At 35.0% G+C, this 144179-nt stretch overlaps 1 protein-coding gene and 1 pseudogene across 1 annotated transcript; one reads left to right on the forward strand and one right to left on the reverse strand.

The window, feature by feature from the left end:
- Nucleotides 1–18636: 18636 nt before the first annotated feature.
- On the forward strand, nt 18637–110369 carry DKK2 (dickkopf WNT signaling pathway inhibitor 2). Its single transcript, XM_016160835.2, has 4 exons — nt 18637–19563; nt 103914–104064; nt 105245–105400; nt 107954–110369. Exons 1-4 carry the CDS (start codon nt 19342–19344, stop codon nt 108202–108204), a joined length of 780 nt encoding a protein of 259 aa, XP_016016321.1. The 5' UTR covers nt 18637–19341; the 3' UTR covers nt 108205–110369.
- LOC118608997 lies at nt 106190–106307 on the reverse strand (annotated as a pseudogene).
- Nucleotides 110370–144179: the final 33810 nt, after the last annotated feature.

The following is a 144179-nucleotide window of genomic DNA, read 5'->3' on the forward strand; positions in this document are numbered from 1 at the left end:
CAACTTTATAATGGTGCAAAAGTGATATTCATTCAGTAGAAAAAGTGTTTTGAGTTTCGATTTTTCCTGGCCTAGTGGTGTATAGAACTGTATCTTCTCATGGTGCTGAGCAGCGGCAGTGTATACTGTAATAAACTGTGTTGCCAGCACTTTTTGGATATTGTGTTTTGTGTTTTTGCATCCCAACATGTCTAAAGATGCCCATCTGTGTCTCTTGCTTCTGGTGAGAAAAAGAGGAAGGCAATTATTCTTGGAATGAAATCAAGATAATTGCTCACCTGTAGCCTAATGTAAGTGTTCTGAGAACGTTTAAGGTAGGCTAGGCTAAGCTGTGTTTGCTGGGTTACGTATATTAAATGTGTTTTTGACTTATGGGTTTTTAACTTATGATGAATTTATCAGGATATGACCCCATCATAACTGGAGGAGCGTCTATACTATGACTTTGTTTAATTACTTTAATTATTTTGAAAGATAAAGGTGAGACTATATCAATTAATAACTGAATTCTATTTTTCCTTTGTTCTTATTTTCAACTTTTATACTCTAACTTTTTTACTTTTAACTTCCAAATGTAATGGAATTAGAATGTTGATACTGTTTTTCCTATACTCATGAGAGAAGAAGCAAAATATATATTTTTATTTAAAATATCGGAACAATTAATGATATGACCATATATTAATGATAACAGTAAAATAAAGTTTTACATGAGGTTAGAGAAAAGGGGCAGAAATTAATTTCACTAAACAGAACTACATTAATTCCTTAATAATTTTAAACAAGTGAGATATTTTTGAAATAATTAAAATTATATTTAAAGTAGAATTATCGCTGTACCCTGTTCTATTACAGAATTTAAAAGGATGTTAATGTTGTTATTTCAAAGATGAATTGAAGTTACTTGTCCGAGGTCACACACTTAGCAGAGTTCTCCCGACTTGCAGGCCAAGGGCTTCTTATTTTTAGGCAACTAAATCAGAAAGACACATTAAACTATGAATTGTTAATGCATTTCAGTTCTCTCCTTATTTTATGAAAATTATTATTATATGAAAATTATATAATGGGCTATGTTTGGGTGCCAAATTTTTATTAATTCTCGACACAAGGCCTCCTACTATAAATATGCAGAAAGTTACTGTTTAGTGTTTCTTTTTTTGTTCATAAAACCTTTATTTAGCATCTTCGGTGTGCTGCATGGTGTTAGGCGCTGAGCATAACAAAGTGGTGAGGTATGAGCCTACCCTGAAAAGCATGGCCAGTGGCAGAGCCAAACATGTGAGCACGTATTCTGAACATTAAAAATTATTTTCCAATAATTGAGGAAGCATGCTTTTGAGCAAGGAGAGATGCTATTCTTGGAGTTGTTCAGGTTTAAGGAGAGAAGACTTTTAGAGGAACATAACTAGACATACCTGAAACTGTGAAATTAGTCAACAGCTGTCTCTTGTCAATACCTGAGAGATTTTTTGGCATTGCAGCTTTTACAGCCTCCTGTCACTTGTCCCCAGTGGAGTCTGTGCTCTACCCACTCAAGAATAGTTGCTATTTTAAGTTCTTGCTATGCATTTTTGCAGTTCAACATCTTTGTTATTCCTGTGACCTCTGTCAGCCTCCTCCAGTTCACTATGACCTATTCATTCCTTAAACTTCAGTTCAAATATCACATCTGCTTGGAAGTATTTCTTGGCCCTCCGAAAGCTGAATTTATTACTGTCATTTGAAAATGCTGTATCATGTTGAAGTGACCACCGTTATAAAGTTCTGATATATCTACTTTGTCTTACTGTGCGAATTTGAACTTTATTAATTAATTTAAATAAGAATGACTCCTAACACTTTTATAATCCTACAACAATATGTGGCTCTCATCAGGAAAGATATGTCATCTTTCACATAAATTGGATTGAATAATTTAAACAGATCTCAGGTTGTTTCTTACAGTGATTATTTAAATATTTACCTCATAGTATGGAGAGATGGTTGATAAGAGTTTATTTCAAGAGGTTTCTTAATTTTCTGACCTGTCGTTATACCAGTGATTCCCATCTTTCAGTGAGAGCTCTGAAAACTTTGATCTTGATGCCACTGAGAAGACTTAGCAAACCAAAGACTGCAGGTAGAGAAGAGAGTTTGTGCCTCGAGCAATAAAAAAAATTGAAGCTCCTTTAAATCAATTATGTCTCAAAAATATTTTTTCTATTTTTAAACATGAGGATACTTTTATGTTCAAATTGAATTTCTAATTTGTCATAATCACCTTGATAAATTTGAAATACCAAGTAGTATAAGAGTCCTAAACAATAATAACAAGTATTATGTACTAACAGTTTAACATTGTTTTTATTATTGATTCTTCAGTACGTCATTTGCCTCTTTTATCTTCTGAACTAATATCATTTACTCAATTGCCTCATCAGTATTCCTTTTAGTAGAGATTATTTCAATATGTCACACTTCAGAAAAATATCAGATCTTGGAGAGCTTGAAGTTTTTGCTTTAGTTTCCTTCAAAATTGCTTTCTATATTAGGTCATAAAGATTTCCTAAAACTAAATCAGATACATTCCTTTTTATATGGTTATAATTTATTTGTTTTAGACAAATATTATATACAGCAATATAAATATGCTTTAAATTATTTTATGATGTCTTGAGAAATTATGTCCTTTGTAACATCAGAAACAATTTTGAATTGTTCAATTGATCTTGTAGGTTAGTCATTGATGTTTTCACATTTCTTTTTTTTTCCCCCCTGAACTTTCCAGTGAAAGCAACATCTCTAAACAATTATCAGTAAGTGTAATGTCTGGTTTGTTTCTAAAAATCTTTGAGTTCTAAAATATATTTATGCCACACTCCTATGAATGCTATAGTTATTTTAACTTCGTAAGACAGAATGGACAGAATAATTTAGAACATGTCCAATGAATCTTCTAAAATACTTATACCTTAGTTTACTCTTAATACAAAATGGTGGCTTCTGTATGGAACACAGATTATTCAATAATACTTTTAAAGTAGAAGTTACTGATTCAAATTGTTATGATTTATTTTTTTTAATGCTATCTCTTATGATTTTATCCTGTTCCCCAATAAGAAATAAGGTGTAAGTATGCCTGTGGTAATTAGAATAGTTTTTATGTTAATTTCTATAGTAGAAAAGTTAATCATTGCATCTCTGCTCACATCTTTTCTGAAAAGTACCTGTTCCTATTTAAAGCTTTCACAATAGTGATGGTGAACCCAGGCAGCTTCTTGTACTAGATGACCCTGCCCCTAAAGAGACCAATCAGATTCTTTTAGACCGGAATATGGAATCTAGAATGATCAAACTGAATGAATCATCCAGCTGAAAAGAACTGAGTCCCAAGATTATAAAGAGATGTGACTGAAAGTTTGCTCTAAAAAAAAGAAAAACAAGTTAAATCCAGTTATGGAGAGAAAAACAGCCAAAAGATGGTTTTCAGAAAGAAGCAGCCAAATAAAGCAGAAACGCAACCCTGGGGAAGAACAGATTGAGAAGTCCCATGCAAAGCGGAGGGACTGATCTGGTCCCAGCTCCCAGGCCTGGGCTGGCGTGACAGAGTGGAGTTGTGCTTTCATTTCTCACCCTCAGATGCATGGAAGACTCCCTGTTGTGCTCTTACTCTCGAATTTCTTCCACTACCTGATTCAAATTTTCTATGCAAGCTTGAGTAAGTTTTTGTTAATTGTAACTAATAATCCTGAGAGGTATTTAAAAGTAAAAAATTATAAATGTAGTAATACTTGAGAGGTATTATAACTCAAAAGAGTAAAAGAGATTTTCCTTACAGTTCTATTTCATATAAAACTACCAGATCCAAAGTATGTGTATAATAAAATATATACAATTAAATCTAAAAAAGAACCTTTCAATCTTAAGGTATATTTCCATACTAGAAAATCATAAGAACTTTTTTCACATATCGATCACAGGTCAGATGTTCTCTAGTAATTCTTAAACTTCTTGCCCCGAGTCAAATCTGAATTCTAGCATTGTTAAGCTTGAACTTAATGAAAAGTACACTTATTTGCTCAAGTAACAAATTTCTTCAATTTGTTTCTAGACTGGTATTTTTCCAAGTCGTGCTCTTATTTATTCCAAAGTCAGTATATTTTTACATATTAGGACTCTTTAGATTGTAAATAACAAAAAACTCCAACTTTGCAATAAAAAGAGAAATTTATTGCCTATCATAATAGGATTTTTTAACATTAGACTTCAGGTCTGGTTCAAACTGTAACTAGTAATATTTTACTCTTTGTCTCCTGACTGCTTTCCCCTGTCGAGCCTTCTTTCTCAGGTAGATGCTCTCCTATCCCACACCCTCCCAGTTAAGAAATCTAGAGATCTTGTCAAAAAGAGAACTCATTCTCGATGCTTCCAGAAAATATCTGATTCTGCTGCTAAGAATCGACTTCCGTGGCCAGGAATAGAATGATCCAAGTTGCTAGGTCTGGGTCCCAGGTCCACTCTTAAAGCCACATCATGAAGTAAGAATAGGGCAATGAAGTGGTAGTTTCACAAGGTAAAACTAAGATGCTTTTACTGTAAAGCGAAGGACAGGTAGTGGTGGCAGGCATAAGAAAAGATCTCCTGTACCTATCCAACGCTTCACCCATTTCTGTCTGCATTCTAACTTCCCTTCCCTACTTGCTTGTTATAGTTTAGTTGTTATCAGTTATGGCCTGTTGACCTAAATATTTTTATGCACTGGTAGTGTATTATCTTTCAAATGGGATCCACCAAAAGAAAAATCATCCATCCAGTGACAGTCTTATGAGCTGAGACCTTTTATGTGATATGATTCAAAGACTGCCTAGAGATTTCCTCTTTTATTTTTCCAAATATTCTCTTCCACTGCCTGATACAGAGATATACTTTTTTGGATCCTAGGCATCTTAGAGTTTTCTAGTTTTATTCAAACACGAATATCCCCTTAAAAGCAGTACCATCTTAAGCCACTCACCATTGGTGCTCTAGCAAGGATTAGTTGATGGTTAGTGAAAAAACAGTTTAATTTTCTGAGGGGCAGTGTCTGAGGGAGATGGATTATTAGATGATTTTGTTGGTAGAACATCAAAGATTTACTTGGTTTAACTTCACAGTTTTGCTTTTGATTATTCCTGTTCTATCTTTTATACTGCTTCAACTCCAGTGGAAAAATACAGATAAATTATCATGACCACATGAGAAGAGAAAAAAATGACACAAGGATTCCTTATTCAGAGACGTTGAAAAAAAATGAAGAGATTTCAAGTGCCAGACCACAAGAAAGACAAGATATGATGGCTATCCATCAGTATTTGTGGGGTAAAACTCTATGTCAAAAAAGATAATGTTATTATTTTTGCAAGTTTTTCTAGTAGGAAAATGTTATTTCAGTAACAGATGTTGAGATCACAAAAATTCAAGTACAAAACAGTAATGTTTTATTCACTTGAACTGGAGAGAATTTAATTGTCTTTTAACATTTTGTACCTTCTACATGGTAAGCATTAATCTAAGTGTCTGGGATACATTATATATAAAATAGATTAAAATACTCATCCTCATAAAACTTACATGTTAGTGGAGGACATATGCATTCAAAACAATAAATCATCAAAACATAGTAAATAAGTAAAATATGTAGAATAATAGAAACTTATAAATACCATGAGAAATACAAACTATAGAGTAAATAAAAAGAGGTGAAGAGGGCTATGTTGTGGTAAAGGTGAAATTGTAAGTAGGGTAGACTTGATGGGGAAGATAGCAACAGGGCAAAGACTTGAAACCACTCAGGGAATGAGCTACACTAATGTTGGCAGGAAGGGGTTGTGGACAGAGAAGTTCCCAGGTGAGAATGTGTCTGGGTTCAGCAATAGTCATGAGGCTGATGTGTTGGGATTGAATGAACGAGAAAGAGAGTATAGGAACATGAGAACACAGAGGGTTATCGTTACATTATTTTCTACCAAAATATTTTATTTGGTTGTATAATCTGAGATTCTAAATGTTAGATATTACATTTAGAAATGTTTTGATTTATAAATATGATTAGATGATTAAATTAACAAGTTCTAAGTGATGATCTACTTTGGCTAGATGTTATTTTTACCTAAAAATTTCCTCAATTTAGAATCTCATTTAATACGTGTGAACTATTTCCTAAGTTGGGGTCTCTCCTACAAATGTTAGAAGAATGTTCTTAAAAATGTGATTTATTGATAAGGCTTAAGGATGCGACACTGCCACATGTGACTGTAAGCAGTCACAGACCGGAGGATAAAAAAGAAGTAGCCCTGCTGCAAAATATACCTAAAAGTGGAAAACTGTTAACAATCTCCCTCTAGTGTTCAAGGAAGAAAACGTGCAGACCTTACTTGGCTGGAATTTGTTGGAAACAGTGTTCAAGCGAAGTTGGGATGAAGTTTAGTTTTGGCCTTGCCACTGATGCCCAGGGTAGCTGTGGACCAGTTGTTAATCAGAATCTTCAATGAATAGAAAGATTTGATTGCATCATTGTGAAGTAATTTGTTGGCTAATAAAATTTATTTGAGATCAGTTTTTATTGTGTTGTCAATTGTCGATTGTAATTTTGTGCATAATCATTCATTTCATGAACATTTGTCCATATCAAACCTCACGGATGAAGCTAAGGTTTTGGAGGGGAAATTTTAAAAATGGAAAATCAGAGTCCCCTTTCTTGATAACTATAGTATATTTTGTATTTTCTGTCTTGAGTGTTTATTCTCAGCCCTGACTCTGTTAGTAAGTGACACAATTTATGGCTTCTTTCTTTTAGGGAAAGCTAATGCTTAGAGAATTCACCGTATTTATTTAGTGTTAGCCTAAGTAAACACAAAAAGGAAGATCCATGAAAGGAAATAAAATGTTACATTCCAAAAGCTTGTCACTTGCTATTACTTGTCTCTTTTAGTGGTAAAGTTGAGAATTGACAGAATATTTTAAATGATAGAATTTTAGATCTTTTACTAATTATTTTGAAGTCAGATGTTTTTCCCTCTAAGCCTTGAGTTCTTGCTCAGTGTTTCCTGGATGTTAACATTTTAACATTCTGTTTTTCTACCTGTTCAAGCAATATTTGAATATAAGAATATCTTAACATTTACTAAGTAAAACAAAAATACAAATGAGCTATAAAAATATAAGTAATGTTGGAATGTATCTAATAAAAGTTATCTTTCATTAACCCATTTCTTTCAATCCTATGTATCTCATGATGTAGGGCAGTGGCAGCCCCTCTCAGCTCCCAGTCAGGCACGTGATCACAAGGGTAAATAACCCATCTCTGCAGGCTACTGTGTTACCAGTGATTGTGGGATATCATGTTCTAAGCTCATTTAAGGTAGGCTTGGCTAACATGATGTTCAATAGGTCTGGTGTCTTAAATGCATTTTCGACTTACAGAATTTTCAACTTATAATGAATGGGTTTATTTGGATGTAACCCCATTGTAAGTTAAGGAATATCTGTAGATGGATACTGGCCCAGACCAACCTGTCACTGAAGAAGAGTTTAGAAGAGGTGAACTCTTCATGAGGCCTTTAGGATACTCAAAGACCCAGTGTTTTAATGTTTTCAGTTCTCTTGAAGAGTTTAGAGGAAAATAAAATGCTATAATCAATATTTGTGAAGACATTTTGCCCCAAAGGCTATCTGTTTGTATAATTGGAGATTTTGCCTTAAAATATTTCTTATTTACTGCTGCCGTTGTCATTTATATAGGGAACTTTTCAAAACTTTGAAAAATTTACCTTTTGCATTGTTTTACTTATTTTTTACACTTAAAATTTTTATCCATATGGAATTTATCTGTTAGAGTGTGAGGAATAGACATAGTTTAAACTTTTTTCATATGACTATCTAGTTAAATCAACGCTTTAAAATCCATCTTTTAGCTCACAGATTTGGGATGCTGTTCCTGTTATATACTAAATGTCTGTTTTCTATTGTGTCACATTGGTCTTTTGTCTGTTTATGTGCCAATAACAAATTAATGCCTTTTTGAGAGGCTTTAATGTCTGGTGGGTTTTTCTCCAGCTCTTCAACTACAACTCTTTCAGAGTTTTCCTGAACATTCTTGATTACTCTCCCAAAGAATTTTGATTCAGTCAACTTTCCCAGTTTCAGGGAAAAAGAAACATGATGTATTTTTATTGTGATTACATTAAATTTATTAATTAATTCAGATGTAACTAAAACCTTTATAGTGTAGACTTTTTCTACTCCAAGAATATTGTATAACTTTCTACTTGCTTCAGTCTACTTTGTTATCTTTATGAAGTATTAGTTATTTTCCCTGATTTTGTACATTTTAGCTTATGTTTATACCTAAGAATTGCATAATTAGTTTTTGGCAATTAACATGGGGTTTTCTCTCACATTATAATTTTTAAATGATTTTTTTCTTATATATGAAGACTGGTGATAATTGGACATTAAGTTTAAAAAACATTTCTTTAGTAAATTCTGTTGTTTTTAATTTCCATGTGTATACTTCCATTATCTGCAAATAGAAATAGTTTACTTTAACTTTTCTAATTTTTATGGCTATGATTGATTTCTGTTCTCAATTGAATGACTGTTACCAATAACACAATGTTCAATAGTAGTGAAGATTGTGGTCATCTTCATCTTGTTTCTGACTTTCTCATCTCTATTAAGATGCTAACTTTTGTGATGAGTTATATATATGTTCATAAACTTTCATTCTATTGGTTAATTTTTAACATGAATGGTGTAGGTTGAGCATCTATGGAGATGATCATATTCTTCTTCTCCTTAGCTCTAGTATACTGAGAGAGTATATTAATGGATTTCCTAGACTTTACATTTCTGAATAAACTACATTTAGTTGTGGTGTATCGTTTAAAAGAACTGCTACTTTATTTAAGATATCTTTACATCAATATTCACAAGGAGATTGGTTTGTTGCGTGTGCTCTCTCTCTCTCTCTCTCTCTCTCTCTCTCTCTCTCTCTCTCTCTCAGCTTATTACTGCATGTAGCCATTATATAATATTTTGTCTCCTGCCCCCCTCTCTCTCTGAAGACCATCAGGTAGTCCTAGTTCTATAGGTAATTGCATATTTAGCACTAGTCCTTATATCAATGTGTCCCCAGTCATTATGGCCTTTTAAATCTTATTTTCTGGTAAATTTCTAGGGAAGGGCATATGTAAATAATGTTCTCTGATTTCTTGGATCATAAACTATTTTATCTGGAACCTCTGTACATAAAGATCAGTTTAGCTGTATTCAGATCCCTTGCTTAACTTTTTGTTTTTCTTTTTGCATCTTAGATATATTACTTAATTCTCTCCTGGAATAAAACACGATTGTTGAAAGTGACATGACCTTTTTGCCTACTGGCTAAAACATATTTTTTTCAAGTTTAGTAGTTAAACTAGAATATTTTATGGTGTTGTCCATTCTGGATTGACATCCTCTTGTGTAACTTTATGAAATGTAAGGTTTTTTTTGTTCGTGTTATTTTAGAATATTTAAAAAATATTTTATTTAGTGTGTTTTGTTCCATTGTGTTTCTTATTTGGGGAAAACTATTATAAGTATGTTGGATATTCTTTTCCTGTCTTCTACATTTGTCATTTGTTTGAACTCTTTTTAATCTCTTTCCTTATTTCTTTTTGACTTATCTAATGTTTCTCCTTTTTATCTAATAGTTCTCCTAAAGCATTACATTTTCTGTTTTGTTCTTTTCAGTTAGTTCAATCTTCATTTCTAAAATGATTTTTCTTATTATATTTCTTTTCAAATTTTTCCTTTCTTGAAACATATTATTAGAGTTTTTTCTAATTCCAATTTATGATGTTCATTCACAATTTCATTTTTTCTTAATTTCCTTTAGTGTTTTATTAACTTATTATATTAATTTTCTGTTTTTATGTGTTTACTTGGCTTGCTTATAGTGATGCTGCTATTCTACTCCTGATTCTCTGTTGTTCATATATTAAATTTATACATGATTGGGCCATAATCTTTTCTGTTGCTCATTTCTAAGTCTATATATATATATATATATGTATATATTGCTATTAGAGAGGTTTGGGACAGAGTAACTTTTCTATCTTCATTGGTCTTCCATTGTTCTATATTACTCCCTCTTCTACTGTGTTTACAAAGTGATTTTTTAAATGGCCTCATATTTTTGAGATCTACTTCCTCCTTTTGCTAATTTTTATGTAGACTTTCATTTTATCCTGCTTGTTCCTGACCTGTTCAATTTGGATTCTATTTCATGAGTTTCTTCTTATTGAGGGCTTTGTTCCTTGATTTAGAGCCTGCAGAACCCATTTCCTCCTGGTTTTGTTTCCAGATTGGCTGTGTTCCTTCCAATCAGGACCTGTTGTGATTGGAGGGTTCTGTTATTGTCAGAGCCCATTGCTTTCCCTCAATATTCTTTTTCACAGAAACTGATATTATGTAGGTCTTATAACTGCTGGTGATTTTATTCATTCAGCTTGTTGCCTAATTTTAGTGTAGATGTTTGCTTTTTGGTATTTTGGGGGGGTGGGGGCACAGTTTGTTATCCTAGTATCTTTTTCTGGTTTGTATAGTAGAAGTTTAAAAACTATGCCATTGTACATTCCTGGATCCTATCTTCAAATTTTTACCTGCAGGTTTTTTGAATAACACCGACCCCTTTATTGGGGCTGCTTTGTGTGATGGTTTATTGTAAGTAGTAGAACAAGGTAAAGCTCAGATAGAGTGAGTGAAGTGGAAAGCAGCTTATTGAAGTAGTTTTTTAAAGACCCCAGACAAAAAGATTCAAACATCGTTACTTTGATCGGTAGTCACAAGAACTAAAGGAGGGATAAATACTGAGGTTCTTGGATTTTGTTGCAGTTTTTTCGAGTAACCAGAGAGAGTTTGAGAATGAAGTGGTGGTAAGATTAAGTAGGTATTAATTTCCAGTGCATTCTGTACATTCATTGGACCATTTACAACATCAGTTATTTGCCTTTGTTTCTGAGTAGATTTGAAGAGTTTTTACCATAGATTTCAATGCTCTGTAGACAATCACTGCATAGGCCTTGACAAAAGAAGGTGGCTCCTTGTTTGTAGTTGAGTAAGGAAAACCTTTCTGTTTTTGTTTGTTTGTTTGTTTGTTTTAAATCTTGACAATCTAAAATTTGAGAAATATTGCAACTTCTTCATGGGAGGAATAGACAAATTCTTTTGTAGGATGTCTTCCATCCACTAACACTGGCATAGGAAAGGCTTTAAAATACTTTCTTCCAGAAAGGTTACTTTATAATAATCTCTAGCACTTCGTATCTCTTACCATTGATAAATGTGCATTACTGCCCTCTGCTGCGTAAACTTGGACATCTCCTAGTCTTGCAAAGTAATAATAGCTGTAAGATTATTATCCTTTTTTAAAGCACATTTATAACAATTAACTGGAACTCTTCTCTTGTCAAACAATAATATCATGATGGGTTGCAATTTCCATCCCATATATATGTATGGATTTACTTAGAGACATTACTTAGAGTGGTCTCAGAGGCATTTTAATATTAAATGGCCACTGAAAATGAAAATCAGATGATCATGTCTGCTATACTCAGTAAGTGCTTTACAAATGAGTGACAGTGTACAATCAACTTATAGATAATGGTTTTAGGCTGTATCTACACTTGGCTAAAGAGAATGAATGGTGTTGTAATAAACATAACTTTTGATCAGAAATTGCAACAGTTAGCCTTCTAATGGATGACCTACTAGAATTATGAAAACATATAAGAGAAAAATCAGGTAATCCCATGAATTTATAAGTAGTGCTTAGAAGTTTATAAATGTATTTTGCCTTGTCATGTTAGAAGGAATTCCAGTTTGCATAATCCCAGTTCCCAATGCCATCCAGTGTTCAGTATAACAAAAGGACAGTTTTCTAAATGTAAATAATTCTATTACATGTGAAGCTCATATTTATACAATACAATGTAATACCTAAAAGGCAAACTTATCAAAGATTTAAGAATTTCATTTTATTCTTAATTAAAACACACAACATCGGTATTGGAAAATAAGGTTAACTAAATTTTAGAACATGTAAATAGTGGTTATGTTCTAGGAGATATTATTTAATTTTAGGTATATACAAATCTGCACACATATCCTTGATACTAACAATCAAAATAGCATTTAGTGGATTTCAGAAAGAATAAAAACAACAACAATAAAAATTAAACTAAATTTAAGCTTATTCTAACTCAGAGTTCTTGATGATTTGAAAACTTAGAGGTCAAAGTGCATGTACATTACAAAATGATTTCCTGAACAGTTTTAATGAAATTAGATATCCCCTTTGTTTCCACATACTTAGCACTGCCTTGAATTAATTAAAGGTACTGTAATTCCAAATGACAATTAATTTACTGAGTAAATCGAACGAATCAAAATAAACGAGTGGACAAATTAAGTTAGTAACAGAACAACTTGCTGATTGCTAGATCATTCTATTTTTGATTGCCACTTCCTTTTTCTTTGATCTACCATGATTTCATTTTTGTGCCATCTACTTCTTTATTTTATTGTTTCCATCTTTCATTAGCAAAGTACTGTTTTTAAATGTAGAAATGACCCATCTTCTTGGCGAATAGCTTGTATTCCTTGTTTTCTTTTTCAGGGCCCCAGTGGAATCTTGACAATCACATTCAGAGTCAGTCAACTAAGTTCACATTGAGCCATAATTCACAAATACACAGAGAAAGGTGAAGAAGTTACTATTAACACAGGCCAGAAATAAAATGGTAATGACCATGTCTTAGGGAGAAGGGGGCCATCTGTAAGACTTAGGAGAGAGAAATTAGAAGAAACCAAACTAGCTTACACCTTGATCTTGTACTTCACACTCCCAGAGTGGAGAGAAAATAAATTTCTGTTTTTTAAATCACCCAGTCTGTGATATTTTGTTATAGCAGCCCAAGTGGACTAAGACAACATTCTTATTGTAAAGAACTTTTTTTTTTTTGGTTCTCTGCTAAATAATCATTTAGCTTCCAAGAGGCTTTATTATATTGCACAAAGCTACAGTATATGTACTCACCCATTTATGTTCTTGGTATCTTTTGTAGCTCTTTACTAAGTGATTTATCCTGAGTCCTTCAAAGGAATGAGTGTTAAGCTCTACTGGAGTGTTGCAAAGACACCTTCATTTTCTTCTGATGGATACTCCTTTTCTTAGATACTGTTGCCATGACTGGGCATCTGTGATACAAAGGGGGGCCTGCTGTGGTACAAGCTAGTCTTTGCTCAGTATTATTTTAATGTTGAACATTGTTTTGAAGGCATAAACTATGGAATACAAATAAGAGATAATATGTAATACATATAAAGTACTTAACAAACTTAGCATAGTAAGCATTTGATATATTTTGGTTATCATTATTTTTTATTATTGCTATGTATGCTAAGCCAGATACCTATAAAATTCCTTAAGTTGATTTATATTTAATATCTTGATTTTTTATATCTAAAACTGTTCTTGAGAATCGTAGCCTATTTCTAGAGTATCAAAAGGTAGGCTTTATTACAGAATGATCATCCAAAGATAAACTAAACACATTTTACATTCTTTGTTACAAAACCCAGTGATGTTTCAAAGACAGATTTTAAATTGTGATGTGGGAACATATTTTCTTATATTTTTTGCAAATAATTTTTCCATTTGTTTTAATCTGTGCAATAATTTATTTTACAATGAAAATTTTTTTTTTCTTTTTCATGTTCATTAGTCATAAGTTCAGTTAACAGACCAGGAACAAACACATTGTACCATGACTAGATTAACTATCCTGCCCTTCAATTTTTTAATATTCCCTCCTTCCAACAACCAAATCATTTCTGACTGAAAAAATTGTCAAATTTTCAATACTTTGCCTATTTGGTAATAGCCGTAGAAGTAATCTGCAATAATAATAAAAGCATAGACACCATTCTATCTTGTTGATTGGCAGGTTGAAGGTCATAGTATATTTTGCCCAACTCACCATGACTTTTAAATCTAAGCAGTTAAGAGTTGATTAAAACCAACCAATCAATACAACCCTCCCCCAAAGAAGAAAAATAACAAAAACAGGCCTTTAAAAATCCACCTTGCTAGAGCCCTATCTCATGAGGGTCTGTCAAAAACAAAGCTGCACTAACTTCCATGTGTGACTTCTGTAGAAGCCTGGAGATCTAAGGAACAGACTTTGGAAGCCACTGGTCCATATCATCTAAACGTTGTTTTGTTGCTCATCCAGATGAGGTTTCTTGCAATGAATCTTTCTCAAGAATTAAACATGTTTCTCTTTCACCACCAAGTGTAGTACTGTTTCCAAAGATACATATTGAAAGAGCCTACCGGGGCTCAGCAGCAGGAGTAAGTGGACCGCCAGAAGGAATATGCAGCAGATAGAACTGGGAGGAATTGTACATCATAAAAGGTAAGATTTGGTGCTAAATATTTGAAAATTCCTTGTAATTTCAGTTCCATCCGAGGTCACTCACATGTCAGTAGAAGTCTGAGTTTCTAACTGTATTATTTGCATACTTGCTATTAGTTAGGTTCAGGCTCTAGGGGAGGGACCTGTTCAGTAATTCTTTTCATTTGGGTGGCAAATTAAGTATTGAAGAAATGATCTGTATGTCAAGGATCAAAAAACAAGCCATTGGTTAAGCAATTATGTCTCAAATTTACTATGAAATCCCTTGAACCATTTCACTTGTGCATGTTTATGTCAAGCACAGCTTCAAATGTGAGTGTTGAGTCTCCCTCTCTCCTTGATCTACGAGATCAAGGCAGAAGAGAGTTAGCAGCTGAAACTAAGGCAGGGACCAAATAGGAGATGCAATTTTTCATTTCTGGGCTAGAAATTAGTCCTATCAAGAAACACAAAAAAATGTTCAGAATGCCGATGCTCACATTTGTTACAAATTATTTAAAATGTAATCAACTGCAACACATGGTACTATTGTTCTTCAGAGTGAGAAACATAAAATTCTCATGGGATAAAACCCAACGTGTGAGTAATGCTAGAATAGAGAACCAGGTAGCCTGGTTTACTACAAAGCAAGGAAAGCTTTATAACCAAATTTTCCAAATCCTTGAGCATCCACTATGAAGGTCTTTCATATTCATGCTATGTGGACAAGATGATTTGGGGTCCTGTAGGAACTACTAAAAAGTAGTTTCCCTTTGCAAGTTTGCCAGGGTACCATACCTTTGTTCTACCTAACTTAAAATGACCATGACTAGTGTCGTTTTCCCAGGTTCAACCACAAATGTAGAAGTGTTGCCTCTCTGTACACTATTAAAATTTTCGCGTAACTTATGAGGAACGGAAAGATTTTGGTGGGGGGGGGAGGGTGGATGTCATCTCTAATTTTTTTATTCCCAAAGTTACATGAATGCAATCCAGCTCAGAAGTTCCAGCTACCTTGTGCGAGACTGAGATTGGCAGAATTCAGTAGTGGATGAGACTAAAGGAAGGCTCATAGTAGCAGCTCCTGAGAGCAGAACTCAGTGAGGCATGTCCTTGACAGTGGACTGCAAGCTTCTCTATGCCTAAGGCCCTGACTTACTCATTTTGTATCCTCAAGGCCCTAAACTTAATAAATATGTAGTGAATGCATGAATTGCTAAATAGACTTGTAAGAAAAGGTTGCTAATTCAGGGAGAGAGTCGATGAGATGGAAAACAAGAATATGGATATGAGATGTAGTGTATATTTAGTTCACCTTGGGGCTAAGTATTCAGAAGGAAACTAGGATCCAGAAACAACTACTGAGAAAGTTGTGGTTTTTCTATGAACCAAAATGACCCCACAACTAGAGGAGCAGAGTATGAGGAAAGGACGACCAAAGAAAAACTGTCCACAGAGATATTTCTCCCAGACAAGGGGTCATTATCTTTACTTCTGTACAGTGTCACACACACACACACACACACACACACACACACGTACATATATACCCTCTCTAATAATGTTATTTCTAGAAGCATTAAAAAGCTATTTTTCCAATTAAATATGAAGCTTGTTATCTTCATATTTATGAAAATGCACATGAGAAAACACATGTGGGGTTACAACAGTAATCCAAAGATTATGTTCATGTACAGTTAGTTGATTTTGTGTATGTATATCTACTTGTCTACATATGGGTTGTAGATTTCTGTTTTGGTCTGTTACACAATTTTACAGAGAGCATTTAGATCATGAATAAAATAAATTTGTATCTCTTTTTCAGACTAAGGTGTAATTGTGTATGTTTTAGCATTTGATTCCATAGTGTGATTTTGTTTTATATAGAAAGGAGAGTATTTGCAAAGTTCATGTAAATTTGGATTTTTAAGTGTATTTGTAAAAGCTTTTGGAGTTTGTGGGGTATTGTATAAGCCTCTGAGATAATGTCCTTATCATGATTCCCTAAGTTAAGGGGTTTCTTGAGAGTCAATACACTGAGCTTTATATCGCCTTCCTTTTTAGCAGTACATATCACAAGAGTTAGAAGGGATCTTATTCTGAGTGAAAGTAAAGTGAACAAGAACTGACAAAAATAGGAAAAATATTTTCAGATTTCCTCTTGGTTCATCTGAGTTTGTTCTTCAGCAGATGATGGATATTTGCACCTTTCAAGTGGATGCAGAGTGATTTCTTGCTACATAGTTAGCTTTCTTTTGTTTCCCCCCCCCCTTTTACTCTAAAATACTCTTGAAGAATATCAAACCCATAGACTTCTAACTCAATTTTCTCCATTTCTCTAATTTTTTTTTTTGATGGGCAAATCTTCTGCAAAGTCTAAGCTATGAATCCCAATTTCTTACTTACATAGTAGGGGTCAGTTTCCTTGCTCTCCACTAGTGCTTGGAATGCTCCACTTGTTCTTACAAATCCATTCTTGAGTGTAGTTTTTAATAGTAAAAGAAATTTTTTTTTAATGTGAAAATTTCTATCCTGAGGAAGCATGAAGCAATCCAAGATAAGAAACCATGCCAGAGGGTTTGTCAAGTTTTAACCCCTCTTTGCTTGTGTTTTTTTTTTGTTTGTTTGTTTTTTGTTTTTGTTTTTTGTTTGTTTGTTTGTTTGTTTTTTTAACAATCTTTCTGAAAATGGAGAATTCAACGTCAAACAGACTCACACATCAGGGCAGAGGCTGGTGCTGTCTTCAAGAACCCAGCTATAAATCACACTTTAAAACCCGGCCCTTTTGAGGGAAAAGAAAGGAGTTACTAATATTCTCAATTAGCGACATGTTGAATGCATACTCCTATACGTGTTGTGCTGGTGGTATGTGCCAGAATCAGGTGTGAAAGCTCAGGAACCCAAGTACTGAAATTCTGGCACTCAACTAACTGGAGCGAGCTACCAGTTAGTCTCCAAGTTACGTTGCACTGCCTCGATTTCTCGCCACGCAGGCGTTAAAGGCTTAGAAAGAGAAATGCCAAAACGTCCCAACAACCCCTCGCATTGCTTTGGAAACCTTGGCGCCTGGTGGCCAAACCTCTCCAAGTCCGGAGCTTGCCCGGGACAACTTGACTCTTGTAGTATTCCAGCACCTCGCCAGGCCGCTGTCACTGGCGCCCCCAAGCGCCCCAGCCTCTTTTGGACCCTCTTAAGACTTTCGCAGAAGCGTACGGGACTTAAGGAGACTCAGGGTCTGGCAAGAAAGGCTTTCCATGGAATTCCCAGAGGCTAGGAGCCGGAAGCCGAGGAAGGCAGGACTCAACTGCTCCCCTGCCCCCGTTTATTCCTATCTGGGATTTCCTCTTCTCAAAGGGGCAGTTGCCTGGCATGCTAAAGATGTCCAGTGGAACTGTGAGGTTCAAACGTTCCGAGTGTACTCAGGGACGCCGCATTTCTCCCAGCCCCTCTGAGACGTGGACATAGGCTGCAAGTGTAGTGGCAAAGGAGGCTAGAGGGCAAAGAGTATCAGGACGAGAAAGTCCTAAACGCCTCCCAGAAGGGAAACGAGGAGCATCTTTTCAGCCCTTCTCTAGTTCCCTTCTCTCTGGTTCCAAAGCCCCCAACCGGATCGGTCGGGCACCCCAGGCGCACAAACACAGCGCCAGGCACACGTCCACTAAGAGACATGGGCTCAAACCCAACTTGAGCAAACACAGACCACAGCATTAGCGCCCGGATGCTTTATCTTTCCTCCGTCTTCTGCAGCGGTTTTCCAGGGCTCCTCTCCGCGGCGGGGGCTGGAGAGGGGCTGGGAACCTAAGCAAGAGCGCCGGCGGTCGCGAACCGCGGTGGCGGCGCGCTCCTCTCCACTTCCACATTTGCGCTGCGTGTGTTTCTACAGGTCCTTCCCCTCTTTGGTGCTGTGAGAATTAGGAGCCCTCTAGTTCCTCTGGGGGTGAATCCCATTTTCTCAGTTGCTGTGGGGTAGAAGAAGATGGGAGGGGAAGCAAGGGAGAAGCAGGAGGGGAAGCGGTAGGGGGAAATGAGGAGGGCGGGAACATAGGGGGTGAGAGAAATGTTTTCACTCTTTGTCACTCTTGAATTGGGGGCGGAGGGAAAAAAAATCCATTATGGGAAGCTATAAAAAGCACAGGGGGCGGCGGCGAGAGAGCAGACGCGGAGAGGGAGACAGCGCGGAGCGCAGGACCGCTCCAGGGCCTCGCCGCGGCGTTCCTGCTAGCGATTGGCTGCGGGGTGCGACCCGCAGAACAGCACTTCGGGGACCGCTGTGCGTGCGCTGGTGGGGGACCTCGGCTCGCCTCAGACCTGGAGGGTCCGGTCTGGGGGTGGTTCCTGATCTCCCATTCTAGCGCCCGCTGTCATTGAAAAGAAAGACTTGAGTCCTGCAAAGGTTGAATCCTGCAAAGTCCATAGAGGGTAGGGCAGGCAAAGAGGAGAGAAAAGCAACTGAGACCAAAGAAGGAACTAGTGTGGATCTCCTGAGCAATTAAGAGGAGGACTGGACCGCGGAGATCCGGGCGGGACCACGGAGGTGCGGGGCAAAGAGCAGCGGAAGCGGTGCGGTCGGTGGGGCTGGGTCTTCTTGTACCTCGGGTCACGCCTCCTTGGCGAGAAGGCACCTCGCCTTTGATTGCTTCCAGTTACTACAGAACTTCCTGCCCTGAAGTGGTCTTTCCTGGGTCGTAGTCGCTCCTGGTTTGAGGCGAGAGACTGAGTTCACACGGTGCTGGTCCCCCGAAGACAAGTGGGATTGGGGGAACAGAGTCTGCGAGCCTCCGCGCCTCGAGTGAGGAGCCCAGTGTCGGGGTCTTCCCTCCCCTTGCGTCAGTACCCCTCCGGTTTTTGCGCCTCCCCGGGAACCCCTCGCCGGGAGATGGCTGCGTTGATGCGGGGCAAGGACTCGTCCCGCTGCCTGCTACTACTGGCCGCGGTGCTGATGGTGGAGAGCTCACAGCTCGGCAGCTCGCGGGCCAAACTCAACTCCATCAAGTCCTCTCTGGGCGGGGAGACGCCTGCACAGGCCGCCAATCGATCTGCGGGCACATACCAAGGACTGGCTTTCGGCGGCAGTAAGAAGGGCAAAAACCTGGGGCAGGTAGGAAAACACCCCAAATACACTCTTCAACCAGAAGAGGGAGGGACCAGCGCTCTGGAGCGCATCGTTTGGCTTTGCGCCTCTTGACCTTCAGAGTGCGCCCCCAGGTGTGGCTCGCACGACAGCTGGGGAGGGGGGTCCCAGAGCCGGTCTTCGAGGGCAAAGGTGGCTGGGCGGTTGCTGGTTCCGGAGGGCATGGAGCGGGCGGGTTATGGTTCTGTCTCACCTTTGCTTTGGGACATGGGCATGTGCCGAAACCGAGTGCGTAGCAGTGGGGAACTGACCAGAATGGTCCTTCTCTAAATTTAACACTGCGATGCCAAGGATGATAACAGCTAACACATAGCACCTGGCACTGTTCTAAGAGTTTTACGTATATTTAACCTTCGCAATCCTATGAGCTAGGCGCTGTTACTGTCCCATTCTGCAAATGAAGAAATTGAGGCACGGAGTAGAAACAATTTGTCCAAGGCACACAGCTAGTTTGAGGGGCAGAGAGGGATTCCAATTCCAACAGTCTGAGCCGGGGTCCTGGGCTCTTAACCATTACGTTTTACAATCTGAAGGGTGGGTTACCCCCTTTCAGTTTCTCCTTTCCTCTCACTTTCTTCTTCCAAAGAAGATCACAGACAGAAAGCCTCAATAGGCGCGCATTTCTCGCTCCTGTAGAACTGTAAATAAATCATCCAGGAGAAAGCATAGTAATGCAGTGGCAATGACAGCATTAAAGACGCGTCCACCCGGATGCCGGCGACAACAACAAGAAAGACGCCAGAGGCATTTTGCGAGAGAGAACTTTCCGCGGGCATCGCTCTCTCTCTCTGTCGCACAGATAGATTGACAGTCACATGCAAACAGTTACACAAACAGATACACACAGAGACAGGAGCGCGCACACTGGGCACTAGCGGTGGCTGTCGCGCTGCGGCCAGGAGAGGGGGCCCTGTGGGCACTGGGAACCACGACAGCTCCCCCTTCCGCTCCTTTTGTAGCAAGCCAAAACCGAAAGCCAGTTTGCCAAACAGCACACGCACTTCGCACAGCATAACTGGCAACCCTTGAAGGCAGCTCATTGTCCCAGAGAACCCAGAACCCGAGTTTCCTTGTCTCATCAAAGGATCCAACTGCAGCCGTGTTCTGTGCGCTCTCAGTGTTCTCCTCTGCCCCCGGCCCCAGGGCAAACGTCAGGGTGAAGGTTGACAGTGAGGGCTAGTCCTCGGTGGACAGCAAGAGAAGACTTGGCCCAACCTTGGCCCCCTTCTGCCCATTTATGGGATAGTTTTACCAGTTTTGCAGTTTCTGAATGCTTCCTGGGCTTTGAAATGTCAAACGTTTCAGCTGTCTTCTCAAAAGAATAGAATGTCTGCAAGCATAGAATTTTTTAAAGGGTCTCAAGGGAAATAAAAAAATACATGTGTACACACTACATACATACATATCTTTTGCACATTTTCACATGTGTCACGTACTTTCACGCTTACATGAGCACTATCATTTTTTTTCTCTTTCCTTGAAGAGAAAAAGGGAACAGACTTTTTTCAGTAGGAACGGACTTTTCAATGAGAACATCCTAACATTTTCAATAGGAATGGACTTCACATCCTCTTAGAATTATGAGATGGGCAAAGGTTGCAAAGAAAGGATTCTCTCAATCAACTTGTCACACATATCTCTAATGCTACTGACTTCAAATTCCAACGTATCAACTGTTGAAAAGAGCTTAATGTTTAATCAGTCAAGGACACAGGGATGGACCTTTTGAGGTTCCTTTCCATTCTAATCCATGTACATTCTGTGAATTTCTGTAAAGGACCTTCTGTTCCCATCACAGTTGAGCCTCAACACCTGATGTTCCTCAGCCATGTTATCAGTATGTCAGCACTATCACTAGCCGCGGGGTTACATGGACAAGATTGAGGGATGCGCTCCAGAATCCAGCTTATCCTTTATGTTTTGATAGTATATCTGTATATAAATGTGTGCGAACTGTCTACTTATTTTTCTCTCTCTCCAAATATCTGCTTAAACAGGTTGCAATTCTATTTGCATGTCTTTACATTGAAGATTTATTTATTTTATAAGTGAGTTGAACTTTTTTTTAGTTAAATGTCTCATATGCGCTCCATAATTTAGAATTATATAGAATTATATAGAATGTAATTTATTTAACTATAAGATCAGACTCTTAAAATTTGCCCTTGGGTCTATGAGAAAACTATGACATATCCGAGATAATCGTAACATAAAATAAAACATTGAGTCGAATTGTAGGAAGATAGCTGCAAAAAGGAGAGGTTTATCCTTTGTATATTCTGGCTTCTCGCTTGTTTAGTGTGTAATCTCAAATGCGTATTGCTATGAAGAAATAGAATAAATGTCTCTCTGAAGTAGGAAGAGGATTATTTGAATATTTAAGGGTCTCTCTATGTCATTAGTTACGTGGTTACCAAAATTCTTAGTAATTTTGTTTTCAATAATGGAATGAAAGTTAGAAAAACTATTCAAAAGGGAAGATGTCACTTCCTTTCATGAAGAAAAACTCTAGAATTGAAATGTAGCTAAGCTGAATTTTTACCCATCATAATAGAAAAATGTGATTGATTGAGAAAATTGGCAGTAAAGTGCCAACTGATCAAACTAGCTAATTATGTAGTATCATCCTGAGACCTAATAAGCTTAATTCTAGCCCTTTTCCCTATCCTTGACTAATGATGCTGAAATATATGTATCTCAGAAATACAGAAACAAGGAATTATAAGATACAATTTCAAATAGGCATATTAGAAACTTGGTTTTTGATCTTTCTGTAGTGAAAATTGGCTCTGTTTTTTTCTGATTTACTTTTGAGATAGAGAATTCAAATTAAAATTTATTGCCATTGTAGAAGAAATTTTTGAAGAAATTTAACAATTCATAAATCTACAAAAGTGAAAATGAGACTAACCTTGCCCCAAGATTTTCTTGATTCACTGTAGCCTGATTTCATATGAAGAAAACATTCTTATTTATAGGAATCCTACTTATTTTAGCAATATGGATTATTTGCAAATAACTCCTAGAAAATGTGCCTTTGAATTGTGGGAACGATTTATAGGGCTTTCAGAAAAAAGCAGTTTTCTAAAGGTGTTACAGTTCTCATTCTTAGGTTTTCTTTCAAAGACACAGCTGTGAGTTATGACCAAAACTGACATAGATAGTTGAATGTGGTGGTATTCAAGGGGTTGGTTCAGAAGTAGCAAAAATGATTTTGCTGAATTATTCACATTAATGTTTCAATATAACTTCCTATTTGCATCTGTTGCTAATAGGTTTGAAGTAGTATATGTAGATATATGGATATGGGACAAATTCAGCTGTAGGACTGTTACTATCCTATATATGTGTCAATATTTATATATTTCAACTTCTAAAGGGATTACCATAAATTTTTTAAATCAAAGTTAATTTTAAACAAAATCTTCAATATCATTTGGATAAATATATTCCGGGTAAGCACACTTAACCGGAGATGTGACATCATCTCCGGAATTTGAGGTATCAGCTTTTGCTGGCTATCTTAAAAACAAATTTTAAAAAAAGTAATTTGTAAAACCAATTTACCTTTGTGATTCACAATGATTTTTTTTTTTTTTTCTGCGTAGGAATGAAAACCTTTCTGAACTTGTGTCTATAATTGCTTCTTTTAGTCTTTATTCCTTGCTTTACCTTTTTGAGATAAGCATATTAATTTGAACTCAACGCTGTAGAATTTTGAAATATTTTTAAATATTATGAGTAAACGCTATAAAATAATTCTATTTTAAAAGTAGATAAGCTTCCTGACATGCGCCTCTAAAATGAAGCTGAAACTGGTTTAACGTAAATTGAGATTCCATGATTTTCTAATATTACTTAGATTTTGAAGGACAGTGGTTTGAATGAAGCTATGTGGTGAAAAAGAATACTTAAAATACATTGAAACAGAAGCTTAAGGGAGTTGGTTAGAGAACACTAATACTTGTATTTTCTTTAATAAAAATGCTGTATCTATTTGCACACACAAACATGCACGGAATTGCTCATTGAAAAAAAAAAAAAACTATACACCTTATTTTCTGTAGGTGAGCTTCTCAAATTCTGAAATTATCCATGACTTTTTTTTTTTTTTTTAAATTAACCCCTGCCCAACTTTCGCCTACTGGAGTGTAAATATCTGCTACCTTCTCTGGATGCCAACTGACACTAAACGTAATCGGGAACGCAGGTCATTTTTAAAATTAAAATTTCCAAAATAAAAAGATTTTGAAACGATCCACACTCTCCTTTCACTGTGATTAATAGAGAATCCATGATAGTTGACACAAGTGGAAGGTCACCTCGTGAATAGTAAAAACAGTGTTTTAACGATAACCTAAGTATGACCAACCCTTATTTTATTTTTGTGCAAGAGTAGACTGAGCAAGAGACAAGGTTACTTAAACTCACTCCAGCTGTGACTTTGACCCTACCATAGTCTTCGTTAGTACTCGCGTCCTATATAAACTCCTTTCCAGGATATTTCAAGTCCTACAGTTTTTAAAATAAAGAAAACGAAGTAATAGAAGGGTAAATGGCATGTTCTTTTCTGGGAAAATATTGCCACTTCCTCTTCTTTTCCCTGTACAATCATTTTAATTGAACATTAAAATAATCTGTTAAAATTATAGAGGCCTTTTATAATACTCAATGTATTTAATATTTTAACTCAATCTCTTCTGGCAGTTCATTCTTTGGTATTGACGTAACATCAAAATGAATTACAATCTTATTTCTGTCTGTGACTCCCTGATGGCCTTTTAAAGTCGTTTTACTTTGTTATACCTCTAGTCATTTATACTCATCTATGAAAAGGAGATAAAGTTGCTCCTACTTATTTATCTGATCACTGAAAAGATTTAGATGACTGTGTGTCCGCCTGTGCCTTTTACTGAGTCATTTGAAAAAAAAAAAATCCAAAGCAAAACCTAATAGAAAACAAAATTAGCAGTAATTAATAGATAAGCATTTGCATCATACGAGATTGCTTTAAGGCTACTTAGAATGATTAAACATGGAACTCAAAACAAAAATTTAGTATTACTTCTTAAGGTAAGCAAAAGTCAATTTTCTCTTCCACCTCTGTCCACTCTTGCCAGGAACTAGTGAAGAACAACATATTTTTCTCTTGCTGTTGGATTTTTTAGGACAAGTATAAACCAGTCTCCCAAACAAAGAAGTTAACTGATATAAAATATGAGAGATTTTTGATAGGAGCATCTGTCCATAGGAAGAAAAGTCACTACCAAAGTATTTTAAATAGTGGCTTCCCAATGGGTCATCCTGCTAACGGCTTTTGGCCACTGCCCACTTCCACTTCCTTGGTTCAAACCGAAGGAGGAAGGCCACGAATAATACCAACATCTAATCAGAAGTTCTTAAGGAGAGCTTGTCTTATCGATCCTGGATTTTGTAATGGTAAACTAAATCAGAGAAACCTTTAAGGCGGAAGGATTCCACTATCAGATCTGAACTGTATTTTAACTCAAGTAATTTGTTTATGTAGCACTAAAAACAGAATTATTATGCTTACACTTATTCCACAAATCCTGAACCTCTATAACATTCCATTTTTGTGATCTTAAGACTAGTTTATAGTTTAGATTCATCCATGTACTCCAGATAATAAATATAGAAATAAAATCAGCAAAACACAAAAGTAATAAAATTTTAAAAAGTTATTTATCTCTCTTCCACAGTCAAGTAAAAGGGACAAATATGCATCAGAGACCCTTTTAAATATATTACAGTGTCTAATTTAGTTGATTGATTCTATTTATGTATTATAATTTGGTACATAGAAATACTTAAATTTAAATATTTTATAATTATATGACATTTTAACTGTCCCACCCTATCTAAAGCAAACAAATATATAAAACGAATGAATAAGTACATTAAACGGCAAAACAAAATGAAAGCATCACAATTAGGGGGAGTGACTTCTTCAAGTAGTGGACCTAACTAAACATTTTCTAAAAGTTATTAGCTCTCCATATGAAGCTTTATCCTGTGGAATAAGAATGTTTTTCCTTCTGGGGACTGGAAGAAAAGAATGATCTTCAGACATATTATTTCCTTAAACTGGCTTGCAAATAGTTATAGCACACATTAGGTTTAGTAAGAGGTTCCATTTATTATTTACCCTGTGCTAGGCACTGCTCTAAATGCTTCATTTGAATTAACTCTTTGAATTCTCTCAGCAGCCCTTTGAAGCAAGTTCTAATATCATCCTTATTTTTATAAATAATGAACTATTTTATTAATGCTAAAAAAAAAATTCTTCTGAGACACAGAGAGGTTATACAATTTGTACAAGTCACACAGCAGGAAGTAGAGAAAGTCAACATACTTCCTGCTATATAATGTTAGAGCCTGCATACTTAACTACCAGGCTATGTTGCTACAATTTGCTAAGATTGTTCTGAACTTGAAAGGAACATGGACCTTTATTTTATTCTTCCATCTTATATTTTCTAATGACATAACTCTAGGTTCATTAAAAGCCACAGCGAAACCCAAGCCCTCTGTTGCTGCCAATTGCACTCTGAGCAGCCAAAGGATGTCAGTCCTTCTCAGGTACAGAAGCAGGCACCAGAGTAGTACATCGTTCTTATCTCTGCCCTTGCCTCACTGCCAAGAATTCTTCACTGTCATCAAGGAAAATACATACACACACCTTTCTTTCTCCTACTTTTCCCAATAGAGGGTTGCCCAAGTAGAAGGGAAAGTTATTGGATAAAACCTATTTCTCTTCTTTTCTCATAGCAACCACCACACACTCTTTGTATCCATCTCCCTGCATCTGAGTCGCCATGAGGCCACCGATAGTGGCAAGCTGGGGGCCATCTCAAGGGTCTTCCCACAATGGCTTTATGTCTGTTCATCTGGCAACCCTCACACTGTGATCAGACAGGGAAAGTTGTCTAGTTTTAGAGCTTGCTATCGCTTTTGCTATTTCCTTACTTTTGACCCCTGCAAGCTGCTTTTTCATGCTGTAGCGCTACAGCACGGCAGTTTCCTGTTAACAGGCTCTACGTTCCGGCTTGCCTCTCACTATCTTAATGTCTTTGGAAAAGGAACAATTCTTGTTATTTTTATTTTTAAATCTCTTAAATAGGTTAACAGTAACAGTGGTCAACATAATAGTAATAATACTTATCTTACTGGAGAGTAGGGAAGAAGAGGAAAGCGCACGTAGTTATCATGCTGTCATCATTACTACTTCCATCACAGAAATAAGCAAGGCCAAGTGCTTGGGCACCAAATAGAAAGTGGCTGCTTACTCTTCTCCAACAAGTTGGGCAGGGGTGACTAAATGAATGTGTGTTGTGTACATGAAAGAAACAAAAGAACTCAATTACACTAAGGCCAAGAATTGTAAAACAAAACAAAATAGGACAACACACACACACACACATGCTATCATGTTTCTTATACTGAATGTTAACACTTAAAAAGGATGATAAGGTAGTGTTATCTTATAAAAAGTAAGCAAAATAGTGCATAGTTGTACTTGGTGTAATTGGTGAAATTACACAGAAGCAAGGGAACATCAAGCATTAAAAATATAATCATAAGTGGAGGTTCTAACAACTACTGCAATATTAGAGTTTTAAGCACGGGAACCAAAACAATTGAACATGTTAGAGTCTGCTGCCAACAGTTCTAATCTGATATTCTCCAAAGTAAGATAGCTTCTGCAAAGACAAGCTTCTTGACACTTTCTGCATAGTGTCTGGGGCCCAGAGAGATTGCTGAGAATTTGGAAGGTTTACAACCCTCTTTGAGTGTCAGCTGTCCTGCTAGCAGGACTCAGCAACTCAGGGCTCACTATTCTCATTTCGTTCTCTTCACTTTCCTCTTCTGTTTTAAGATTTTTATTTTTTAATTTTTTATTTATTTTATGATTTAAGTAATTCGTAAATATTTCAACAGTGTTAAATGGAGAGTGAAAGCCGTCTCATTGAAGTATGTGATTAATTTCTTTTAGCATGTTGGAAATAAGCTGTTTGCCAATAAGTGTTTCTATCTAATAATGAACTAAAAACTTCATCTAAGTGTGAGGATGAGGGAGGAAATTGTCATTTAAAACCAATTGAAATGACAGCTCATATTCAAATAATGATCTTTGTGCATTCTAGATTCACTTCATCTTAACCCTTTGAAATTTGGCTCACTGGGCATTTTATTAATTTGTCTCTTAAAATCCAGTCTCTTTTCCAGTCCCCATTCTCTGTACTTTGTAGCCTGTTATCTATATTGTTTTCCTAATCTATCCGCTTGCTTCTGTAATATTACATATTTCTCTTTTCCTCTCTGGCTCATTCCTTTTTAGTTCTTTCACTGATTCCTCTGCAAACTTCTACCCATGAACACGGACATTTTCTACATTCTGTTCTCAGTCCTCTTTTCTTTCTGTTCCATTTTCTCTTCTTTACTGACATCATTTCCTTCTTTAGATTTGTTTCACATATGCAGATACCCACCTTTAGCTTGATTAAATTTCTGAGCCCTTTGTCATGCTCAACTGTTTTGAAAGTTATTCCAGAAACAAACAAAAACATTTCCATATGAAAAATGAAAGCTTTTATGTCTAAATTGTCAGGAGTCAGGCAACTAAGTCCTTAGTATTTCTCATAGCCATCAAAAAGCCTGGTTAAAAAAATGCCCTATGTTAGACTAATGCAAACCTCAAGAATCAAGTCTGATTGCCCCAAATCTTCTCATGTTCTGGTCTGTGTCATCACTCAGCGGTGATGAAAGAAAGCTTTGCAGATGCCTATTGAGACAGGTGCTTTTGTTTCTTGATCTTTACCTGTTTGATGCTTGAGATTTAAATGGCCTCCAATATTTTTCTTTATGATAGAATTGTTAAAGCAACTATGATTGATTAGAATGTGCAAGTATCTATTATTCATGCTCATAAAGTGTTACAGATTATAAAATGTACACACATATTCTAAGTAATATATAATTACTGTTTTTTGTAGCTTGGATTACATATTAAAGAGTTTTTTTTTTTGCTGCTCACTATTTTATAAATAACTTTATTTTTAGTGTTAAAAACCTCTTTAACATTTACTTTCAACTTATTTCAACTTATCGGCTCTTAACGAATAAGAAAATTCTTCAGGGGTGCTTATTTATTGTTTGTCAAGGTGAGAGCTTAATAGAAAGAACTGTTGGAACTGTTTATTATCTACAAGTTTCAAGAATTTATATGACAGACTAAAGCGGGCATAGTCAGAGCTGGAAGATACTTTAGAAATCACCTATTTTAATTTGCTTGTTTTACAAGTGAGGGAACCAAATTAGGAGATGTGCCATGATCTGCCCGATGTACTATGAATAGTCAGTGGCCGTGACAAAGAAACTTCTGCTGAGACTTGGATTATCTGACTTCTAACAGAAGCCTTTCAAATTATCAAAAGCAGTGCTTTCTGTTAAATCTGTAATAACAGAGCTATGTAGAAGAATGAAATTCAGTTGATTAAAAAGCTGGTGAGATATGAATTATATGTAGAACTCTTTTTCAGCTCTAAATTTGTGTACGTCAATATGTGTTATCGAAGAACTCAATGTCATGACGACAGCCATTTCAGATTTAAACGAAATTAATGAGAGTAGCTTCGACTGTATTTGTCTTTGCTCACTTTTTCAGTCATGATACTTTAATGGCATGATTAGCAACGAGGCTGGGTGTAGAGAGTCTGCACGGCAGGAACACGTGAAGGGAGGGAAAGAAACGACGGTGTGCCGTGGGGACACAGTTTGCTTGACCCTTGTCCAAGCATCATCTAGGATAGAGGCCAATGGCTTTATTTTACGTTGTGATGCAGTACATACGCAACACTCCCGGGGGGATAAAAGGGTTAAAAAATACTCTTAAAATGGGTAATGCATTGAGATGTAAGACATTTTTAAAAACAATTAGTTCTGTTATACTGTTATGCTCTGTGCTATTCTCTTGTTCTGTTCTCCCTCCTCCTCCTCCTCCTCCTCCTCCTCCTCCTCCTCCTCCTCCTTCTTTTCTCTCTCTCTCTCTCTCTCTCTCTCTCTCTCTCTCTCTCTTTCTCTCTCTCTCTCTCCACCCCCCCCCCCCGCCCCCGCTCCCTTTCTCTCTTTCTGTAATTCATTGAATTGACTGATTTAAACCCATGGTTTGAAAACCACTGACCCATTAGACCACTGCCCTGGGCCTGCAGGGAACTTGGGGCTCTGTGCTTGGAGATCAGCAGTATTCGAGGAATCAGCTCTAGTAAGAGGAGGTAGAAAGGGGCAGGCAGGTCTTTTTGGAGAGAAACATCAATCAATGTAGCCTTCTCTCCCTTTCCCTTCTGAAACTGCATGTCAGCCTCTGGCTTAGACATGATGAGCTTCTTCATCTGGGGATGTGATCAACCTCTGCCTCTCTTTCCATTTCCAGGTGTAAGTGACTAATAACTACGTTGCATTACGTTGTCATTTCAGGCATGTTTAATCTGAATCTGCCGTCCCACCTCTGTACTGTTTTTTTTTTTTTCTGGGTGTATGCCATGTGTACCATCATACTTTATTTCTAAGACTATGCAGTTGAAAATGGTTATAGTTTCCACATAGGACAACAGGTGAACCTGGAACAGCATGGGATATAAAGTTAGAAGTCTTGGTTACACTATTTTTTAATATGCTGGACCATGAAGAGAAATCATCTAATACCTTTAAGCCTTAGTTTTCTCATCAGTAAAATGGTCATCATAATAATAGTGTCTTTTTCTATCTCTGCAAAATATCAAATGTTGCTTATTTACATTAACATCATTAGAGGTTGATTTACAAACAAACAAAGAAACGAACAACAAAACAAAGTTAAGACCTTTTCTCTCTGAGTTTCTGAAGAAAATATTGAATTAGAATCAACACAAGATTGAGTTAATCTAGTTGAATTTTATGATTCTGGAATCATAAATTTAGTTTCTGTTTTGATGGATTGCTTTTTTTTTTTTTTTAATAGGCAGGGAGAGATTATGAGTGGAAGGCTTTTTTTTTGACTGTTTTGATTTGCTTAAATTTCTTCAAATAATTTCATACTAGTGGTTAACACTTCACATTTCTGACTAAAACTTAGGGGTTTTTTGTTATTCTTATAGGCTACTAACAGCTCTCTTGCATGCTGCTAGAATATCCAGCCTACGCCAATCAAGAAGAGCCCTATGCTTTTTTATTCTGAAATGTGGCACTACTTATATATTCTTAAAATTTCTTGTAAAGGCATAATAAGGGTCTCAATAATAGGAATGCGTATATATTTAAGGCTCTGAAACTAAACTCAAGGGTCATATTTTGGACACATTATAGGTTACAAGGTTCAGAATGGAGAAAGTTCAGGGAAGTAGAAAATTGTTAAAAATCAATTTTAATAGGCGTGAAAAAAATATGTTTTGTCAAAAACTCCTCAAAGGAAAGTGAGTATTTTTCAAAACTGTTGAAAATATATTAGTGTATTGCTAAGGAGACATTTCCTAGTGCACCATGTAATAACTGATCATTCACGGTATATATGCAGGAATCTCACCAACTATTTGTCCAAGTAGAAACAATGTAGGCTTCCTGCTTTCTATTCCTGCTCCTAAGCGATTATTCTCTAATTTATAAAATTCTGCTTTGTTAATATTGATCTCTTTTGCTGCATCATTGTCATCTAATTGCTATTGCCTTGATTCAGACCATTATCATTTCTCAATAGACTATTACAGTATTATAATAGTTTTGTACTTTTTCAAACCATTCTCCACACTAAATCAAACATGAGCTTTCTGAAGTAAAAATCTGATCAAGCTCTTCTCCATTTTATGTCCATTTCCAGAGCATGATGTCTAAACTTTTCAACATGACACACATTGTAATCAATTCTCTTATTTCTCTTTATTTTATCTCTGGGGCCACACAACTGGTGAGAGGCAAAGCTGGGATGTAAAGCCAAGCAGTGTTAATTGAGTCTGTATACTCAATCACTGTGTTATGATGCTGCCTCAGATAAACTGGAGGCTAGAGAAACCAGCTAGACACTTTTTGCTGGTATGTTTCTAAATTCAGATGTGATTAAATTCATCAAATCAGTCAGTCAACTTGCTAATTGCTTGCTTACTTCTTAGGTGTATTAGATGCTATGATCACAGTAAATAAACATTTATTAGACACATATGCTATGCTGTAGTAATGATATAAGTAACCAGAAAAACAAATGTAGTCTTCTTACAGAATCCAGTTGAAATTTTACAGTTGAAAGAGCTATGAGGAAATTGTCCAGTTCATGCACCTATTTCCAGTACGATCTTGGAGCTGGCGACTTGACGAGTTTTCTTTTTTATAAATATTCCTAAGGATAAACACTTGTCTTGCATCTCTTAGTTATCTAAACATCTTAACTTTAAGTACGGTAAGAGTGGGAACATTCTGCTTTCTGATGTAAGTGAAGCATGAATAAAACAAAGCTGGGTGTCAACCTTTGTGTAAAAACCATTCCTCATTAACAGAAAATGGAATCTAGTTATTTCTGTCATTCTTCATGGATTATAATCTTGATGGATGGGCAAGCTGACCTAGAAGAGTAAGATAATCTCCATAAACAGTGCAGAAAAGGTGCGTTCATGGTGGACATTATGGTGATATTGTAAAGAGGTGAGGTCTGCCTTTTCTTTTTCAAATATTTTAGAAGAAATTAAGTTTTGATTTTTTTTTCTTTATAAATGCCTCACTGTTCTCTGAGGAGGTCGTCTCCTAATTTTATCACTTACAATGCACTAAAGAAACATTAATGGAAGAGGTCTGTTTACAAGGAATTAGAAGTATGGTAAAAAAATAACAACGTTGCACTAGCAGGAGGATAGGAGTCTTATGACCTCGGAGTGGATTGGTGGAGGGGGTGTGTTAAGTGAGGTGGATAAGCTCTTACTACAGATAGGGCAGAGGGGCAGAATATGTGCCGACATTTATCAAAAAAAGAAATTTGATAAAGATGAGAGTTTAAAATCGTCATAAATTTTTTTAAAACAAAAAAACACTCTATCATTATTTTTCCAAATTGGTCATTGCAGAAACTCATTCCTTTGATATTGTCATTTAGACCTTGCTTTTGAAATTAACTTTGGAAGTAGTTTACATGTTTATTTTAGGTCATAACTTTATGACCATAAACAATGTTATACATATTGATTTACACATCAAAATCAAAATACTTGTCTCTGAGTGGCTTTGTGTGTTGTTTCCATAAACAAAATACTCCACAGAAGGTGAGGATGTCAGAGAAATGTGTAGTTTCTGGAAACAATTTCAAAAAATTTCAAAAAGCATTCTCAGTCGGGAAATCAGCAGTATGGTTTCAATAATAAACTCTTCAATAATGATGGCTTTAAGGTGAAAGACTCTCAGTTAGATTTATAGTCTTATAATTTTTTTAAAAAACATATAATCTTATCTTATAATGAGGTCTTCTCTATTAGAAGAACCTGGTCAAAACTTGTGTAATATGGTTACTATTTCTCAGAGAATATGGTGTTCAGGAAGCAGTTAACGAGTGCAAGCCAGCAGTAAGTTCCCCACCCAAAACCCACTCTTTTCCTGAACGAAGAGGCAGGAACAAATCATATCCAGTGTAATTCCCTAGAGACCAGAACTGGTGACACATTTCTTCAAGTGCCAGTTGTTAGTTCAAATGCATGTATGCTCTGAGGACAATAAATAAATTCTTCAAAGATTATTATTTTTTTTTAATACAAACATCCAATAAAAATTTCAGAGAAAAAGCTAAACTGCTTAAGACAGTAAAAATATTTTCGCAATTGTTCAAATTAATACAATGCTTCCAAAATGCTCATTGGAAATCCTTGTAAATTTCCTTGCTTATTTATTTGCCCTACTGTTATCTTCCCAACACTCTTCAGAAGGAAATGGCTTTTTGACAAGAAAAATCTTCTCAAAATTATGTTTCCAGTGGGGTTCTGGCCACACCAGCTGCAACATGTTGTAACTGAATTTTGGTTTCTGTTGATTCTCACTGTTAAAGCACCAGTGACCAACACTCAGGCTTTATGTCACAGCTATCTCAGTGATTGATTACAAATTGGATTGAAGTGTGTGCTCTAAGTTCTCACTAGAAAACAAGCTTTCAACACAGAAGAGCAACTATATTTGATGAACTAGCACTTAAAAAATTAAGATCAAAAAGTATAATTCTGGTTCTTAGAAAACATCAGTAAAAAAGAGTATAGTTCAGCCTCACTAGTAATTCTGTTTTGTTGTTGTTGTTATTGTTTTTGTTTTTAAATTTACTTCTGGGACAGTCAGAGACTAATTGGGGAAAACGTTCTGATCGTTGAGACCAAGATGTTCTAAATTTTCAATGACTATCTAAAATACATCAGAGTGGCCAGAGCAAGAAACAAATGAATGATTTCAAATTCATGCTATCAGATTTAAGAATTGCAAACTCAATGAAGAGTCCATAGTAATCATAATGAAATTTAACGTGAGGAGTGATGATCTGTAGCTGAGGTGCATGGAAAGGAAGAGCATAACTGATACTACTTAAGACTTAAACACAAAATCAAGCAGGATAAATAGATCAACCTCCAAAGCATAGTCATTGCTCATCCATGGATAAAGCAGTCTGATATTATACATGATATCACTATACATTTCCAGTACATTGCTAGCAATATTCTATATCCAGCATTAGTGTGGTTGAATGCTGAGAAATACACAGTGTCTTGCTTCTAGATGATAGGGCAATTGACAGTTTTTGAGAACCTACTTTATGTCAAGAATTTTGTGTTATCTCACTTAATCTTCTCAATACCCTATGAGTTTCTGTCACGTGCATAACACTCAGTAAATATTTGAGAGAGGGAGTCAGGAAAGAAGGAGAATGTTAGAAAAGTCACCATATACACTATGAGAAGCTTGGCATTTGGTATCTGTGGTCCCATGATGGTTCAGCTTCAAACTAAGTTACTTGATTATAGTTTTAATGTTGAATAGTTTTGCCTTTCTGGGTTAAATGGGGAGACCACTTACACTTTTTTTTTTTTAATTTATGAAAGTGAATGAAATTCAGATGGCCATCAGGTCATCAGGACATCATATAGATGGCCAAAGGGGACATGAAAATATGCTCAATGTTATTAATCATCAGAGAATTGCAAATCAAAACCACAATGACATGTCACCTCAGACCTGTTACAATGGCTACTATCAAAAAGTCAAGAAATAACACATGTTAGTGAGAATATGGAGAAAAGGGAATCTTTGTGTATTTTTGGTATAAATGTAAATTGGTGCAGCCACTGCACGTAACGGTATTGAGGTTCCTCAAAAAATGAAGACTAGAACTACCATATAATACAGCAATTCTCCTTCTGAGTATTTATCCAAAGAAAATTAGAACACTACCTGGAAAAGATATATCCACCATTATGTTCATTGCATCATTATTTACAATAGCCAAGATGTGGAAACAACCTAAGTGTCTATCGATGGATGAACGAATAAAGAAGTTGTGAATGGAATATTATTCAGCCATAAAAAAGAATGTTAGCTTGCCATTTACAACAACATAAATGTACCTTGAGGGCATTATGCTGAGTTAAATAAGTCAGACAGGGACTATCTGATCTCTCTTAAATGTCCAATCTAAAAACAAAGGACCATACAAACACCAAGCTTATAGATACAAAGAACAAATTGGTAGTTGCCAGAGGTGGAGGATAGGGAGTGGGAGAATAAAAATTTTATTTTAAATTAAATAAAAGTAGAGAAACATAATCTAATCACCAAGAGTGAAGACTGACACAATTCTATATGCAATTAGTTTAGCAAGTATGTCTGATTATTCTATTATGTACTTCATCCCATATATAAGATTTTTAATTATAAGAGACAGATAAGCATGTTTTACTGAAGCAGGTCTTACATAAGCTGAAAGAAAAATCATCAATGACATTCTGAATTGTGAATAATTTCTCAAGTTAGTCTACATTCTTGGATTAATTAAGATTATGAGTTCTTGGTTCAAGTGAATTAATGCAAATATTTTGATCTTGGTCAAATTGTGATCTATCAAATATGATTTGTGAAATCTTTGTTATAATTATTGCATTTTCAGGATGATATTGCAACTATAGACATATTATAAAATCTAAGTTTTCTTTCTATTTTTTTTCCAAGCTGAAAAAATTAAAATCATTTTCCCCATATTGAGGCTTTATTTCTTTATATTATAATAGTTTAACAACTTTATACAACCGTTCCTGTAAATTCTAGATACATGATTGAAATCTTTGTCTTGTGTCTGAAGAAGAAAACAAAATTACCATAATCTTCATGAGGATTAACTATAAATGCCCACTAAAGGGAAAAATCAAAAGTATGAATATCAGATCATAACTAAAAGGCACATCGCTAAATAAGGACTTAAAGATAGTTTGTGGGAAATTCAGAACCTCAAATTGCAAAGAAATGAGTATTAGTTTATACTCTTCCAGATGCCAGTTTTAGTGCAGGGGAAAAAAAGGCAATTAATACTAATTAATTGTTCAATAGATTCTGGATTGTCCACCGTTTTACTCTGACCAGATTTTCATTAAAACTGATAATGAGGAAGTTAAGGTGTGGTCAAATGTCTCATAATGTTTTAGAAGGACTAGGCAAGAGTGAGATTCCCTTGTTAGTCTGATTGTTGCAAACTCAGTGACAGGAACACAGAGCATTTTTGGAATGTGCACATGCTTAACCCCTGGAATTTTCTGAGAGTTATACTTCATCAGTCACTGGAATGAAAAGCCAAATGCCGATCTGAAGGAGAACTTCTGAGGCAATTCCTCTAGAGCGAGCAATATACCCTACTTGTCATCTCTCAGACATAAGCTTTTAATCCCCTCTTCCTAAAACTGTTTATTTTAAAATGTGAGAAAGGCCAAGGATGTCACAGCTGAACTGTGAGCTTTCTCTTTAAAGAGTCCCATTCTTCAAACCCATCTTCCGCAGAGAAACTGGCATGTCATGTGCTGAGCAGATGGTGTCCTGCAGCGCTGGCCAGCCCACATGCGCAGCTGGGCCGATCTGGCACACAGGTGTCCTGATTTGGACCTTCTTGAAATTCTGACACCGCACTTTCCTCCATTGGGGAGTATGACTTGGCTGTGCTATTTTTCCAGTGACAACAGATATACTGGCCTAACAACAGCTTCAACTAAGGTGATAACATAACCCTCTAACTCATACTTAGCTGGGACCCAGGGCATAAGGTTTATTCTCGGAATCTGGGCCAACTCTTTGGTTTTGATTTCCTCTTTTATAGTATGTTTTGTCATTCAATTTTCTTCCCTCTACCTCTCTTAATTTTGAGTACTTCTCAGAAGGGTGGGAAAGTCCCTCAAAGGGGGAATATGGTGCCATAATAAACAAACAAAGCTAAAAACTAAACATAAATTGTGTGGCTTTTCTAATCATTGGCAGATATTGAGTAATCACATTGAAATGTTAAGTGATCTTCAAAGGTTTAAAAATGAGGAAAACTAGACAAATTCATTAAACTTTTCATAGTATTTGACAAAAAGTGGAAGTAAAAGATTTCAAATATGGGCAGCAAAGAAGAAATTTAATTGCTGTTTCTTCTGAATAATCTTTTACATGATCATTTTCGGTCTCACCAAAAAATATTTCTCAGTGCAGAGCCCAGATGTTTTGAAGTTTTTATTTTTTTAAGAAAGCAATACTTCAGACTTCCCCATTCCTTTCCATTTTAGTAATAGCTGCTTCTAACAACTGCTTATAATGATTATGGCTAGGTAGGAAAAACATTATTGGAATAATGAAAGAGGAAGATGGTATCACAATTTAAAGTTTAAGATTGTGTTCTTGCCCTGTGTCTGATTTTCTCTCTTTCACAACATAATTTTGAAAATTGTGTCTCATTTATTAAAAGCTAGTCCTCTTCTCTCAAATGTACGCTACGAAATTGATTGGCTCTGTCTTTACCCAAGCAGGCATAATTATCAGGTAAAGAGGGAACTAAAAGTTTATTACCCAGAAGTGGTTTTATTTTACTTTGTTAAGATAATCAACCATTGCCACTGATCTAAAAAAAGTAATATAATATGGAAGAGATATTCTGATTTTCAAAAAGTGAAGAATTTATTCCTTATAATGATGAATTTGATATTGATTCAGGACTACATTACAATGCAGATCATAAAATTACTTAGGGAAATAGATATACACAACAAATAACACAGATTTACTTAGAATAAATCATGATATACTAATCTTATTATTTCTTGAACAAAGAAACTGGTCTGGTATCAATACGATGTTTAGTCCTTGCCATCTATGGTCATTTAATAGTCTGATGACTTTAAGTACCACTATATGCCAGTGATTTCCATATTTATATCTCTAGGCAAAAACTCTTCGACTTCAGAATAATATATGCAAGTGCCAATCTAACATTTCTATTAATAGATATTTCATACTGACCATATCAAAATTTTATCTTTTCCTTTTTCTCAACCTGCTGCCCCTGGATTTCCTTATATCATTTAATGAAAAATCTGTTTTTCTAATTGCTCAGCCAAAAGCCTTGGATTCATCTATAACTTTTCTCTTCCCTCACACTCACATTCAGCTCATCAGGAAAGCTCCTTAGCCCTATCTTCAAAACATGTTAATAGGCTAAAGTGGGCATCTCTACAAAGGCATGAGTTAATAGTAGCTCATAGAAAAAATAACTTTGGAATTTAAATCAGGTTGAACAAGATACAGACAGAACAGAGCAGACCTTCCTGAGAAAATAAGTTCATATAAATATGAGAAACATATTTATTTTATAGTCCAGGAGGTGTTTATCTATATACATTTGAACATTAAAAAAAAATAAGTAATATTCTGGGACCCAATTCAATCATCAAGTCTGCTATTGCCAGGGCAAAAAAATTTACTTACCCTATAAAAACAAAAACACTTTGTAAATGCTGTTCTTTGTTAGTAAGACTGAAGTCCTCAGTCATTTTTCTTTAGTGCCTAAACAACATCAAAACCCACATATTAGCTTATTAGCTGTGTTTTCTTGATATCTTCCAAATGTTTTTTTTTTAAGTTTTTCTCTATGTTATGGTATACATATAACTAGCAGTAGATGCTAAGCAGATAAGAAGAATGATTTCTTAGATTGGCTAAGACGCTTTCTAATTGTCTTATACTGAATTATGACAGCTCCCCACAGACTCAGACGTTCAAGTAACTTTGCTCTAATTTGGCTCTTTGGAAAGGCAAGCCTTATTTACTGTTTAGGGTTAAGAAAAATGCTGTCACATAAGAAGTGACATGATATTGTTATCATACCATTTACCAAAATTCCAATTTTTATCATGAGTATTAAATTTTTCTCCTTTAATGTTACTCATATTACCAACATTATTTATCTGTCACCCTGGTACAAAGACATATAAAGAAAATTGTTTGTCATTTTAGCAATTAAAAGTATCTTCTTTTGCCTAAATTTCAGATTATTATTTAATTCCATTTACAGGATATAGTATTTGTGTCTCAAGAGAGATGAAAAAATACAAAGCTATATTAATTGACACTGTGGTATTTGACAAATAACTAGTGAAACAGAGTAGAGAGCCTAGATATAGATTGAGACATAGGTCTTTAACAGAAGGAGGTACTATTTAAAAACTCATGATGGAAAAATTGAGTATCCATCTAGAAAAAACTGATGTATAATGCTACCTTACTACACACAAAAAAAATCAATTCCAAGTGTATCAGTACTTTTAATTAAAAAGAAAAAATTTTAAATGTTGAGAAAAAAATATAGTAAATATCTTTCAAGCCTTGGGTAAGAAAGGAATTTTTAAGCAAGGCATTAGCCAAAAGAAAAAAAAAATGATACATTTGATTATATTAAAAGTAAGATGCTGGCCTGCTCAAACGACATCATAAGGAAAGTAGAAAGCAGGCTACTGACTGGGAGATGCATGAGCACATGTAACCATCCCAAATTTTGTATGACTATAGATTATAATCCAGAATATTTAACAAATTTCTATAAATCAACGAAGAATTAAAAGGGAGGTAATCCGATAAAAATGAGGAAAACGCATGAACACATGTTTGACAGAAGAGTGATAAAATCACCAACAAATATTTGCATAGAGTCTCAAACTTATTCATAGTGACAAGAAGGCAAATTAAGATATTGACCTTCCATTTCATGTCCATTGGATGATCGAAAATTAAGAACTTGATAATACCATTGTGTGTGAGAATATGTAGAACTTTAATACATTTAATACTCCTGGGGTGTAATCACTACAACCACTGGGAAAAACACTGTAATTCTTAACATTAATATATTCCATGACCTAGTAATTCTGCTCCTAAGAATACAGTTCAGAGAAATGTTTGTTCATGTGTGCCAGAAGATACGTAATAAAAGGGCCATAACTGCCTTGCTTGTTTTATCAAAAAACATTTCATTGACAAGAGAATTCATATACAAATGATAGTAAATTAATATCATGAAGATTATGTAGCAATGACAATAAATAAATGAACTATAGCTGAAAGTGTGCATGAATGAAGCTTTGAAATATAATGGTTAATGACAGAGAGGGAAATAATATATATAAATAATATTGAGGATAATGTTAATTTTGGAGAGAGTCAGAGGGGTTGTCATATGGGAGGTATACTAAATAGAAGAAAGTTGTTGGTATGTAGTAGTTCCTAGGTTGGATGGTAAATTTGCGGTTGTGTTTGAAAACTTACAAATATTGAAACAGTTTGCATGTATCACATATATTTGAAGATGTTTTAAAATAAAAAAAATACAAGATAGGTTTGAGAATTTTTGTGTAACTTAGGGATCTTCCACCCAGGAGGGATAGCTGTAGATGACTGTCAAGAGAGATATAAATATCTCTGAGCACATCTTCTGAAAAGTGTTATCACTTTCAAAGTAATTTTTAGAGGTCGTATGTTGACAAAGGTATTAAGGAACTATGTAGAAGTAGGACTCACCTTAGAGAATATAGTTAAAGCTTTTATGAGTTTCTTCCCCAACCAACAATGAACCCCTTTCCCACGCTTACACATCCCAATTTCTGGCATGTTCTCCTGACATATGAACATGGATATTCCTCTGCTTTCTCACTATCTCTAAAAACATCATGGTTTTGGGTATTTTCTACCTAACCCAGCATCTACAGATTTTTTTTTTTCCTTTTAGAAATGCAATCATGGCTTTAATAAATAACTGCGAAATAGGTCTTTTTCTTATAGCTATAACTTACAAAAATGATGAAATTACTTATAATGAATAAGAATAATAAATTTTAAGATCCTAACACTGAAACTGACATAAATACTAGATAAAATTTATTTTAATCACATTTACAAAAAAAGTTACTGAATTGTTCTACTGGGAATGTTATTAAACCTATTTGTTCTTTGAGTACCTTGCTTGTAAAGTAGATGATCATTCTTAAGTTTTAGTAAAACAGGTTGAAATTTCTCTAAAATTTAATCTGTGTTTAAACTTACCCTTCATCAATAGTTTACATGGGATATGAGATCTTTCAGCAAGTTAGCTTTGAATGCATTTTGCATCATGGAAAGAGTGGTTAAAATGATTATTTTTTAAAATTTAAATGATAGGTTATATCTAGTTAGCAACTTTCTATTCTAAAGATGATAGGGGTAGGTGCTATAACTCTTCTAAGAGCAAAATAGAAAATTACTTTTTTAAAATTTATTGACATAAAAAAGTTGCCTTATGCCAGTGGTTCTCAATGGGCTCTTGGGTATGTTTAGGACACTTTCAAGAAATCTAAAAGGTCAAAAGTCTTTCACAATAACACTAAGATGTTATTTACCTTTTTTCACTGAGTTGACATTTGTTATTGTTGGCACAAAACAGTGGTGAGTAAACTTGCTGGTACCTTAGCACAAATCAAGGTAGTGGTACCAAACTATACGCAGCCACTATTGGATTCTTCCCCAACACAGTCGTTATAACATCACAAACACGCACACGCGCCCGCGCATCACTTTTTCTTAAGAATGTTCTTGATTAAGCAGTAAAAGTTAATTAATTTTATTATATCTTGACTCTTGAATATCTTTTAAGTATTCTGTGTGATTAAATAGGAAGTATGCCATAAAGCACTTTTCCTGCATACAATAATATGCCTGCAATACTTGTGTTGGAAATTGAGCTAGCTACTTTTTTCCAGGAACATCTTTTTTTACCTGAAAGAAGGACTGAAAAACAAGCTGTGGTTATTCAGACTTAGCAAGTATTTAGCAAGTATTTTCTCAGAAATGAATAAAGTAAACCTCTTACTTCAAAGAGAATAATTCATGATATTCATTGCCATGATAAGATTTGAGCTTTTGAGGTATGTATAACTCTGAACCAACATTTTCTAATTAATCAATGAATGATGTGCAAAATCATAATGCATACTAGACCAAAAGATTTTAATGTAACAGAGTATGAAAAATTCACTGATACAGTTTCAGATTCCATGTTGCAACTAACCTTTAGGAAACTACTATTTGTCAAGTTTTGGTTTAGTAATCAAAGGAAAATATTCACAATTATATGAAAAAGCTACTAAAATACTCCTCCCCTTTCAAACTACATGTCTATGTGAAACAGATTTTCTTTATCTGTTTCAACCAAAATAACATATCACAAGAAATTAAATGCAGAAGTAGATAAGAGAATCCAGCTGTCTCTAAGTCAGACATTAAAGGGATTTTAAAAAATGTAAAATAATGCCATATTTCCTACTACAATTTCTCTTGTTTAGTTATTTTTCAACATCAAATGGAGTTATTGCTATTTTTTAAAATGAACTAACAAATATTACTTTTTAAAAAAGTTTTAACTTATATGGTTATTATGGATAGATACAACAATTGTAAACAAAAGCTTTATGGGGCCATCAATTGTTTTAAGACTCTCTTTGGGTCCTTTCACTCTTAACTTTGAGAACAACTTTCTTTCGCACATTCTTGATCTTTCTTCCGCTGCTTAGGAGCCAAATAAATAGAAAAGTTTAGGGGAATTTCAGAACTTAACAGGAGGAGTAGGAAGGCAACATGATCCATTTGTTTTAGTTTAATGGTCTAGTTTCTGAGACTTAATGTTTCTTACCAAGTTTGACCTCTATATTTTTTTCTTAACCAATATTTACTGAGAACTTTCTGCAGGGTAAATGTTCTCCTAGAACTGGGAACACAGAGAAAACACTAACACCCCTGTCCTCTCTTAGAAAGGATATTCAAATGAAATATTGGATTTGGCTTAAATTAATTACAGTGAAAGGTTGTGTGAAAGCACCGAAGTGTACTCAGTAGATCATCTCAATTTAGAAAATAGGAATAAAAGTATTATCTTTATTGCCTACCCACTCTCAATTTTAGCTGTCTTAATAAAGCGTTAACCTATAATTTTAAAGGAAATCATTGGACATTTTAAAGTTTTAAACTGATGTGTCTTTACACAAGAATCATGGCTAGAGCCTAACTCAAAGCACACACTGTGAATCTACATATCTTTACTCCTTTTCTAACTTTGTGGAAAGGCAGTCTATTACAGGTAAATAAAGACATTTAAGTGGAAGATAAAAATTCAGATTTTTTTTGTTTTGTTTTGTTTGTTTTTGTTTTTGTGTAAAAAGCAGTTCATTTATGTCTATAAAGTGATAGTAAACTTCACAGATGGCAAAATGCTTTGGGATCCTTAGAGAAAAATAAAATCTTTTGAAGTACACATTTGAGGAATTTAAGAACCATCACCTGGGGCCAAATTCTTATTCCTTTTAATTCCAGAAGAATTTCTACAGAATTACAGATATTTAGAAACTGGTCAGCAAGTATTCATTTAAAGAAAATTCTCTGTTAGCAAGGAGCCAGAAATTGCTTTTTTTGTATAACAAAATACCTTATTCCACTTGATACTGATACAAGAACATCTCTTCCATTGCTGTGCCGAAGTGAGGATTTGCATATTTTATTAAAGTGACTTAAAGAATATTGCTGTCCCTTTGCCCTACCCCAGCTGCAAGTTCCCTTGTTGAGGTATGATTTAACAAATTTATTCAAAAATAAAATTTCATTTTTCCTTTGCTCTACTACTTCCAGCTGCTAACTCCTACCTAGCTTTGTGCAATAATTAATACATATGTTTAAAATAAGAACTCATTTCACCTTTCTACCATCCCATCTGCAGATTTCGAGCCCTTCCATGGGTTTTTCAGTTTTTTGTTTGTAGCAATAGTGCATAAATACAGAACAAATTCAGATTCTCTGGCATCTCTTTCTAAGCCCACACTGTGTCCTGACTCTTAGTGGTCCGATTCTTGCCAATGGAGATTAGCCCAGGCCCTTCCTCACTTGAAACATTACTTTTAAATTCCATTATTTTTATTTTAGTTTTGAATTCTTCAGTCCTCAAGACATTACTAAATGAGCATTAGCCAAGGAAGGGCATGTTATAATTTTCTAGTTTCGAAATTAAGGGGACTTTTTTTCTATTCTTCAAGACAATAGATAGCCAACCTTTTTGACTGATCCTTTACTAGGTAATATATAATTTCTTATTATGGAAATGTAAGTATATGAAGGCATTTCAGTTGCTGAAAAGACATACTTGTTCTACTTTGAAAACCCTTGATATTTGTATTTATTTTCTTTTATTTATCAGATTTGTAAACAAAATTCTGCTATTTGGTAGTTTATTAAAAACATTACAAATAGTCAAATATTCCTACTCATAGAGTAATGAACTGATATCATACAATACAGTTTTGATTATGTTTATTCTTCATCTTTCTACTCTTGAAAATTTCTGCTTAGTAAGATATCAAGTCTAGGAAATGCTTCTGTGTTATTACTACTATTAAAGTAATTTTATTTGACATAATTTTCTAAGACTATTAAATCCTAAAAACTTAGAAATAAAATAAGCATAATTATACACTAAATGATTTGAAGATTATATAAGGTTCAATTTGCACGTGTGTGTGTAAAGTATTGTTTTGTGTATGAAACATGAAAGGAATTTTGGCCCTTTTCCTTTTCTCTTCCACATTGTGGCTTGAGTGAGCTTTCAAACTTGCACATCTGATGGTGCCTCTCTCCTTTAAGATAAAGTCTAGCTGCTTTCATGTGACTTACAAGTTCATGACTTACAGGAGCGCCTATCTTTGCCTAGCACACGGTGCTTCTTTTTCCCATTACACATTTTACTTGGATCACTCTAACTCATCCTGCAGGCCTTATTGAACTTCTCGAGAACAAAACAAGATTCCCAGATGTTTCATTAACACCCTTTTTTCACTCTCATAACTATTGCTATTCTGAATGTTTTTGGTCAATATTACCCCTCACTCCTCATTCCCACCCAAACTGGAAGACTGTATCTTTTTCACCATTGTATACCCAGTGCCTTGCGCAATAATAGACACAGGGTAGGTATATAGTAAATATTATTTGAATGAAGGAAGGAAGGAAGGAAGGAATGTTAAATTATAAATCCTTTAAAGTCCCTTTCAACCTTGAAATATACCTCTGTATTATTTTCTGTAGTCTACTTAAGCTCTAGTGGTTTTTTTTTTTCTTTTTCTTTTTTGACTGCGTTTTATCAGAGGCTGAAACGTAAGTGGGGACATAACTAGTAGAGAGCATTGGAGTTGAATATAAGAAGGTGCAGCCAGGTTAGGAGATGATATGGGGGTCCAGTTTGGGGAATTTCTCTTTCTGAGAGTTGACGTATCCCAAGGAATCAACAAACCTGTACAATGACATTCAATTACATCCTACCTCAAGTCTTAACATATCGAGTATGTCATTATATATCTAAATTGGCCTTATGACTCCATTTGCTATTATACCAGCTGCCAAACTTAGGTACACACTGGAATCACTGGATGCCCAGGCTGTACCTCAGGCTGATTAAATCAAATCTCCTTGTGTAAAATCCAGGCACTGTTAGTTTTTAAAGCTCTTCAGGTGATTTCAGTATGCAGCCAACGTGAGATCCACTGTATCTGAAGAAGACAACAGAACTGTTGGTTTAGAATTATGTTAAGCTCTGTGAGCACACTCAAGGGAAGGCATCTTTGAAAATTATTAGAAAATCACCTGCAATTGTGACCTATAGAATCACCACAGCTGAGGTATTTGATTTCTTCTCTGAACATTTCTTATCTTGTAGCAGTATTATTTAAACCATATTTATTTTAAAATACAGAAGGGATATTAAAAGTTCCATGCAGTAGCTTTGATTTAAGTACAAACTTAAAAATTAATACAAATCTCCTATTTTTTTTCTTTAATGAGTTCATAATAATTCTACTGGGGAAAAATTATGAATCTAAAAAAAGCAAAGTTACTATAGTAGTTGCTTTTTCAAGATATATACATTAATTTAATTCATTTTAGCTCTGAAAATTTAAAGTTCTATTTTAAAGAATACTTTCTCTTTACATTAAATTATTGATTTTTGAAAAGTTTTCATAGTCTATCAATGTTTGACATATTTGTCATATTAACACTCTTTATATCCCTTCACTTTTCAAAATCGATTGATTTTATAACCAAAGAGGGTTAAGATTTTATTTCCATTTGTTCTCAAAATACTGTACTTCCTTGTCAAAATTTAAGAACAATATTTTGGTCAAAAGGTTTTATTTAACAGTTATATATTTCCTTAATTTCCCTTTGATTTGTTTTGTACAAAAACAAGACACAAGCCATAAACTGTCACCTGCCATTTCACCATTTTCTTTTAAGTCAAATAGAAGGCATATAGTATGGGTGTGGGGAGGGGTGAGCAGAGGAAACCACCTGCACTCAATTCAGCCATCAAATGAATCATATAGAATTTAGCACTTGACAAATACTGTGCACTTAACTTGATCCTGGAGTCACTGAAGATTTCCACCAGATCCTAGAAATTTGACCCAGACAAACAAACCTTCTTGGTTTCCAAAAGATTGTTTGCTGAAGGTGTTCTTTTCCCCACACGCAGGTGCTGCTCAGCATGGAAAGAGGATCTGAGACCAGGGAGGACTCCTTCCCTGGGGTTTCGTTAGGGTATATAGAAAAATGCACTGCTTTGAAATTATTGTTGAAATGTTGAAATTTTTCCCTCTGAATTATGTTGCAACACCTTATTCACATTATAGAAATTATATATTCAAATGATTATCATTAATAACAGAAAAAACTGCTTATTTTTTAAAGTCCTTTTAACATGAGCCCTCAAACCTTTCAGCCCTTTAATTTTTATTTCTGAAATTTACCTTCTAGCTCATTAGCTACATTCTAGCTCTTTGATTAACTTCTTAGTTCTTTAGTTTTTATTTTCAAAATTTTTTAAAAATGTTGGAATTGGTGTTTGAAGCCATGACTGGTTTTATGCAGGAGGGTGTTATTTATTTTTCAATTCCCTTTGGCATGACAATTCTAGTTACATATTGTTATGTCATTTTAAAACAGGAGATGATAATCTTCTTGGAGGAGCTTCTCCAGTGATTCTGATATGCTGCCAGATTTGGGAACCCATTACTGTAGGGGGGAAAAAGTGTTTGATAAATGAGATTGAAAAACTTCTTGTAACTGGCTTAATCTGTGGAAGAAGATGCTTCATGGAACTCCACTGATAATCGTATGATCATAATATAGTTTATCTAATGGGGAGTGTATGAGTTCATTAGAAACTAAAGCCAAAGTAAAATAAATTTCCACATTTTATCTCCCCACTTAAGAAAACATTTGATATACCCTCTATCTCTTCAACTGCAAGTTTGGAATGATAATGCTAACGGGTTGCATTGAGTATATCGGTGAATTAAGAAAATGGTGTACCCAAAAGACCATAGAAGGAAATAAAAATAGAATGATGTTAGAGAGTCATCAAATCTTCTTCATATGTTTCAGAGATAACTGTTTTAAAGGCATTGAGAAGGAAGAAACAGATCTTCTAGGTCATTCTACTATTTCAGATTTTAAAAATTTTCCATTTTTGGTTTCTTCTTGCTGCCATAATAAATTACTACAAATTTAGTGGCTTAAGTAAACACAAATTGATTATTTTATAGCTCTATATGTCAGAAGTTTACAATGATCTCATTGGGCTAAAATCAAGGTGTCAGTAGAACTGAGTTCCTTTACAAAGCTCTAGGGGAGAATCCATTTCCTGGACTTTTCCAGCTTCTAGAGGCCACCTGCATTCCTTAGCTCACAAGACCTCCTTCTTACATCTTCAAAACCAGCACCAGAAAGTCCAGTCCTTTCACACTGCATCCCTCTGACCCTTCTTCCTTAGTAACATCTCTAAGTCTTATAGTCCTTCAGACTATAGCCTTTCTAGTTTAAGAGACTTATGTAATTGAACTGGGCTTGCCCAGATTTTCCAGAATAATCTCCCCATCCCAAGGTTTTTAATATTTTCAAAGTCCTTTTAGTCATGTGGGGTAATAGATTCACAAATTCTGGGGATTAGGATATGGACATCATTGGGAGGCCATTATTCTGCCTAAAAAATGTACGACCTTTAGGGAGTTATTTTGTATCCCACATCTTCTATAATAGTATTGAATTATAGAATTATGTAATGAAGTAAATTAAAAATTTTTTATTAGAAGTGCTTTTTTTTTTTTTTGGCAATTGTAGATGACTTGTGGTTTATAGCAGAATAGATTATAATAGATTCTTAATTGAAGCTTTGGTCTAAATTGCCCTTGAAATTTCTTAGGAAGGTATCATTGTGAATTCTAGCATAAGTCTATCAATATAACTTGTTTACTGAATTAGACCACTAGAATTGTGACCCATCTGAGCACTAGATGCTGTAGTTAGTAGATGAATAGTTCATATCTCTAATTTATCACAGTGAAGTTAGACACCATGATATCACAATATAAGAAGCACTTTGGAACTGAGTAATTCAATAGTATATCCACATACCCAACCCCTTACTCACTGTGATTATATGTTTTAGAATGGTAGACATAATTGCTTTTTCTCTTCTACTCCATTTTATAGATTTCTTCTCTTTCCCAATCCACATAGGATTATGAATGTTATGTTAACCATGTTGTTTTATCGCTTCTAACTTTGACCATTCCTCATAAGAAGAGAAATAAGTAAAACAGATAGAGAATATCGATTCCATCATATGAGTTTTTCTCCAATCTAGTAATTCAGTTTGAAATGCAAAATTTATAGAACTTTTTAAAGCAGTACTTCTCAAATTATAGTATGCATACAATTCCCTGGGGGATCTTATTAGAATGCAGATTTTGATTTAGCAGATATGGGGCAGAATTTAATATTTTCATTTTAACAAGGTCTCAGGTGATGTGATGATGATGGATCCAGTCTGAGATAGTTTAGTTAGACCCTACTGATGATATGCTGTTGCCAGGGTAACACTGTGAAAGGAAAGAAAGCTACATTTGTTGTATGTGCTTGTCTGAGGAGTCAAAGGTGTGAGGCTACCATCTGTAGGATTATGACTTAATGTGTGTCTAAGTCAGAATTCCACCAAAGCAGAACTTTGGGGCAGTGCCTCTGAGCCTTGTATAGGCCTCGTCTCAATGGCATTGAAGGCTGGTGGGGTCACTCACTGAGGTGGAATTGCAGGGCCTCTCCAGTGGGCCAAGGGCACACACTGAAGACTGGTGTGCATGTGTGTGTGTGTGTGTGTGTGCATGTGTGTACATGTGCATAGCACAAGCACTTCTGTTAGGACTGGAACGATGGTGAACTATGCTGGTGCATAATGAAGCCAGCAGAAACTCTAGTGGAGGTCTGTAGCAGTCCTGCACAAATCCCTTGACTGACCTGCATATAGGAAAGACTGAGACATCTAGCAGCTAGTTTCCTCTGAAGTTTCCCTCAGGATAGCAGGTGGCACACATGAAGAATGCTATCTGAAGAGGAAGGCAGAGATCTTCAGCCAAGGATCATTAAAGATCACCCAAAACAATCAGAAGCAATAGGAGAGGCAAAAATACAAATTCTCCTTGACACCCTCAGAAGAAACCAACCTGCCACCACCTTATAAACAACAAGGTTTTAGTAGATTTAAGCTATGAAGGATTACATGTTCAATTTACTCGTAATCCTGTAGTAGGCGCCATGAACTATATACTATTAATCTGACATTCTACCAAGCATTTTATACACTTTTTCTAATTTAATTCCCATGACAGTGCCAAGAGATGGGTATTATCCCCGTTTTACAGAAAAGGATGCGAAAGCTGAGAAAAGTCAAGTGATTTGTCCAGAATCACACAATTTGTGAGTTGCATACCTGGATTCTAGAATCCGGAATTTTCATCACTGTGGTTTGGTATCCATTTCAATAGGAAGCAGACTGAGAATCCCAGGTCCAGAAATTAGAATATTATAATGAGATTAATTTTCAATTTTTATATCATTTTTAGGGCATACCAAGTTTCTTTTGACTCAACATTTGTTTAGTGACTAGTGGTTTTCTCTCTCTCTCTCTTTTTTTTTCCTTTTTGGCAGTAGAAATCATTGAGCCAGCAAAGCAGAAGCATGTGAAGCCCTCCAGCAGATAAACATTTTCCATTCACATTTTGAAGAGAATAAAATAGCCAACTAAAAGAACCCAAATGGCAAACATCATAAAGTCATTCCTTCATAAAAATAAATTTTTGGTGAAGAGATCTTTCATTTGGAAATTAGATCCAGCTTCTGCTTATGGAAAAAGCAAGTAAAAGGCAGGGAGAACCAGTAGGTCTACTAACTATAAAGTCACACAGTGATACTTAGCGTTCCAGCATACAAAAATATAGACTTAAAAGATTTGAACAATATGTTTGCATATCTATGCACTGTGAAATCAGGCATTGTGAAGAAATAGTGTCTTGTAGCTAGTTCGGAATGATATAATTCAGGACAGATTTTTTTTTTTAACCTTCGACACATGGTTTTGAAATTGAAGATTTCTTTGAAGAAAGATGAAAAAGTCATTATGTATCCAGTGCAAAAAATTACGTGCAGGGTATGATTTTCATGGCAGGTAACATTTCACTTCCTGCTTATCTTTGATTGGGTGTATTTCTTGCCAGAAAAGACCAGTGAGTTTTCCAGGCTTGAAGTCTGCAGTAGTCTGGTGATGTAATGATAAGACTTTCACATTCCAAAGGACAATGATTTTTTTTTTCTGTTCTGAATTCCAACTATTCATTTTCCCTAATTATTCCAGAAATTTCCCTTTATTTATGGAAAACAAATATCCTTTCATTCCTATGAATTAAAAAAAAACGATAGTTTATTCTTTTGTGCACACAAGATATTGTCCACTATGAGCGAGACAATGCACCTAGTGGTGTTGAGAGGTGGTGAGCAATGACCTCTGCTTCTGGGACTTTAAAATCTGCAAACAATCTGAGATAAGAGGGAAGGAAAAAAAAGAGAATGTATTAGTCTTTACTGAGGATGAGATACCTCCCAAATTTTGGGCTATGAGCTTTAAATATATTATTTAATTCTCACAACAAACATACTAGTTGATTTAAGCCCAAGTTCTGCTGCTTTAAAAAGCTATCTCCTTAATTTAGTCCTAAAAGTACAAATATCATTATATAAGAGTTAAATTGGTTATTTAGAGATTTCTTAGAAGAGGAAAGGCTTTAGGATTACCAAAATCTTTATTAATTTCTAAGCCGCAAACTGGGTGGCTTATTGTCTCACAGGTCTGGAGGGGAGAAGTCTGAATCAAGGTGGTGTTGGCAGAACCACATTCCCTCTGAAAGCTGTTTTGTTTTGTTTTGTTTTGTTTTGTTTTGTTTTGTTTTGTTGCTACCTCCTAGTTTTTGAAGGTTGTCAGCAATCCTTGGCGTTCCTTGGCTTTTATGACCTAGAGGTGATAGTATTCATTGGGCTTTATGTTTCTAAGCTGATAGTAAATTTTTTGCTTTGTTTTTTTTTTGTTTTGTTTGTTTTGTTTTGTTTGTTTTAGCAGAGAGAAGAGCCTCGTCCATTTGATATGAAGAAAACTGAAAAGAGGTCAATCCTCAGACCAATCATACTTGGTTTTTCTCTCCCAGGAAGAATTAGCTGCAGTTAGTACAGTTCGGGTGGTTGTGGAACTGAGAATAACTATACACTTCAGCTCTCACAGATTTTGAAGGTCATGAGATATAAACTTTCGAGCTATATGGCCATGGACAAAAAACTTAATTTAAATTTCAATTTCCTCATTTGTGAAATGTAGATAATAAGCATTGCATGAGGATTTTATGAGACAGCACAAAGAGTCTGGCAGTATGTCTGGCACATCACAGACATGGATGTCCTCTTCCTCTGTCCTTTGGCATATGTGGGTATGTAGTGTCTCACAGGGAGTTACAAGTTAGGAAATCAGGTACAGGCCGTTTCTGCTAGCAGACAGACAGGAAAAAAAAACAAAAAACAAAAAAACAGTAAAATGAAAAAAGATTAGCGTATACCAAAATATGAACATATTGAATAGTCACCAAATAAATTGAGGTTTGCAGTTTAAATCACCTTTTGCTCCTTGAGGAGAAGCCTCCGCTCTGAGTAATATTTCAGGTGCGAAAAGTAGTTCAGTGTCCAGTGTTACAAAATTGATGGTGTAAGTTTGCTTAGATTGGAAAACACATAATCATTTTGTCCAAATGTCGTAAAAAACATTCTTTGTTCTAATTGAAATGAGTCTATGTTGTTGATGAATTAAATAGAAACACTCTAATTTTCTCAAGCCATTAACATCATTTCAAAAATAGTGAACTGTGGTTTTTCAGTCTAAACACTAGCAAAGAAAAATCCGTAGTAAAAACAAATTTGCCATTAATCAAGGACTAATCTTAAAAGTAAAAATATATTAGATATACAGCAAATCTTAACTCCAATAAATAAATTTTAATGGTTTTAATCTTTTATTACTAATAAAACTATACATTGTTTTATTTTAGTTTATTAATATTTATATTTCTATTTTATCACCCCTTTACACAGTTTCCTTTTCTTCAATTGTATACTCTTATCACCTCTTTATGAGTTTCTTTTCACATTAACGCATTTTATCACGATTATTCATTTTCAAAGAGATAAGGTTTCAAAACATTTCCTTTCACAGGCGCACTTTTTTCTACCAGAATCATTTGAAAAACTGAAATCTTACCAATTTAAAACATTCCAATTTATACTTAAATTTTACATTATACATATATCTATAGAGTATTAAAGTTAAAAAGATGAAAAAGTACAAAAATTTGACCTAATTTTTAAATTAGCTATTTGGTTTTTTTTTTTTTTTTTTTTTTTATGTAGCCATATTCTTTCTAATTAAAAAAAAAAACTTAATTAGAAAAATTAGTCCCCTTAAAAAAGATATGCACATTTATATGTATGTTCACATACACACAAACACAATTATACACATGCAAACGCACACATATATATATATTTATATATATATAAATAACAAATCAAAAAACAAATTAATCAAATTAAAAAACAAATTAGGGTCACATCTAATGCATTCTTTAAACTCTGCCTAGTGCTAAGTAATTTACATTCTTCACTTGTGATTCTCATAGCCACTCTGGAAGGCAGACATAAGGGTTATGGTCAGGAAAGTAAAGTAACTTACCTAAGAACACACACAAAGCTCTGAGGTTAGGATGTTAACTCAGGTCTTTCAGATTCCAAAGTTTACATGCTTTTCCTAATAGTCAACTTCTGCCTCATTTTCCCAAAAGACAATTAAGGTGGATGACTCTAAGAAGTTACTTTGCATGCACACTGGCTCTGTCAGTGACACCCATTTCTAAGTTTCAGTTGTTCCTCAGAAAGTTTTTCACATAGTCTTCAGGAAGCTATTCTTATCAGTTGTAAATCAGATACTTGTAATATGATCAATTTATGTGAAAAAAATTACTTGGGAGTTTATTGCCACAAATGTAAGCTTTCTAGTATAGTCCTTAATGCTAAGTGCCTTTTAATGCATTCTGTAATTAGCACAAATAAACTGATTTCTCTTTCCAAGTAGGACACAGAGCAATTTTTCTGATTAGCTAAAGCTATTCAGATGTGGCTCATTTTAAAAAAATTTAACAACAAATTTATTAAACAAACAATTTTGAGAAGTATTGTTGTTAATTTATAGAACTATTCCCTTTACATGTGAATCCACTACAGATTTTCATTTAAATTTATTATAATTTTTAAAAATACTATTTTTAACTTTAGAATTACTGAATTAAATGAGATTTATTATAAACTGCTTACTGGCATCTATTTCAGAGGTTGCTTTGGGATGGTTGTACTTACTAGAGTAAAAGAAGAGATTTAATATACCTTTATGACCTTGCATAGCTCAAGTTATTACAACAATTGAACAGAAAAATGTGAATACACTTTGTCTACTTTTGTTTCAGAAGAAATTTAAGCAAAATAACTTGTTCTGTGGCTAGATAGGGGGCTACTACATTGAGTTTGAAATGAAATGGACTAGAAAAATCTAGTCTATTCAGAAAAGATTAGAAAATGTAACTCATTTATTTTGTGGAAAAGCAGGATGTCTTGAGAACTAAGAAAAGAAAACATCCCTTCACTTGGATATTTCAAGCTCTGTATGCCGGTCACTTAGTATTCTCCTGCCTCACCTACCTAAATGTTCAAAAAGGGTATTTTATATGCCGAACAAACTCTGAATTATCCTTGTTCTTGAATGGTTCTGACAGCTTTAAGACTGTAATTCTAGAAACAGGAGCCTGATATTAAGCATCTGCACATGTTCTTCATTATTTCCTCAGCAGAAAACAATAGTTGAGTAAGATCGCACTCTAAGGGAATCCATTTTCACTAAATAGGTACATTTAGTCAGATGTAATTTGGTAGGCCATAAAAGTGAAAAAGAAGAAACTTATTAAAATGAGAAGGCAAGTGTTTAATGGCTATTTAAAAGTGTCTGAGTAACTGATTACACATACATGCATAATTGTAGACCGAAATATTTATTTCAATACACCTGAGTCTTAAAGATTTTTGAGAAGGAAATTCAGTATTTAAGCTACCAGGACCTTTATCATGAATGTTTTGGTTTGTAGACTTAATATGTTCTTGTCCTCCAATAACTTTTTTAGATGAAACTGCAAGAAAAATTTTCAGTTGGCACAGTAAAGAACTGAACTCTAATGAAATTAGGAAATATATCTCTTGGGTTCCTGGATAGCTGATTGGCCTCAAATATTTGTTGATATGCTTGGTGAGTTTCACTATTTCAGGAAGAATTGAATCTATATTCATATTAACATTACATGCATAAGTATGATCTACATAGTCCCACAAACAAATGCAGCATTTAATGGGTAAAAAAAAATCTAAAAGCTTTTTCACAGGACGAATAAATAAAATAACTGAAACTTTTTAACCTGAAAGAATGTCAAGCAGTATTTTAATTGTTGGTATAGAGCAACTGTTTATTCATTTATTAACTATTTAATAAATGTTTATTGAGAGCCTACTATGTGTCAAGCCATGCCAGATGCTGAGGATATAAAAATATTTCTTGCATTATACAGCTAGTTTGATGAGAATAGATTTCTTTGTAAATGAGAGAGAAATGGAACTAATGGGTAGGCATTAGAGAGATTCAAACTTGAGTTTTGCATAAGGTGAAATTTTCTAAAATTCAGAGATTTTATAAAAAATAAATGGCTGCTTTGTGTTATAGAACTCTGTAGGAGTGTTCTAAATGTAATTGTGTGCCAATCTGTAGGGAATATTTAATATATGATAGTTCTCAACTCAATGATTTATTTTTTTAAATAATGTCATTTATTATTAGTCAAATTAAAATTAGGTTCTCACAGTTAACCTTGGTCTCAGCAAGAGGCTAAACTAGGTGTCAGGCAGACACTTTTCAAAGAAGCGGGAAAAAAATCTACTGCTTGTATTCCTGTCACAACTGTCTTAGAAAGGAGAGAGCCAATTTTGTGCAGCTGTTTCTCCTCATTTCACTAGTTATTAGACTAGCAAACAGGTCACCAAGGGAACTATGAAAACCTGTCTCCTTCCCATGACCTAGTAGTTTTGTATGTGAGGTTAATCACCAGATATTGACTTTCTTTGATGCCTTGGAGTGTAAGGGTAGTCGTGGCCTCTAAGATCTGTAAACTTCAATAGCCATGTGATTTCATAGTTTACCTTAGTTTTTTCAAAGACTTCATTCAAAAACCTTTCTTTGGAGCATACTAAATTTATAATCTGCTGTCTATGAAAGGCGTTCAGTTACCTTTTCTAGAAATAGAACAGAATCCTGATCAGAACACTTGAAACAAGAACTCTATAAGTTTATACATTTTTTCCCCTCAGAGTTACATATTTGATATCTTCCATATCTGAACACATCATTTAAGAGATTTTGTGATTCAGCAGATGTAGATTGACATATACACCTTATCTCCATATATTCTATTTGATTTTCATTGCAAATGAAAGTTTCCAAAGTAGACTTTTTTTTTTGTTTTTAATTCATCAGGACTATTTTTGCCTCTTTGAGATCTCTCTCAATGTCACAGAGTTAAGAGTTTGGGACAGATATTCACATGGTTGATTAAAAAAGTATGTAGAAATAAAATTTCTTTTGGATTTCTCATGGAAAAGGGGTAATTGGAATAAAGAGTCCCCTTCCTAAGTGATCTCATTCTGCACATGAGAATGATTTGTTTCCTTCCTACATGACATAGGATTATAAAAATTCATATTGGGGATTTTATTTCTTAAATATTACATTAACAAACAGTGAATAAGCAATATCAGAATTCTTTCTGTGTATCTTTTTCTATGGAGATCAATGGAATAGATGCTGAGACTTTAATCTGAAAATGAAAAAAAATATAATGGCAAGTGAGACACTGGTGAAATTTCTGAGAAAACGTTTAATTTTAACTTATAAATTTTTATGTAAAGTACTTTAAGTAGGAAAAAGACTCACAACACTGTGATCGACACATTTCCAATCAACGAGATCTATCTCTAAAAGAATGAAATGAAAGTATTAACGACAATATATATTTTAATTCCTGACATTCTCAGACATTGTCTCAGAAAATGATATTAGAATTATTATTAATCTTAATATAACACTTAATATTAGATTCTGGAAACATAAAAAAGGAAAAAATTGATTGTAAAAAATTAATATTTAGGTAATACTTTGAGTGTTACATATAATTAATACTATTAATGGTATTAATAATATTATCTATAAGCAATAAACACTAAATATTATAAAATAATATACCAGTCTTGAGAAAATTTTGATGGCAAATAACAGCATATTATGCTAAAAATAATGAATGAGGAAATAAGTTCAACCGTCTCCTAAAGCTGTTTGAGAAGAGTTAACGAAATGCATGTACTTAAGTTTTAGTCACACAAGAGCCCCGGTAGTTCTCCCTCTAGTGTCAGGTGAGCAGGACAGTCCTTAGAGCACCAGGACTACAAAGGAGAGCAGCTGGGGACCAGATGGGGCCAGTTTTAACCAGGAAAGGGTTCATCTATTAAGTGCCTTAGCCGGATCTTTTTTTGCACGCAAAAAAAAATCATGGTGCTGAATTATAAAAAAGAGAATTGGTCTCTAACTCTTGATATACTTTTTTTGGCAATAACTGGTTCACTCAGTATAACTCACCCTTTGAATTATTTAATTCAGAATTATTATAAACTTTAATTTTGAACTTGTAATGAAGGTCGTGTGTGTGTGTGTGTGTGTGTGTGTGTGTGTGTGTGTGTGTGATTGTTTTGGAAAACTTTCTGGAAGAAAGAAGGACGGACGTGTCTAAATACTGGACCGAAACTGTATAAGTAGACTAAAAAATTATCTTAAGTGAATGTAAGTAAACCTTCAGATATGTTATGGCCCGTTTGGTCTTTGGAAATAGCCATCCGTGAAAGGGCATTGCATTGCAAACTTTAAAATCTTGGCTTCTGTCCTTAAGATGTCTTAGACAGGTTGGTAACAACCCAGAGATAAGGAAACTAACTGGCTCCACTTGGTGAGAGGAAAGGATGGTATGTGAATTAAATAATGGAGAGGCTGCTAAATACAGTGTCTGCTGGCAGTTTTCATAAACCACAAAATGCTCTTTAAGTTCTTCAAACCAAATTACTTCAACCACTAGATAAGGTTTCAATGCATGATACTATTATGCTGTAGGCTTTTTTTTTCCCCTTCCAAGTTAATATTTTTGTTTTGATTTTGGCTGGGGAAGTTCCTTTGTTGGTCAGCCACAACATTTCCATTAACTCACATAAATTCCCCATCTCAGGACTCTTGCCAGTTTTTGCCCTGACCAAACAGGATAGATAACATTAGCAGTGGTGCGTGAAATATCTAAAATTAAAGTTATTTTTTCCACAGCTTCCGACCACTGGATTTTGAATAACTTCAGTATTGTTCACAACCTTCCTAATCAGAGCAATGAACTTGGGAATATTTTCTATTTCAAGTAGGAAATAAATCTTCATGCCTTAGATTAGAAATTGTCCATAGGTTTTAAAAAAATAAATAAAGGAATAACAAAGTTGTTTCAGAGATTACTTTTTGATCTCATAATCTAGTTTGCCTCTTTTGGCTGCCCAGAGCAGCAGTCACTGAGAGCTTGTGTGACTTCCTCTTCAGTTCCTCATAGCAAAAAGCTACCCGTTGGGTCTTATAGGCCTGACTCAGCAATCCCATTAATCAACAATCAAAGTGGCCAATATATTTACTAAAACAAATAGTGAAGTAAATTGATCCACGTGGACGCTGTGTCAGTGATTACTTGGGTAAAGTTAGCTAGTACTTCACAATTTAAATAAACTAAAGAAATGAGCCTAATCCTGGGAAAATTGGAAACCTCCATTTATTGAGAACTTACCATGTATCAGGAATGGGCTAAATTCTATATATACATAATCTCTTGAATTACTGGTAACAACCCAGAGAGGTAAATATTATTTTTCAAATTTTACAGATTTACAAGCATAGCTCTTTTAAACAATTTGCCCAAAGGTATATGGTCACCAATACAAGAATCTAGATTTAAGCAGGACTCCAAAGCTGTGCCCTGAAGCATTCAATACTCAATGCTACTTAATTGAACCTTAGCCAGACTTTGGGAAGAATGGAAAAGGATAAACTTCCCTGCACTTGAACTAGTTTCTGTTTCAGAGACCCAGAGAAAAGTCCATAGTGGTTCTGTACAGTATCTATATGAAATATTCTTGGTTCATTCAATCCATATGTAGGTATGTTTCTTTCTCAGAGGGCACAGACATCTACATGACAACAATGACAGCAATAAGCCCAAAGAGTTTTCATCCTCTGTTAGGCACTGTTCTACGTGTTCTCCTTGCAAAAACTCACTTAATATTCACAACAAGCCTATGAGGTAAGTTCTCATGTTCTGGGAGCAGGGTGTATTATAGTTGGGGGAGATTTTTCTGTTCAAATATATGTATGAAAAACTATCTCCTCTGTTCTCTTTTTAATGATTCACATTTGATGTTTGCATAGTAAAGGCTCTGAAAAGTTTTGCAGTAAGAAATTTATCTTTGTTTTAGTTAGCATATATATACTTTCGTCTCCACTAACACCCAGCAACATCTCACAGAGTACAGACTAATGATTGCTCTTCTAGATTTACAATAGTAGCCTGAGTCTAGAAGCAAGCTCATGGGTAAAACTTTAATGGCTAGGAGGTAGGGGTGGGGGGACTGCGGGTGGGAAGTGATGTTACCCTATTAATTCTAGAGACCATACTAGAGACACTATCTCTGCCCAGGTGAGCAAAGCTGCATTTCACCTGTCAGCATGTTGTTTGCCAGTACAGAAATAAATATATGAAAAGTTTGGCACTAAACCACAGGTTGGCACTTAACCAGCTCAAAACTTTAACATTTCTGCTCTTTTCTAATGCAAATCTTTCATCTAATAATAAGGTGATTCCAAGGCTTAGGGAAGAGTAGTACCATATATGTAGTTGCTGACGATAGGATAAATCTGTTCAAGACTAGATAATTTTATTACATGTATTTGTAAAAATTTTCCATAGCCTGCTGCTTATCTCAAAACTCTGAGGAAAGTTTCAGCAGGTGACTTAGATTTAAAATCTGGTCTCCCCTCTGGCTCCATGGGATCACTTTAGAGTTTAGAGTTAGGATGGAAATAAAAAGGAGTGACACAAGGTCGGCCATGAAAATAACTAGAGAGAGCATCCAAGCGGCAAGGTGAGTGTGGGAAATAACTCACTAAAGTTCAGTGTCTGGAGTTGAGGATGCAGGTGAAATGGTTATGAAGGATTCAAAATGTTTGAGCTGCAATAATCAATCAACGATAGGTGAGATTTGGAAAAATACAGATGAGGAAAAGTAGCACTTTGATGTGTATGCATGTATACGTGCATATGTGTGTGTGTGTACATGCTTGTGTGTGTGTGTGTGTGTGTGTGTATGTGTGTATGTGTGTTGGAGGCCAGGTATAAAAGAGTCAGGATGAAACAAAAGCACTGTGGCAAATACAGCCTGCGTTCTGGAAATTCCGATAACTTTATCTGGCTGTATGGAGGTGCTCATATGAGACGTTAGAAATGTCAGATAAATTCAAGTCATAGAGTTCTTTGAAGGCCAGGCCAAGAATTTGGATCTGTTTTGGTAGTAGAGGATAGCCCTGATGATTCTGAAGAAGTGAGATAACAGAGAAAACCATGGGTTGGGAAGAATCGTAGAGCAATGCCTAGGTGGGACAATCGGGAAAGAAAGAGAAGGCAGAGGTCCGCACAGCAGGCACAGTCATGGAGTGCAGCGTGGTGAAGACCTACACTTCTGTTGCAGTGGAATGGAACTAAAAGAAAGGGTTTGAAGGATTCCTGGGCGTAAGAGTGAAGACAGCTGTAGAAGAGTGAAGGTGTACAAACCCGGGTGTTCAACTCTGAACCGCACTTTATCTATGCAGCACATCAATTTTATCAATACACTGAATAATTATGCTATTACTATCCAAAATCAAGTCCAGATTTGTTTGTTTTTATAGTCCAGGATCATTGCAGCACAGCAAATAAATATTCCTTACTCTAAAGCATTTTAAACAAAATTTTGGAAGAGAGTTATTGATTTTACTAGGTATTGATTTTAAAACTTTCCTTGCAATGTAGGTGGTCTTCAGTGCTCCTTTTTCTTCCCACCTAATCCCTTGGACCACCTAACACTTCTCCCTCAGCCCCCAAGGATAACCACTTCCTAACAGACCTAGAAAAGACCATAGCTCACAATACTTCTATGAAAAGTTGTTTCTAGGGGTGGCTTGTCAGGTCGCTTACAGGACGCAAGAGCCAGAGGTTTGATGCAATAAATAAGGCCAGTCTGGGCAGGCTTTATTTTGCCGAGCCTAGCCCCTACCCCAGCCATGGTCTCACCCATCCTGCCCTTCGTTTCTAATCGGAGTGCTATGTGGACAATTAGTCTTGTTTTCCTTTAATGACACTGGGAAAGGAGGGAAACAGAGACTCAGAGATGTGATCTGTACCCAAGTTGCAATAGATAGAAATAAAAAGCCATTCATTAACCTTGGGATTCAAGACATCACTGTGCTGTATCTTATTCTTCTCAATATATGCATAATTTGCTCCTATTACATTTGACTTTGATTTACAGTGTAATTTTTCATGGGAGTTTAAAAGTGATGTTTACACACATGTTAGCACTTGTTGCATTCGACTTCACATATCCTCCCTTGCTAAATGTGTGTGAAGTGAAAATATTTTTTTAAATGCAGGTAGTAACTGTACTTAAACTCATGTTAAGTCTGGAATTGTGCACAGCTGTGTAACATTAAGCACTAAAAGGAGAATGACAGGAAACTCTAGGGTCACTGCAAAATTGGTTATGGTTTTGTATTCCTTATTTTAGTGCAAGGAATCCTCTGGGTGCATAATAAATATTGATTCTCTGATTAACTATAACAAAGAAAGTGATGCTTCCTCCTATATCCATTTTATATTTTTGGTCTGATCTAATATACTATGTGACCATCTAGATATCCTCTCGTCTAAACTCATTTGAAACTGAAAACAGAGGCAATGTTACTTAGGGATTAAAAGCAGAATTTGGAATCAAGTAGACCTGAGTCCAGCTATGTTACCTAAATGCTGTATGATTGTAGACTAGTTTATTCACCTCTCTGCACTTTAATTTCCTAATCTACAAGAAGAGGATAACATTATATCAGTTTTTTTCTTCAGGTGTAAGCAACAGAAATAACTCTTAAGTGATTTGTACAATTTTTTTTTTTAATTTCTTGTAAAGATATGAGGTAGCCGAAAAACTCAAATAAAAGAATGAAATAGGTGTCAGAAGAATATGAACACATGGAGCTCTAGAGAGCTAGAAAATAAGACCTTATGGGTGTTATTACTGCACCTCTATCAGAATCAAAGAGCCTTAATCAAATTTTACCCCTCGGCCTTTCTACCCAAGATGCAAATTCCCTGAAAGAGTCTAAGTGGCCTAGTTGGGGTCCTGCATTCCTTTCCTTGGCCAATGGAGGGCAGAAAAAAAGTAGGGTGCCTCAACTGACAAACCTCAGTAACTAAAGGAAGCTGAGTTTTTAAATAAAACATCAGGTTACTGAGGAAAGGGATATTGGAAAAGCAAAAGAAATGAAGTGTTTTACAGACTCTTGACTTACAGAGTCATTATGTCCTTCAAATGAGATCATTGACAAATGAGAAACAGTGACAACATGTTTAAGTTGTCAATAAAAATACTTAAAAAACTTTATCATTAGGAAAATATTAATAATCCATTTTATTCTTCTATTCTAAGAATAATTATATTCTCAAAGAGTGTATGTTATACACACACATATACAGAACATTCTCTTAGCTTTCACTAACAGGGCATTGTAACAATTCGTTATCTAACTGGATAGAGATACATGGAAACCAAAATGAGTAGTAGTTATGTTCCAAACACTTAGCATGCAATTATTTAATTAAAAAATCTGTCTTTGCTATTTCAAACATGGGCCAACAATAAATTCCACATCATCTATTTTAGTTATGATAAATCATAATCGTATGTGGTTGCGATTATGGATAATTGTGGGATAAAGGATTTAATTTTAGAGAATGAATGAAATATGCGCTTGTTGACATTTATGCATGACATTCTGGGAATAATAGGGGAAGAGCTAACAGCTATGTGATATAAATCTCCTTACAGAGAGAATAATAAAGAACATTTAAATTAATGATTCTGATTCTTAATGATGGTACTGATGATTCTAGGAGCCTGGGCTCTCCATATTTAGAATGCACCAGCTGCTTCAAATTAGAGAGACTGTAGACTCTTCTGACATGGGTTCATTGATGGTGTGTGTGTGTGAGTGTATGAATAACTCTTGCCAGTTAAGTAAAAATCGAAAATCTAGAACACTTCCCTGAACTATTCCTTTATAGAGGAATACTTCTGTGGTATATAGTCCACACAAAGACTGCCAATCTACATCAAAATCTGTAACTCTTCAAAAACATTAAGAGGGAATCTATTTGCACTTGGCCTGAAATTTCTTCTGGACCTCATGACAACACCAGGAACTTAAAAAGAATGAACTCTGTATTTTTTTTTTTTTAACTTTTGCTTTCACTTCACGACAGACAATGTCTTCTGTTAAAACTAAACAATTAGCACTGTCAAAGCAAGGCCTCATACAACTAACATAAGAGAGGTATTTCCCACACTGGATGCCTTCAGTAAAAGGCAAGGAATTTATATAGTGTAAAGAAGAATCAGAGTATGCTTTGTGTCTCCATAACACATCTCCAGTAAGAGAAACTCCAACTGCACTGATTGCATCAAAACATAGCGCCTGCCAAAACTTGTCAGGGAATTATGTAAATAAATTTGAATTGAAGGAAATTCAAAATTGTGCCATTTTATAATTGTGTTGTGTGTAAGTACACTATAGGTATTCAAATGAATCTTAGTCACAACCCTTTCCATTCTGGAAACATCTTTATATTCACAAAGTGCCTCTGCCCCACCATTGGGGGACAAAGTAAAGGAACCTTGGCTGGCTGGTTTCTCATGTCCTCATCAGAGATCCCACACTCCCTCCTTTCTTCCTTTCTTCCCTGTCTTCCTTTCTTTCTTTTAGTTAAACATTTTGTTTTGAGATCATTGTAGATTCACATGTAGTTGTAATAAATAACATAAAGATATCTGATGTACCCTTTGCTCGGTTTCCCCCAGCGGTAACATTTTGCAAAACTATAATGCAATATCACAACCAAGATACTGATATTGATATAAGCCAGAATACAGAACATTTCCATTCTTCAGAGATCTATTATGTTGCCTTTTATTCTCATATCTACTTCCCTTCCACCTTAATTCTGTCATTTTAAGAATATTCCATAAATGGAGTCATACAATGTATAATCTTTTGAGATTGACTTTTCTCATTCAGTATATTCTCTGGAACTTTATACAGTCTGTTGTGTATATCAAAAGTTCATTCTTTTTTATTGCTAAGTAGTATTCTATTGTATGAATATACCAGTTTGTTTAACCATTCACCTGCTGAAAAGACATCTGGGTTTGTTTACAGTTTTTGTCCATTAAGAATAAAGTTGCTAAAGATAGTTGCATATCAATATTCATGGCAGCATTGTTCGCAATAGGCAAAAGGTAGACACTACCGAAGCATATATCAATAGATGAATGGATAAGCAAAACGTAGTGTATATATGTGTGTATATATATATATATATATATATATATATACTATGAAATATTCTTCAGATTTAAAGAGGAATGAAATTCTGATTCATGTCATAACATGAATGAACTTTGAAGACTTTATGTTAAGTGAAATAAGGCAGACACAAAAGGACACTTATTGTATGATTCCACTTATATGAAGTATCAAGAATAAGCAACTTCATACAGGTAGAAAGTAGAACAGAGGTTAGCAGGAACTAAAAGGGAAAAGGAAATAGGAAGCTATTATTTACTGGGTACAAAGTTTTTGTTTGGTATGATGAAAAAGTTCTGGAAATGGGTAGTGGTGATGGTTGCGCAATATCGTGAATGTACTTAATATCACTGAAGCGTCTGCTTAAAAGTGGTTAAAATGGTAAAATTTAAATCATGTATAAACCTTAAAGCAACAAACAAACAGTACAAACAAACAGAGACCCATGGACATGGACAATAAACTAGTGGTTACCAGAGGGTAAGGGGAGGGAAAGGGGGAAGGTAGATGGGATAAAAAGGTCACATATGTGGTGACAGAAAGAAATCTAACTATAGGTGGTGAACATACAATGCAATATATATATATGCCTCGCTTTTTAACTGTACACCTGAAAATTACTGGATTTCGTTAACCAATGTCACCATAATAAAAAGTTTTAAAAATTAAAAAAAAAATCATGTATTTTTGACCACAATAAAAAAATATATAAACATTTTTCCATAGGTTTTTGTATGAACAGAAGTCTTCACTTCCCTGGGTTAAAGCCCAGGAATGTAATTGCTGGGCCATTTGATAGTTGTATTTTTAGTTTTTTAAGAAAATGTCAAATGATTTTTCAGATTAATGTGCTGTTTTAATTCCCATCGGCAATGTATGAATGATCCAGTTTCTCTCTATCCTCACATTCATTTGGTGTTGTCACTATTTTTTTTTTTTTTAATCTAAGTTGTGCTGTTACATGTGCATTGGTAACTCATTGTGGTTGCATTTCCCTAACAACTAATGATGTCGAACATTTCAGACGCATTTTCCATCTGTATATCTTCTTAGGGGGAATATTTCTTTATGTCTTTTGCCTAATTGTAATTGGATTCTTTGTCTTTTTTACTGTTGAGTTTTGAGATGTATATATCTTTATGTTGTTGGTATCAAGTTAAGAACTCTGCATAGTTCTAGTTCCCAAAGTTTTCTGCTACTTTTTTTTCCTCTAAAAGTTTCATAGTTTTATGTTGATATTTAAATTCATGATTTGAGTTAATTTTTGTATAAGGTATGAGATTTAGGTCAAGGTTATTATTTTTTTCACATAGAGATCTAATTGCTCTTGTATCCTTTATTGAAGAGACTATTCTTTCTCCATTGAATTTTTTAAAATTACCCTAAAATGATGCCCTATCCTGTCTTCCTTTTCCCCATTCTCTGAATCCTTTCTTCTTTCTCTCTCTCTCTCTTTTTTTTTTTTTTTTTTTTTTGCTACTGCTTTACATAATCTACAGTATCTTCACTGTGGCTGGTTTTTCTTTCTGTAAATTTAGGTTGCAGCACCTCATGCTGAGATTTGATGTTTAGCATGTGTATGGAAGGCATGGATTTATATTTCTTATATATTCACAAAACACCTAAATCAGCATTTTACAGGTCTAGTCATGTACTTTCATAGTTGTCATGTTAATTAATGAACAGAATAGAGATGGGAACAGGTAGACATTTTTAACCCTGTTGTTATATAATGAACTCAGTGTTAGCAGCTCCAATTCATCTGTGTTTATTTCTCTTCAGTGTATTAGGAGCACCGAAACCTAGGGAATGAGGAACAAGAGACTTTCTACTTAGTAAAAGTGATGATTAGACCAGTAACTTAGGCAAACAGATCTTGTACATTTCTTCTTCCCTCTCCCTTACCTTCTTCCTTTTGCAAATATTTAACAAATATCTGGGAATAAAATGTCGAACCAAGTAGGCCTTGACTTTCAAGGAGGTTTTATCCTAGTGAAGGAGGAATAGAATAAGCAAATAAATCAATGAGATAATCACAGATTGGAATGAATGCCATTTCACAAGCTTTTATCATTCTCATATTATGTAATACTCCAAATCATTGAATATTAGTTATTCCGTTTGTAATATTAGAATTACAGAATGTTTCACTAGAGCAATATTAGTGCTGAATTCATTGACATTTTATTGATTTGCCCAATATTTATTGAGTATAGTAACATTGTCTTAGTTGCTGCTATCACTCCAAAAAAAATATTGTTTTACTTTTGATCTCTAAGATTGTATAACTTAGCCGAAGAGATAAGAATATACATAAACACATGAATATATTAAATGTGTCATATAAAGAGAATGAATAATAGATAAAGGTTTAAATCAAAACCAGTGAAGAGTAAATGTTCCTTCCCTTAGTAATCATCACAGAAAAGTATCACTGAGCAATACCAAAAAGATGGGCTTTACAGCAAACCTTAAAGGGGAAACAAGACTGCAAGTAGTCAAAAACCATGGAGGAGGCAAAGGACAGTGAAGATATTTGCCCTAAGAGAGGCTCAGGGTGGAGGGAAATTATGGTTCCTCTGTTTCAGTAATGATAGAAAGACCAGTTTGACATTATAGTTTTAAAAGTAGGAGATTCAACTACAAAGGGAACAAATGCATGGTAACAGATTTTGAATGCTAGTGGAAAGATTCCTGTCTGAACCTAAACTCTGTACTCTCAACAGCTTCCAAAAGAATGTTTTCAGTGTGTCATCTTTTTAAAAAGATTTTAGACTGAATATTGAATAAAATGTAATGTTTTATAAGAAAATTTTTGTTTTCCTAACTAAAGGCTAGAAATATTTATTTGCATAATGTGTCGATGTGAAATCACAGTACTTTTATTGTGAATTCAATTCACTGTTTTAAAAAAATCCAGACCACTGCTTCATGAATACACAGGGCACATTTTTGTGGTACTCCGATTCTGTCCATTTTTCCCATATAGGTTGATCCTTTTGATAATAGCAGTCAATCAAGTGTTTGAATAATTATTAAATTATTATATGCTGCATCAGCAAAATCAAGAGCAGATCCATGACAGTACATGATAAAGCAGTCATTATGCAACATATAGAAAAGTTAAGAAGTTTAATTATGTTTCAAAGGCTTGAGTCCAAACATTTAAACTTAATTTTTTATAATATATGGATAAATATATACATATATGTGTACATATATTACACACAAATATATCTATAGGTGTATATCCATATATGTAAATATATGTGTGTAGATATTGTAGATATACAGCTATGTAGTCTAAGATGAAATTATTAATACTAGTGCCTCAGAATGTTCTGAGTTTCAAAATCACAGATAGTGACATAAAATAAACATGTATAACTATATAATGATTGTATTGTTAAAATTAAATTTTTATTTCAGAGTTTTTATAGCATCTTATATGGTAAAAGCTTTCTATAGTATAGATTGATGTAGCAGAAACTGTAATACATACACCAAAATGAAATTTTATGTGTAGGTTTGTGGATGAATAATTTAAGACTTGTGGAATTAAATGGAAGTGACTAGTTTTACGAATTGTCCCCTGTGAATCTGTTTGACCATTATAAAAGTCTTATATGGTTAAAGTCAAAGTTTGACAAACAAACAAACACCTGGGTACTGTGAAGTGTGAGAAAAGACAGAAACTGCATCTGTGCATAAGTACAGTGAGTATGAGTAAGTCGGTAGTAAGGCTAAGAATAGCATAGCATCTGCCAAGTATGCTCCACACTTAGCAGAGTATATCCTAAACACGTGCAAGCCCTCATGGTTTTGGTCAGTTACACTGTCCAACAGTGATGTGAGGCTCCTTCTAGGATAAGTTAGGAGTATGTAATTTACCATCGAATTGGGCTATTTATGGTACACAGGAGGATACCTTGCAGGTTGTTTTTTCCACAGTTATTGAATCTTAGCGGCAGTTAAAATCCAAGATACTATATGACTTTGCACAAGATGACAGGATGCTTCCTACACTCTCTGTCTTTTAAAAAATGATATTAAGTAGTCTGATTAGAGCTTAAGGAATGGGGAAAATGTGAGTTTTTGAGCCAGATGAACTTGACTTCAAATCCTGGCTCATTATTTGACTTTTGTTGGCCCAGGTTTTAGCTTTTTTAAAATTTTTTTTTTTTCTGCACTGGACAAAACAATATATGCCTTGCATGGTCAGTCTGAGTATTAAGTGAGATAATGAAATCAAATATACAATAGAATGCCCAATATCTATTAGATGGCCACAGTTCCTCATGCTCCAATATCGCATCTCTCCATTTCCTGTCACACATGGGGAAATTAACAAAATAACCTTAGAGTTTTATAATTCTAAAATTAAAAACTTTATTTTCTTATTCAAAATTGATGCTAATTCATATGAGAAGAATTCAATAGCTTCTTATATGTTGGTACTTAAAAGAAATAAACTGTCCTAAGAGCTTTATATATATTATAATTTTAATCTGTACATTAATAAATATCTCAGTTGGTAGATTATCATAATAATCATGAGAAAAAATGTACCAACCTACTTATCCTGGCTTTATAACAAGAATGTTAGCTCTACAAGAGAAAGAAATGTTTTGCCTCCTTATATTTTAACAAGACTTCACTCTGTACTTAATAGCTTGTCAAGAACTATTAATTGATTTTTTTTTCTTGAAAATTTTATTGTTAAACCTAGAAAGATGATATTACAGACACTTTACTTCTCTGATCCAAGTACTAATCAAGAAGCTTTAGATAATAAAGATCTATCTAGGTTGTAAGTGAAAAATCAATAGTTTAGCTCTGCAATTTGTAAATAACCTTCTTAGATTTTGCCTCTGCAAACTGGTTTGTTCATTTATGTAGAGATAGGAGTGTAGAGAAGAGGGGAGAAGGAAAGAGCATGGAGTGAGGGAATGAGGAAGGGAGATGACACAATTTTCTATCTTCCTAGGAATGAGAAATTACTAGTGAATTACCCATGAAATGGTCAGATTGCATTTTGGGAGGTTGCATGAAAAAGGTATACTGTATTAGCAAAAAAATTATTACAGCATTACCAGCCTGAGGCCTTTACTTCTCTGGACCTATTAACTAACATTATCAATAAATGAACACTCCATTACAATGAATTTAGGGTACCAAAGAAAGTAGCGTCAGGTTGCTACATCTGGATTATTTTCAGGGGTGGAAATTAAAATAATGAGGATACCGACTGGGCCACCCACTGAAAAATGTAGGTGACCAAATGAGCCAACAGAACCTCTAATGAGTATTTACTCCAAAGGACTCTGCATGTAAACTACTTCCAGACTGATGTGGTGCCAAGCTTAGAGGATTAAGTCTTTCAATGGCTTTTGTTGATCAGCAGCCAAAGCATCTAGGAACAGAGAAGGGGGTCTCCTTATTAAACATATCAAGAATATTACTTTCCAACAAGAAGAATGAAAAGAATGGATCAAAGAACACTAAAAAATAGAAGGAAGATAGGAGAAATAAGTAATAACAGCATCATTCATGTTCCGGATTTAGGGTGATTTTGTTTAGTTAGGGCATTATTTTTCTGAAGACTTTAAAGTATCATTTAATGTTCATGTGGTCTGGCCTGTATTATAGGTAGTTGTGTACATGTCTTTGGCTTTGATGATGGAGAGGGCAGGAATTTCTCTGCTCTGTCTCATCACTGTGCCATTGCTCTTTTAGCCTTTTCCTCCTCCAGAACTAAGCTAAGTATAGATATAAGTTGTTTAATAATTATTTTTAAAATATATTAAATTAAATTATGCAGCTATTATTGCTATAATAATATAGGAAGCATGAGGAGATATATAACATTTTTCTCTTAGGAGAGACGAATCCGTAATACAAAGAAATTGCACATCTAGAGAGAATAGCTCAATGTCACTTAGAAAGTTAGTGGCTAGGTTTATTTTGACTCAGGGATATTGTATATGTCAGACTAATCAAATCCTCCAAAGCAATGCAAATGACAGAGTACATATGGAAAATCACATTCTCTATATGTTTACCCAGAGAAAACACAAGGCAAGAAAATGTTTGCACACTGTGACAAAAGTTAGTGCTAGACAGATTCTAAGATGGCCACCCAAACAAATGCTTACTTCTATAAGCAAAGCAAAGCAAAACAAAACAAAACCTAGTTTGGTATTTTGAAAGTTTGAAACATAGCAACAGCAGTTGTTTGATTCCTTTTTTCTGTTTCCAAATAGTTGTGTTAACATTTTGGAAACTTTACCTTTCTGGTCCTCCTCAAAGAAGTAGTCAATTGCATTTAATAGCAAGGTTTCCTAAGAAACACTGTCAAATGTAAATCATAGCCACCACTTTCCTCATGTTTAGGTACAAGGTAGCCATATGGATACTAGGAGCTGACCTACAATTTTGGAACGGCACTATCTTTATTAAAGATCACTCTAATGATCAGTAAACCCGATTTTGCCACAGTTCTAACATTCTGTGGACTTAATAAGCCCTGTGTAGATATAGCAGTTCACAAGCAAGACCAGAGCAGTAAAAACGATATCAAATTTTGACCAAAATCAGTGAGTACTTGTTGAGTTAATCATTCGAGAGGTTCTATAGTAACAACTGGGACTGCCAATTGAGATACTCTTGATGAAGATGCCATGGGGGAACAAAAGGGTGGTCATGTAGTAATGATACGTGATGATGATGATGATGGTAATAGGGATGATAATAGTTGCCATTGAGTACTGCTATATGTGAAGTACTTTGCTGAGAATTTCACATACATCATCTCACTGAATCTTTGGAGCGATAATGGCAAAAATAGATAGCCATACTTTTTTCTAAATGGATTATGATTGCATGATCATAGTTATATATGTATTCAGAAAACTTCCAAAATGTTCATTTATTTATATTCCTAATTGAATTCCATATAGTGCTGGAAAAATGTTTTTATTTCTTTACATTAATTAATTCACTTAATCCTCATCATAGCCCTATGAAGTTTATAGCAAAATGGTTCTTATCTTATACATAAAAAACTGAGGTTGAATAAATTGTCAAAGGTCATGTATTTCTCAAGTGGTAGAATCAAACCCGAGCCATGTGGCTTGAGCACCCTAAAGTTTGACCCAAACTCAAAAATACATGTTCTGAGGAAAATATGACAGTGATTAGGTTTTCATAAAGTTCTATCCAACTCATAATATTTCTGAAACTGTGTGTTAAGAATCTCTCTTTTTCATTCCATATCCAGTTGTGTAGTAGAAACAGGTAGTTCTCCAGGTCTTACAGCCCAGGAGTCGGGGTCCTGAGTAGTAGAGCCAACAGGAAGGATGGAATTATGTGGGTGGGGGAGATTTCTGACCAATTTAAATTTCTGGGGATATTTCTGTGCTCTTGAGGACTTTGTGTCTTCCTTTTGTCAGCTCCCTCCCTTTACTACCACCAGTCAATTCCAAGTTGATTTTTCCTCCCTGCATTCTTTAGTTCAGAAAGCAGTATAATAGTTTTCACACCTGAAGCAAGGACTCAAAGCAAATACCAAAAGCTTTCAAAGGTTTTATTGCAGGAAACCAGAAAGAAACAAAGAAGGTAAAAGTATATCCGAGGGGAAAATATATCCTCTTTAAAAGAAAAAAAACCTTATCTTCCCCGCCACCCTCCCCTGCAACCCCCTTTTAAACACTACCCTCTGTCACTGATGTTCAGAGTAAAACATTTTTGTGTAATTCTGGAGTCAGCATGGGACTGAAGTTCTGAGGGGAGGGCTGGAAGTGTGGGAAGGGATAGATGGGGAAAAGGAGGGCATCTGCACTACTGAGAGTTTAGGTCATTCGAGGGCGCCCAGGAAAGTAGTCACAGAGAGGTGGAGCACCTGGGATAACCCCTGGATATGTGACAGATGAGAGGGGAGAGAGGTCCCAAACTGGAGCCTAAAAGTTGGAGTAAAGGCAAAGTGAGGAAAGTCAGGCTTAGATTCTAAGCAGAGATCATGAAACTACTTCTTGGGGTAATTGACTCCTGAATTTTTTTGTTTGCTTGTTTTTTAAGCATAATTCAGCTTCATCCTCAGGAACCTAGCATTCAACTGGGATTCGTTTTGGATCTAATGCTAAAATTTCTTCTTGAGTACTTTGCTTTACTCTGAGAGTATCTATCTCTAAGTTAACTAATTGTGCTTCTGTGAAATCCAAACTGACCACTTGGGAAAGGGAAGGATATGAAGGTAAATCTTGAAGGAGTGTCTTTTTGTCTTCTTTTCTGTGGGGGAGTCAATAATATTAACTTCTTTCCTCTTAACCTGAGGAGCTATGACCCGAGCCAACTCTTGAATTTTCTGTGAACCCCATATGTGACAACAGGTCAGGAATCTTACCAACACATTCAACACATCCACATGCCCAGAATGCCATATGGAAAATGAAGACTCAATGATCTCATTATGCAGTCTGTTTTATGTGTTATATATTTCTACTATCTGTTGGGCACACTGTGTTTGACAGTAACTTTAATTAAAAGTAAGTGTAATATTTAGATTAATTTTAAGAATATGAGGCATGGTCCCATTATTTTGATTTTACTTTAAATATTAATCAAGACTTTCTCTGTGGAGAGAGAGAGAAAAAGATATATGCACACACATGCACACAATGCTAAAATGCTGGTGAGAGGGCTTATATGAGAAACAGGTCTCAGAGGCACAGCCTCCCTTGACACCTGATCCAGGTGTTTCAGGGCTGTCCCTTATGTAGGTTGATTGTGCCCTCTTATTATAATTGAGCCTTGATTGCTATTGTCACATCAGAGGGTGGGGTTGACCCTCAGGCTGATTGGTTGTGAAAGCTGACTGCAACAATAGCAGGCAAGCTACTGTGTGGAGGTGACCCCTTGAATCATGAGTTACTTTAGCAGGATTCTATTGCAGGCCAAACTTAGTGACCAGGTGTGTTGGGTGGGTCTGAAGCCTCTTGGGAGGACCTCCAATGAAAGCCAATGTCAGCTGCCACTTTTACAGATCGTGAGCCTGTTGATAGGGGCTACAAAGTGATCTGTGGTTGGTTGCCACTTGTTCTGGGCTTTAAGACACTTGAAAGAGGCTACACTGCAAACCAAAGCCAGCTGCCATTTGTACTGGACTTAGGACCCTTTGATGGGCACAACAATGAGAGCTGAGGCCCACCACTACTTGTTCTGGGCTTGTGGACACTTATTTGGAGCTATGTTAGAAGCCAAAACTGACTGCCACTAATGCTAGGCTTGGGGCCACCTGATGGGTGTTACAATGCAAGTTGAGACATCTGCTGTGCTGGCCTTGGGGCTTCTTGACAGGAGCTACAATGTGCACCAAGACTGGCCACTGCTTGTATGAAGTTTGTGGACTTTTGAGAGTCTGTAGTGTGATCTGAAGGTAGCTGTCACTTTTGTGGGGGTTTGTAGACCTTTGAGAAAATTTTCAGTGTAAGCCTAAGGCAGCCACCACTCATGTGGGCTTTGTGGTCCTTTGAGTTTGAGTATGAACGGAGGCAGACTGCTCCTATGGAGAAGCCACTGGAAGAGTCTCAGGCATGACAAGAGAGTTGGATATAGCAGGAATCTCAGGGAATCACCAGGGTGGGGTGAACAGTGTTAGACATGTTAATGGAAAGTACAGATTTGTTGCTTGCCTGAGCTAGGCCAGCTGAGTGGCAGCTCTACAAAAGAACGATGGCATCTAATGATACTTTTGTTCCTGGAGGGATTTACCCCTATCCCTGCCCCTCCATTCCTTTTCTCAAAGTTAGTCAATGTAATTCCTCTCTATGTGTCCCTGGCACTTTTGGCACTGCACCTCTGCAGTGAAACCCAGAGAGAATGAGTTTGTGAGTGAAAGTCTGTATGTGAGCCCTTCAAGAGCAGCTCCTTGTTCTCTAGCAGCCCTTTGCATTTCTGAGATGTAATCTCCACTAGTTTTCACAGCAGATGTTGTGGGGACTCCTCTTCCTAGTACTGGTGCCCAGAGCTGGGGCCCCCAGTGTGAGGCTGAGACCCCTTGCTTCTCAGGTAGGAACTCCCTGATGGTCAAGATATCATCCTGTTTCTTAATTGCCACACTGTAGGTGCAGGACCTGCAAGATCCATGTCTCTGCCTCTCACCAGTCTTGACATGTTTTTTTCTTTATATCTTTGATTATGGGAATTCTGTTGCCTAGTCTTCAGGTGATTCTCAGTGAACCACCTGAACAGATAATTTGGTTGTAATTTTGATGTAGTGATAGATGGATGTGAACACAAAGTTTACCTGCTCCACATAAACACCAAGTTGCCTATTAGTCTCAGATTTTCTTATCTACCCTTTGGGGGAATTCAATTCATATTCTTAATTTAAATTTCAAAATAAAGTAGTTTTGAAAACTCTGGTACCTGTGGTAATTATCTTTTCTTCATTTAGTTGCTCATTGTTTAGTCATTTTTTTTTTATTTATTGGTACATTCATCTGAGAATCATCAAAAAGAAAAGAGTAAATAAAGTTTACTGAAGTTCACTCTGTCTGTCCATGTACTTAATTACTAGGTCAAGTATACAGGACCCCTTTGACAGTCTGGCAAAACTTACAATGCTTTCTCAAAATAATGTTTAAATAAAACAATATAACTGACAGAAACATCATTTATATTAAAATGTGACTAACCAAATTTGTCATATAGCAATATATGTGCTTAGTTATATATTAAATAACTGGATCTAGCTGTAGGTTTAATAGCTACTATAATATTACAATATTGATGAGTGGAAACCATATTTTGAGATTCAGAGATAACTCTATTTCTATATATCTGTGATTTCTATTGTTGAAAAAGTCACAAATACTGCAAATACTACTGTGATCTGTAGCGTACATTTACAATTGAAAAAACATGTAGTTAGAGGTTAGTGGACAAAAAAAAAAAAAAAAAAAAAAAAAAACATATGATGCTTTTCCAAACAAGTTCAGAGACTTCTGGTTAAAAACCAGTCCACTGATGAGAAAAAAGTGATGGTTTGACCATGTGAGACTTGGAGATTATCTATGGATTTAGTTTCTCAAATTTTGCCCTGATGAAAGAATAATAATAGCAATAGCTAACACAGCAATTATTAAGTGCCAGGCATTGCTCTATATGTCACATCACTTTATTCTTAGAAAAACTCCATGGAGTAAGATTTTACAGATGCATAGGAAAGTGAAGTAAATTGCTTATAGTCATACAGTTTTGTAAGTGATAGAACCAGGTCCATCGTGGTCTTTGAACTATTGTGCAATATATTTGCAGCTAGTTTCTTTGTATTTGCCTGAGTTTTGTGGCAAATGATGGAAGGGAAAAATTGTATGAGAAATTTTTTTTAGTAAAAATTTATAAAATTTGTTTGAATATAGATAAATTAGTATAAAGAGTTTATTTTTGCCTATCTAATTTACAAATTGTTGTAACTAAATTGTTAATGTCAGAAACACAAGAAAGAGAAAACTCATGCTTACAAAGAAAGTCTGTGACTGTTAATTATTACCAGATTTTTTTTTTAGTACAAGCTGTTGGTGGTTGCAAATGTAAGAGTTTGAAATTTCTTTATAAGGTTAAAACATTTTAAAATTTATTGTTATATGGTTGCTTGACTCTGTTGGAATTCTAGAACTACTTTGTTATAAAAATAAAAATATCAAGGTCTCAGAAGTTTTAAAGATTGAGGATTTAGAAAAATTAAGAAAATGTTAAAACATGGCTACTATATTTAAATATTAAATATATTTCAACTCTAAAAAAAATTTACAAAAGAAACAACGTGTACCAACTTTTCAATGGGGTTAAAATACCTTTTTTTTCTGAAAAATTTAATGAGTTTAGGATTACTATTTTAGAATACACAGAAAGTTAGATAACTCTTGATTTTCCAGAGAAAGGGGAGGTAAGATGGCATGAGGATTCATATACAGTGGTAAGCCAAATTAGTATTTAATATTAATACAAGCATTCTTCTTTATCAAACATTAGTTAAACTTCTAACAAGTAAATAATTTTTTTAAATGGGATTAACTTCTTCATACATTAACCTCTTCATATTGTCACAACAGAAAAGTTTGGATCAAAACAGAAAAAAATCAAATGCTTGGATCCTCCAAATATTCATAATTATAATAGATCATAAATATACAGTGATGATATTATTAAACCATTTTCTATGACAATAAAATGGACAAACCAGTAGAAAAAAAGAAAATAGAAAAAATAAAATCATGCTCAGTTCTTTATTCCTTTACAATTAAATTTATCATTATCGTGAAGACTCAGTAGGAAAAGAGAATTTAATTAATTAGTTATAAGCATTTTTTTCTATTTATAAATGAAAACTAATGCAAAGGAAAGTTTACACATTGTTTAACAATATAAATGCCAATTTGAAACTCTGAAACTTTAGGCAGTATGTTATAAGAGCATTTGACCATTTATTTAAAAGACATAAATCATTGTTATCAAATTTAATTTATAATGGATATTTAGATATCCAAGTTCTTCTTTCTACATATAACCAGTTTTATCTTTTTGTCTAAGTTTGTAACCCCTCAGTTGTTTTCATGCCAATGAGCAAGTTGTTTCATAAATTAATAACATGTTGTGCAAACTCAGAAAGTACATTTAAAAATTATCTGAGCTTCATTGTATATGAGCTTAATTGGCTATTTACATGCTCTTTAGTAGAAAGGGAATATTACTTTCACAAGGGGCAAATGCTATTTGTTGAATAAGTGAATGAATAAATCAGTGAGTAAGATAAAGAGGAGTGAAGTTCCACCAACCACAACTTCTTCAGTATCCTTCGCTTTTGTAAACTGCTATTATCATGGATTTGCTTATATCTTGGATTTTACTTTATTCTTCATAGTCCACATTAAAGTTTTTAAAATTCCCATTAAAATATGACTATTCTGTTCTAGGAATGAAGTGACATATGAGAATTTTACAAATTGCATGTCTAGGTCTCATTTAATCTCTCTATATCCTCTTAAGAAACATTTGAAAAAATAGGCATAAAGAATCAAGTAAACTTCCTGGATAAATGAAGAGATTTACATGAAAGGGAAAGGGGTAATTTCCTTGCATTGAGTACCACAAGCTAACTGTTTCTTAATAGCATGGAAGACCAATTTTTTAGAGTCCTTGAGAAAGGGGAATGAGATCAATCAAGAACATAAACTTATGTGGAGCAATCAGGCACTCATAAAAACAGCTTAATGTAATGAATTTTTGTGATGTGGGGACTTGGGATATTTCATTCCTAATCCATCAGGAAAACCCTTTTATATGTTTGGAATATTTTCCCACACAGGCAAATGAAATCTTTTTTTAGACAGCTTGTGATTTTAGAAAGTTAAATACAGTAATTGGGCATATATATTTTTTTAACTTTCCAAAATATTATCTGCTTGATATCAACTATTAAGAAAAGAAACGTGAACATATGTCTGTACGTAATGCTATTTTTAAAGTTCTTAAATCCTTAATAATAACCTTTCTGCTCATTTTGTTTTACTTAAGAAATTGAGAGAACATAAGGAAAACTAAATCTATGAAGTAGGAGGGCAATTGGTTGAACTGGATACCAAAGATTAGAAGCAGCTGTGCTCAAGCACATAATTTTTGCCCTCTGTGGTTAGTTAAAATTTTTACAAAACTAAAGGATGCTAGGCATGCATCCATGAATTTAGACTTCTTCTACAGGGCTTACCATATATTAAGTCCAGTAGGACTTTTTTTTAGTTTATATGTGTGATTTTATGGAAGATATAACATAGATAGGAGGAGTGACAATATCATCCTTGTTTCTTGAATACAAGTGCAAGTCTTGTAAATTATAGGTAATTTGTAATCCATAAATATCACATTTGCACCTGTTTTTGAATGATCCTTTAAACAATTGAGATTAATATTCATACTTGAGCTTGAGATAATTAGTATTTTGTTAATAAAGTTCTCCAGAAAGGTAAGAGATGGTAAAACAGTCCATTCCACTAACCCTGTAATATAATCTCTATATAATTCATAATCTAATATAACTTTTAATGTTTGTTATCATATTATTAAGAATTTCTATCTTAGGTCATAAAAAATGCAAAAAAGTTTTGCAATTTAGATAATTCTGAATAAATTCTGTTTGTTTTTTTTACTTTAATAGAAGTGGTCAACTAAATTTTTTGAAGAGTTCTCTTTTTCTCTCTTAAAATACTGGTAGAATATTATGTTAAATTAAATTAATTTATCTTTAGAGTCCAGAATTTCTGTATTTGATAACTGTTTACTGATTCTTTCCCATGCACCAGAAACCGCACTGAGAACTTGCATACAGAGATGAGATAAATAACTTACTTGTCTCAGGAAAACTTATGAACTGGGGTGCAGGAGGAAGGCATGGAAGCAAGGGCTCCACAGAGGGATAATATTCACCTAACTCTTCTTTGGGCTATGTCATTGACTTAAATGTATTTTTTTTCTATCCGTATTCTGTAGTTAATAGCAATAACTTACCAAAAAGTGTTTTCATTTGTTCTCTTTGTATTTCTGATTATGGCAAATGAAACCATTTAGCATATCTAGGTTTAGCAGCAATTGCACCAAAGATTTCCATAGTACATTCAATATTCGTGGACCTTTATTGGAAAAAAAAAAAGTAATAATTTGCTTTTCCCTTTATATTGTCAGGTGTGACATGATGAGTTATGGTGAATTCATGGGTGATGTGTTGGATGTGATTCTATAGGGGGGAAAACAATTGTCAAACAGACATACCGTGGAGTGGTGCTTCCTTTGCCAGCCCCATAAAGCTTCCTCAAATGTCATGCTCTACTCTAATAAGTGGAACAAGCAATAAATCTATTTTTTAAAACATGTTCACCTTACATTGACTTTCAGAGAGTTTTAGCTATAAAGATACTTTTCTGACTTTAGAAGAATAGGTAGAAAAATATAGGTAAGGAGAAGGGTCAAAAAAAGTCACTTGGTCTTTAGTTTTTGAGAAGGTGTAAGTATAACTTTAAAAAAGAAAATAAAACCCATTACATTTTTAATCAGTTGTTACTTTAAAAGCTAGTTAACATGAAAATCTAACACATTATGTCTTGTTGATTATTACTTGGTTTATGAATAAAACATTTCTATTGAGAAGACATGCAAAATTGCCTCATTGTTCAATTTCCCAAGGCTGCCAAACTGAAGCAAAGGAGTGTTATTAATTATGAACTTGCAAGGTCATATTCCACAATAGAGAAAGCCCTGCACATTGTCTAGAAATGTTTCCATTCCAGCCTCTAAAGGCATGGCCTTCTGTTTAACACTGACGGTGGTTTTTGTATACTGCGAACTGCCAAAGACCTGTTTTTCTCTGTCACATAAAAATGGGCATTTGTAGATGCAAAGAAATGGAAAGTCATCCCATGTTCATGGATTCACAGACTGGAATAATTAGTACTACCAAAAGCCATCTGTAGATTCAATGCAATCCCTATTAAGATTCCAATGTTGTTTTTACAGAAGTCAAAAAAACACTCCTAAAATTATACGAAACCATAAAGACCCCAAATAGCCAAAGAAATGAGAAAGAAGAACAAAGAATGAGGCACACTTCTTCATTTCAAGCTCTACTATAAAGCTGTAGCCATCCAAAGAGTGCTATCGCAGCGTAAAAACAGACAAGTAGACTAATGACACAGACAGAAATAAACCTAAGTATATATGGTCAACTAATATTTGACAAGAGAACTAAGAACACTCAGAGGAGAAAAGGCAGCCTCTTTAATAAATGGTGCTGGGATAATTGGATATTCACATGTAAAAGAATGAAACTTATACCACTAAAAAAATCAACTCAAAATGGATTAAAGATGTAAATGTAAGATTTGATAGAAGAAAACATAGCAACAAAACTCCTTGAAATGGGTCTTGGTAATGAATTTTTTAAATATGATATCTAAAGCATAAGCAACAAAATAAAAAGTAAATAAGCGGGATTACATCAAACTATGAAGCTTCTGCATAGCAAAAGAAATCATCAACAAAGTAAAAAAAAATCTAAGAAATGGGAAAATATTTTTAAACTACATATCTGATAAGGGGTTAATATCCAAAATATAAAAACTCATACAACTTAGTAGCAAAAAACACACAAATAACCCAATTAAAAAATGAGCAAAGAACCTAAATAGACATTTCTCTAAAGAAGATATATGAAAGGCCAACAGGTACATGAAAAGATGCTCAATATCATTAGTCATTAGACAAATGCAAATTAAAACCACAATGAGATATTACCTCACACTTGTTAGAAAAGGCTCTCATCAAAAGGACAAGAAAAAAAAAATACTGATGTAGATGCAGAGAAAAGGGAACCATTGTGCCCTATTGGTGGGACTGTAAATTGGGACAGCTACTATGGAAAACACTATAGAAGTTTTTCAAAAAAAAATTAAAAATGGAACAACCATATGATTCAGTAATTCCACTTTCGAGTATATATCTGAAGGGAACAAAAACACTAATTTGAAAAGATATTTGCACCCATGTTCATAGCAGCATTATTGTCAATAGCTAAGACATGGAAACAACCTAAGTGTCCATCAATGGATGAATGGATAAAGAAAAAGTTGTGGTATATATACTTATACTCACACATATACACACATATTCACAGACATATACACATACATATATATGTATATATACATGTATATATACACATGTATATATATATATATATAAAATGGAATATTATTTGTCCATAAAAGTCGAGCAAATTCTATCATTTGGAACAACATATTTGGACCTCAAAGGCATTATGCTAAGTGAAATAAGTCGGAAAAATACTATATGATATCACATAAATGTGGAATCTAAGAACTAAAACTAATAATCCAAACTCATAGAGAGAAAGAGATCACATTTGTTACTGGAGGTGAAGGGTGGGGGGAGGGGGAATTTAAGGGAGATGGTCAAAAGGTACAAACTTCTAGTTATAGGATAAATAAGTGCTGAGTAAACATCATAAGAAGAAAAATGTTTTTCCTTTCTTCTTTTCTTCTTTTTTTATTGTATCCATATAAGAAGATGAATATTAGCTGAACCTATTGTGGTAATCATTTCACATTATATGTAAATCTAACCATTATGCTGTATGCCTTAAACCTATACAGTTTTAAATGTCAATTGTTTTTCAATAAAACTAGAATAAATGTGTATTTATCAAATTTGATTTAGGATGTCATTTGAAATAGTGGAGTGATATATTAAAGAATGTATTGTGTTTTGGTTAAAACACAATTGCAACAGTCTTTTTTTTCTTCCTATCTTATTGTGCTATGATAAAAAAATAAACTTTTAGGTAATCCAAATGGAAAATATAAGGAATATATAATAATATTACATCAGGCAAAGTGAATCAGCAAACAAAACGACTCAAAACTTTAGAATTCGTGTGCATAGTTCTATGACTTTTAGAAAATAGTTTATATTCTAAATTTATTGTCTAAAACTTTACCTGGCACAGTGGTGACTTTGGTTACATATGGGAGAGGAAACAACGTTCCATCACATGGGTTACTTTTAATTTTAGAATTTTGTAATGTAAATCAATGAGAATAATAGCACTTTTACTAAACTGACAATGTACTTTAAATAACATAGTATGTCAATTGACCACTCAATGGTGCAGTAAATAGAATAGTAGTTATTATCCTACTCACTGTGTATTTGTAAAAACTGAGGCTTGTGAAAACTGACAATTTGTGAAAAGTAACAATTTGCCAGAGATGGTTCTCGTACGCTATTCACGACTTGGATTTTCCTCACCATACTACACAGCAACACTTTGGCATAATAACTGAAGGTCAAGAGCTTAAGATAAATTGACTGGAATCATAAAGTAAGTAAGTACACTTTTAAAGTCTAAAATATTTGATTTATTTACCTGAAAGTAATAGGGTTGTGCTACATTATCATTAAGTTCTGTGTCCTAAGATTCTGTGATTCTGGAATGTCAGAAAGAGGCTACAGTATTTTCCTTTCTGCAGTGAACATCCTCAATCTCTTGCTTAACTCTTCACTGGTCTATGTTATAACTTAAATGTAGGATTTCTCTTTTTGCATGAGGGACTGTCTCACACGGATGCAGGGGGAAAAAAAATCTCAGTTGCCTCTGTGCTACTGAGGGGAGGGAAAAATGGATGGGAAGTCTCAAAGCTTTCCCTTATCATCCACTGAATGAGACAACTCATCTATAACCTTGAAAATCATCAAAATGTAATTGACCCTCCAAGTGGTAATGGTTAAAGTTGTCTTTGTGGCATATTTTTCTTTATTAAACATTTGTTACTTTGTTTTTTTTTATGTAGAGCAGAACCATTGGGAGTATATGAACATAGTTTACACTCAGAAGGGTGTTCTAGCCACTTCTCTAAATTTGTGCTACAAATATGTTTTGTTTGTCTTATTTTCATAGAGAAAGGTGAAGCTCAATCCCCCTTTGGAGTAATGAACAATTGATGAGGACAGCCAGCACTCAATACTGGTTGCCCTGGTAACAGCATCTCAAATCTTACACTAACATCTGGTGTTCTTAAGCTTAACAGCTGGTTGTCTACAGAAAAATTTGAACAAGGAGTTGAAACACAAGTGGGAATACCACAAAATAAAAGTGGATGCCTAAGAGGATTACCAAGAAATAACTAAAACTAAAGCAGGAAATTAGATGCAAGTTGCAAAAGACAGAAATATATCAGGAACTTTTTAAAAATAGTAAAAGATAATGTCCCTAAAAACGAAAATGAAGACTATGGATTAAAGTTTTGCATTATTTTTATAAGAAAATTAACCAAAATGTTAGAAAGATGAAAAATCAAGATTAATTTTGAAAAATTTGGATTAAAAGAAAAAGACTTTTTGGAGTCTCTCAAAATCCTAACAGAAGTTGCAACCATAATTATCAGTTCAGTTAAAGCTCTTGAGAATTCATGGCAGGTGTTTGAAGATTACAAAATGCTAAGGCCTTCCCCGAGGAGTGGTTGACCAATAACTTTTAGCTTCTTATTTCTATTCATTGAATTAAACATATTATCATCATATTTAAATGATTTGAGGCTATTTTCATTTTCGAGAAGGTTGTTTTTACTTTATGGACTCACCGAATACATACTGACATTAAGTAGTGTTTATTTTAAATCATAACCTTAATACAAATAAAGAATTTTGGCATCAGCGTTACTCTTCATTTTTAAGGGCACAGGATCTGATCATTTACAAAAAGTTGTTAACAGAGAGTTGTAGTTATTGTACTTTACCTTCATCTCTTAAGTTGGAAAGTTTATTAAATGTCCAATTTCTGTAGTTAAAAAATATTCCTGTTATACCTACTTTATTCAAGGTTATATCAGAATATTTATATAGAAATAGGTCCTCTCCCATAAGAAAACTGATCAAAGCTAAGCAGAGGCTTTTTTATCATTTAAGATATAATCACAAAAAGTTAAATAAAACTACTACATTAATCGAGTGTAAGACTTATTCTGAGTAGATTTAATTGGCAGAACCAGAAAAGCTGAATAGGAATGGAAGAGGAATTCGACTTTTACTTGATATAGGGATGAACAGCTTAGGAATTTGTTTCCAAAATGGAAAGAACAGCTCCTGGAGGTCATAATTTCTTCACTGGAGCCAAGGCTGGATGGTCACTCTTCAAAGACGCTGAATAAAAGATTTATGTTGAGTTCAATAACTGCTAAGCTCACATCCGAATCTAAGATGTAGTTTTCTTATTTAGGCAATGCCACACTAAACATGCATTTATTTCTGAACATGCATTTTTGTTTAATGGCATTTAGAAAATTAAACAGATAATTGACTATATTGTTTTCCATTTAATGCAAATGTTTTCTCATATGTTAAGACATATCAATTATTCTTTACCTAAAAGACATTTTTGGAGAAAATATATCACTAATAATTTAAAGGAATAATTAAGTAACTGACTTCTACCACCCAGAATTAAAAGTTTTTAATGATTTTCCATTTGATTAAAAAATAAAATGTTAGAAATTAACATGTTTAACTTAATCATTAAAAATGCTTGGACACTGCTTCTCTTCCCATCTTCAACAATCTCATCCCCTACTCTCTTAATTACAAGATTTTGTTAGTCTCCTTTTAAACCTTTGAATGACTCCAATTTTTATCTTTTGGGGGGAGGTTTAAAGAGAAATAGGAAAGTCATGAAGAAAAGATGATTCTGATTGACTCTTAGTGAGTACAGATGTAAATATGCAACATTCACGACACCAGAAGAACCCCAGAAGATGTTATGCAATGAATGGGAAATGTCTGGAGTTTCAAGGGATAAGTTTTAGTCATTATTGTTTAGAATGCCATTTTCACAGGATAGTCAAAACCATAGAAGTTTTCATAGAATTCTGAGGTGAAAGATTCTACAAAAATAAAAATAATTGAGGCCAGAGCTGTTTAGAGTTACTATGTTAGAAAAGTGAGAGAATGAAGAGGACCCATTTAAGACAAGGTGAAGAACCAGGATGACGTGTGCTAGAAGCTAAAGAGAAAATGATTGCCCTTTATGGAGAATCGCTTTCTACAAAAAGAGTAGAGAATGATATGATCAAGGATAACGCTTTGAACTGAGCTCTTAGAAGGTTAAGTGTGGCCAGAAGTGATGATGAGTTTCTGCACATGGATAGCATCAGATTTGAGGTTAAATGGTGAATCAAGGAATAAATGAACAGCCAGAAAGAGACTACATGCGTGAACTACTCTTTCAAGAAATTTACCAGTGACAGAGAATAAGTGTAGCTACAGATTTTGTTTTTAATAAGAGAGTTTTGCAAGGGAAAAATTTGCTATTAGATGGGAAGAAATAAAAGACACATTACCTCTTTCTAGTTAAACTTTCACTAGTCAAACTTAGGAAAACAGTTTATTCAAGTAGTGGGGCAAACTTTTATAAGAGAAAGGAAAAAAAATAGAAGAAAAAGAATCTGTGGGTACAGGTAAGGAGGAAAAGGACCTCTGTAAAGCCAAATGTGAAAAACTATGTTTTCAAAGTATAGCTATTCATTCATTCATTTATTGATTTATTATTCACTATCTATCATATGCCAGACACGTTTCTAGATGTTGGAGCAACAGTCATAAACAAGAGAAAATAAAAAATACTTGCCCTCACGGTGCGTATACTTTAGTGAAGGGACAGACAATAAGTAAACAACTAAAATATGTATCATGTCAACTTGTGAGAAATCCTATAAATAGAGAAAAATAAAGTGGTAAAGGAGGCAAGGGAGAAGTAGAGTGTGGTATCAGGGAGGCCTCAGTAAGAAGGTGACATTTCAGCAAATATCTGAAGGAGAGGAGGGAAATGGCCATGTAGCTCTCTGGGGGAAGAGCCTTCCAGACAAAGAACTAGCAATGGGCCCTCAGTTCGAGGGTGCCTGTTGTGTAGGAATAATAGCCGGGAGATCGGCATAGCCGGAGTGGGGTAAGTCGAGTGGTGTAGAGTAAGAGAGCAGCACAGTATCCGATCATGTCAAATAGAAGGGGCTCAGGCTTTCGTGCTGAGTGAGATGCAAAGCCAGGGGACAGTTTTCGTAACTGACAGGATAAACTACCATTTGAACAGGCTCACGAGGGCTGCTGTGCTGAGAATAAAGTGGAGTAGGAGAATGCTGGGATGGAGGGGCAAGGACAGAGTAAGGATGGTGAGAGGAGGTTGGGTTCAAAAGCTCTTTGAAAGTAGAACTGATTGGCTTTGGTGATATATTTGAAGTTAGGAGTGAAAGAGGAATCCAGGATGGCTGCAAAGTTTTTGGCCTGACAACTGCCATTAGAAACATCATTTACCAAGATGGGGAAGACTGCTGTGAAAAAGAAATAGAATAGCATTTGTAATCGTACTGAAGATCTCCAAAGGATCATTGCTACCTATATGGATTTTCAAAATACTTATATACCTACTGGGACCTTTTTGACATTTCAGTTTGGAAATTTTACAGTTCAAGATATGTTTTACATTGTTTTTCATTGTGTGGGAACCTCACACACAAGTCATATAAACCACCTAACACAGAGCAGGACTCAGAGTAAACACTCAGAGAATATTAGCTATTATTAGAACTTTTTTATTGCCAAGCTATATTAACAAAGTTGATGTTCTTTCATATTTATCAAATGTCCTGCCTGGATATCTAGTTTGTTCTATTAGACAGAAACGAATAATAAAAGGAGGTAGGGTCATATTATTTCTGTAATGCAAAAAACAAGCAGATTAATGAAAAGTAGTTCATGAGAAATTAGTAAATTATTTTTAGTTGCAACAGATAGCTTATTAAAAAGAAAACATAAAACGTAGCATATTTTAGGCAATTTTCTTCATTCCATAGATGAAAAGCCAGAAGCCCATAGAGGTTAAGTGGTATGTGCAAAGTCTACATGCTAATAGATGGTAGAGTCAGGACTTGAAACCAGAATTCAGTCTCCTAGTCTTTAGCTACTTGGACCACACCGTATCTTTTTTGTTCAAATGCAAAAACCATTTATACAGAGATTCTATGTATTTTCAAGCAACTGCTTTTATATTTACCAGAGCTATATATATATTTTAAATTCCCTGATTGTGCCTTTATTTGATGTATAGACAGAAAATAAATAGAAGTCATAGCAGTGTGACCAGAGCTGTCATAGTCAAAACAGCCTCCCACCCACAGAGCAGAGATCTAGAAATGTGTAAGTAATTCAAGTCACCTGGTACCATGGGCTCTCCAGGTGTTTGTAACACACACCCTTTACTGGTAAATGGTTTCCTGGTGTTTCATTTAGTCCCAGTGTCACTGCATAAAGAAGGAAATCTCAGACATCAAAGGAAGAAAGATTAAAGGATCGCAGCACTTTAGAAACGAGACCCCGTCAGCTCTACCGTTTACCCTCTTGCAGTGTTCCTCCTCATCCAACCTCAAGCTCAGGGACCAGGAGGGCGCACACAGATCTGGTGGGCAGATGTCGGGCTGTATGTGCACTACATTACAAGTTGCCATCTATACACATGTACACACAAGGCTAGGGGCTAAGAAAGTGGTTTGGACTGATGCTAAAACACAGGCGTCAATTCATCCAGAGATCTGGAGAGGAGAGGATGCCCTGATCAGTGTTTTTAAGGCCTTTTTGTTCAGTTAGACTCGGATACCAGCATATTACCTTACCTGCTTTGGGTAAGGATTAACCTATGTTTAAAACTCTGTCCATCCTGTCAATCAAATAGGTTGCTTCACAGCCATAAATTTAGAAGTGCCTCCAGTAATACTAAAATAAATCCTTTTACTTTTGATCCTTAAGTAAACCAGTTTGACATTTAATCACTACTCTATGCCGGTCACTGTGCGTCAGACCCATGATAGGAGATCTCTCGAGTTCTGGTGTTTTGGGAGTACAAACTTACATAATTTACTAGTTTCCTCAGACATGCTAGAAAAGAGATAAGCTTAGCTAGCAAAGTAAAAGGACCGATTTTCAGCAATCGATAAGATTCTAATTTACATGGCGATAATTAAGCTGACAAAGTGCTTTCGCCTCCGTTTTCCTTTTGTTGTCGATTCAGGCAATAAACCTGTGAAGTAAAGAAAGCAGGCACCTCCTATTGGTCCACTTTGTTTAAATGTATAACATCCCTGATTGAACTAGCAAAACCTGTAACCAGAAAATAGCAAAATAAGCAGCTCTTACAGCACAATGGTGCTCGAAGTGCGGTCTCCAGATCAGTAACATCGACTTCACTCAGGAACTTGTAAGAAACGCAGACTCTCAGGCCCCACTTCGGACTTAACTGAATCAGAAACTTTGAGTCTAGAGGCCCGCAATCTTTGTTTTAACATATCCTCGAGGCGATTCCGATGCGGCTAACCTTTGAGAACCAGTGGTCTGGTAAAGAATTCGGAGAGCGAAACCTGGGTTCTGTTTCTGGCTCCAGCACTGGGTCATTTACAAGTCACCGAGTGTCCCTCACCTGGAAGGCTGAAGTTAGCCACGCCTATCCAGACCCCAGCGAGTTTGAGGCAGGGGTTTGATTTTGGAGTGATGGAAATACTTTGGAACTAGATGAGGGTAGCGGTTGCACAACATTGCAAAGGCGCTAAATGCCACCAAATTATTCACTTTAATATTGTTAGGTTAATTTCATATAAATAAATTTTTTAAAAATGCCTGCCCACCTTACCTCCCTAATCGGATGAGAGAATGTTTGTGAGGGCTCTTTGCCAACCAGAAGGGGGTATGCAGATGTGAGTTTACGAAAAGGCTGTTCAGCGAGTAAGTAACCTTAGCTACTTTTATTTTTTCCTGAAAAACAAAGAGCTCTGTCATTTTAATTAGACAGATATTTAGCCAGTGTAGCCAAACAATGTGGCATTCTAAAGAAAACATTTTATCTTTACACTACCTTTCAAGTAGCTGTCAGAGTGAATTTGGAGTGAGATGAAGGAAACACTAGCTGCAGCTGATGTGCTTAGTATGGAGGGATACAGGCCTACCCCTACAGGACCTACGTGCACCCCAGTTATTCCGCCCCCCAGCCGCAGAAAAATTAAAGAGACCCCGCATACTTAGAAAATTTTCACTCAGTTTGATATCAGTTCTATTTCCCCTTGTTTACCCATTCTGAGATATTGGAATTCCTGTGTGCTCCCCAAAAAGATGGGTTGAGAGTAAGAGTGTCAGCACCACCTGGGTTGTGACTACTCACAAAAGCAATGGCTCCTTCCTGCCCTACATAAGTCTTCGAGGGCAGGACTTTATCATTTCATCTTTACCACCCCTACAACGCTTACATCAGTAGCTCTTCAGTAAATGGTCAAGAGTGCCAGTGGCTCAGAATGGGTGTTTTCCTCTGGGATCCTGGAATAATTTTCTCTCTAGAGATGTGAGGATCAGAAGTGGGAGCACGGACTTATAAGTCCAGTGAACTCACGGCTACCCTCTGTGTGGTAGATTATAGAAGCTCAGAAGTTTGCTCACACTCTCAGAGGCCTTGTCAGCCTGATGCAGCCTTATCCGAAGCTGCCTTTTCAGCCTCTCCAAGGTGAGGATAAAATCAGGAGAAAATTTTGATTCCGTGTTGTGAGGATGTCGCCTGTGCTCTATGTGTGGAACCAAGTGATTTCAGATTATGTTTGGAGTTGGATGCTCCTTGCAGATTAGTTTCAGAGTTCTGCTTATGTTGCAGGCATTCTTTAGTCTTGTTTTCACAGAAATTTTAAATACATACAAAAAAAGAAAATAGTGTGGGTTAACCCCTAAATTCCCATCCCATAGCTTCAACAATTTTTAACTCATGGCTACTCTTGCTTCAGCCACATCCCCCGACTCATCCCTGCTTTCTGCAGAGCATTTTAAAATAAATCCTATATATCTGTGAAGTATATGCAGTTTCTAGGAGCCAGCTATTTTCAGAGTTTCAGAAAATATGTACAGTTTGTAAACGATCTCTAGTAACTGTGGTATCTGTTAGCTTTCGGGCCAGTGAAATGGTGAATTTAAAGATCCACTGTTGGGCTGAGGTTATGTGGAGAGTTGCTAAACTCTGTTGAGAAATATGAAAAGCTCATCTTTACCACACCCAGGTTATGCACCCAAATTCCCAGACAATTTTTGTATTATTTTCAGCAGTGTGTCCTCAATGAAAACCATATCGCTCTATCACTGGAAACACATTTTTGCTTTTGACTGTGGTATTGGTCAAGGTCTCAGCAGTGAACCAGCCACACAGCAGGGCATGGGTGTGTATTATAATCCCATCTCTGTACATGCAAACATGTTTAATACAAACATTAGTAAACAATGGAAAGATCCCCCTGCAGATATTACCAGAACAGAACACTGGATGCTAAATAAAGTTCTCCCTAGAGCTCTCCAAACATATGTGGGCAGTTGTGACATAGACCTAATTTGTCACAACTTCTTAAAGAAGTTCATTGCTTTGAAGACAAATGGCTTTATGTCTAGTTGTTAAATATTAATATTAACTATTGTTATATACTCAGTAAGTGGCTGATTACTCTTTTAACTGATTCATTCTATGAAACTGTGTTTTAAAGATGTGTGATTTCTCTTTGGAAGAGTCTCAGAAAGAGACTGGACTGCTTATCAAATGTGCTGTTATTTATTAATATTTCTGTATAAGAAAGGCATTCTAATGTTTCTTGGAATCATCATTTGTAAGTTGTGAACAGTTTTCAATATACCATTTATAAAAGTTCGGTTCTAATTCTTGTTGCTAAGTTTTACTTTGAGAGCTCATTCTTAGCTTTTCCAAACCATCCTGCTTAAAATCCCAAGCATAATTTGATCAGTGTGTATTAGGAGTGTGCTCAAGGATGGGAGATGAAAAGTAGCACATGACCAGATCCTTACGCTTTTGATCTGCCTTCAGAAAAGAGCCTGGTTAGTGCTGGGTTTTGTAATAAAACTCACTTCATCTACCATTAAAATGGAAATGACTCACTTGTGTACATGAAGTTCTGGTGATTGCATTTAAACCCAGGAAATGTTATAGTCAGGCCGTAATCCATCCTGTCTAATACCTGCTGTGCCCAAGTGGGGCTGTGTCTTTCCTCTCCTTGAAGAACAAGGAAATCCAATCGCTCTAGACTCTAGATTATTCAGCTACACTGTACAAGAGTCTTGTAGAGACTTAATCTTTTCAAACCCAAAGTGACATCCCTGCCTAGAGTCAAAACATGTAATTTAGGAAATTTTACTGAGAAACTAGACTTCCTTTTTCTTGCCTCTTTGCACAGGCAATGGGTTTATATCATCCTTCCTCAAATACCTAGACTGGGCTGAATGAAATCCTTTGCAAACTTCTCTAAGTCCTTAAGCTTGGGAACAGGGCCAGAAAAACATACAGCTGTCTCTAAAACTGCAAAGTGTGGGCATAATGAGGGGAGTTGGATTTGTATGTACAAGAATCATAGACATGATTTAAAAGAAACTTGGTTCCAAACCTATAAACACTGTGCACATTTGTTTTTATTTTTGTTTTGTTTTTGGTAAAAATTGACATGCCGATGAGATTTAACTGGTGAGAACCTTGTTTAACTCAATTTGTTTAGTATCATAAATTAATTAAACGTCAAATAAATTTGCTGATGGTAACATTCCATAGGGCAAACATTTGGAAAAACTTCTTCAGTTGTTACATTCTGGTTGTCATTTTGCTGTGGCTAAGGAGCACCAACAAATGTAATCCCATTAGTATTCCATTTGCGTATCTCTAAGATGTTAAAGGAAGCCGTCATGAGTTGCTCACCTTCTTGCTTCTTTGCAAAACTACCTCATGGTGATGGAGGTTAGCTATAAACACTACCAGATGTAATCCACCCATGAGAAAATTGTTTAGAGACAAAGACAAAGAAAAATTATAACAAAGTATTTTGGATGGAGTGTTACCAGCTTCATCTGATCCTCAGAAGTGCCCAGTATCACAGCTCCCACTCACCAAGAGGTTTAAATAATTTCCTAGGGACAATCAGGAAACAGGCAAACTACAGAGATACTGCTGTGAATGGCTACTAGGATAGAATCATCACTGTGGCAGAGACCATTCATACCACTTAGAAACAAAAGAGCCCACTTTTCATTTTAGATAATTTATATGTGAAAATATTATCAGCTACAGAAATGTAATATAAAGGCACTGATAATAGCTCTTGAAAATGTGAATCTGAGCTCAAACTGAGGCACTTATAGCCAAGTTTTTGGATGAAAAATTACTCAGCACCCAATTCCCTTTCTTCTTAAACACATATGATGCCCTTAGCTATATTGTTGTATGTTATAAAGGGTTTATGTAAGTCTCAGCTGATTTTTTAAAATCTGTTTCAAAATATCAGCAAAATTACCTCTTAATTTCCAAGCTCTTTCTTTTCATCATCTCCTGATAGGTACTTATGTGAGCACTTTTGCTGATTTAATGGTACAAATACCCAATCACTGTGGCAATAAAATCTCATTCATTCATTGCTGGGTAAAATGTGAACTGCTAAATTATTCCAGGTGCTATGCAACCACTGGGGATACAGAGATGAAAGATGATTTCTGTAATAAAAAAGTATGAAGAAGGCAGATGACAAATTCAACAGTGTGATCCATATCATGGTACAGATAAGCATGAGGTGTTAGCAGGGTGCAAGTTAAATGAGACCTCCACGTGAACTAGGAGAGCAGAGCCAGCCTGGAATATTTCCCCAAAGTGAAGTCACTTGATATGATCTCTGAATGATGAGTTGGAAGTATTCTGATGATGAAGTGAATGGAGAAAAGGTGTTCTTGGAGAGGGAAAATGTTTGCAAGTGTACAGTCATGAGAGAGAGTGGATGACTCTCTCATGTGCAAGTAGCCACATATAGCTGGAGTGCTTAATTCAAGTGCTAGGGAGGTACATAGGGATCATATGCCATACTAAGAACAGAAATATTTTCTGGTCATCTTTATTGTGACACAGCTGTCTTCTTTGGTTAAAACAAATAGGCAAATTAAAACAAACAGGACAGATTTCAGATAACATTCCAAACATAGTTTTAGAAATGCTTTACTATTATATGTGAGGAGAAAATTTTGAAAAGTATGTAGGATTACAGATTGGCCCTAGCACAGTTGTATAAAAACTCTATTAATCATTTGGCTAATGAATTTTGTTCAATTTGTTTGCCTAGACTTCCTGTTAACCAAATTAGAACTCAAGTTACGTGAGCCAGGCAAGACACATCACTGCCAGTCTTGGGGTGTGGGGTGACCTGCACTCCACTTCTCTTTCTCACTTTTTCTGACCCATCTCACACTTAAAGCTCCATATTTGCGGTTGGAAAGTGGGCGCAGGCACAGAAGTGTTAGAAAGATTTCAATGCCAGTACATGTAGGGATCTTTAGCAATGGATAAGGGCTGACGAAAAAAGCAACGAACATACAGAGGTGGATACTCTTTGCACAGGCTGAAAGAATCGATGGGATGGAGGTGAAGTGTTTTAAGCCCAGAAACATGATTCCATTCTTTTTATCTAGTAACAAATCACCTGGCCTCTCTTGCAGTATTAAAAATGTGCTGGTCACTGCTCAAAGCAGATGTCCCGGGCCGTGGGTGGTGTGGGGGACCAATAGCTTCAGTGTGTTTTCTTTGCAGTTGCTTACACATTGAGTATGTCATTACAAGATGCACCACACTTCTGAGACTGGGCTTTGAACACTAGGGTCACACAAACCAAAGGATCTGTTGTCTGTCCTATAATTTCCTACCTTCCCAATCCTCTAGCAAAGCATTTAGTTAGAATTTCTTGATAGAAGTAGGTTATAAACCAATGAGTGGCATCTTTCTCTTTGTTATGCTGTTCACTACATATTAATTCCTTTGTCCTTGTATGCTGACTTCCCTCCCTTCTTCCACACAACAAGAATTTAAATTGGTTCATAGAAGTAGCAGGCTGAGAAGTAAGAGCACATGTGTATTGAGATATTGATTATGTTTTGGAAAAGTCTTTTATTTTAATAAACAATATGTGGTCCTATCATTGCTATTATTAGACACTAAAAATAAAAATACAAGTTGGGGCTTTTCAACTCAATGGTCTTGTGAATGTCTGAAATAAATGAGTAACCTTGGCTGTTGTAATTTACTCTATTAGAAAGTCAAGCAACTATTCCACCTGGATGCTTTAACCTTATCATTATGTTAAGGACCCGGACTGGTTCAAACTCTCTCAAACATAGTTTGTCCTGATCATTGGAATCCAGAAATGACAATATGTTGCGAGCAAGAAAGGCAGTTACAGAAGTAACTCTTGAGCGCATTTGTGTGTTTCTACAGTCTTAGGGTTACTGAGTGGAACCTTCTCAGATAAACCGATTAGGTATCCACGCAGGTTAACATGCAACATACAGAGAGGGGAAGTAGAGTCTTACATGGCAGAGTGAAGGGATAAAAGTCCTTAGAGTCTCCAAAGTGAGCTCTGTTGACTGGTGGCCCAGAGAGCTACACGTCAGTTCCAACCCAGTGGCTCTGATGGGTTAGAGGGTCAGTCTTTGGCTCTAAATCACCTGTTCGTGATGTTCTTGGGTCAGGTTTGAGCATCGCCCGTCTGAGGTGTTCAGCTATATGGACCTTACAAGGTGGGCTCCTTATGGTTATCAGCCCCTGCAGATGGCAGCTGACATTTCTGTGATTTGGGGCATTCCGGTTATACCCTAAGGGTGTTCCCCTTCTGTGCAAGTTGACATTACCATCATGGCTCCCATGGAATCTATTTTGTAAAATCCAAAAAGTCTCATTTCTTTATGCTTTATACACAGTATAAGTATACTGACGGTGCTCCTTGCATGAACTTTTATATGAGATCTGCCTTATCAACCGAACATTCCAAATATTTAAAAATTAAACATAGGCACAAAGTACAGATCTTTTCACATTTTACCGGTTGGATAAATAGTGGCTAGAGATACCCAGAGAAGGAATCAAGCTGGGAAATGGGGAAAAATTAGGATAGTAAAATATCTACTTATATGAGATAACAGTCATTCCTTTCTCTTAGTAACAGATAAGCTGGCTTACCCAAAGCTCAGGAGTTAAAGTTTTTCATTCTATTGTACATATAACTTGCATCTTCTTCCCTCCATATCTCAGCAGTATCTAATATCATGGTAATTCTAGTCAAGAATCTTCATCGACTTACTGTATATATTTTTCAAAATGGAAGAGGCAGAAATAGGTGAATTACTTTGGCAGAATCCTATGTTAGAACTGTGAACCATCTCTTTATCCTACTTGTGTAATCAAAAGGTTTCTTAGTTGATTGAGTAAACTTCTTTCTCTAATCATATAGATAATCATTTTGGACCATGCTTCCTCTCAAACAATTGCTTATTTTCCAAGCACACGTAAAGGGATAAAATACTGCCTGTCTGCTTGTCTACAGTTCTAAATTTGAATGTGAATAACTTATATTTTCAAGCAATATTTATACAAGGTTTAAGGTAGTTCTGGAATAGGAACTGAGTCTTTTCATTGCAAAGGAATATTGAGGATTACATTTTGCGGTGCTTATTTTCATCTTCCCAACCAGAAAAGAAAGTAATCTTTTCAATTTTATCAGCTTCCATCAACTGTTTCCTCAAAATAGAATGTGGCACATAGCCATTTACTATTAGTCTAGCCTAATTCCTAGAGGAAATGAAAAAGAATTAAGTGAGATTAGAGAAGTTTACAGTTTGCATGTTCAATACTACATGAAATCAGCCAAGACAATAACCACTATCTCAAATAATTAATTGTTGGCACAATGGCTTGCTTATATATGCATATAGATTTTTGCATGTTTCATTAATAGTCTGATTATGTTAATAAGGTGACATTTATGAAACAAAAGAGAACATTTTTAATCAGGAAACTTCAGTTCGAATTCTCAATACTCTCTTAAGAAGCCCTGGCTCTAAGAAACCCACGTTCTTCTAAGCCCTCCTAATATAAAACCATTAGGTATAAATTAACAAGGATTAAGAAATTTTACTTTTTAACTTACTAGTTTTTCAAAAAAAATTGTATTAATTTTAACAGATAGTATATGCACATAGTGGAAATTATAAAATGTTTGTATAGGTAGAGTTTGCATGAAAACTTAATTTTCCTCTTTTTTCTGTTCTCAATAACCCTGTCCATTTTCCCATGGGTAAATTCTGTTACACACTCATTGGATATACTTCCTGAGGTAACTTACACACACACACACACACACACACACACATCTTCACAGAATTCTCATATTCTTATTTCTAAACCCATGATATTACAAATAAAAAATGACTGAGATTGAAATATTTACCACCATTGGTTATAAAGGTCTTTTCTAACAATAATTTGAAAGTATGTTAAGTTTTCATATCTCTCTGGATTTTATATTTGAACTTTGAATGAGATTTTCAATGGAAAGGAAAATTTGATGCTATATAAAGAATAGAAAATAATAAAAACACACATCATCTGTTTATCACACTTGATATGAGGAGGAAGAGTACTTGTTTTGTGAAGACCCACAGGATACAAAATGCAAAAAAAAACCCCTAAACCGGCAAAGCTATGCATTGCCAACAAGACACAGGTGTATACCACATGAGGATATGATACAATCCAGCAATAATGGGTATGTTGACAGCTCTGAGTCTACACTATGTTTCTCCCAAAATGCAACTGGTATATTCGTTATGTGTTACTTTACTTTTTCATATAGTTTTAGAAATTATCAAGCCCACCCCTAAGCACAGGGGCTAAGTGTTAGGAGTGAAGATGAACCCGCCTGGAAATTGTCAGTGAGCCTCTTAGACTCATGTTGACGTCAGGGAATCAATCCCTCATTTAGACCCGTGTCTGTCTGAGGGATAAAATTGAGTCCATATCTCGAATAGATTAGACATTGTCTTTATGACACACACACACACACACACACACACACACACACACACACAAAATATATACATGACATCCTTAATCTTTGCAATAGTTCTGTAAAACAGTGTTTTCCTATTTTTACCTGATCATCAAGACGGTATTTATTAAAAACACAGATACTCAGACCATATCCACTTGTACAGAATTATTGTCTTTGAGAAGAAGTTTGTGAACACGTAGTTTTTAAAGAAACCCAGGGAGATTTTTAAGATTAGGTAAGTAGGGAAACATTGCTGAAGGTAAGAGTTATGTCTATCTTATCAGAGAGGAAACAGACTCAGTTAAATAACTTGTAATAACAAATCCATTGTGGAAGCATAATTCAAATGGCAGTTTAACTCAGAAATTCTTCAGACCACGTTACCTTTCTGAAGGTCATGAGGTCAGACGAATTCATAAGGCTACAATGAAAATTTTATATCATAGGCATTCAATCCTGAACTTGGAAGAAAGCTTGAAATTGTCTAGTTTCTTCTTTTGTTTTTGTTAGAATAATTATATTGAATCAATCACAGAATTATGAAGGGCTTTGGAATTATATACAGAGTATAAAGGGTTCCAACTACTGCTGCAAAAGCACTCCTGATGTACTACTTTTTGAGTATGAGATAGAAGTGTTTTCTCATACTCAATAAGGGGAAAATGAGTCAAAAATAGGCACAAAAAAAAAGGCAGGTAAATTTCATGGTTTAGATTTCTCTAGGTACTGAAACCATATGGGAACAGTTAGTTCATCCCATTTACCCCAAGACCGATAAAGCAATGTACATGTTATAGTTGGGAATGTGGTCTGTGTTCAAAGCAGAGAATTCCCTGGAATCTCCTTTATGCTTAAAGACCCAAAGAGTACAGGGTGGAACAAATGAAGTTAGATAGGACCTAGACTTTATGTCATAGCATTATTGTTAGGTTTTAAGTCAGGTTTACTGACTTTGTTGAGTAAGTTAATGAAATCCATCATTCCTAATTTATAATCCAGGCATTATTAGTAGAAGTTCTTTCAGCTCTGAACATTTATATCAAAAAACAAATGTCTAACAACCTTAGCCTTAAAATGAATATGTGTAAAGGTACTTACTCTATGGTGTGCACAGCATGAATTGTTTTAAAGGTATCAATATCCAGATCCTCAATTTCTGTGGCTATTTTTCTTAAAATTGTCTGGGAGTATGCTGTATTTATAATAAGTGGATTTTTTTTTTTTTTTTGCCATTTTATGGAAGTTGGGAGAAGCCAAAACCATCAGGCATTCCTGATCTCGATATATTGCATTAGCTTGAGGTACAAAAACCTTCTTTGGATGATGAATTGAAGTAGAATTTGGAATCTTAGTTTAAAACAATATTCTTACTGGTTAGTCAGGGCATCCTAAATGCTTGCCTTATCATTAATTCTGTATAAGTGAAGCTTGGCCCCAGCTGGAAAGTTCTGGATGCAGAACATCCAAAATAGTAGTGATGACTTGTATAATATTAAATTTAGCTGAGTGTTTTCTAAGACAATTTAATATAAAAGCTCTCAAATATGTTGTGATTCATTTTAGGATCAATACGCATTGGTCAATAAGGTAGGTAAAAGCTATTTTGTTGAATCGTGTCAAATTACCATGAACTTTATCTAATAAAATGTTTAATGTTATATATCACATGCGACAAATGTAAACTTATGCTGACCATTTTACATCTCAAATGTGTGAAAGGATATTTGTTTTTGAAAATTATTTTAAGGGTAACAAAGGCAATATACTTGTAGATCACAGAACTAGCTGTGCATGGATCATAGTTGGCATTCAATAAAGGATGCTGAATAAAAAATTATTGAATATTGAATGAATACCCTTAATAAACATATGACACACATCCAGAACATCGTAAAGTATCTGAACTTTTTCCCTCAAATTTAATATAGCAAATCCTCCTGGCTTTATGTTCAGAAGTCCTCAAAGATGCATCTAGTACACCCTTATCCCCTATAGGTAATTTTATATAATGGAAAAGGTCAGATTGCACAGCCTTTGGCTTGCTGTATACACATCGGCCAGATTGAGTTGCCTCTGTACCTCCTGCAGTTTCAATTATAGGGTTTTATGTTGAAATGACCACCATCAAGGGTAGTATACATTATGTGTTCATTGAAGTATAGATCTATTACATAAAATATCATGGCTAGGGAAATTAACCTTTTCTTGAAGGATCTAGAGGAAGCCAGTCTGATCTGCTTTCCCAAATGTAAATGCCAACCTTCTCCCACGCTTTCTTTGAGACCCTAGACATTCCAGTCCCCAGCCCTTCACTGCTATCTTTGCTTACCCCAAATGTTTTTCGTCCTCACAGCTGGGTTGCCCCACTGCAGGCTTTCTTTTGCCTGCCCAGCTGATGACGTTTTTCTGGCTCCAGAAAACTTCTGAGGTTGTTACAAACAACGCTTGGGGGTACAAAGGATTGTCCCGATTAAAACAACAAAACTAGGACGGTCTTGCAAGAATCTGGATGGGTGGTCATCCCACATGAACACTTTGTGATGCTTCTCTCTTCCTTTCCCCACCTCCCGGTGATTAAACAGGAACAATGTTGTTTGTTTGAAAATTTGGAAGTTAAACTTAGATTTAGTTGTATTCAAAGTTCTATTCAATAGCCAGTGTTGCTAAGATACCTAAAACACTTTTCCTCATTTCATTATTCTTAGGGATCTGATTACTGCATTGTTGCATTTGCATATTCTAACAAATGACAGTAATTCAAAAGTAAGAATAAATTCAACCCTAAATCTAAGTCTCAAATTAATAGACCTTTTCTCCCTGCAGTTTGAGATTTTTTTTAAAAGACTCAATTAGTTAAAATAAAATGCAATAACATTTCATTTTCTTTTGTTTATTAGAACATGATGTAATTATCATTATTTGCATGATGGACTTTTGCTTATAACTCTAATTACATTGAGTTTAAGTGGACATAAATGATTGTCAGGAAATGGAAGGAAAAAAGGCTGCTTACAGTCTTGTCTGTGTTTTCCGCCAGAACTCTGACTTTCCAACAGCTGCAGCAGGAGGGTATGCTGTTGGTATTTGGAGCCTTCTAGGAAGAGGAGTGGCCAAGTTTACTTTTCTAATCTCTAAATTCAGCACATAGGTCACCACTCAAATACCTTCTCTATGTGTGCATTAAACCGTGACTTAAATGTTTAGTCATGACATCTCTCAGTGATATCTGGAAGCCAGGACAGGGCTCTGAATCCTCAGGTTCCCTGCTACTGAACACATATGATTTGCTTGCAAAAGTTGCTTCACCTCTCTCCACTTTATTAATAAAATTTTAAATAATGATTTCAAATTAGCACAGAGTAAATGGACTTAAAAAATCCTTTATAATAAAAAGAAATGCTCATTTCTAATAGACTCTTTTCAAGCTGTATCCAATGTGTTCACTATTTCTTTTAGTTTATGTCATGGTTGTAATGTTAACTACTACTGCTATTTATGGAAAGAAGTTTATTTTTTTCTCAGAAAAAGGGTTGGGCAAAACTTCTTTGCCTTTTGGCCTGATCATAAAGCTCTCATACGTTCTTAATTTATGGCCCATCATTTGCTATGATTAGGTGTCTCAAATAAATTTATCTCTCAATTGTGACTGAGGCTAAGTCAGTGAATAAATCTGCATGAAGGTGAATATTCCTGGGTGCTCACGCAGCCAAATTTCTTGTTCAGTTTTGGAGTGTCTCAGTGTAGGACAAGTGTGCTAAGGGCTCCCCTTCACTCTTTCACTTGATTTCCAGTCCTCTACACAGACTATCACTGTTCTTCAGACTATTCACTTAAAGTCAAGTAAATGAAGAGCCATCGAAATTCACTATTAATAATTTTCATAGCAGGTAAAATAAATCAGTATTTTATTCATTTATAAAGTAAGTACCAGGAAAGCTTATTATTATTTTTGTTAAAGGGAAACAGACTAAGGTTCTCAAATTCACTTTTTGTTAGTCATACACTTATCATCAAAGTAAATGGAAAATAATTTTTTTCATGAGAAAGTTTCTGAACATCATTCTTATTAAATGTACATAATTCCCATGGTTATCACTTCTTTAGGAGCCTCCATAACTACTTTCACCAAGTGCTCTCTTTCCCTCCCTCCCCTCTTGTCTACTATGATACCATTTCCAGATATGGTAAGAAGGTAAATGTAGGAAACAAAAAACAAAAAACTAGCAAGTTGCAGAGCCCTCCTACTTGAGTTGAAAATGTCTTGTTTAAAACTCTTTACTGAAAAATAATGCATTAGGCTGAAAGCCTGAGCATTGCGATTAATGGTCAGAATCACACTTCCTCATGTGCCGGGGGGCATTGATTTCAGAAGGCCAAACATAGCCCCAAATATCACTTGCTTTCCCTAAAACTTGCTTCAATTAATTAGTCTCATCCTTTTTAAAGTTTATTCATGTATAAAAGCCATTTATTGGAGCCAGGAGTTCCATAAGCATACTAGAAGCTGCAAAACATAGCTTTGCATTTCAATCATTATAATTTATTTTTCTAATTGTCAAAAACCTCCTCTCAATATAACATTCTGGGATTCCATTCCAACTACAAGTTCACATTAAAAATAGCCTTCCATTAAAAAAATCCTGTATACTTTTTGCCAGTATCATTCCTGTTTCAAGTCTTCCAATAAAAATATATTGGAACATTAAACTACCTATCCTCTAACATATTTTCTTTCTTAGATAAAGTGAGCATTCCTCCGAAAAAATATTGTGACTCTTTTACTGTGATCCCATTCAAATAAAGGACTACTATGCATATTACTTTTTTATAATATGATTCATATCCAATATTTTCCACTTCAATATTTTTCATTTTCCATTAACTGAGAATGTGCCTTCCACAATTTTCTTTATGAATAAACTGCTGCTTTTTAACAAACAATTTGCTTTCTACCATATAAACTGTTTATTTAGGCATGGAACCAAGTGTTATTTTATATTCAAATTCCCATGAAGATTTGTTGTTTGAGTTGTAAATTGTTCATGATGGTTTAGGTAGCACGTGTTTATTTCCATTGAAAGAACATGTCCTATTTTTGAGGAAGGAAAAAAACTTGTAAGACATCAAATGTTTCTTGCAAAACAATTTGATGAAATAAATGTAAATGAATCAGAACCATGTGAATTGTATTTCAATTAAAATGGGTTTAAATACAAGGGAGTAAAGTGCTTGGGGGAAAGAGTGTGGCAAGTCAGGAAGTGACATTTGTTTTGTTTTCTTCAGTTTGGGATTCTTAAAAAACTGCATAGTACTTAGAATTCAACTTCATTCAGCTTCTCCCAGATGCTTAATAACGGAGTTCCATAGTGAAACAATCATACACAAATCATTTTATAGCTTTATCTGACTCCAATTATAATATAGGCATCAAATATTGCCACTGTGCAATCTTTCAAAAGCACTCTCAATTTATTTTCTTTTGAGAGTAAACTATAAATTGTAATGATGCTAAAAGTGTATGTGTTTTTCAAAGAACAATATGTAAAGTTTTCTGACTCACACATCAATTTCATATTTACTCTAACTGAAGACATTCCAATCTAAATGAAAACCACTTGGGGGATGAATGTATACACATCACGTATACACATATGCAGGAGAAGGGTTGGGGAGAAAAGACAATGGAAAAAACAATAAAAGAAAGAAAGAGAAAGACAGAGAAAAAGAGAAATAAGCACCGCATACAGAGTTAGGCCATCAAACCTCATGGCATAAGTAAAGCATTCACATCACACTAATTATTTGAGTCACAAATATTTTATCCCATAGTTTTATATCCATATCATTTATGATTGCTTAAAAACAACTACATAGCTTCTTTATTTTTTTAATTTTTGTATTTTTCAATTAAAAAAATAATCATGCATTAGTCTAAAAATCAGGGGAAATAATGAACTACCAAAAAAAAAAAAAGACAAATAAGTCTCCTTATCAATGTGCCTCAAAATATGAGTAAATTTGGTCTGTAGTGTGACATTTTGGTTTATCAACTCTCAGTCCCTGAAAACAGGAACATTTTAAGTGTTCCGATTACTTCCAACAGGCAAGGACTACATAATGTAGAACATGTTTTTTATTTTGTGAGATGATATGACACTGCTTAAGTAGCTTTCTGAACACATAATTTGGTAGAGAAATGTACGAACAGAAGTCTTTTCTGTATAAATTGAAGGCACAGTAGCCCATAGGGCTATTCTCATATGTCAGGAGCCTGCTTTTTCTGTTTCCTGAGAACATGATGATGTACCTGGCACTTCTCAGCTCTCTGACTACTCAGAATGCTGCCGCTGCTGCCGTTCATCACCGAATGGGAAGCAACCTCTCCTTTGCTCCTCACAGGCAGAAATTGTGAACAGTTGCTTGTAATATTTGTTCCATGATTGGCAGATGTGTTTTTTAGGTTCTAGCACAGCCCTTTGTTGTTTTATTTATCCCTTTCTGCATCCTAGTTTAGCAAGTAAAATCGGAGCGGCTAGGCTGACTCAGTCACACCTTAAATCCGTTGCAATATAACTATTATAACTATTTCTGAACCCCCAAAGTCATGCTTAAAAGCTCAACTAAGTAACACAAAGTCGAAATTTTAACTCCAAGTTTGTGTCAGTGAAAACATACAGTGTTAACTTTATCTTTTTCACCATCAACGATCAATATTTACAAGGTCCTCAAGTGTCACTATGTATGTGGAACCTCTGCTCAGAACATTATTACAATGGTACACTTTGAGGAGGCACATGTTGTGGCTTATTTTCCATCGTAATTTGTGGCAATAACTTTTCATAAATGTTAAAATGTCTAATCTACTTTCCTTTTGGTATTCCACTTCATGACAGGCCTACCCTTGTAGCAGTGACAAGGAATGTGAAGTTGGGAGATATTGCCACAGTCCCCACCAAGGATCATCAGCCTGCATGGTGTGTCGAAGGAAAAAGAAACGCTGCCATAGAGATGGCATGTGTTGTCCTGGTACCCGCTGCAATAATGGTAAAGATCTTGCTCAGTGTTGATGGGCCTCTTTCTTTTCATATAGGAGTCCCGGCTAGTAAGTTAGGCTACCTTCTTCTTAGACTCCTGAAATGTAAGGAGTCTTTCATAAGTGACAGGAATTCAATCATGGTTTAGATCTGCATATGATTTCCTAAATTACCTCCCAAATCTTAATTTTCCTAAACTCTAATTACCTTCTGTAGTTAATAATCTATGCTGAGCTAGTATTTGCCATGTTGAAGAGTTGCATATAAATAGCTAGATGTTTTATTTCACTAAACCTATAACCAAACACATGCAAAAGAACCAAAGAAAGAAATCTGCTGTGATTTAGCAATACAGCTGTGAGTCCATCTTCCTATTTTATACCAGTTTCAGTTTCATACCCTGATTCTTATACTCAAGGTGTCCTTTATGAAGGCCTCCCCACCACCTCCCCCCCACCCCCCATGGCATACACAGATGGCGACAGAGTGATTGGTTCCTTCAAAATGAGACACAGGAGTCTATCCCCAGCCATGCCACCAGCATAGCTTCACCTAATCTCAATGAATTTATAGGTACAAATTCAGCATTAATAATAAAATGAAGAACCAGAGAAAATACATGGTAAAACTGGTAAATAATTTCAGAAGGTGATTAGAAACATATACTTAGTCATACAATATTGCTATATTTGTTCCTGACCTTTGCAAATACCTTGGTCAGGGGGTAAAGGGAAGCAGACCTCGTACCACTAGAGATGTTTATAGTGTAGACTTGGATTGTGTTGTTGACTGAACAATGAGACTTGAATCCCCAAGACAGTTGTCTGGTTAGACAATTTTAAAGTACTAATAGCTAATATTAATTTAATACTTTACTATGTCACTATTGAAAGTACTTCACATGTATCCACAATAACTTAATTAAATAAATCCTGTTTTAATTCCTATTATTGCTCAAGCTCATTTGGTTTTGAGAGAGATAAGATTCAAATCAAGGAAGCCTGGTCAGAACCAAACTATTTAATACTCAGTTTCAATAAATATGTAAATAAGAAATGGGTGAATGAATAGATAGGTGATAGATAGAGAGATAGATAAATGGCTTCATACCTTGCATCACGCGAGTACTTGAATAAGAACCACACTGTACAGAGTTAAATAAGACTAACTGCTTACCTGACCATCTCCAGGCATCTGCATCCCAGTCACTGAGAGCATCTTAACCCCTCACATCCCAGCTCTGGATGGCACTCGGCACAGAGATCGAAACCACGGTCATTACTCAAACCATGACCTGGGATGGCAGAATCTAGGAAGACCACACACTAAGATGTCACATATAAAAGGTAGGGATATTTGTAGTTCTATGTTTACTTTTCCTTGTTTTATGAAAAAGTAAAGAAAAAATAAAGATAATTAATTCCATTGGTTTTAGAAAAAATACAAAGATACTTTAAAAGCAAGATTTTAACTGAATTTATTAATTCTTAATTTCGGTGATGCTTAGAGGGTTCTTAGAAATCTTACATTATTAGAAAATATATGTTACAAGAATTGCAGTACTATGATTAACCATGACATTTTCTCAACAGTCTTTTACAGCAAATTTAGAAGAAATTTCCTAAACAAGCATGTCTGTCATATGCCAAAGGATAAAGCATTCTGAAAAACAAATGGGAAAATGTTTGCTGCCATATAATTAAATCACTAAGTTTTTGAGTTTTATTCTTACCTTCAGATTCAGAAATTTCATTTCACTAAGCAACCAGATAACATACTATTCAAAAACCAGTTTAACAAAAATAATTCATTTTTAGTAAGATTATGTATGGCCAGAAAATACCATTGCTTGTATCAAAATATTTGAGAAGACTAATCAGTAATAATAAAATTCAAAAGTATAAAATTATGGAATTTACTTACTAATAGTAAAAGTTTGAAGCCATGAAACAATCTGTTTTTAAAGGAAGCTTTTTGCAAGTGTATTCTTTGGAGCACTACTTTTTCATGACATTCTGTGAATAAAAGTGCCCTATGACAAGAGTTATATAATAATGTATCTCCCTATTTTTGGTATTTTGAAGGCTCTGAGAAGTCTAGCAATGAGGAAGACTGGTTAACTTTTTTTAAAAAAATGCTTACAGCACCTGGTATTCTTGGTGGTCTCCCATCCAAATACTAACCAGGCCAGACCCTGCTTAGCTTCTGAGATCAGACAAGATCAGACACATTCAGGGTGGCATGGCCATAAACTGGTTAACTTTTTAAAATGCCATTTTTCTCTAGCTTGCTTGACCACAAAACCATTTCCCCATATTTTCATGTTCTACGGAATGGTGTCATGTAGAATATCTGACCTTTTAGCCTGACCTTGAATACTAATGTCTATGTAGATAATGCTAGTGAATGACAATTCCTCTTTAATTATCCTTTGTCTACACTGTCTAAAGACCCCTTACCCATGTATCCTGTTTCTAGTCTATAAAATTCACATGCATTTGTTAGTGCATGAGTATACCTCTTTATTCCAACAGATGTTTATGTCATAACACACTTTCAAATTTACTAATTGTCTTTATATAATTCTGTGTGTAATTTTACAATGGCAAGTAGGAAGAACCCTTATGCTGATGGCTAATAAGTTGCATCCACATCCTACAGTGGGATTGATTAAGTCTGGGATGACAGATGACTCATTAGACCAGGGTTCACACATGATAGTCCTGTGAGCAACATCTATCCTGCTGCCTGTTTTTGTAAATAATCTTTCTATAACACAGACTTACTTATTCATTTAGGCATTATCTATGGCTATTTTTTGCGAGACAACAGCAGAATGGACTTATTGTGACTTAGTAAGCCAAAAATGTTTCAGTCTGGGACATTACAGAGGAGTTTGTTGACCCCATCTTTACACAGGTTATACAACTATGATGTATGGGTACCCTTTGCTGATTTAATCTTTTTTTTTTTTTCCTGAGATAAATATCCATATTTTTTATTCTATGTGTTTCATTCATTTTTTAATTTTATGGTAAGTTCTTGGTTAACCCTGGAGCTGTCTGCCCTTTTTCTGCCTCACAGTGCTTTATAGACTGCATTTCCTAGGCTCCCTCTCAGGGGTTTTTCCGGCCACCTGGGTTTAGCTGTGGTAAGAGACTAGGAGGGCAGAAGAAGGGAAGAGCTGACATGTCCACTCTGCCTCTGGCGGTATTTCTGGCAGAGCTCTATCCCTTTGGGGCTTCAGTTCTGTCAGTCAGGCCTATTGAGTTCTCCTCTCAGCTAGCGATTCCAGCCCCCAATTCTGCCATCACCTGCTTCTTTGGATCCTCCAGCCTGTAGGGGGAGGTAGTGGCTCCTGCCGTGTTGCTATGCCATCCATCCTCTGATACTTCTTAGCCCTGACACTATCTGTGTGACCAGTTCCCCACATTAAATATCTTCTGTTTTGAACAATTGGTTTCTGTTTTCCTGGCGAGATTCTGACACGTGATTTTAGGAATCTCTGAGAATTTCAGCCTTCTCCTTGAATCAGAGTTCATTTACACCTTTCAGGAAGGTATCAAAATAATTAACTTAGAAGCAATTATTTTTATTTACTTATTTTTTATTCACCTAGGAAAAAGATAATATTGATGATGATCAGAGAAATATCAAAAGCAGACCATGATAAAGAAAAGAGAAGATGAAGTACAGTCTAGCTGTTTATTAAACCTGATATTCAGACAGCAAATATGAAAATAAACAAGAATGGATTTACATGATTAGAGAGAGCCAATCAATGTGAATCTAAGACATAATGGAAAACAGCATAAGTAAAAGTAATTTATGTGCTACTGATCGCAAAGTCAAATTTTTTCTAAAGTGTCATGGTAATATCTTGATCATCACCTCTGTAGGGCATGAAGGAGACCCCTGCCTAAGATCGTCAGACTGTGTAGAAGGGTTTTGCTGTGCTCGTCACTTCTGGACCAAAATCTGCAAACCAGTGCTCCATCAGGGCGAAGTCTGTACCAAGCAGCGCAAGAAGGGCTCCCATGGGCTGGAAATTTTCCAGCGGTGTGACTGTGCCAAGGGTCTGTCTTGTAAAGTATGGAAAGATGCTACCTACTCTTCCAAAGCCAGACTTCACGTGTGTCAGAAAATATAATCACCTTAGAAGAAAAGCATCATGAGCAGACTGTGAATCTGTGCATTTAATGCATCACAGCATGGTGGAAAATAGAATTTGAATCTCAGAAGAATGGTAAAAATAAGGAACATGATAAGTATATAGATTGCAGAGCAAGCAAGAGAAAGAAAAAGAGATCTGAGCTGATCGGAAAGGGTGACAAATGTAGTACAACCAGTGTTTTCCATTATGCAAGTTGTTTATGTAAATAATGTACACATTTGTGAAAATGCAGTTACTGAAAAAAAAAAAAAAAAAGCACAGTGAAAATTACTGACGTATACCATGACTTTCCAAAAGTTTAGGTTGCATTGGAGGATCAGTTTCCTTCGGATTGGTGATTGTCTGTAAAATAACCCAAAGCCATATTTCTATTTAAAATTATAGTTTAATAAAATACTCCCAGTATATCTTGGTTTATAATAGGCTCTAGAACATAAAAAAAGTTGTTAAATAAAAAATGAAAGTATGGAGCATAGTAAATTTGCAACACAGAATCACCTTTTAACTTGGAACATTGCTTCTACTGCTCAATTAAAGGCCTTTAGACAAGAAAAAAATGTAGTCAGTGTTTTCCAAATTATTTCAGATAATTGCAGGTCTTTTATCAAAGTATTTAGAAAAATGCAAACTTGTTTCTCCTAAAACTTCTTATTTATATTTCTCAAAATTTAATTTTACCTATACTTAGTAAGAACCTATACTTAGTAAGAACCTATACTTAGCATAAGAGGGCAAAAGTAGTTCATTAAAAGTCTAAAGAAATGACATTGCATCTTTCTTGATTGTATGTGATTACTACCTTGAATATATTTTATTTTCCAACTTATCCCATTAATCATGAATAGCACAGAGCAGAATTTTCACAGATGTGCAAATCTTTTTAAGATATCCAAAATATGTGGGAAACAAAGCTAATAGAGATCATTATTTTTTAAAGCTTTGGCATTCCCTATGTTTTGATAGAATTAGATTGGTAAATACATTTATTCTTTACGTACTCTGCAATATAGTAGGGTAAAGCTGATAATAGAGACTGGAGCTGTATCTGCCTGCACTGAAACACAGCAAGGAACTGGGGGAAACTGTCAAACATCCAGGTTTTGGCAGCACACAGATCATATGTCTAAAGCACAAAATGACTTTTTATATTTGAAGCCTAAGGCTGCACAACCTAAATGGAAATTTCCATGGAATTTGCTGTTTCGATATTTATCACACAGATGAGTTCAGTGTAAGGTCATTGTTTGATCTCAAATATATTTTTTTAATATTTTCGAGGTACTAAAATAAAATGAGACGTTGTCATGAAATCAACTCCCAAGGCAGGTAGTGCATAGTAAGGTTCCACTGTCCTCGATAAGCTTCTAACTGGCTGGTGGCACCATCTGATTTTTCTGCACCATCTTTATCTACAACAGCTGTTTTTTTTTGCCAAAGATATAGTTTCTGTTTTTGCAGCCATTGAGATAAAAAAAATATGTAAATGAAATAACTTGTAAAATCTACATATTGCTAATCCATAAAAACCACAGGTTCTCAATTCTTTGAAACCATTTTGTTACTTTTTTACTTTACTCAGTTCTAAATAGTACGTCCAAAGCATAAGGAAAAAAAAAGTTATAGTTGTTACTTTTGACCTTTACTTTTAAAGAGTGAAAGTCACTCCTTAATTTTCTTTTACTTAAACCTCATCTGCAGTCTCAAATTCAAGTTCTCCCAATAAAAATTGAAACTGAGCCTGCATGCGTATTAAGAATTTCAGCTTCCCACACCTATTTACTAGGATGATTAAGATTTACGTTTTCTCTACATGTCTTCTAAAATAAAAATTATAAACTAATCTATCCAAGAACCAAAGCCTGTACAAATAGGTTTCTAAAGCTTGGCAACATGAAAATGGAACATTTCAGTCAAACATTTTTTACATAGCAATACATTTCAATCTGGTTTCTGCATTATTTCCCTTATGTACATCCTTTCAAAAAGTATTATTTGAAGTAATTTATTTACAGGAAATGTTAATGAGATGTATTTTCTTATAGAGATATTTCTTACAGAAAGCTTTGTAGCAGAATATATTTGCAGCATTTGACTTTGTAATTTAGGGGAAATGTATAATAAGATAAAATATATTAAATTTTTCTCCTTCAAAAACTGAATTCAACTTTCCTTCTTTTGCTTATGGGAAAAACCTTCATCGAGTCATAGATTCTCAAAGTTCAACTGGGCTTGGTCTGACTTTGCAGTCTGAGTAGGAATTCATTGGACAACAGCACTATGAGATGATTTGAGGTAGTTTACTATTAACGAAGGCGGCTTATTTCATGGCTTTAGAGGTGTAATTGTTAGAAAGTTATTATTTCATTAAGCTCAAGTATTTCAGCTTATATATTCCACCCATTTATCCTTACTTTTCTTTTGAAACATCTTAAAACAAGGACTCTCTATAAACTTTTTGAAAACACTTGAAGCCACTTAGCATATTTCTTATAATCTTCTTTCCAGGTTAAAATTTTTCAAAATAGAAATGCCAACATGTTTAAGGTATTGATTCATTCTCTTATGGCACAAAGAAGATACAAAACATCTTTATATGTCTGTCTGGGCACTGACTGAGTTATCTGGCCCTGAGTTACCTCAAACCTACCTCCTGGGAAGGTCTTTCCTCTGATTCCTGAACACAGGGATGTTGGGGGTGTTTGACAAACAGTACTCACTAATTATGAGACTGAGAATGGTTGTAAGAGCCCATGTTATTTTAGAGCTGTTAATGGGCTGGAAATGTGGAAAAATAAACATTTGCAACATAATGGAATAGATTAAGTATAGCTATGGCAGCTTAATGAAGTTGAAATAGTCCCAGAGCTAGAGGTCAGAGTTAAATATACCTCAAGCACTGCTGAAATAATCTCCACATTTCTAATTAGTCGCTTAATTGTATTCATAAATAGTTATCCATTTCCTCAAATTGAGAACATTTATATTTCCTAGTTACAGTGTATTTTTATAACAATCATATGGGTAATGTTTTCTTTTCCACTGAGCTCAGCGAGATGCTCTGAGAAGTGACAAATTGTCCTGACTTCCTTTTTTTAGCTAAGAAACAAAATACCCTATTGTAGCCTTAGGATTTGAGGAAACAATCAATTATACTTTTATCCTTCCCCAAATTCAGGCCATTTGAGAAAAAAGTTTAAGAAAGAAAGGCAGATGATGACAGATTACTCTATGGCTGATAAAGTTAATATTGGAAAATGTGGCATGCATCTGTGGGCAAGGGACACCAAAAAGAGAGATTCTGTGCCATTCTCAAGGAAGATGAGACAACGTAAGTTCTAGCTGAGGGAGCTGCTCCTGTAACACTTATAACATGGATGGGCAGAGCAGAACGACACACTTTCTTCTGGCAGTGCCAAAGAAGAAGGGTGGGAAAGGGATGAAATTGTATTTCTCGTTCAAAAATTTCATTTGAAATTCTCCAAAACTGGATAATTAGTACCACATGAGAGGAGTGAGGGAAGGATGGAGTGATAATTATACACTCCGCATTAAACTGATATTAAGAATTAGATCAAAGAAACACCTACTGCATTGGTCCCCAGATTTTTTTATATTTTAAACCCATACATTCTACATAACCACTCATCTATGGTGAAAATATGGATTTTAACCAAAATTAGCTATCTACTAAAACGGCACTTGATGAAGTCATTTCCCCAATGCCAATCACTCCTACTGTATGGATCTTCTCAGGACCAATGGTGGTATCACCCAAAGATTGCAAAACGAATGAAAACAGTTCATTAATTTAATTGGCTTCAAGACCACACTATACTCAGGACTAGAAGATATTCCTCTTTCTTTTAATTATTCCAAATTATGTCTGTCATATGATCCAACACAGTCTATCAGAGGTTCTGCAGTAAGATTAAATGACAGATTGGATATTTGATAATAAAATCTATAAAAGTACTTCAATCATTAAATCCAACAATACTGAGATACCCCACTTCTGACTATAAATTCTCTTCCTTTAATAATCCCCTAGGAGAAATTAAATATTTAAATCCTCTCACATGTTAAAATCAAAATATGTTGAAGTTCAAAGAAATTAAAGTCCATATTTGTTATCTTTATCTTCTTCTTTAAAATAAGGAGCCTCAAAAAATTTAAATACAAATTCCTCCAGTTAATTAGTGGTTAAAATTTTACACCCTTATTTCATATTCTGCGCTGTCTGCAGCAGAGGGGCTCCCAATGCCTGAGATTAGTGGAACTCTGTCAGCAGCTATGGCCTGTACGGTGTCTCACTAAAATGACGGACTTTATTTTTAATAAAGTCTAATGAATTTTTAGAACAAACAAGATTAAGCAAAAGATGTTGCTACATTTGGAAAACAAATCAATCTCTAGCTCTAAGAGCAGATATCTCAAGGAATGTGCTAGGACATGGTGTTGTCAAAAACTCTAGCAGAGATGCTTGGAATCTGAATGAAGGGAGACGGATGGGGAAAATCTTTGTTTTTGCATTTCTAAAAGTTTCACCTAATCCAAATCAGCTGTTTGGAACCCATGACCTATATACTTTCAGGTACTTGAGAAAAATGCCCCACCAAGGTCTTAGCTACGGCATGATATTTTATCACATGGTAGGGTGGGAGAAGAATTTACCTGTGTGCTCCATATACTCTTAGAGAATGTGTGGTATTTGAGGCACTGTTGCCTTCATGTAAAACTGGTCAATTTAGAAATTTACCATGGTATTAGCTTCACTGGGACTTCTTTGTTATGTACCTAGCATAGTCAAAGCATCACCAGTGCTTAACAGAGAATAGGTTTGGTCAGGTGATATGACCACCATGGTATCTTGCTAGGTGTGCTATGGTGACTGCTTCCATTGCTTCATACTGTGAAATTATTCTTCCCTCATTCTTGCATTTGTTCTAGTTGTAGAAGCACATTAGCAGAATCCTGAAATAAAATTGAGACTTACAAAAATGATTTTAACAAAGGGTGTCCAGTGGCACAGAATACATTCCCAACTTACTTTTCTTCATTCAACACATACTCACTGGGACCAACATCTATGTGGTAAGCAGCTTTTTAGACACAGTGGGCAGAAGCAGAGAACTAAGCCAATAAATTTCATCTTCTCATTTTTTCTTCCTTTTCAGTTATTTTTAGAGCAATAGCTTAAGAGGGCATAAAATAACTAAATGACAATTCAATATGTACTATAGGACACAGAAAGGATCATTATGAAAAAAAAATCAAAGCAGGATAAAGGAGCAAAGGGAGATGAGAAGTGCTATTCTTGATCCTGTGGTCAACAAAAATCTTTTAGAGGAAAAAAATTATGAGCAGAAACCTGAGTAAAGTGAGGGGCTAGCAATAGAAAGAACTGGAGAAACAGTGGTATAGGAAGGAGAAGAATAAGGCAAACATTTGACAATGAGAAGGTGAGGGGGAGACTGTGATGAGATGGGGCAAGAGGAGAGATAGAGGATGAGATCAGAGATGGAACTGGGTCAAGTTGTGTAGAACGTTATTGACCATCATAAGTACTTTTATTTTGAAAGAGATTTGGTGCTGCCAAAAGCTTTTGAGCAAGGGAGTAGCATGAGATAACATGTTTTCAAAGGATCACGCAGGCTGCTATGTGGAGAAGAGGCTTCAGTCCACCCAGGCAAGAACTGCTTGTGGTTTAGATTAGTGAGGAAATATGGAAGGCATGAGAAATCGTTGGATTTTGGGTCTGTTGGAGATAAAGCCAACTGATTTTGCTGTTGGATCGAATGAGGGTTTTGAGAAAAAGAGTAGAATCTCTCTAGCCTACCATGAGGACCAGGAACAAAGAAAGAGAAATTGTTGATAAGAAAAGTTTTAAAAATATCTTTTTTGTAGTGTGGCCTGGTATTTAATATATAAAGAAAAAATTGTCCTCAGTAGAATCCTAGCAATTCTTTAGAAAATTCCCCCTTGTAAGTTTCTCACCAGCCATTTTGGAAACTTAATTTAAAAAATTCCATAAAGAGAGATCACGTCAAGAGAGAACTTGTTGGTTGCATTAAGGAAAGCAGTTGCAGACAAATGGAAGAACAAAATGGCGGTGAGAAGTTATAGAAAAGGGAATAAACAGGTGTCAGGACACAGAGATTGAGAAGAGGTTCAGGAGAGCACGTAAGAAAGAGATTCATCATGTGGAAGGCTGGAAATCCTAAAAGGATTTTACACAGATGTCAAGGGGTGTCAAGAAAAACTTATGGGAAGAGAATAGTTGACTCACAGCAGTAGGTTTAGAAAATTATTTTAGCAAAGGGTGTAGCTCAGGAAACACTCCCATTGACATTCATCCAATGAATTGCATTAAAAGGCTGTTTGTCAGAGCAAGTCATGGTTCTCTTTGAGTCGTAAGTGGTTGCATAGTATAGGACCTGGGAATTCTAAAGAAATAACAATATGCAAGTAATTGAGGTACTTTCATGAGAAATACACTTGCCATCATACCTCTAACACATACGTCATGAATACCACAGTGTGCAACCTTTTAAAATTTCCTGAGGGTCAACATTTCTTATAGATGCCATGGACTTGTTTTATTTGCTCCACACCTTCCCAGTTCACTGCACCTGCTACACTAGTCATCATTCTGTGTTTAATGGCCAGTCAGCCTCCGGGGCCTAGTAACAGAGATGGAGAACATCAGATCAGCTGGTATATGTAAAAACTCTAAGTCCTACTTAAGCTTTTCAAGCAGACTTTGAAATCAAGATTTTTAATCTTCCATTTTTTTTTTCCTACTTTGCCTATTGCTTCTTACAGCTGTGTTCTTGTCTTTTCCAACAGCCGTTTATTCTGTGCCCAATCATACGACAGACTTAAAGCTTATTTAGATAACATGAAGACTGAGCATTCTCTACAGATATTTCACAGTAACATTCAAGCTATTTAGCACACATCCATGTCTTATAACTTTCCAAGATCCATATATAGTGATGCTGTCTTTTACAATACCTCAGAGGAAAACTGAGCAAAGCTCTTTTTCGCATTTCAGGGGGCCTTGAATTCTCCATGGGGAGTGAACTCTCAATACAGTCTGGCCTTCAGTTTGGGGCTGTGAAAAATCAATGTTAGCTGTGGAGAAATGGGGAGATGCTATCCAAAACTTTTCTTACAGTAAAGTGGTAAACACAGTTTGAAAGCAGTTAGTATTTTTTTCTTTAATGAGTATAAAGTTGCTCAAAACACTGTTTTAAGGCTATGAAGAGAAAGGGTATCTGTTATTTAACAGGAAAAAAAGTCAGGAAAAACCCAGTGTTAAAATGGGACAGACTGAAGAGGTCGACCATCTGGAGGAAAGGGACAGGCTGAGCAACTCGAGAAAAGGCCCAGGGAGCAGAGAATATGTGAACTTTCCTTGGAAGAAGTTTCATTTTGGTAGCCTTGAAATAAGTCAAAAAGAGCTCTTAATGGGAAGGATTGATGGGGTGAAAACTGGCTGTTAGAAGTGGGGGCTTCTCAGAAAAACCAATGATTTAGGGACTGTCCAAACAGAATATAACACTAGTTCAATGTTCTGATTCTTCAGGTCATCTTACTGAGAATCCAGATCTTATCTCGTAATTAATTGCAAAGAAAATTCTTTTTAAGGACTCTCTCATATGATGTAGACACAGGAGTAATCATAATAGCCACTGCTGTTTATATAGCACCTTTTACATTGATGCAGAATGCTATCAGGTATGTTACTATATTTTGTTCCTTATAGTATACTGTAACTCTTATTTCTTCAAATGTTTACAATATAGACCAGATGTTGGTTTAGTGGTATCTACACCATCTCATTCTTCATGGCCAAGAGGGATGGAGCCAGGATTTGACATCCTGATTTTCTGAGGCCAGAGTTTATACTCTTATCCATTAATTTATATGGCCTTTATTGGAAAGAATCACCTCTTCTACAATTATGGGAATTCTGTGGCTTGCCTACTGTCGCAGAGCTTATTAGTATCAGAGCTGAGGCTAAAGGCTGTCTTTCATAACAATATCTCCACTTCTGGATTTACTTAGTATTTCCTAAATCAGTTTTCTTATTTTCCCCCAAATCATAGCAGTTAGTGCTGGAATTAGGGCTAACAATATACCATTTTCTCTCCCAACAGATATTCCTCCACATTTTCTTTTGAGGGAACAAACTTGCCCTTTAGTATTTTGGGTGATGTTAACAAGAATAGCTTATAAGTATGTAACATTCCACAATTTCTAAAGCCTACAAATAAACACTATATCAAATGATATATAGACAATTGAAATGCTATTTAAAATTTCAAATTTGCATGAAAAGCAGGAATAAAGTTTTTCAAGCAGGATTTGGGGAGTAGATGGCTGGAATTAGTTTGGGTATGACTAACACACTAAAATAATAATTGAATTTCCATCCCACCCCACCTCACATTCTGCTGTGATAACATAGCTTGGAGCAAAAATTAATCACCATTTCTTTAAAAATATCATTTAAAAAAAGTCAGTTTATAATTTCACTTAACTTGTACTGTGTTCTATGCCCCTTACCAAAATATTAATGTCTATTTAGATAATACACAGAATTACTAAACATTTTAAATATGTGTAAATCATTCTTTGACTACATACATTTAAAAAATGTCCAATTATTCTGTCAGGTAAGCGACAATATAGACTGAACAAAATGACTAGCCCGTGTTACTGGTTTGGAGGTCAGAGGAAGTAGAGATTGATATTAGCCCAATCTATGACCAATATGCTTTGATTCTACACCTGTGCTTTACTTGTATGTCAAGTTATTTTGTGTAGTTTTCTAAAATATTACTGTACTTGTTTATTTGCCTTCTGTGGCCTAGAGAATTTATCAGATTCCAGAGGAATGATAATTTCTGATATTATAAACAGTGCTTCACTGATGGCATCCATTTACTCACCCATCCATCCATCCATCCATCCATCCATCCATCCATCCATCCATCTATCTATCCATCCATTCATCCAAACATCCATTAAGTTTGGCTCCTTACAGAAAAAGTTAAGTTGATTGTTTTAGATTTTATTTTCTTAAAAACAAAATTCAATGAGTAATTTTCACCAGAATACAAAAAGATACTCTTGAGCAGTATTTCTTTCCTTGAAGAGAAGCTACAACTTGAAGAATCATAGGCAGGTAAGAAAAGACTTTATGATATTATATGCTTATTGTCTTTTTTCATCTGAATTATTTCACTTAGCATGATATTCTCAAGATCCAACCATGTTGCCACAATGGCAATATTTCATCTTTTTTATGGCCGAATAGTATTTTATTGTATATATGTGCCATATCTTCTTTATCTAATTATCATTGAAGGACACTAAGGTTGTATCCATGTCTTGGCTATTGTGAATAATTCTGTAATAAATTTGGTGGGGAGGATAAAGAGGGCAAAGGCAATAAAATATATGGTGATGGAAGAAGACTAGACTTCGTGGTAAGCATATAATAGAATATACAGATACTGTATTATAAAATTGTACACCTGGAACTGATATAATGTTATTAACCAATGCTATTCCAATAATTTTAATTAAATGAAAAAACCTATCATGGAAAAAAACAAACAGATTTTGTATGACCATAATTTACTGGTTTAAAAAAAGCCACGACATTTAGTTTGTAGCTGGTTTCCACAAAATGTCCAAAGTTGGAAAGATCTTTATTGATTATTGGATTGATACATTATAATTATTAAGTTGTGATATACTTGAAATCACTTTAAAAAAAATGTACTTGACTGTGCTGAATGGTCTTCCTTTGCCCAAGAGATGGACTGATATCGATTGCTTCAGTGGGCTTCTTAAATTTCTAGCTTCTTGCTGGCTTTGGCCAAAGAAAGATACCTGAGGAAGATCTGACAATGAGACTATAGGGCTTAGAGGGCATGTCTCCTTGGCTCTTGCCTTGATGTAGCGTAGTCTAGTAGTGGCTGTTTGTCCATCAGAGGCTCCAGTTGGGGATGCACATCCTTCAGACCTAGCCATGTTAACACCTGCTGATACTAGTCCGGAGTGTATCAAAACCCCTTCTTGCTTTTTCCTAACACTGCCTATACCATTATAAATAGTCCCTTCATCGATCTCTCCTCAATTGCCTGTCTCTATCTACCATTTGTTTCCTGCCAGGATCTTGACTGATATCTGACCCACATATAAATGTTAATGTGCTTTTCCTTTTCACAGTTCTCATTCACAGTCTGTGAAAGTCAAGATGTAACATCATAAAAATGGTAAATTAACACGGCCAGGTTGTCATCTGGCTTCCAAACACGTTTAGTGTAGTCTATAGAGTGCTGGCTTGTTTACTGATTTTTGGAAAATTTTTATCATTCATTAACATTTAGAAAATTAAAAGTTCTCAAATAAAAATACGGATTTCTAGATTTTCCTGAAAAATAAAACAAAAAAAACCACCTTGAACTATAGGAAAATGCTGGGCCTGCCTTTCTATCAATAACTGACTAGAGCTAAGGCGGGCAGGGGTTGTCTGCTTTTTGGTTCCCACCATGCTGTAATGTTTCTGAGCACTATTTGCCTTTCGTTTATTTGTTTGCTTTTTAATTGAGCTTGGAATTTTTTCTTATTGCACATTTAGAAAAAAATGAAATGTCACACGACAATTCCAGTCTCCCATTACCCTCAGAATGGCCTCTGCTTTCCTTCTTGACACCGTCTCCTGCCTCTCTTGCTCTACTTCGGCCAAGCTTATCTTCTCTATGTTCCTTGAACGCACCAAGGTTCTTCCCATCAAACTCACCTTTTCTTTAGGCTGTTTGCCTAGTATGGTTTCCAACACCCCCACCTGAACTTCACATGGCTTACTTCCTTAGTTCTTAGAGGTCCACTTCAAAAAGGTCTCTCTAGAACCAGAAGTTCATTGTGAGAGGGGGATCTAGCATGTATGCACACAGCTCTAGTATCTTGTTGTTTTCTTCTGGATATTACACCATTTTTTTTATATTATTATATCTAGTACCACTATCTCTCAGCCCCCTCCAGCATAAAGTGTAAACTCATAAATTGCAACAGCAAGTGAACTAATATCACATGACCTCTGCATGGTCCAGACTGCGAATGCTGCTTCAGCCCTGGGTTTAAGGAGTAAAAGAGTTATTGTGCAGTATTAAAACCAGATGGCATTATTTCAATTAGAGCAATGGGGATTCTTAATCAGAGAGAGTGCACTAATAAAGCCAGAGTATATCATTATTACCATTAAAAAGATCGGCAAAGAATTGCAAAGCCATTTCAAGAATATCCTTGAAACTTTTCCTGTAGAAATATCTGTTTCCATTAATGTGTACTTGTGAGCCTTTTCCAAAATTCCTTCTATAATCCTTTATTTTTTTAATTCTTTCAATTATGAAACAAAAGACATAAATATCATAAAAGGCACATAACCGTAGTTTTAGCGCTTCAGTTTTGGGGTGTGGGTATGTATGCGTGCATATTTTCTGTGTGCATAAGTTATATTTTCCTCAGAAATAAATAAAATAAAAGACAAACCTTCCCTTTGGAACCATTAACCACAAAAGATTCCTATGAGAGAAGTGAAATTTAATTTGGGAGGGATGAATGGAACAGTCTGGTCCCATAAGTAGTGCAATATACTTAGCTCCATTCCAATCATTTTAATAACTCACACCCACTCTTTATCCTTTCCACTTGCCTGTGTTTTAGCACTTCTATGTTTATCTCTAGAGACCTCAGCATTCTTTCCATGTTTCTGACACTTGTGCTTATACATATTGGGGCTGATCCCCTTCCTCCATTAGATTTTAAATTTACAGTGCACCAAGAACTTTATAACTCCCCACTCCACTTAGTAACCCCACAGCTGAAACCTCACCTCTTTCATGAACTTTCCCTTAGATACTTCTGACCCCTGGTGATCCTTTTCTTCTCCAAATTCATATTGCATTTTTCATTGCATCACATTCCACAGCACTTTGCTGTAATAACATTTAGTGAGCACTTGTTATGTGACACACACTTTTCTCTGTACTTTATATGCATTACTAAATTTAATTCTAACAATAACCCTATGCGTCAGGTACTGTCTTTATACCAATTCGATAGACTGTATTAAAATATTTGCTCGTCAATAAATGTTATCACTCACCAAGGTGTCCGTATTTAGAAATATTCTTTTTAACCATTCTGCTTGATTGTTACACTATCTCCCCCGTGTATGTCTATTTACTTGTGAATTATGTTCCATAAATTAGTTGAGTCTCAGCCAAATGTCATACTGTTCTCAAATAGCTCTACTGTGCTATTCGTATACCATGCTATTTGTCTGGATAATGGGAGGCACTCAATAAATTCGTCTTAGTGAATTCAGAAGCTTTATTTGTAACTAAACAGTCCTCATGAGAGTCTCTGCAGTTCTATATCAGCTCACCTAGCTGTATGTAGCCAAGTTTTTAAAATCAAAGAGACTAGCAATAATAGAAATATTTTTGAGATCATTGGAATATTCCAAAGAAATGGATTTCTGCTATCTAATTGAGGTTATTATTTTTAGGATGTAAGGAATAGAAGCCAAGTCTGAAAAACCTCCTATACATTAAGAAGACCAGAAATAATATTCCTTTCTGGTGTAAAATGAGTTTACTGTATAACTACACTTTCTCTGTATTTATGCTGTGGGAAGAAACGGAGATGACAAGAGAAAGAAGAGAAAAAAGAACCACTGTTCATTAAGTTTCTCTTTACCTCATTACCCAATTTTACCTTAAAACTGTATTTTAAAGCAATTTAAAGAAATTAATTATAAGGAACCAGGATATCTGGGTCTCTTTCTGTGTCCTTGTGCAGGAGTTTTTAGAACCCTATGGTGTCAACAAAGAGACTTCAAGATGTTCAAAAATATTACAAAATTCTTTGTACTATTTTGTGTGTCAGTTGTTATGTTTGGTTGAGAGGGTTCATAGCTTTTATCAGTTCCTTAAAGGAGCTTTAACCAAAAGCCTCAGAATAAGAGAACAATAAGACCTACTGCTCTTTTGATGATTATAATACATCATAATAATCTAAAAGTTGTTCATTTGCCCATAATCAAATAGAATAATTAATATTTAACTTGTTTGAAAGAAAATGTTCAGGTTTTAATACAAGGAAAGATAAAACATACCAAATTGTTCCTATTTTAGAACAACTGTTCTCAGGATACTTTTCCATTCTTAAAAATGATCAAGGATCCCCCAAAGTGCCATTATTTATGTGGGTTATATCTATTAACAATTACCATATTAGGAATTGAAACAAAAATTTCTAAATGCAAGCAAACACAGCACACATTCCAGTCGCCTTCAGAGTGGGGGCACCATCCAGTGATGGTCATGTAGCCTCTGGAAAACTCTGCCTTGCAATCATGAGAGAATGAGACTGAAAGGCAAATAGTTTTTTGTTGTCGTTGTTATAAAAATAGTTTCACTTTGCAATCTCCTGAAGGATCTAAAGGACCCTCAGGTATAGTCAGCCAACATCTTGAGGCCTACTACTTCAGAAAAACTAAAATACTATTTTGCCGTTTCATCTGGCCTTTGGCAGCATAAGATTCAAATGTGAGACTCACCTCTGAGAGACAGAGTGAACTTAATGAAATTCTCAAGGCTATCCTCATTGTAATTTCATTCCTTATTTTCTCTTTGCTTTAGTTTTATCATATTTTATTTCATCATATTTTATCATATTTTATTTCATCTCTTAAGTTCTTTCTGGAACAAGATACATTTAAAGAAACAAACACATAAAAAATGCACCAAATCATCATAAAATGATGAGATGAGGACAATAGATGTTTAAAGTAATTTATTCTAAAATTATTAAGTGCAATGTCATGATACTTTTGGAAAATCTGTAACTTTTAGCAAGTTAAAAAATTACACAACGGAATAATTTTAAAGTTAGAAGAGGTTATGTTTTAGTCAAATCTCATCTTTTTATAGAGGAGAAAAGTGAGGTAATGTTTTTGCTTCAGTTTTCTCAAGTATTAAATGTGTTTTTTTTAAATTGTGAATATAGAAATTATCTTAATAGAAATGCAAAGTATATATATGGTTAATGTTAAATGTGGCAGAGAATTGGAGGTCCTGAATAGCAACAGGTATAAGAGAAGAAACTAGTATCAGTGTCTGTGTAGTGTTTATCATTGACAGCAAAATACTGTATCTTTCATGAGCAACTGGTGACTTTTCCTCCCTGCCAGTAGTCCATGATTAAAGATAAATATTTGAAAACAAGAGATTTCTCCTTTGAAACCATAAATTTGTGTGTGTGGTATTGTCTAATCTGTGTTGTGGGAATGGATCTGACATTACCATCTGAAAATTATGACTTCTTTCAACCCCAAACCAAGATGTAGATAACGATAAAAAAAATTTTCTTCCTTATATTCAGGCAAATGTCACAATTGTGTATAATTCTATTACTCGTGTTGAGAGGGTTTACTATCTTTTAATTAGAATTATCTTTCCAGGAGATGTCATGGTTTATGTGCTCACTAAAGCAGTGGAACTGAGTGAGCTCTTACTTCCTCAATAGCTAATCTTGGGCAGGAAGATGCAAATGTCAGCACTGTAATATTACAAGTTATGGAAACAACCCAGAAGAGGGGATTTTCATCCAAGAGTTCAAATCAAGTCCATATTTTCAGGTCCCCAATCACTTCCCTATTTTCTTTCATCAAACATTTCTAGTTTGTATCACACCTTGCTAGAAAAATTCTTTAAATTCCACTTGTCAGAGTGACATGATGCAAAAGTTGTGCTTTATAGTAGAATAAACTGCCATCTACTTATCTGTCCACTTCTCCTTCAATTCCTGACATCTCCCAAAATAAAGCGCTGCTTTAGTTATCTTTTCTCTCTCTCTCTCTCTCTCTCTCTCTCTCTCTCTCTCTCTCTCTCTCTCTCTCTCTCTCAAAACATCTGAGCATATGTTGGAAGAAATGACATCATGTTCTAACCTTCCTCTCTCTAAGAGCATGCAACACCTTTCAGGCATGATGCTCTGAGCGAACATTAAACATGCATCCTAGCTCTTTCCTGCACATGGGTAACCATCTCCACATGGTCACAGGGAAGGTCACTGCATGATCTGGAAATAGAAGCCAGAAGTCTTGACTCCCTGTGAGGTGTTACAACTAGAAAACATTCAGCCTGTTTCTCTGGGGAAGGAAGCTCAAGATCTGGCTAACAGGAGGACAGATCTGGGCTTCTTCACCCTGAACACGCACCTTTCTAGATACTTTCACACTAATTCTTTGGTGGATGTGACTTTGATGAGTAACTATTTCTAACAGCACAAAGATGATTCAGCTTCATATTTAATAGTATTATGGAGGCAATTTTCTTGTTTCGAAGGAGATAATCGAAGACCGGAGTAGTGCCACTCTGTTTGGAAAAACTCAGATATTTTGACCTATAAAACAAATTAAAGCAAGCAAGCAAACAAACAAAACCAAAAAACAAAGAACTTATTGTGGAACTCTGTAAATATTAGGTAACAAATATATTGACATTTCTTTTTAAGAATTAGTAAATTTTTGTTTCTGTGGATTGAATTGGGCATTTTGAGCAGCTTCTTTAGGTGGTACTGTTAAATTTGAATATTTTGAGCTTATTCAAACCTTAGACTCTGAAAGTTCCAGTATATCCCCCATCCTTCCTCTCTATGTTTTCTCTATGCACTTCAATCCACCAGCAGGGTCTAGCTCAGCATCACTAGGGGGAAAATATTCTGTTAAAAGAAAATCATGACTTGTTTTCCATCTGTATTTCTAGCTCAAAACAAATTCTCATTAAGTGTTTGTTGACTATTATGATGAAAATTGTTGTCGAAACTCATGCCTGTGAAGAATGACCATTTCCCATGCTCATTTTATGAGGAAAAAAATATGTTTCTAAGAAAAAAGGAGTAGTTATGGGATACTGAAGAATAATCTGATAACATCTGCAGCAAAAATAATTTTGAGATATGTCATTATTCCTGCAGATGTGGGTGCTATATATTGAATTGAATTTGATTGTGCTTTCCCGTCCTTGTAATTATTTTCCATTGGCATTTCTGTAGACAAGGCAAGCAAGCCAGTGTGTCCATATAAGTTTTAATTTTTCTGAAAGACAAGACTCAAAGGATGAGCTAGAAATTTTTACTTTTACACATGCAGCATGAGAGTCAGATTTTAAAGCTATTTTCATTATTTGTAATCTTTTCCTATAAACTAACTCCTCTTAAATAGGGTTTAAAATTTTTCAATTTTTATGATTATGACAATACAGAGCTTAGCAGACCTTGTCAACCAGTAGCCTGGAATCCAGTACACAGTGACATAGAAACTTGTATAAAGAAGTGACAAACACAGGTTAATTACTAGGACAATGGGAAGTGGATAGAGGGGGAGGAAAAAAACCAAAATAATTTTAAAGTTAGTAACCTTTCACCTGACTCACATTGGTTGGAATCCAATATTGACCAGAGGGACTAGAATTCATTCTGATGATGTGATGGTAAAAAGTTGTGAGTTCAATGAGTCTGGTGGTCTTGGCACTATTCCCAGAGAACTCAAGTTCCCAGCACATAACTAAAGGACCGCAATTTTGGTCCAACTGGCAGTCTTTGTTCTGTCAAAAAAGGCTCAGGGTAAAAATGGGCCATAGGGACACATTTTTTCCTCCTTACTGACAGGCTTCATCTCTGAATGAGTGAAAGGAACTCTGGTGGTCACCTCTGGAGAAGCAGTGGCCAAGACCCTATTCTCAGTCTGACCTGGGAATGTAGTGGACTTGGTTTTGAAGGAGTCTTTCTTAGAGCCTAATGCTATCTTTCAGTAACATAAAGGAACATAAAATTTATCACTTGGAAAGATAGAATGATTTCATGTGCAGCCTTCACATCAGAGTCCTCAAGGAGAAGTGATGAATAAGCTGAGAAATTTTATTCAGCAGAACCATTCCCTTGGGAATGGAGAAGAGTGAGCCGAGGTCATCTTTATTAGAAGTTATGCACCTGAAAGCTCCCAGACAGAGTGAGAGAACATGCACAACCTCACTGCAGAACACTTTTTAAAAGTCTTTAGAACGTGTTAGTGCATTAATACACAAGGGTTTAGCTCTGATTGCCTGATATAGAAATCCCAGCTGCTAATCTTTAAAAGGTAACACTTTCTATAATAAAGTGTTTATTTTGTGCTGGTTTTTCTCTTTCTTTTAATTCATGGTATTCATCAAATAGAGTCCTTACGTGGTCCCTATGGTGTCTAAAATTACTACAGGAAGAAACTCTTCCCAGAGTAAGGGGTTGGAGTAAATGTTTTTAGTTCATGGAAAAAGCTCCAAAACTATAAGAAAAAAAATGGAAGCTAGATGAAATGATTCTGGTCTTTGTAATTGTACCATTCCACTGGTGTTCCAATCCAAATGAGTTATCCACAAGAAAATAATGCAAGGCTTAGAAGTTCCTTGTGTGAAAAAATCCTAGTGTGAAAAAAAATTACAAAATTAATTCTACGATATTGTATTTTACAAGGAGGAGGCCTTACACAATATGCATGAAGAAAGAAATAAAAAATTAAGCAAAAAGGTGCAACTTGTATTTTATTTAGCCACTTGATAAAATATAACACTGTTTTCCATCTGATCTGTCTAAAAACATTCTCTTCTCTGGAATCCCATAATGCTAATTTTCTATCCATTCTTCTAGATTGTTACTTTCTGCCCAGAAAACTTGATTTTTTAAGAAATCTAGATCTTTTTTTTTTTCATATTTTCCAGACTCTCTCAAGGATATTCTGTCTTATCTTTTAGCTTTAGATTTCACCTTATTTGGTCAGAACTCTTTCAGAAGCCAAATTTCAGAAATTCAAATTAAACCAAATGAGTTTCAAATTGCAATATTTATTGACTTACACAACTGGAAAACCTAGGCATAGTCATCAAAAAGATACTCCATGTGTTCATTCATTTAGCAATTTCTTTATTGAAGATCACTATAAACCAAGCCCTTTTTAAGGATTAGGGATAGAAGAGTGAACTAAATAGACAACAATCTCTGATGTCATGTAGTTTACAATAAGAAAATAAATAACTTAAAAGCTGAAAAATAAAATACATTGTATGTTAGATGCTGGTAAGTGATAGGGGTAAAAATAAGGTGTGAAAGGTAGATAGGGAGTCAGAGTAGAGTTGGGCTGCTATTTCAAGTAGTTAGTCAGGGAAAGTAACATTTGAGTCAAGAGTTGAAGGGGTAAGACATGAGGACAGCTAGAGAAAAAACATTTCTGGGCAGAGGAAATTGCAAGTGCAAATGCCCGACTGTCAGGAAAGCCGAGAGAGTGTGTGGACTTCAAGGACTCCAAGGTAACTGAAGAAAAGTGAGTGAAAGAGGGAGTCATAGATGGAAGCAGAAGGGTAGCCAGTGGGCAGACTCTGTAGGGCTTTCGTCCCTTTGTAAGGACCTTATTCTTTATTGTGATTGAAATCTGAACCATTGTTGTGTTTTGAGGAGAAGAATATCATTATCTAATTTATGGTTTGATGAGATCATCCTGGTAGTCAGAATAAAGGAAGCTAAGTTGGAATCGGGAAGAGCAGTTGAAGAATATATCACTCCGAAACTCAGGGGTCAAAAACCATAACCATTAATTATAACTTATGCATCTTTAGGTACTCTGGATGTTTTCTCTGTCTAGTCTCCACTGAGCCTACCCATGCATCAGTGGTTGGCTGCAAGATAGCTCTGTGGATTTTGGTCCTCCCACATTTGGAAGATTGGCTGACTATAGGCTGGCAAACTACAGCAAGATGGCAAAAAAAGTTCATCAAATCAACAACAAAAGATGATATCAAATATAACTTCTACTGCCCCCTCTTAAAATTGGCTATACAAAGCCAATTTTCTGGCTATTCTAGCATAGTCATTATGTCCTGGCAGTCAGTCAATAAAATTTCAGATATATTGAGGTACAGTCTTCGAGCACTCAAGCAGGTAAATGATAAACTTTAACTGTTGTTCTCATAATGAAATTCAATATGAATTTTCCCAAATCACTTTCCTTTTGCTAGGTGGAACTTCATATAAACTACCTTAGAGAGGTATCCATTGAGTAGATCTGAAGTCCACCTTTGCTAATAGTTTTCAAAACCAGTGCCAGACCTTTTATGTTTCATTTAATTTATTTCTCCGACCGTTTTTCTCACATCTCGCTCCAAGAGAGGCTTCTTCTTTGCCCATATTATATTCTTTCAAATAATTGTTCTCAAATACTATCATTCCTTTTAGGGCCCTTTTTGCCATTTCTGTGTTTGTCTGAGTTATTAAGATTTTCTTCCTGGGCACATAAGAGCATAAGAGTCAGAGCACAAGTTTCTACAGAGAACAAACCTTTCCTGCTGCAGATCATTACTTATCTTCTGATTCACAAACAAGGCTGGAGGTTTAGAGCTGTCTATTTCAATCGCACTTAGTTTTCAATAGAACTAAAACAACTCTGTTGAGAAATGTCACTAGCAAGTGACATTTCAGTTGCGTGGGGGAGGGGTGCTGACTTTTACTACAATGCAGACACTAGAAAAGCACATGATGTATAGTTCTTAATGATACAATAAAAATAAATTAACAAGCTTACAAGCAACTTTAAGAAAAATTGTATACTTAACTCAATCATTTATAGCGAGTTAAATTCTGAAAGTTATTTCCAAGATTTTAATTTTCTTGAATGTTAGTCAAGAAACAAAAATTAAGAATGTTCGCTGTAAATATAAAGAGAAAACTTAAACTTCATGAGACTCATAACTTTACCTTTTTCAAAAGATAATTCTTTTATTCTTATCAATATTCTTTATCTTTCAAATAGATTATTAACTGTTATTTGCTATCAATGTGATTGTATTAAGAGAGATTTTGGCTTCTGTAGCTTAGTAGCTGACACAAACCAAAAGAAAATTTAAGATCGAAGTAGCTACCAAGAGAAATGAAGACATCATTCCCCTGGAATTCACCTTTTTCTCAAGAAACCAATTGCCACCTTGGAACAAGTCTCGGTGTCAGAAACTGACTTAAGAGGATAAATTCATAGCATAATAGTCTAACAAATGAATGTATTTGAGATGGGAAGCATAAATTCAGATTTCAAAGTTGGAACTAATAGAGATACTATTTTTGAAAGAGTAATATCAAACATTTCTACTAAATCAAAGAAAAAAATCAACATACCAAGCAAATAAAATGAAACTCACTATGTATATGCATAGACCACTGAAACAGAGAGACTAGACTAACTCCATGAACATATTCCATTAAAATACTTAAACATTTTTTGAACTAAAATAAAAGGAAAAAGATATTATGATATATAATCCAGCATCCAAATTCTTTATAAAGTAGCCCTAGTACTATTTTATGAATTAATCATAACACAAAATTAAACTTTAGAGCTAAGGAAAACAAGTCTCTACTCTTAATAGGACACTAAACGTTCATCCAGCAGAGGGCAATGGTACATGTTTACAGTTTAGCTCTGAGCAGGAAAAGGAATGAATGGTGGAAAGAAACTTGTGGGGCAGTAAACACACAAAGCACAGTACAGATTCAGAGTTTGATATTAGTGGTAGATAAGGCATTTCAGATGTTTAAGGTTTATTGAGATGTTAGTAGAAAGAGCCAAGATGAGGGGAAAATCAGCTTCTGCAATGCTCTATCTCAAATTGCAGAATTAGGCACTTCAACAGTGGTGGGAATTATGCATCTCTCTCTCTCTCTCTCTCTCTCTCTCTCTCAATCTCTCAATCTCTCCTTTTAAACTCGGTTTCTTACTTTTTTGACTTATCACTTTAAAAGATCATCTTATTACATTTTTGTATACAACAATAAAAATAGTGGTAACGAATATTTATTATTTATAACTTCTCAGGTACGTCTTCAAGTCTTTATATATACTGTATGTTATGGACTGAATGTTTATGTTCCTCCAAAATTTATGTGTTAAAGCTCTGTCCCCCAGTGTGATGGTATAGGATGTGGGGCTTTTGCGAAGTGATGAGATCATAAGGGTGGGCCCCTCATGAGCAGGATTAGAGCCCTTCTAAGAGTCTTGAAAGAGCTTGATTCTTCTCTCTTCTCTCCCCACATGAGGAAAGGTGAAGTGGCACTCTGCGACTCAAAGAGGGCCGTCAATAGAACCTGGCCATGTTAACAACCTGATCTCAGATGTCTAGCTTCCAAAACCATGGGAAATAAATTTCTGTTGTTTATAAGCCACCCAGTCTGTGGTAATTTGTTATAGCAGCCCAAACAAACTATGATGTTATATTAACTCACTTATCTTCACAGTAACTCCACTGTGCTTGTATTCTTATTACTTCCTTTTTAAGGTGAAAAAACTTAACTTTTGGGCATTTAGCTTATTGCCCCTCACTGGTGAGCTGTATTTCAGAGTATTTCCTCCATCGCATTCTACTTATGTATTATTGTACTGCAGATGCATAGATTGTCTCCAAGTCCCTACTATGGAAAACTCTACTGCAGTGAACCCATGGAAATATTCATCCTGTCCAAATCATGTATGTATGTGTGTGTGTATATATATATATATATATATATATATATATATATATATATATATAATGCATTCACATGTGTAATTACTTGGTCTAAAGGTATATCAGTACTTAATTCCACTAAAAATTGCCAACTTATTTTCTTGAATGGCCATTTCCAATAATAAATAACATGTAACTTTTAAATGTGCTTATTGATTCGCATTTGTTCATTGTCAATGAGTTATGTCATTTCTCTAAAAACACATGTTAGCCATTTGTATTTCCCACGTACCATTTCAAAATAATTAATTTTCTGTGGTTAAATTCAGTTTTCACCTCAAGTTTTCTATTTTGAGGTCTAATTCAAGAAGACTCCCCTAACTTTCGGTCACAGAGATATAATTTAATATTTTTTTTCTATCGGCCTATGGTTTTACCTTTCACATTTAGGTGATAAACCACTTAAAATCCACTTTTGCCAATGGTATAATATAGTAAGGTTGAGGTGTGTTTTTCTTGATATGGTGGACAGTTTTCCCAATTGTTTTGTATTGATGATTCATCAACTAAGTTCTCACATACATGTACATCCCTTTCTAAACTCTCAGTGGTGTTCTACTGGTCTAGTTTTCTGTTTTTATGCCAGTTTCATAATTTTTCATTATTATGAATTTATTGTAACTTTGTCAGGTATAGTAAGGTATCATTTATAAGCATTGAAATTTATCCTCTAGATAGAATTCTATAATTTTTGACACACAAGTCAATGTAACTACCACCATAACCAAGATATGAAAAAGAATTCCATCACCTTTCTAACAAAATACCCCCATACTCCTTTGTAGTCAACATATACCTCCAACCTAGCTTCTGAAATCCTCTGGTCTGTCTTTTTGTTCCTCCAAATTTGCCTTTTCCAGAATATCATACAAATAGAATCATACAGCATGTACATATTTGAGAATTATTTCTTTCACTTAGCAGAATTCACTTGAGATAATCCATGTGTTGTATGTCAGTAACTTTTTCTTTTTTATAGCTGAGTAGTAAGCCATCTTTCAGATATACCATAATTGATACATTCACCTTTAAAGATCAGTTTTGGTGACATGAATAAAGCTACTATAAATACTCACCTAAACAGTATTGTTGGGTTATATGTCTAAACTTATAAGAAACTACCAAATTGTTTTCCAAAGTGGCAACTACATTGTGTGTTCTCTCAGCAGTGTGAGATTTCCAGGTGCTCTGCATCCTCTCCAACAACTGATGCTGTTCTTCCTCTCTCTCTCTCTCTTCCTCTTCCTCCTTCCTTTCCTCCCTCCCTCCTTCCTTCTTTTTTTTTCTCTTTCATTCTCTTTTTTATCATTGCAGTATGTGTTTATGAGTCCTGATTGTGATTTTAATTTACTTTCCCATTATAACTAATAATATCTTAAGCATTTTCTCTTGTGTTTTCTTGCCTCCCTTATATCATTTTCTGTGAAGTATCTCAAAATTGCCTCTATTTTTTTACTGGATTTTTTGTTTACTTACTACTGAGTCTTGAGTGTTCTTTGTATAGTCTGCATACAGTGTTTTTATAGATATGTGTTTTGCAAATATTTTCTGTCCATTTGTGGCCTGACATATATTTCCTTAACAATGTTTCAGAAGAACAGAAAACTTTAATTTTGAAGAAATCCAGTAAATCAATATTGCCTCTTATAGATATTGCTTTTGAAGAGGTATTTACCCTATCTCAAAGTCACAAAGAGTTTTCTCATATGTTTTCTTCTCAAAGTTTTATAATTTTAGATTTTACAATGAAGATCATAGCCTATCTAGACTTAATTTTTTTTTTATGTTATGAGGCTTACTTTGTGCATATACTGATATTTAATTTTTCCAGTGCCATTTGTTGAAAAGGCTATAATTGCTCCTTTGCATCTTTGTTGAAAACAGTTGACAATATGTGTGGGGTTATTTGGATTCTCTCTTCTGTTCTGCTGTTCTATATGACTCGCCTGTCAATATCACACTGCCTGGACTACTGTACCTTTAGAGTAAGTCTTGAAATATGATACTGCATGCCCTCTTTGTTCTTTTTCAAAATGTTTTTGGATATTCTAGTTTCTTTGCCTTTCTGTGTATATTTTAGAACTTCTGATTTCTAAGGTTCCTGGGATTTTTACTGGGATTACAATAAATGTATAGATCGAATTAGGGAGAATTAGTACTTGGCATTACTAACCTTTTACTCTGTACATGAGAAGCGTCCAGGTAGATTCAGCGCCTTTCCCTTATCAGCAGTCTGACCCTCCTTCAAGCTTACACTAAAGCTTTCCTGCTTTCCTGCCTGACTCTTAATTTTTCTGGTGAGTGCCCACCTGAGGTCTGTGGAGAAGAACTTATAAGTTCACACAAACTCCACTCGTATCTGCAGCTTTCACATTTGCCCTTCATTCTAGCCCAAGAACTTACCTTTCACACTCACCTACATCCAGTCTTTAGCAATTTGTAAATGGCAAATTCTTCCTATCAATTTGTAAGGCAGTATTGTTTTCATGTCATGCTCAGGTACAAGTTGGGGACAGCTGTACATCTTTAGACTAGAGATGAATAAGTCACCCTGCAACCTCAGCTCACTGAGGACGTAAAAGGCAATAGTGATTTTATTGATACTTTTGGGTTTTCTTGTCAGAGTGGAAGTGATGCTTTCTCCAGCTTTCTACATACTGGGTAGATGCCAGAAGCTATTGCAATAGCTTTATACAATGCTTTAATACCTGATAGAAAGTCCCCACTCTTTGCTATTTGTGTCTTCCATATAAACTCTTTCTATATAAAAATTTGTTGGAATATGAATTGGTTATACTGTGAAATACAATTTATGGAAAATTTGGAGACTGACATATTTTCTAAGTATAGTTTCACATTTATAAACATGGTTGATATCTCCATACAAATTCAAAAATTTGTATGTTCTTTAATGTATTTTTATTTATTTACTTATTTTTAATGAGGAGAAAGTCATATGACACAAAATTTTTGTTAAAGCACACAATTCAATGGTATTTATATATTTAAAATGTTGTATAACCATCACCTCTATCAATTATAAAAATCTTTGCATCACTCCAAAATAAAACCTAGTACTCATTAAGCAGTCACACCCCATTCCTGCTTCTCCCTAGCCACTGGCAACCACCAATCTGATTTCTCTGTCTATAGATTTGACTATTTTGGACATCTCATGTAAAGAGAATCATACAACATGTGAGTTTTTATGTCTGGTTTATTTCACTTAGAAAATTTTTATAATTTATTTATGTTGTAATACATATCAATACTTTATTCTCTTTTAAATTTTATTATTAGTTTCAAGTATGCAGTACATTGGTTAGACATTTATATAGTTAATGAAACAATGCCCCCCTCCCCAATTACTCTTTCTCTCCTCTGGCACTTCAGTCAAGCCATTACATTAATGCTGAATGCATTTCCTATGCCGTGCTCCCCATCCCCATGACCATCTATCAATTACTAATTTGTACTTCTTTAACCTTTCACCTCATTCTCCTGGCCCCCCACACCCCTACCCTTAGGCCATCACCAGATTGTCCTTTATATTTGTGAGTTTACTTTCAATTAATTTGTTCTTTTTGTCCCTTAGATTCCACATATAAGTGAAATCATATGGTATTTATCTCTCTCTGACTTATTTCACTCAGCATAATAACCTCTAGGTTCATTCATGTCGTTGCAAATGGTAGGATTTCATATATTTTTATTGCTGAGTAATATTCTATTGTATATATGAACCATAACTTCTTTATCCAATCGTCTGTTGATAGACTTTTGGTTGTTTCCATATCTTGGCTATTGTAAATAGTGCTGCCATGAACATAGAGGTAAAGAAGTCTTACAAATTAGTGTTTTAGTTTTCTTTGGATACATACCCAGAAGTGCAATTGCTGGGTCAAAAGGTATATCCATTTTTAATTTTTTGAGGAATCTTCAGATTGTTTTTCATAGTAGCTACACCAATTTGCAATCCCGCCAACAGTGTAAGAGAGTTCTCTTTTCTCCACATCCTCATCAATGTTTGTTCTTTGATTTATTGATGATAGCCATTCTGACAAGTGTGAGGTGATATCTTATTGTGGTTTTCATTTGCACTTCTCTGAAGATTAGAGACCTTGAGCATCTTTTCATATGTATATTGGCCATCTAATACTTTATTCTTTTTTATGTATGAACAATATTCTACTGTGTGAATATACTACATTTTGTTTATTCATTCATCTGTTGATGGATCTTTTCCCCCCCACCTTTTAGCTATTGTGCATAGTGCTGCTATGAAATTTGTGTACAAGTCCTTGAGTATCTGCTTTAAATACTTTACATTTCCATGTTGGAAAGGAATTTCTGGGTCTTATGGTAATTCTATGTTTAACTCTTTAAGGAATCACCAAATTTTTTCCACAGTGGCTGCACCATTTTACATTTTCACTAGCAATGTATGAGAGTTTCAGTTTTTCCATAGCCTCTGCAACATTTCTTATTTTCTATTTTCTTTATTATAGCCATCCTAATACATACAAAAAGTTTTTCATTGTGGTTTTTATTTGTGTTTTCCTAATGACTTACGATGTTGATATCTTTTATTTTTGCTCCTTTAATAAATTTTAATAATTTTCTCTGAGGTTTGTGCATTGTTTGTTAAGATACTTTACAATTTACTTCTTTATTAAAAAGTTATATATTTTATAATATATCTCTCTTTTAAATGGAATCACATTTTTATTAATATTCTAGTTGTTTATTGCTGATAATATCACTGATTTCCTAAGTTTAACTTTTATCTGGGTGAATTCTCTTATTATTGTCTTAAAAATTGTTTATTTTTGATTTGTCTACATAGATTTTTTTCTTCTCTTATAATCTTTATGCTCTTTCTATTTCTTATATGGTTAGTATCCAGGTTACTTTGAGCTTCTATAAGAAAATACTACAGACAAAGGGTAAATTATTATAAAAACAGAAATGTATTGCTTATGGTTCTGGAGGCTGAGGATCTGAGATCAGGGTCAGGTAAGGACCCTCTCCTGGGCTGTAGACTTCTCTTTGTATCTCCACATAATAGAAGGAAGCAAGGGACCCCTCTGACTCTCTTGTAAAGGAATGAATGGCATCCATGGAGGACTCTGCCCTCATGACCTAATCACCTGCCAAAGGCTCCACCTACTACTCCATCACAATGGTCATTCAGATTTCCACAAGGAATTTGAGGGGGATGAAAATTTTCAGACCATAGCAGTTGGCAAGGATCTTCGATATTATGCTAAAGAGAAATTGTAATAATGAACATTGACATCATATTCTTGATCTTACGCATCTTAATTCATCTAAATTTTCTCCGTTAAGAAGGATGCTTTCTGTAGGTTTAAAGCATACAGATCTCTATTGGTAAGAACATTTGATTTAGTTCTTTTTTTTCCTGAGATTTTTTGAAATCATATACAGTTAACCCTTGAACAACATATGTTTAAACTGCGCGAGTCCACTTATAGTTGGATTTTTTTTTTAATTAACATAGGAAAATTTTGGAGATGAGGGACATTTGAAAAAACTCATAGAGGAATACCATAGCCTAGAAATATTTTTAAAAATTAAGAGATAGATATGAATGCATAAAATATATGTAGATACTAGTCTATCTTATCATTTACTAACATAGAATATACACAAATCTATTATAAAAAGTTAAAATATATGAAAACGTACACGCACAAACACAAACCATAGATGGCAGTGAGAGTCACAGTAGATAAATGTAAACAAATGCATAGATTCAGTATTAAATCATAACTGCATAAAATTAACTGTAGTACATACTGTCTTACTGTAATAATTTTATAGCCACCACCTGTTATTGCAGTGAGCTCAAGTGTTGCGCATATCCACTTAAGCTGCCGTGTGACGTTAATCATTCCCATGTGAGCAGTTCATCTCTTCAGTAGATTGTGTATCACAGTAAAAAGTGATCTCTCTCAGTTCTTATGTATTTTTCATTGTGTTTAGTGCAATACTGTAAACCTCGAATACCACCATGGGACCCATACAAAGTGACAATAGTGGTGCTGGAAGTGCTTCCAAGAAGCGAAGAAAAGTCATGACATTACAAGAAAAAGTTCAATTGTTTAATATGTACTGTAGATTGAGGTCAGCAGCTGCCCCTCCCCGCCATTGTAAGATAAATAAATTTGGGTAAGGATCGTTGTGAAAAAAAAAAAAAAAACAAGGAAATTCATGAAGCCATTGCTACAACTATGCCAGTAGGCATTAAAATCTTCCATCTTATTTGCTAAATACCTTTTTATCTTTTATTGAAAATGCGGGTGCAAGATCGTTATAAGAAAGGCATACCAGTAAACTTTAATATGATTTGAGAAAGCGAAGGCATTATATGACACTTAAAACAAACAAAAAAGAAAGGTGAAGGATATAAAGCTAGAGAACTTAGTTTCAGCAAAGTATCACCTAATAAATTTAGAATGAGTCTTTTAAAAAGTCAAGATAATAAGAGAAGCAGCTTCTGCCAACCAAGAGCTAGCAGATGAGTTCCCAGATGCCATAAAGAAAATCGTTGAAGGGAAAGAATATCTGCCTGAACAGGTTTTTAATGCATACAAAAGAGCCCTATTCTGGGATGAAGAAGAAAAAACTCAAATACCACAAAGGACACTTATTAGCAAGGCTGAGAAATGAGCACCAGGTTTTAAGTCAGGAAGGAATAGGCTCCCTCTGCTGTTCTGTGCAAATGCCGTCCTTCAGCTTACGATCAGGACTGCCATTGTCTACAAAGCTGCTAAGCCCTATTGTCCCCATGTTTGCAGAGAAAACACCAGCTAACAGTCTTGGTTGTACAGCAAGACTTGGACAATGAGAACTTTTTTTTCTTGTTTAGTTCCATCTATACTTTGTCCTTGAAGTCAGGAAGTATTTTACCAGTAAGGAACTGCCTTTTACAGTTCTTTTTTGATATTGGACAATGCCCTTGGCCACCCAGAACCCCAAGAGTTCAAAGGTCTACTTACACCCAAACATAACATCTCTAGTTTATCCTGTAGATCAAGGTGTCATAAGGGCCTTCAAGGCTCATTACACATGGTTCTCTATGGAAAAAGATTGTCCACACTCTGAAAAAGAATCCTGATATAGAGAACATCATTAAAGTCTGGAAGGATTGCACCATTGATGATACCATTGTTGTTATAGAGAAAGCCATGAATGCCATCAAGCCCAAAACAATAAATTCCTGCTAGAGAAAACTACTGTGTTTCTGCTGTCCAGATATTATTCATGCCTTCACAGGATTTATGACAGAGTCAATCAAGGAAATCATAAAAGAAATTGCAGATAGGGCAAAAAGGGTGGGGGAATAAAAGATTTCAAGATATGGATCTTGGAGAAATTCAAGCATGAATAGACACGACACCAGAGGAATTAACCGAAGACAACTTGATGGAGATGAGTGTTTCTGAACTAGTGCCAGATGATGAGGAAGAAGATGCAGAAGAAGAAGTGCCAGGAAACAAATTTACATTACATAAGCTGACAGAAGGGCTCTAGTTTTTTAAGACTGCTATTGAATTCTTTTACGACATGGACTCTTCTGTGATATGGGCATCGAAACTAAATCCAATGGTGGAAGAGGACTGGTACTTTAGAGGAAAAAAAAAGCAAAAACGTCAGACAGCATTATAATATCATTCCATAAAGTTACACCAATTTTACCTGCCCCTCCGGCCTCCCCTTCCCCCTCCTTCATCGTTTCTGCCTTTGCCACCCCTGAGACAGCAAAACCAACCCCTCATATTTTTCCTCCTCCTCCTCAGTCTACTTAACCTGAGGATGACAAGAATGAAGACCTTTATGATAATTGACTTGCACCTAATGAACAGAAAATAACCATCATGCTGTACAGTTAATGAAGTTATCTGTTGTGCACGTGTGTCTTTTTGTGAAAATCTAATAACCGTATGGTGAAAACTATAGGAGATGTCTTTGTATCATCATCATCATCATCATCATCATCATCACGTAAGTATTTATTGTGTGGAATATCATGTTCAAGACTTATGTAGATGGATAGTCTATTCTTACATAAGCACAAAGTGAGTTATATTTAATATAAAATTAATGATGTGCTTGCTTACTGTTTTATAACTTTGCTTTCAAAGGATTCCATTACCATACAGCATGCTTCTCTCTTTCTCTCTCTCTTCTTCTCTCTCTCTCTCTTTCTCTTTCTCTCTCTTTCTCTCTGTTTGGTAATTAGAGAAACTCTGTATCAGCCTAACATCATAGGTAAGTGATTTTTATTTTTATTATTTATTTCTATATTTATGTATTTATTTGTTATTAAATTTATTAGGGTGACATCAGTGAATAAAATCATCTAGATTTTAAGTGTACAGTTCAGTAATACATAACAATATTTCCAACACTGTGTTATGAATAAGACTGTAATATTGTATGCCATAAAATTTTTATAAAGATTCATTCATTAGTCTATAGGCTAGGCTGCTGTGAAACGATCAAATCAATTACACTAGACTACCATAAAGCAATCATATCATTACCTCTTCATTATCAATGCTTGAATTTTTATATATGTAAATAAATATGAATTTCTATTTCACATTGTCTTCCATTTTTGATGTCTAGTGTCTGTAATACAGATAACATCCACAGTGCTTTTTATAATAAAGAACAATATCTATATAGGTATCATTGGACGATTCATCTTGTAAACAGATGTGTAAACTTACTGTTATCGATAAATCCAGTATAGTACTATAAATGCATTTTCTCTTCCTTAGGCTCTTCTGAGATATATATATTTTTCACTTTAACTTATAGTAAGAATACAATATGTAAATATGTATAACACAAAATATGTGTTAATTATCTATTTATGTTCTCGGTAAGGTCAACAATAGTCTATTAGTAAATTTTGGGCAGAGTCAAAAGTTACATGTAGATTTTCAACTGTGCTGGGGGTTATTCTTAAACCCTGTGTTATTCTAGGACCACCTATATAGGTAATTAATTTTATGGAATGCTCTGTATGCATTAGTACACTTCTCAAATAATTATGAGGTAAAAACTAGGTGATAAAAATAAAAGTTTATAGTTTCGAACTATCCTTAGTTTCCAAGTATACTTTGGACTCCATTAGATAAAATTTACTTAAGATAGTTACTTCCAGATTTAAAATAAAAATAGTTGTTCACATATTTTTTTATATTTTTCTTAGCTGATTTTAGAGTAAATTTTTTGCTAGCCTTGCAAAATTTATTAGTGAATTCCCCTCTTGTTCTATTTCTTGAGACAAAATACATAAGGTAGGTATTTTTGTATATTGAAATTCTGTGTATTGAAAATTCATCTGTAAAGCAATGCAGACTTGATTTCCCTTTTAGTGAGAAAGCAGGGGTAAGAAAGGAGATACATGGAATATCTTTAATTTATCATTTTAATTTATTTTAATAAGTCAAGTTTTCTATTCTGGACTGTGGACAGTAAACATACCATTTCAGCTATTATGAGAATCATAAGCACTGTCACAGATTTCCAAATGACAGGTAGGAATTAATACTGCCTCTGATTGCAGACAGTGGTTATATATTATCAACTTTATTAGCATATATTGTTCAAAGTATTCTTGTACATATATTTTAAATATGTGTAGTATCTGTGTATATATATATTTAAATATCTGTGTTATAATTTGTTTTCATGGTATATTTTTGTATTACATCTTCCTTTTTTGTTTCAATAAATCTTGACAAAGTTTTGCTTTTTTACGAATCTTCACTTTGGCGTTATTCTTCTTTCATTATTTCTTTATTCAAATTATTTTGTCATTATGTTTATCATATCTTTCTTGTTTCATCGACTTTGTTCTGTTGCTCTTTTTCAAAATAAAATTAGCATTATTTCAATATTTCTTGATCTATGACAAATACATATAAGACTATAACTGTCTTTCTAAATTTTGCTTTAACTGTATACAATACATTTTAACTACAGTGTTTTCATTTTTGTCAGTTCTTACCATTATATAATTTTCCTAAAGATTAGCTCTTTAACTCTAAGTTTTTCTCATAATACATTATTTAGTTTTTTCCAGTCATTAAGGACCTTTTGAAAGTTTTTTTAATTATTAATTTCTAATTTTATTGCTTTGTGATCTGAGAACAACTTCAATACAGCATTCATTGTTTTGAATACATTGTGAAGCTTCCACATAGCCTTGAAAAAAAATTTACTTTTTGACTGTTTCATGATTAGTCATGCAACAAATATTTAATAAGTACTTACTCTGTGTCCGGCACTCTTTTAAGCACTTGGGAAAAGTTAATGAATAAAACAGACGAAATCTCTTTTCTCATGGAGCTTATATTCTACCAGAGAGAAAAAAAATAATTAACCATAACTAATAGATAAATGGAAAGTTAGATAGAGACAAATGCTATAGGAAAGAAAAATACTGAGTTTAGTAAAGCAGATTGGGAATGCCAGGTGGGGTAGGGTTTCGATTTTAAATAGGATGATCAAGATCAGCTTTATTGAAAAGGTGGCATTTGAATAGGAAACAAAAGGAGGCGAGGGAATTAGTGACTGAGATATTTGGAAGAATATCATCTCAGGAAGAAAGACCAGTCCATGAAATGTCCTGTGGTATCAGTGTACCCATGCTATTTAAGGAATGTGTGGTAGAGTAATGGAGTCCAAATGATGGAGAGTCTTGGAGATCATTGTAAAGTCTTCGGCTTTTATTCCAACAGAGATAGGAGCCATCAGAAGGTTTTGAATGGAGTGATTTGATTTTCACTTATGTTTTAAATACTAGGCTATTGTGTAAGGGATCTGTGAGGTCTAAGATGGAAAGAAGGAGGAGTTAGGGGACTATAGCAATAATCAGGATAATTAGTGATGACGAATTGCATCATGATTATTGCAGTGGAGATGATGAAATATGTTTGGATTGTGAATATATTTTTAAGATGATACAAACAGAATCTCCCAATAAATCAGATGTGGGAAGCGAGAGATGAAGGAAATGTGGATGCTTCCAGGTTGTGGGTAAAGTAGATTTGGGGGAATAATAAATTTTAACAAAAATAAATTTTGAATGTTGACTACTAAGCAAAACATTCAAGTCAGAAAAAAATATGTGGGAAGGAGATATAAATGTGGGAGGTTTTTAAAGATTGAATAAGAGCTAAAAATGTAATTTTGAATTGTTGAAAATAACATTCTCAATTCATTAGATTTAATTATCATTTAAAGTTTCTATGTGTTCATCTGCATATAATAATAAATACGTCATTCTTAGTATATTTAGAATATAATCACGTGGAACCTAAAACCACAGTGCCAGAATTTTAATTCTGGCTTTAACGCTTTCTGACTATGGACAAGTTAATCATTCTGTGCTTCACTTGTCTCATCTATTCAATGTGGATAATAATAATACCCATATCTTTTGATTGTTATGAGTATTAAATGTGTTATAGTATGTAAAGTACTTAGAACAGAACCTGACAAATAACAATAACTTTATATATGTTCATTAGTATTAAGATCACTAGCATTATCATTTACCATTACAGACATCTTTTTCCTTGGTAAGAGTTTTCATTTCAAATTCCATATTGTCTGTTGGTATGATTCTTGCCACATATTTCTTTGTGCTCAGTATATATTTTTCCTTTTCTTTAGTTTGTATTTTCTTTTGATTTAAATATGTTCTCCTGTTGAGAATAAAGTGCTAAACTTTTTTTCCTTGATTCTATTAGAGAATCTCTGGTTTTTATTTTATTGGTGAGTATGTTTCATTTAGATTCCTTGAAATATTTGATATGTAAGCTTTATCTGTAATATGATACTTTCATTTACCACTTTTGTTTTTCTTTCTGATTTTCTGTTTTCATCTCACTGATTGCATTTTCTTCCTTTTGCTGGTTTAAAAGTCATTTTTTTTTTTAAATTTATTATCTGTTATTCCTAACTTAGTAGGGGCCATTCTCTTTTTTTCTGTATCAATTGTTAAAACATCTTAAGGTCTATCTATGTCTTCCACCTAAACAAATCAGCTTCTTTTTTTCTTTTTGTCAACTTCCTTCTGCTAGTGATGCAGCTACTGTCCGTCTTTTTAAAAAGTATTCTGTGATATATGTTTTTTCCTTCTTTCCCTGTTTTTCTTGCTTTTTTAGATCTTGTGTGTGCGTGCGTGCGTGCGTGTGTGTGTGTGTGTGTGTGTGGTTAATTCTCACCATTACTTCTCATACATGTCATAGTGACCTCCTGGGTTTATTTCTCTTCTTAATGGAGAATGCCTTCACCAAGGGTTTTCAAGCAGATTTTTGCATGATAACATTCCTGGGAATATCTTTATATTGAATGACTTCTTATTTAAAGAATAACAACTAATTATAAAATTTTAGATTTAGTAGTCCTTTCCTTTAATACTTTGAATATTTTATTTAATTTTTTACTTTTTTTATTATGTCCCTAGTCACTGTTGACGAGGTACCTTAATTCTTATTTATTAGTTTATTTGAGTAATCTTCTTTTATTTTTTGAAAGTTTTATAATGGTCTTTTCTTAAACTTTATTATCATGTATCTAGTTGGGCCCCTACCACTAGGACATAGCTCTTAGTCCAATAGTATGATTCGAACTCCTAGGATTTTCCATTCTAGGGTGTAGATTTCTTATGTCTCAATTGAAATTCAGTGTACATGAAGGATCATATCACTCATAAATTAGGGTGGGGCTTGAACTACGATTTTTTTTTTTTTACTAATTCCTCACAGGTGAACTCTCTCAGCAACTCTTTATCCTCCCTGTTGTTATTTCCTGCTTAACATTTTGGAGTTTTGCCTTAGTTATACGAATCTTAGACAATGGCAAAAGATTTATGGAGAATGTGTGAAGATTTTTATTCTCCTCTGCTGTGTCCTCTTCTCAAATGTTCCACAGGTTGCAGCCACTTTGGCTGCACCAAACTTCAACCTCTGCCTCTTCAGTCAGTGAGATGACCCCCTCTGTCTGGGTTCTCTTCCCCTGTCCTACAATGTGGAAATTGCCTTCAGAGAATAAGTGACATTAATGTGGAGCTTGTTTGTGTGCTTCCCTTTTCTTAAGAATTGCCATTCTTCAAGTCCTGCGTTGGTTGCTTTCCAATGACTTCAAACATTTGCTTTATGCATTTTTTTCTAGCATTAATACTGATCATCTGCAGGACGCTTAATTCAATACAAAACAAGCCATTGCTTTATTATTAGAACTGGTTTGCATGTTTTTGTTTTTGTTTTTATTTTTGTTTTACTTTATGCATAATAACATTGTAGCCTGGAACCCTCACCCAATCTGGACCAATTATAGTCTTATACCACTCTCTTTTATAATCTGAGCCACCTTTATTAGAGCATTTATCAAAGGGTGAAAATGGATTCTAATATTTCTGAATCCAGGGATTTTCACAATGTCATAATGACACTGCTTCTCTTAGTCTCCTGGTCATCTTTTACTCTATGTTCACTTTATTTTCAAGCAGGTATTTTCCTAAAGGCAGCAAGGGTTAGTCATAATGTCCACAGCATACAATATTTTTTTAACTCATATTCCCAGCTGGAGATAGCATAAATAGCTCTCATCCATCATTCATATCAATCTTCCCCCACATGATTCGGATTTGTGTTATTAGGTTATATATTCATTAGGATTAATCATTTCTAGAGGAATATAGTACACTGATAGGTTGGCCTGGATTACATACATGTCCCTGTGGTGAGGAAGTGTTACCGCAAATTCTCATCCTCATCAGAATTCTAGAGTTAGAAAAGAGCCGTTTCAAATAAAACAGGTGTGTCTGATTACCATAATTTGCTAGGTAGGCAAAATAATAGATGTGTCACATACAGCTCTTTCGTGGGACTACTGAGATGAAACTCAAGAGGAGATTTAGTCCTCCAGGTGTGAGGCTTGGAAATAGCCTTTTTATGGAAAACAACCTTGGGAGTCACTGGGGGTCATATTACCAGCCTTGTAGAGAGAGCTACTGGGCAATGTGAAAGAATAAAGTCCCCCCCACACACCAAAATCCTGGAAATTATAAAGTTCCATATTCTACCATTTCTTGAGTTTCTAGCTACATCTTTGTTTCTTTGTTTCTTGGACTTTTCCTGGTTTTACTGAGCCAATAAATTCTCTTTTTGTCTAAATTATGTCATTTGAAAGGCAGAATCCTAGCTAAAACTGTTTAGACTTACACTTTCAAGTATG

This window comes from Rousettus aegyptiacus, unplaced genomic scaffold (assembly GCF_014176215.1).
Source record: "Rousettus aegyptiacus isolate mRouAeg1 unplaced genomic scaffold, mRouAeg1.p scaffold_m13_p_10, whole genome shotgun sequence".
Taxonomy (NCBI): Eukaryota; Metazoa; Chordata; class Mammalia; order Chiroptera; family Pteropodidae; genus Rousettus; species Rousettus aegyptiacus.

Excerpts from the sequence above, each read along its gene's own strand:
- DKK2 (XM_016160835.2), top strand. The coding sequence starts at position 19,342 with ATGGCTGCGTTGATGCGGGGCAAGGACTCGTCCCGCTGCCTGCTACTA. Across the intron at positions 104,065-105,244 it reads TGGTACCCGCTGCAATAATG|GCATCTGCATCCCAGTCACT; the intron begins GTAAAGATCTTG and ends GACCATCTCCAG. Across the intron at positions 105,401-107,953 it reads TAAGATGTCACATATAAAAG|GGCATGAAGGAGACCCCTGC; the intron begins GTAGGGATATTT and ends TCACCTCTGTAG.